Source organism: Thermobia domestica, chromosome 11 (genome assembly GCF_964235325.1).
Source record: "Thermobia domestica chromosome 11, izTheDome1.hap1.1, whole genome shotgun sequence".
Taxonomy (NCBI): domain Eukaryota; kingdom Metazoa; phylum Arthropoda; class Insecta; order Zygentoma; family Lepismatidae; genus Thermobia; species Thermobia domestica.
Genome location: NC_137464.1, coordinates 239,523,998 through 239,668,176, shown reverse-complemented (window position 1 = coordinate 239,668,176; position 144,179 = coordinate 239,523,998). Strand labels below are relative to the sequence as shown.

At 37.3% G+C, this 144,179-nt stretch overlaps 2 protein-coding genes across 4 annotated transcripts; one reads left to right on the top strand and one right to left on the bottom strand.

Moving 5' to 3' along the window:
• Positions 1-5,089: 5,089 nt before the first annotated feature.
• On the bottom strand, positions 5,090-37,955 carry LOC145663788 (uncharacterized). The gene is made up of 6 exons (XM_081729873.1): positions 37,880-37,955; positions 34,496-34,594; positions 21,649-21,769; positions 16,881-16,963; positions 9,628-9,781; positions 5,090-5,344 (listed from the first exon to the last, which is right to left on the bottom strand). Exons 2-6 carry the CDS (start codon positions 34,571-34,573, stop codon positions 5,283-5,285), a joined length of 498 nt encoding a protein of 165 aa, XP_081585999.1. The 5' UTR covers positions 34,574-34,594; positions 37,880-37,955; the 3' UTR covers positions 5,090-5,282.
• Positions 37,956-49,055: 11,100 nt separating this feature from the next.
• On the top strand, positions 49,056-120,904 carry LOC145663789 (uncharacterized). 3 transcript variants are annotated; one of them, XM_081729876.1, is made up of 6 exons: positions 49,056-49,281; positions 58,992-59,087; positions 75,100-75,208; positions 101,748-101,833; positions 103,289-103,439; positions 120,682-120,904. In XM_081729876.1, the coding sequence occupies exons 2-6, from the start codon at positions 59,004-59,006 to the stop codon at positions 120,735-120,737; spliced, it is 486 nt and encodes a 161-aa protein (XP_081586002.1). In that variant the 5' UTR covers positions 49,056-49,281; positions 58,992-59,003; the 3' UTR covers positions 120,738-120,904. The 3 variants fall into 3 exon arrangements, with proteins under 3 accessions (XP_081586002.1, XP_081586001.1, XP_081586000.1); XM_081729875.1 differs by lacking the exon at positions 75,100-75,208 and adding an exon at positions 89,000-89,108 and having other exon boundaries at positions 49,059-49,281; XM_081729874.1 differs by lacking the exon at positions 75,100-75,208 and adding an exon at positions 66,889-66,997 and having other exon boundaries at positions 49,061-49,281.
• The last annotated feature ends 23,275 nt before the right edge of the window (positions 120,905-144,179 follow it).

Genomic DNA, 144,179 nt, shown 5'->3' with positions numbered 1-144,179 from the left:
AATTCCTGTAGTTTTTGGACTTAATGTACAGCAGACGTATAACTGAAAACGCATGTTTTATAATACTTTCTGTATAAGTGTTCCATCTATACGTACTTTCCGTATGAAACAATATTGGCGGTCAGGATCTCACATACAAATGGACGTATATAACATATAGCTGAAGAACATAAGTACATGCATGTGATATATAGGAAGCTGTTGGATGTCAGACATCCTGCAACAACATGATGTAACATCAAGGGCAGTGCCTAGCCGTATGTAGCATAGACCCCTATGGATAACGAACGTATGCTCCATACTGATTTCTGTGTAAGCAAGAGGATTCCGTATATTTGTACAATATGCCGTATATTTGTACAGCGGGGGACACTTCTAAATGGTACAGCCATATGGAGATTTACGGCTAAGGTGTACCATTTAGAAGTGTCCCCCGCTGTACAATATTTGTACAATATATCGCTGTCCGGAGAACAGACTTTTCTCAGTGTACACTTTCCGCATTAATTTTTGATGGATTGCCCGATTTGTATGCCAGAATCCAACGGTACACTAGTTTGTTACCTGGGGGATTATTGCGAAATGGCGGCTTACGCAAGACTCAGGCAGTGGAGCGTAAGCAACAGAAAAGTTGTACATGCATGGCACGAATGTCATCATGCATTATCGACGCAAAATACCGCACATAAATACGTAACTGCATTCGAACGAGACCACACAATTGGACTACAAGAATTTAGAAAATGATACGAGAAAACCTCTTTCGAGAATCGAAACGAGAAGGTAGAAGGTTAATTAACGCATAGTTTGCCGTGGTCTACGAAGTTTCTTTCTAGACTTAGACATTGACAATTCATTGGATTGTCTTTTATTAATTCAGACATGACGTGCCGTGCCCTAACAGGCCACCTTGAAGAGAAACCAGCCCGGTCGTGGCTCGTCAACCACGATCCTTCGGTTTTCTTCGGAGCACACGAAGCGACTCGAGGTTGTTCTCCTTGCAATGCATCTTGGGAAATGGCGTAGAAAGCAGCAGCAGCGGAATGGCACGGCATGGCATGGTAGTATATGTGAATTACTCTAAAGAATTCTTCGAGAATTGAGACAAATTCGTGAAATTTTCGATTAGAATTCTTACACTATCTTGATCATGAACAGCCGCACATGAAAATTTAAGGGAAACTTTGTGTGTGTGTGTGTGTGTAAACTCATCATGTTCACGTACGTAACAACATTCTGAGCGCATGCGGAAAGACATGCTGTCATTCAAATGGATGAATATACAAACAACAAAGAAAAAAGCACATCTTCACAAGATTACCGTGGACTGGCTCGCGAAAGCAAACTACATACAGCAACGCACAATACCACCATTTGCAGAAAACACAAATCCAATTCGTTCAAAATATAATCATGTTTCAACCTTAAGCAGAAGCGTCAATTTAAATAATATTAGCAGTCGCGTGGAGAATATCATATGCTACATGTTTATTTTCTTGTAGGTTAGGAATCACATGCAGACAATCGATTATAAACTATTAATACAGTCATACTGTATAGAGTTGCCGACCGTTTGGTATTTTACCGGACAGTTCGCTTCATGATCTCCTTGTCCGATGTTCGGTACTACCTAAAACCGGACGTAATGTCCGGTAATTTTTTCTCTTACTAGTCCTATTCTTTGTTTTATTTAGATTATTGTGTAATTCCATGGTGTAAAGGGGCAGGGGAGTAGAGAGGTCTCACGCTGGACGGCTGAAAGCCGAAATAATTTACATAAGAAGACATATGCAAAATAAGAGACTGTTTTAAATATTAGGCAAATGAAAATAATTAATTAAACAAATGCGGTAGAGCAAAATGATAAATTAATTATTTGAACAAAATGAATTTACTATAATATTGATGAAGTGAACTGAGACTTTAAGTTTCAGACACTGTGTGGTTTTAACTTCAGGTTTCTTGTAAATGATATCACTCACACACACTACCAACACGTATGTTAGCTGTTATCATGCCGTGATGGCTAACTGCAACTCCAGACAGCTGGAAAGAAAACATGTTACTGAAAATTTCATTACGTACCTTAGAGGACCTAACGGTGAAGAACGTGACACCATATCCATTGGAATAAATAAATTTTAATCCACACACACACGAAAAGTAATGGTACACTTTCTCTTTACAACCGAGATGAAAGAGGGAAAAAAATATTTAAGTTTTTAGATTTTTCTTTCTTTCTTTCTTTCTTTCTTTTTTTTTTTTACCATTTTAGGCCTTTTAACTTGTGTCAATGTTCGTGCACTTTCTTTTCTAAAATCACACTAATGTGATTTCTGGTCCTTAGCCGGTTCCTGAGTGTTTCAGTGGTTATTCCATGTGATTTTGCTCCCAGACTGATCACAGTAATATGTGAGATTTGATTTAAATTTCACCACTTTCACTGTCTTCTCACAAATTTAAGCTTTTGAATGATATATAATATGATGTATAACTTTCTATTTAAAACACTAAAATTTACATAAAACACTACATCTTCAATTTCGGCTACTATAAATATGCCACATTGACTTGATCCCTAGTCTTTCGTTGCAAGCGCTGCTATCGGCTGAAGGAATTCCACTCGCTTTCTCTCGCTTAGCAACAGCTGAATCCTTATTGGCTCAACGCGTGGGTGTGTGAGCTTTAGTTCGCATTTTTGCCACGGCTCAAGACATTTTGGCAGCACAATAACACGTTACTTTCTTTTCCTACCATGTGCTGCCTCCTGGTGTGGGTATACCAAAGATTTCCCACCTTGCATGAGTATCTGTTTTTATTTATTATTTTTGACAGTTTTGCTGTTTAATAATAAACTAAGCATCAGATTACTTATAACACAATATTAAAATTAACTATATAGCTACATATTTACACACCTGATAATGAGCAGAATCGCTGTTATTGTATATTTAAATGGATTTCAATAAAATTTTGATATGTTATGTCTGTTCGTTCCGCTGTTACTTATAACACGCTTACTCCCCACGGAGACTGCTGGAGATACCACCACTATTTGAAATAAGCTGTTTCCATTTGGAATATGAATATACTACAAGATACGGCCTAAACTAAGCTACATATTACGATTACGACTGATTCAAGAAAATTTTTACATATATAAAGAATTACTTGTGGAAGCTTATTTACAAAACAGGGGTGAAGGCATCTGAGAATACGAGTTCCCTCTTTCCTGTTTTCAAACCAAGCATTCGTGTTGTTCAAAATTAGAAGCTCGTTTTTCTTGGCGATTAAAATCGTTGCTAAGGGACGCTATCCCTTTTATACATGTGAAAACTGGTCATTTCCCTCAAAAGTCTCACTTCATTGTTGTCTGTATTTTCGCATGTAGCTCGAACTTTTCAAGTACACTTTCAACAATAGCTATATGCGACACGAAGACTCCTTCTAACATTGTGTACTCCTATCGTGATATTATCGACTATATTCCTTCGTTACCTCTGTACAGCGGATGCAGAAACAAACACCTGTAAGTTGCTCATTACGGATAGCAACGCTGCTCCTTATACTCCACTACAAGAGTACGAAACAAAAACTATGTCTTTGAAACCCTTTCTTTTTTTCATACACAGTTCCTATGCTATGACTTTCTGACCAAATTTGAAGCTTCATATGAATCAATATAATAATTAGTAAGCAAAGTAGCTCTCCATTTTACCATCCATATTGCAGCTAAGATATATGATTAATCCAGCAATAAAATATCTAAATCCTTCTCCAATTTCAATATATATATACAAACAAAATTACACATACATAATACTAACTAAATATAGAATTATGCTTCCACAACTAACTTTTTATTAAATATATATAATATAGTTAAAATATCAATATGTAAATCATAATCATTTCCATATATGCAAATTAGCAAAAAGTTGATATGCAAATTTATATATATATATATATTGTATACATAAATATTGTATGCATCATACAACGGAAAGTAGATTTAATTGAATCTGAATTCTAAAATGAACCACATTTAACAACCGGCTGATCACGACCATAGCGCACTTCTATTCAGCAACGAATTTCTTGTTGAGTGGCAATGATGTTATCATTTGCAAGGTGGCAGTGATTCAACTTTAGCCTATTTTTGGTTAAATGTAGCATATTTAGCCATACAAATATATAAAATGCTTACAGCCTTAAATGTAGCTTATTAGATGAAACTTGCCAGTTTTAGCCTTTTTTTTTTTATCAGCCATTAAATGATTTCTAAAAATACGTTTTTCCAAAAATAAAGTGTAAGCTTAAAAAATAAGCCTATCTTGTCATTATAAACAAATTATATACAATGTACCGACTCAATCAAAACTGGGCTAAGTTTAATAAACACTTCAAAAGAAACTGAACTTAGTAAATTCGAACTCAAATCGCTCAATTTTATATGAAGTAAACACTTTCAGGTTGTACACATTTTTTGACGAACGATGATGTCACAATCTTAAAATTATACGTATTCCAGGAGGGTGTCCGGTATTTCCATTTTCAAAAGTTGGTAACGCTAATAGTGTATCATACATAAACTGTCGTAATTAATATATTAATGGTTGCCAACTGCATAGCATTTTGCTACTTTTATTATATTATGAGGATTTCTTCTGCTACAATAGTATTTTAACATTATTTTAATACATATTAAATTATTATTTAAGTGCTAATTTATGAGGATATTGATGAACCCAGGATTACCAATTACATTGAATTTCGTGTAACTTTTCGAATCAATGACATTTTCGTGTAATGTCATTATGTTCCCAATTCGAACTCACTTGAAATAAACAAAGAATATTTTCCACTCAAACCAGCATGAAACACATTCGACTGCATCAGCTCACTTGTCAAAGAAAGAACAACGGACAAATACATCGAATGCCAGTTTAAAAGTTAAACAAACAGTGTTGCCCCATTGCGAAGACAGACAGTGGGGTATATTATATTCCACCACAAGCGCTCTGTTCTTAAGGGTTAACTAAGTTATATTTTACTGTAAAATTAATTAAATTGCTGAAAAACGCCTTGGTTAATTGTCAAAATTCTTTATTTTCTCATTAAACATATAACAACACACGGTACACTTTCACATTAACTACATGTAGGCAAGATAAAAGACAAAGTTTATACATATATGAAAGAGGCAGGAGGGGGTTTTATCGGGTGTTCAAATTAAAGCTTCACAGCAATGAGAGTTAGATCACTTCTGAAAATTTTTCTGATCACTTTTGGCATAGTGCGAAATAACGATACAAGACCATCAGCCAAAACAATGCATAGTGACCTGGAAATATACAAATATCTGTACTATTTCATATTAGAATTAGGAGATAGTAATAATAATAATAATAATAATAATAATAATAATAATAATAATAATAATAATAATAATAATAATAATAATAATAATAATAATAATAATAATAATAAAGGCCGTAGGCCTATACCTGAAATAATAAAAGCTTTAGAAAGCAGAAGATAATAATAATAACTTACTAGTATTATCTATAGAAGTTTTTGAAGTTGTGCCAAGCTGAACAAGTTATTGCCTAACCCTGTAAAATTACTTTGATGATAATTTTATGAGTCATTCTCATATATGTTTGGCTTGACTTTAAAAAAAGGATTCTTTCGTTTTCCTATTTTCTTCCCTAACGATTATTTTTGTTAAACAATCCTACACACCCGGGTCAAATTTAATTTGATCCCTAGACATGACCATAGGGAAGCACAAGGGTGCCACACATCCTAGAAAAATCTGTCCGTGTAACCTTCCTTTCAGGAGACAAAAATTTCACATTTATCCTATGTGTCCGTGTATCCCTGCGTCCGGGAGACAAAAAAATCTGAACTTAACTCTGTGTGTCCGTTTATACTCCGTCCGGGAGACAAAAATCTCAACTTTATCCTGTGTTTCTGTGTATACCTCCGTACGGGAGACAAAAATCTGAAATTTACCCAGTATGTCCGTGTATACCTCTGTCCGGGAGACAAAAACTTCAAATTTACCGTTTGTCCGTATGTCCCTCCTTCCAGAAGAAAAAAATCTCAAATTTACCCTGTATGTCCTCGTATCCTTCCGTCCAGGAGAGAAAAATCTCAAGTTTATCCTGTGTATCCGTGTATACCTTTGTCCAGAAGACAAAAATCTTAAATTCACCCTGTATGTCCGTGTATACCTCCGTCCGGGAGACAATAATCTCAAATTTACCCTGTGTGTTCATGTATCCTTTCGTCCAGAAGTCAAAAATCTCAAATTTACTCTGTATGTCCGCATATCCCTAAGTTCGGGTGACAAAAATCTCAAATTTATCCTATGTGTCCCTGTATACCACCATCCGGGATACAAAAAATCTCAAATTTACTCTGTGTGTCCGTGTATACCTCAGTCCGGGAGAAAAAATCTGAAATTTACCCTGTATGTCCGTGCATACCTTCGTCCGGGAGACAAAAATCTCAAATTTACCCTGTTTGTCCGTGTATCCCTCCATGCAAACGCCAAAAATCTCAAATTTACGCTGTATATCCGCGTACCTCTCCGTGCGAGTGACAAAAAGTCTCAAATTTATCCTGTGTGCCCGTGTATACCTCCGTCCGGGAAACAAAAATCTCAAATTTACCCTGTTTGTCCGTGTATCTCTCCATGCAAAAGCCAAAAATCTCAAATTTACGCTGTATATCCGCGTACCTCTCCGTGCGAGTGACAAAAAGTCTCAAATTTATCCTGTGTGCCCGTGTATACCTCCGGCCGGGAAACAAAAATCTCAAATTCACTCTTTATGTCCGTGTCTCTCCTTCCGAAATAAAAAATATATCTCAAGAACTGCTTGATGAATCACTTAGAAATATGGTAAGAACGTAGACGCCCCAAAATTGAGTTCGTTAACGCAGGCGATATTCAGGCCGGAAGTGTTAGAAATCAATAATTTCCGATTTTTACGTTGATTATTGTAGAGTAATCGAGAGTAAAATTTGTAATCGATAGCGAGAAACGGTTTTCTACTATCGATGAGGCGTCCCAGGAGTACATGCCATCTCCACCCTTTTAACACTCTACTAAGTCCGGTAGTGACGTAAATCCACTACAACTTCCGGTTTCCATATTTATCTACATTGCTCAAAAACCTAAGAGAACAATATAAGTTTTTTTTTAAAAAAATAACTAACATTTCTCTTAACCCTCTACGCAAACCGAAAGTGGCGGAAATCAACCACCTCTGGAAATGTTTATGGCTATAGATTAAAAACTGTAATAGATAACGAGAAGTAGTTTTCTACAATCAATAAACTGGCTCAAGAATATATTCCACCTCCACTCCAATATCTCCACTAAAACTGGAAATGGTAAAAATCTAATACCATTTCCGGTTTCAATATTAAGAAAATACTGCCGCACAAATGAAACTCCTTCACAGAGTGTACATGCGACACACCTACTTGTTTTATTATATATATGTTTAACAATGAGTGCAAAAGTTACACATTAAATCCCTCTTTTTCAATACATTTTCCAAAATGTCGTAATTGAGTCTTTCTTTCCTCAGCAGATAGTAGGTTTGCCTCACATGTATCACTACTCATAACCAACTGGTTGCTTCACCAAGATAAGGATTCACAAATCCTTAAAGTTTTCCTCAGCATTCTCAGTTCTTTCCCAAAAATGTGTTATATATTTTATATCATACCACTTAAAATTTTATTGCTTAGGAGGTTTCCTCATGGCTATATGGTTAGCGTAAGAACATTGAGCGTGGTGAATCAAAATTTGATTCCCGGTGGAAGTTCATGTGGTTCGGACCCCACTTAAGCTGTAGGTTCACGTCTTGCATAGCTTTGGTGCTGGAAGGTGTGTAACTCTTCACATCAAATAACCATGCAAGTCTATCCATCACGACTTTGGAACTCACTAAAGGAATAATAAACACTTCTGACCAGAGTATACACACTTATTTATTAAAATCTAAATTACAGTGTAACAGTTTCAACAACATAACGTTGTCTTCATCAGACACTAACTAACTGAAAGAGGTATCTTCAGAGCATAGACATTTACATATACTAAAATTCATTGTTTGCATGGGAAGCCACCTGATTCGCACTTCCCCGGGCGTCATCTGTCGGTTACCTGCCCTGATTTAATCACCCTTCCACCTGTGTTTATCTGTAACACACCTGTTTTTTATACTTGACCAATTACCTTAAAACTTTCTTTTAATCTTCCTTTGATGCCTACTAGATATAATTTAAAAGTAACAGACTATACTAAATTCAACAGATTATAAATAATTATTCTAATATTATTAATATAATATTAAATATTAATCTCTCTAGTCTTCTTATTCTTCAATTTGTTCTAATAATTTATTCCATAGCTCATGTACTAACAGTCCACTTGTCCAGTTCAGTAATTTGTCACTTTTCTCTTTCTTTATCCTTTGTGCTTCCTTCCATTCCCTAATTATTGGTCTATTCTCCCTCTCTAGCTCCTGTACACCTTCTCAATCTATATCATGCCCCGTTTCTTTAACATGCTCATATATGGTATTATTTTCTCTCTTAAGTCTTACATCATCTCTATGTTGTTTTATTCTCTCCTTAAGTTTTTTCCCTGTTTCCCCTATGTGTATTATATCATAATCTATACACTTCACCTTATGCACTACACCTTCATCTTTCTCACATATTTTCTTCGCTCTACTTTTCACTTTCTTAATCACTTCCAAAATCCTTCGTCCTCCTTTTCTGTACGTCTTTACACCACCTCTTCTTAGTAAGTTCTTTAGTACTTCTGTCTTCTCCCCCAATGTTCTTTAAACCGTGCCATTTTTCTCCTCTTCTTCCTTTCTTCCCTTCCTCCTTCATTTCCTTCTTTCCTCTTCAATTCTGTTCTTCCTTAACTTCTCTTTCTTGTACCCGTTCTGCTCTGGTAGGTTGTGAAACTTCTGTATGTCTACATCTTTTTCTCTTCTTCAGTATCTATTTCTTCTATTCTCCTCTCCATATTACTTATGAAGTTTCTTTTGGTGCTTTAATCCAAAGCACTCCTCTCGTGACAGTAAACTCCTGCCGCACATTCTTTCTTATACCATTTTGTTGTCAATCGTCCATCTTCTCTCTATAGTCATGTCCAGGAAACTTATATTGTTCTTCTCCAATTCCATTTGCAGTCTTATTCCTTTCTCTTCATCTTCAATCTTCTTTACATATTTTTCCAGGTAGTCCTAATAATAAAAGTTGTAGGGAAGAACAGGCGTAAGTGCCACGTCAAGTAGTTGTTTGAATAGTGTAATCTTTTCTCAATTAATATTGAAACCGGATGTTAAAGTCGGTACCGGAAGTATCTACTACTTTCGGTTTTCGTAGAGAAAGATTAGGATAAAGACAAAACTTATGCTTGGGACGCTTAATTGATTGCAGAAAACCGCTTCTTCCTACCTGTTACCGTTTTCTCTATAGTAATCAACGTTAAAACCGGAAGTTGTTGATTTGTGGGACTTCCGGCTTGAATAGAGGGTTAAAAGAGTGAAGATAATACCTATTCTTAGAGCACTAAATCGATTTACTTACAAAGATCTGTTACACTATAATACATATAATTCCTGACCATTCCTTCGTGTAATCTGTTCCACAGTTTCAGACTTACAAATAAAGTTACTAGTAACATCATTGTCCACAAGAACCCAACCTGCACCAGCCATAGGAAAAGCAGCCATCGATTTCCCTGAAAGAAGGAAAGAACAAATATAGCATTCAAGTATGTTACAGTGACAATATAGTTTAATATGAAATTTCCAGTTTAATGTCTCATTATCTTAACACCACACTTGGTTGGTTTTTGGTTGGGAATTGATAACATTCAACAATGAAGTTGAAAAAGTCGTTTACCTATGTTGGACAACCAACGATTTGCCGTTATTTACCCAACAGTTTCGACCTCGGACTCCCACTCACAAGTTTCCTTCTTTCGTAGCATAGCGGCTACTTTGAGAATTCAGTTGGTTCGCTTATGCTCGGCAAAGCGGCCAATTACATGGTAGGGCCAACGTTGGGAATTGAGTTCGTCGGCAAATGATCGGCAGTGCAGCCAATTACGAAGTAGGGCCAACTTTGGCAATTGAGTTTGTTGGCAAATGTTCGCCAATGCAGCCAATTACAAAGTAGGGCCAACATTGGCAATTGAGTTTGTTGGCAAATGTTCGCCAATGCAGCCAATTACAAAGTAGGACCAACATTGGCAATTGAGTTTGTTGGCAAATGTTCGGCAAAGCAGCCAATTACGACGTAGGAACATCGTTGGAAATTGAGTTTATTGGCTAATGCTTGGCAAAGCAGCCTATACAGAACGTAGAGCCAACTTGGCAGTTGGCTAGCCTATCGTTTCCCTCCTTTGGACCTACTGCCTATGCTGTTAGGGTATTATGTCTCATACACGAAAGAAGAATTTTGATGAATGGAATTGAATGATGATAAGAGAACTATGTAGTATGAGACATATTCTATTTCAGTTTAAAATTATTATTAATTATTATTATTATTATTATTATTATTATTATTATTATTATTATTATTATTATTATTATTATTATTATTATTATTATTATTATTTAGTAAATCATGATTGATTGAGTTTATCGTGGCTCATAGTAGCGTGGCAAAACGACATGTACTCGTTTAACGAAACAAACAAATCCTTTTGTATGGAAGTAGATATTAAAATGTTGTTTAAAAATTGATGTAAAATCACTAGAAATCCAATATACCAGCCACTTTCAAAATAACCATTTCTACACTTCTAATTCTCATATCTCTGCAAATAACTTCACTTGTACAAGTATTTTCTAAAATTTTTGTTTTCCTGTTTGTAAAGAATGAAATAAGCTTTAGAACGATTGCAAACACATGTGCTTGCTTAACCATTATGGCCGCCATTTTCCAATATGGCAGCTCCTTCGAGCTTATCTTTGCAAAGTTTTGTAAATAACCTCTATAAACGTTTGGAGTTTTTTTCTTTCTGTTGACATCGTAGAATAAGAAGTAAGTTTTTCAATAAATATAAACAAATGCATGTTCTCAAAACCAAATGGCCGCAGTTTTCCAATGTCTTTTTTCCGTTGTCCCGCTGTTTTTTTCTTTCAGAAAGTGTTATGAGATTGCAATTTGTAATTACATTACTTTGATTTAGGCTATTATAATTACTTGTACTGGGTCCTCCCCTACCTGAAGCTGAACGTATCCTCCACATCAGCTTACGCTAACTTAGATCACAACCACTGTTTCTTCCAGACCTGTTTTTTTTGGGGGGCACTGCCCCCTGGAGCTCTGAGAGTGCCCCCGGAGGAGATCAAAATAATACTTCCTATAATATAACAATAAATAGAATAGTATCAGCAGTGCCCCCCCCCCCCCCGGAATATTCTTTCTGAAAGAAACACTGATCACAACTTGTCGAGTACAACTTATTTGAACATTCTGAAGAAAGTGACCTCTGATCAGACTGATGGATTTTGTCATATGCGTTTGCTTCACTTAAGTCTGTCCCCAGGATTCCCTAAAAGTTTACTGTAGTTGCATCTGAATACTTAAAAGTCGTATCATCCATTGATACCTGACATACTGTAGGCAGATTTCTCCCCCCTCCCCGAAACCATGAAACAATAGACAGACATATTGTTATTGAGTGTAACTAACTTCACTCTTGCACGTGGGAAAATTAGAAAAATCCTGATCAGCAGGGGTGCCCACAAGGGGGGGGCTATGACGCAAACTGCGTCATTGAAATATTGTGGGGGGGTTAAAAATCCATATAAATATGTTTGATGGGGAGGTAAAATTAATCGAAAAGAAGATTTTTTTCATGGAAGAACACCTACGGATAGACAATTGGGGGGGTGCGTCATGGACATAAGGGGGGGTGGGCACCACTGTGATCAGTGTATCATATTCAGCATGCAGCATTTTCTCATTCTCAGTCAGTAATAGGCATGTTACTTCTCTCCAATGAAGTCTCAAAATTAGTGCCTTATATGAAAGTATGATAAAAATAATCTTTCATAAGAAATCTTATATCTGACATTACCAGATTTAGATTGGTCCATTAGATAACCGCTGTTGTATTGTATCAACCAATGCAAAATAAACATCAGATGGAATTTTGTGATGGAATGACAAATATAGCATTTGGTAAATGACAATTCCAGTAATTTCCTAAAATTTCCTCCATAAGTAGAAGCTTTGCTTTGTATATAATTAAATACAAACAAACTACAGGGGTGGACAAAAAACTTAAAACGTTTGCAAAAGTGTGAAAATCATACCTAGTATGGTGTGAAGCCTCCTTTTGCGTCCAAACAGTTTAGATCTGACGTGGAATAGACGTATACAGCTCCTGAATCATGGTGTGTGGAATTCTGTACCATTGTTCTTCCAAAACGTGCTTCAGTTCTTTAAGGGTTGCTGGTGGAGGGTAATGAGACCGAACACGCCTTTCTAACTCAGACCACAATGGCTCAATGATGTTCAGATCTGGTGATTGTGGGACACAGGGGAGGTGTGATAGCTCCTGGTCATGCTCCTCAAACCATGATTTCCACGTTTTTGCAGCGTGACAGAGTACCAAATTATCTTGGTAGGTGCCATCACCATCAGGGAACAATATTTGGACCATGGGTAGAACCTGGTCCCCCAAAATGGCCTCATATGCCTTAGCATTCATCATTCCATGCAGGGCTATGACGGAACCTGCAGAAAACCACGATATCACTGCCCATACTGTAACAGAACCACCCCCATGCTTTACAGTTGGGAGCAGACAGTCTGTATCATAGGCCTGCGACGGTGTTCTCCATACGTAAACGCGACCGGTTGTTGGAAACAAGGTGAAGATCGATTCATCGGACCACATTACGTGTTTCCACTGGTCATGAGTCCACGCCTTGTGGTCCTTGCACCATTGGATACGCCTCTTCGCATTTACTGGAGTTTGGCGATAGCAGCCCTATCATGAATTTTCATTTTATGAAGTTCCCGTCGCACTCTTTTCGATGAAACCGGATTCTGTAGGCCGGAATTGAGTTCAAACGTAATTTTCATTGCAATGGTCTTCTTTTTAGCTGCTATAATCCGTTTTAATGCTCTCCGGTCCATATCTGACAGGATTGTCTTTCGACCACTGTTGTGCTTTGCAGAAGTCGCTTGCTCATTAATGAGGTATGCCCTCGTGACATTGGACACAGTGCCTTTCGATACCCCCACAATGTTCGCCACTGTTGCCACTGAAGCTCCAACCAGACGGGCACCAACGATCATGCCTCTTTGGAAGTCTGTCAGGTCGCCCATTTTACCACACCACTTTCACACCACGACATTCACAGGTGAACTGGTTACATCTGACGGAAGAGAAAGGTCCACATGACACATGGAAAACAAAAAACGATCGGTAACTGCAACACGTGTTGTACAGTGGAGGGCCAAAGTTGCGTGTCCTGTATGAAGTGTTTTTAGATTTTTTGTCTACCCCTGCATTTGCTAAGGAAAACAATATATTCACATTTAAAAACTACATACGTGTGACGGTTACACCAACTAACACTTTGGTTTCATCAGACTTTGAATGTGTCCGATGAAGCCAAAGTGTTAGTTGGTGAAACTGTCACATATATGTAGTTTATTAACCCTTTGACTACCACGGGACACGTGTATCCCATGAAAATAGTTCAAACATAGTGGGATTTTTTAAAGAAAATTCTAAAATAAATAAATAAATAAATATTGTTCTCCCATCGGTTCAGATGTAACTAGGAGAATGTGTTTAGTTTCCAAAACCGTGTACAGATGTCAGGAATACCCCATATTAAAGGAGTGGTACATGAATATATAAAAGAATATTCACATTTAAAAAATTGGTAGTTAATGTGAATATATTATTTTTCTCAACAAATAATTTGTTTGCGTCTAAAATATCCATATTCAAATATTGGATAACGTATGTTCTTATCTTGATGCAGCTATCTTGGTTATTATTTCTTATAGGATATCAGGCAGGTAAGTTTCAGCTGTGCATATAATCCCTAAAATAACTCATTCCATGGTTTTTCCCTTTGATTGTCACAACTACGGACATTATCTAAGAGATCTCAAAGCTCCAGTCAAAGGTAATGGTGGTGCGTTGGTCTTACTCCAAAATATAGAAGTTATTATTCTTGGATTGATTTTCCATAACGTATTTGATGAAGGCAATATCACGTTGACGAAAATGTTAAATAAGTCTTATTATTACATTTAGTGCTATGAAATCTATCAAAGTGAAAAATTCTTCTCTCGAACTTTTCTTTCTTATTTACTGTCTTTCCTTTCTCTCTACACATCAAGTACAGCAAAAGATTTCGGATAAAATGTCTCCGTATACGTAGTTAGAAACCGCAACTCCTTCACAGATATATGCTTTATGTTATTATGTGGGTGAGTCAAAAATTATCTACACTTTCGCCACAACACTCCCTTAAGATTATCATACTGTCTTTTGAACATAGGATGTTTAGTGTTAGTACAACTGGGGTGATGCATGAGAAATTTGGTCCTGATTGCGTCATTTTCCTTCCAGCGTCTTCTCATCTAGCATTTTGCACCAAGGATGACCAATGGCAGTGAACTGATTTCTCTGGTTGGAGAATATGAAAGAGGAAAACATTTCATTGAGACTTTTATCAGGATACGAAGAAAGTACTTTATCAGGCAAAAGATGTTTTGCTTAGATTGAGAAGTTTACAAGTGGCCGGACATGTGTGACGCACGGAGAGGAACCAGGAACTTCGTCAATCTCCACTACGGACGAGGTTCAGCAACTTCAAGAGATCGTTCTGGCGAATAAGTGATGTATAATTGATGAAATAGCAATATTATTTGGACATCAATCATGGTTCTGCCCCCAGCTATAGACGTGTAGAATGCGGTGGAAAAGTGAATTCGCGACCAACCGAAAACCTTCTTGGAAGGAGATTACCGCATGACCAATTACATTGATAAGGAAGCTGACTATGTAGAAAAATTATATACATGTTAATCTCTTACCCTACTGTAAATAAATTGCGGGACAAAAAGTGTAGATAATTTTTGAGTAGCCTTTGTAATAGCGTGGAGTTGAAGCAGTCACTGTCAGGGGGCAGGCCTTCTTGAGGTTTCTCTTATTTCTAAATTTTCTGTTTGTTTCTACATTAAAACACAATAAACTCCTCCTCACAGTCCACCAGCGCCATAACTTAGATTTTTTTCTGGAGGGGCAAGCATTAATACGCGTATTTGGGTCCCCTACAAAAAGTTGTTTTTCTAATTCTTGGACCCCCTTTCCATCCTTCTCTTACTCTTTATGAGCCTCCGGAGCCTGTGGGCACTCCCGCACGGCAAAGTCTGCGGGGCCGTTAGTTACGCTCCTTGGCCCGTTCCATACATTACAAATTAATTAAGGGGACAACATCGTCAAATCTCAAAGCCATACGAATAAATATTATTCCTAGGGCCCTTAATAGTAGACTTTGTTTACTGAAATGGGCCCACAACTCATTTTTGTTTTATTTAGGTCTACCTTTTGTGTGCCGTTTTGTTTATGTAATGTAGTGAATCTGTTTGATGCTTCATTTATAATTTGATGCCCGTATCGTATATGGAGTAAGAAATTTTTGTATTAAAATGGGACCCTCTAGAACGACGGGGAGCATCCCTGGGGGGGGGGGGACAGTTGCTCCTCACAAGTTACGGCCCTGCAGCCCACTGTTTAGTATGCATGTCTTTGGTACATGTGAGCCCGGGAATTTATGATGTAAGAGCATTTGAATGACTTACAATGATTAGAATCCCAACTTAAACTGTAGGTCTACGCACCATATAGTCTTGATGGGAAAACATGCTAAATCACAGACAGACAATAAATATATAATATTCAGTTAATTTGCAATTATCATTGAAATGTTTAAGACGGGCAGAATACTTGCTTGTAAAGAAAACACAAGTAGAATGAAATTGGGCAAAAGAATTTCTTTTAGATCCAAATACGAGGGTCATTGCAAAAGTCATGGCAACTATTTTCTTTCTCGAAAATGGTAGGCCTAACGAATAAAAAAATCTGAAATGGAAGGTTAATTCATATGTAAACATTACATGTAAGGAAATAGGTGAACATACACACCACCATAAAGATATAGCACGAGTAAAAGACGAAAAAAAATTTGTGGTTTCAAAAGTGTTTTACTGTCAATTGCAACAGTACACAATAGCACAGGGCAGGAACACGTACCTGTGACATCTTAGAGTCCCTGCCATCTTGTGGATTCTTGGGAAGGCTCCTGATGTCATGAAATGCACGTAGTTAGTAATGTACTATTGTATACAGTTGCAATTGACAGAAACACTTTTGGAACGACAAAATTTTTTCGTCTTTTTTTCTCGTCCTATATCTTTATTGTGGTGTGTGTGTTTGTTCATCCATCTCTCTATCTACATATATTGTTTACATATGAACTAACCTTCCATTTGCATATTTCAGATTTTTTTAATTCTTCACCATTTTCGAGAAAAAAATAATTGCCATCACTTTTGCAATGGCCCTCGTAGATGATGAAACGATAAATGAACAGAACTATTAGAGAGTTTATAATACCAGATTGGAGTAGGAAAGGCTAGAATATTTTGTTTCTGCTGCGATTAATGTTCTTGTTCTTTAACCCATGAAATGAGTTGGTTAGAGCTTCAAAGTAGCTTCGAAAATTTAGAAACATTTAAGAGGGTGCTGACTTTAACATATAAATAACAATATAACGTCTTCTGCTTACCAGAACCGATCCAAGTAAAGCAAGAAATCCCATATAGGGGCTTTCAAGCAAATCAGCTACTCCATTGCCTCGCATGTTTCTAACTAAAGAGAAAAATAATCAAAGTTAAAATACGTCAAACTGAACACAACTTTTGTTTTTAATATTTGTATTGTGTCTTATTCCTACGATTGTACTAAAACTAGGTTTGCAACTTTCAAATCAAGAGTAATACAAGGAATCAATAAATGAATTTGTAGACTTTCACTTAGGAAATATCTTCTTATACCCAGGCCCGTATCCAAGGGAGGTTTAGGGGGTCCGGACCCTAATAAATTTTTACTGGCTCTCCTAAAATTTTCACGATAGGCTTGCAAATGAACTATAATTTGGTTGAATCTGGCGCCCCTAACTTCTTCCGGCCTCCCTCTACATTTTTGGACTGGCTACCGGACTGCTTATGCCCTTTTATTTGTATTCCGTAGTTATTCCTATGATTCTAATGAAGGTGCGTTAACCACTGTGAAATCAAAAGTAGTACAAGGTTCAATGAATGAAATCTTAACACAATCAGTTATGAAGCTGCTTCTCACACCTTTTAACTTGTATTAGTCCTACTCGTTATTCCTACGATCCAACTAAAATTGAGTTAACTGCTTTGAAATCAAGGCTAATACAAGAATTCAGTAAGCAAAATCATAGACTTCCACTTAGATACTTGCTTCTTACAAGGGCGGATCCAGGGGGGACGATTGGGGCGATCGCTCCCCCCCCAGAAAAGGAAACTTTCTTATTTTATATATATAAATAAAACCCATCCCAAAGTTTGGAGCCCTTAAAAGTAGCAATATGACAACCGAGCGCCCTGCCCCTCAGAAGTCGGTCCTGGGTCCGCCCCTGGCTTCTTACATCTTTCTGTGAGTATTGCGTCGTTATTCCTATGATACCACTAAAACCGTGAAATTGTAATACAAGGTAATACAAGGATTCAACGAACTCGTATTTTTAAAAGTTAATGTGAAAATTGCTTTTTAATTTTTAAAGGTAACATTTTTTCCGTTTTTACTAGACTCAATGAACCCCGTTGACTACGTCCCAGCTCACATGTATCACGGAGAGCTCTCTCGTGGCTAAAGGATTGTTGTGTGTGTCTTCAACGCGAAAGATGTGCATGCGATTCCCGACAGAAAATCAGGTGATTCGAATTCCATACCAAATGCAGGTCTTTATCTCGTATAGCCACGCTGCTGAAGGGGATGCTAAACCACAACTCGAAATATACGAGGTTTGTCCGGAAAATACGTATAAATGTTGAATAATAACTTTATTTTACAGGGCTCAGTGGTAGAGCGTTCACCTCCGGTGCTTGGGGTCTCTGGTTCGATCCCAGCTCGCGCCGTGTGGACTTTGTGGTGGACAAACACCGTGCTCGTGGGTTTTCTCGGGGTTTTCCCGTTTCCTCCCACTTTCTTCATTCCACCATTTCACTCATCTCTCATCATCACCGTCTCCTTTAGCCTAACCGGCATAACCGTGGGACGTAAAACTTAAAGATTTCATTTCATTTTTTATTTTACAGGTTGCAGTCACCGCCAGGTGGCACTACTGCTGTAGCCAATCCCATCAACGCTCAGTTCGAGTCAGAGCGCTCTGCGTGTCAGCTCTGTGTGGCTGCTTGTTGAAAGTTACCGTGTTTCACCTGCCGTCGGCATGGAGCTTTCTCTGATTGAGGAACAGCGCATCACCATCAAGTTTCTTGCAAAGCTAGGTAAGAATTCTTGCAAAGCTAGGTGAGATTTTTGAGTGTTTGAAACAAGTGTACGGAGACAATTCTCTGAAGGAACCAACCGTGAACAAGTGGTTAAAAAGGTTTCGGGAAGGCCGAGAAGACGTGAAAGGAGACCCTCGCCCAGGACGCCCGTTGACATCGAGTTCTGATGAAAACGTTGAACGAATTCGGACTTGTATTCTTAAAGACGTAGATTGACAGTCAGAATGATTGCTGACGAGCTGTCAATTCCCAAAACAATCGTTCATGAAATTCTGACACAAAAACTTGAAGAAATTGTGTGCGAAAATCGTACCGAAGCTCTTGACTGCAGAACAGAAAGCAAAGAGGGTTGAGTGCTGTGACCATTGGTTGGAAGCAGAGGAAAGAGGGGACTTTCTCAACCGAGTCATCACTGGAGACGAGTCCTGGTTTTACGAATTCGATGTGGAGCTCAAATATCAAAGCAAGGAATGGGAGCTACCAGGAGAACCGAGAACAAAAAGTCGCGAAAAGCAAGATCCAATGTGAAGACAATGTTGATTGTTTTCTTTGATTCTAGGGGCACTGTTCTCAAGGAATTTGTCCCTCCCGGCCAAAGTGTGAACGGACAGTTTTACGTGGAAGTTTTGAGACGTCTCAGAGCATTGTGTGACCCGAGTTCGACCAGATTTGGCACAAGGGGGCAGGTGGATCCTTCATCACGACAATGCGCCTGCTCACACGTCGCTCGTTGTGCGTGAGTTTTTGGCCCGCAGCTCAATCAGCGTGACAGACTACCCGCCTTATTCACCCGATTTAGCCCCTTGTGACTTCTTCCTGTTCCCGAAATGCAAAATGGTGCTTTGGGGGCGGCACTTGGGAGATATGGAAGCCATCAAGGCAGAAACGACACGGCAACTGAACAGCATCCGAACTGAAGACTTTCAGCAATGTTATCAACAGTGGAAACGGCGTTGGCAGAAGAGTATCTTGTCTAAGGGAGAGTACTTTGAAGGAAACCATATTGTAATACCTGAATAATTGTAAAATAAAGTTCTTATTCAACTTTTATACGTATTTTCCCGACAAACCTCGTATATCGCAATTCATAAATTTGGAAAATAATTTCCGAAATTTGTATAAATAACAATATTTTTAATTTGACGCCCCTATCGGAGTACCAGTGTCAGGGGAAGGAGTGCATGACATGCACTTATAACATAATTAAGTACATGTAATTGCCAATAATTGTCAGTCAAATGATAACATGGGCGATACAATAATTTTTATACAGCTAAGAGTTAAAGCATATCATTTAACAGTAATATAAATACTAAGTCCTCTTAGCGTTTACGTACAACTACAAGCTTACGTACGTGTACCTAGGATGATACAAAAGATAGGACCTAAAGATACACCATAAAAATGTGATGCAACTTGTATGTGCGTTATTAGCATCCGCTCCCTCCCTCCCCCAAAAAAAAGAAAAAGAAAAAAAAGGAGCAGATTCTAAATTCAACCGTTTAGGTATGTGTTCTGAGTATGTTCACACGTAACTTCGACAAACGTGCTCCGATTTTTATTTTTTTTTATTTTTATTTATTTATTTATTTATTTATTTATTTTTGATTGTTTGTTTGTTTGACAAGGTATACCTTCCGGAATGTCCCATATACATTTCTTTAGCATCTGATGGTAATCTTTGAATGCTGGATTAATTACGACGCAAATTAGCATACATATAGGCAACCATACACTCTTTAGCGTGATTTTGGTTGCATAACAGCACTTTGGCTGTACTTCAGTATTGGAATACACTCTAGTACAGTATATACAAAAGCTGTGAAGCAATTGAGTTTCCTTGCCAAATACTCGTAGAAATATATATGGAGATTAGATGGATAGTTTCCACTGTCAATGTTATCATGGGTAGAAATACTCAATTGCACGAAAAAAAGTCTTCAAAAGATTTTCGTTTTTACTACGCCATATGTACTCACGGAGTCTGTTCTAATTATGCTCATTCTTCGAGTTCACAATAGTAAAATTTCACATGTTGCTGGAAGTACTACTTGCGTAGAATTTGCGTTACCCCACACCTCTGATTCTAAGTGAGACATTACTGGGCACTGTTTCCAAACTTTTGAATTACTTCAGACAACTTTTTCTATGCGGCTGCTAGAAACTAGCCAAAACATTGGAGGCATAGGACACACTGTTGAAATTAACGATAGTATTTTTGGCAAGCGGAAATATATAGGAGCCGGATAACACAGACCCGATGAGTGGTTGGAGGTATTGAGAGGGACACACGACAAACTTTATGCTGTTAGTTGAAAGAAGGGATGCTGCAACTTTGAAGAATGTAATTGTTGACAATATTTTCCCAAGAAATACCACAGAAACTATTGCTGGAAAGGGTGTGGCAGGTTGGTACGTATATAATACCAGCACGAAACCACATCTTATATTTTGTCAACCCTAATGACAGGGCAATCCACACATGGAAATATAGAAAGATATTGGTCTCGAGTAAATGATGACATGCGACGACGAAATGGCAGAATGACCATAATTGAAACAGGATCTTTCCTCTGTGAGTAAGTATGGCGTAGCAAGGATGGTACAAACGAAGAGTTTTTGAATACTTTCTTCGTGCTATTGAGTATTTCTACACACAATAACATCGATTGTGGTAAAAGGCAGACGGGCTAAATCATGACAGTGGAAACTATCCAACCATATATTTCTATGATTATTTAACAAGGAGACTTAACAGCTCCGCAGCTTTTACATATACTGCACATATATGATCATGTATAGCAAGGAGATTCGAAAGTGCTCCACAGCTTTTAAACAAGCCAATTTAGAGATAATTACTACATTGCCAGTCCTTAACCCGAAAATGTTTTAAGAAAACATTTATTTTATTATATATTTTAGTACAAGAACATTCCATTTTATTCCACTCATCCGTATTACCTTTAACTATCGAGATTCTACTGTATCAAAAGAATGGTTCAATTTACTTTTTTTTACCTAATATGACGTATCTTCTCGTTGTTTTACGTGGAAGACTGTCAAGCAGAGGTTGTAAGTTGTATTTGGCTGCATACCAAGAAGTTCCCTGAGGAAGACTACCTAATGTCGATATAGTTATCTGTAAGAAAGACAACATACTATAAGCGATGTCAGAAGAGAAATGTTTCACTTCTTCTTTTCGACTTCTACAACAACTAGCTAAGATTTGTGTCCTTTTCTCTGTATCACTTAAAGCCATTCTCGTCTAACTGCTAGTCTGAAGATATTCACTTTCAATGTTATAGCTCCCTCCACATCAAGAAGAGACAAATAATTGTATGTGCGAGGAGTAATCGAAAAGTAAGGTTACAAAGCTTGAAGTGAAATATGTATGTATTATTTCATACAACCAATACGGCCAACAGATAGTGCATTCATTAGGTTATTTTTCGACATGGTTTTCATATCGGTTGAGGCACTTGTCGCACCGTGGCATGAGTTTGAAGATTCCCTCCTTGTAAGAATCCTGTCCTTGCGTGTTCAGCCACGTTGTTACGAAGTGTTTCACCTCCTCGTCTGAAGCAAATCGACGGCTTCTTAGGTGCTCCTTCAAACGCGGGAACAGGTGAAAGTCGCTTGGAGTGAAGTCCGGACTGTAGGGAGGGTGGTCGATGAATTCCCAGCGCTTCAACAGCGTTGTCGTCTTCTGGGCAGTATGCGGGCGCGCGTTGTCGTGAAGGAAAATGACGCCCTCGGTGAGAAGTCCTGGCCGTTTCTTCCTGATTGCTTCACTCAATAGCGTCAAAGTCTCACAGTATCGGTCAGTATCAAGCGGTTACATATTTTGCACATAGAAATCGAATAACTGAGCAGACTTCTTCGCGAGACCAGTTTTCCAAACGAATCGCCAAGTAGCGCCATAGCAGGCGGGTGGCTGAAATTCTGCACAGTTGCCAACTCCATGTATTAAAATTACCGCACACTCCTCATTCCTCTACAACAGACAAAACTCTAGAAACATCGGCCTTGTGACCTTAGTTTCTGATCCTCCCTGGTATGTATAACCAGACTGTTGAATTTATAGTAAGGTTACAAACAAGTAAAATCACGTTATTATACAATAACTTTATTATTATTATTTTGTTAAATTAACTGTCACGTACACATAGAGGTAAGAATAAATTGAGAAACGCTTATCTGACGGTAATGAAAATTGAACCAAAGCAATAGAGGATCATTTGATACAAATTGAATAATCCTTTTCAGCACCGAAGCTATAGGAGACAAAGCTACCGCTTAAAGTAGAACGTAATCATTATTAGTATTTTTGTGATGCAGTACCCCATCGAACTGAATTGTAAGGGAGCCGATCCTGCGGGGGCCGCGCCCCCCAAAGCTCATGTGGGGCCCCCTACTGTATCTATGAATATACAATATTTGCACTCACAAAATCTTCAAGTTTTAGCTATGCTTTTACAGGGTGTCTACTAAAATTCTAAAATGAAATTTCGTTATTTTTTCGTGACCTTTTCTTTTCCAAATCGCTGAATTTTCATCCATACAATAGAAGTGTGCTTTGCTTGCGATTTGGTAGCTTCTAAAGCCGACCATAGACATCTTTGTTGGTGAATTTTAACGTTTCATAGAAACAAAAATTTTCCAGTCTGTACTTATATTTGTACAGATAAAAAAAAATCGTGACCCAAAAGCTAAATTTCGTGACTTTTTCTTGACTTTCATGGCCGTTTTCTGATTTCGTAACTTTTTCATGACTTTCGTGACCGATAGGCACCCTGGCATAATTTGAATACAATTTGTCTTAAAATCATATATATATATCTTCTGCATATGAATGGGCCCCAAATTTAGTATGAAATCGGCGCCCTTGCTGGATTATACTGTACTTTTGAGATCACATGTACAGAGAAAGGCACGTACCTTTACTAAGTACCAGTAAGGTAGTAACAGTAGGGCTAGATGCAAATTGAGATGCATATAGCGCGTGTGAGGTGACGTAGCATAGTAACTGTAGTACTTAAATAGAAGTGTGCAAGTTGGGAGCGTGACGATAGGCAGCACTATAGTTGTTGCAAATGAGTCGTGAAGCTTGATCTAGATTTATCAATTTCAGCACCCAATAGAACGTGAGTGTGTGTCTCGGTGGCCAATCCGCATCCATGAAATTTTACCAGTGTTGTCTCTCGTGTTGTACAGAGAAAATCTCGCACGGTACAGTATTGTGTGTGCTTTCCTTTTACTTAATTTTCTTGTTATTATTGTTATCGTTGTTTTATATTTTTGCTATTATTATTGTTACAGTTTGATTTAAATATTTAGTGTTCGTGTTATAGTTCTTTAAGTGACGCTTTTTTGTCACTCATTCGCCATGTCTTCTAAGTTTGGCAACGTTGGTGGTACTCTTATGTTGTATCCAAGGATGTTATAAAATACACGATCTGCCCATGTGTATCTTCATCCTACTAAATCAATGAAGCCAAAAAACAACCGAGCATCAGGACGTCTGATTGGCTACTCTCGTTTCCCCCATCGTCTGATTTGCTACTTTCGTTTCCGCCATGATTGTTAGTTCAAAACATTGCGATATTATTGGGCAGAGTAGGGGTGGCGAAACTGTGACGTATGGCTTCAAGATTTTGTCGTAAGGGCAGATCCTCTATTTTAAAACATCCTTGGTTGTATCACGTTTTCTCAAGTGTATCACGTTTTCTCAAAGGCAGCTCCACAAATCCCACCGAATTCTTCCGATGCATCACACGTGAGACCAAGTAGTTTTATGATTGGTGTAGAGTTGGTTTCACAAGTCGTCGCGATCACTACAGTTGAGTCATCTCACAGCCGCGTGACGTTGTTCTTGAGACACAGTTTCTCATGTCACACGTGTCCACAACAGATCGTCTTGTGATTTCAAGTGCAAGTGTTTCTTCAGCCGTGATCTACTTCAGGCCATTACAATAATTTGAGTTAATAGCTTATAAGATTATCCATGTACTTCCATAGTTTCGGTACATTTGTAAGTAATTCGAAAGTCAATGCGGCTCGTTTCAGACGTAGTTTTAGATTGTCTACATCTTCTCTTTTCCACATAATATACTTATTTGATTATTTTTATTACTTATTCATCAAGGAATGAGGCACAACTTTGTTTTGAACATCAATATTTGATTCTGCTTTTGAACTCAAATTTATTAATAACAAGGTGATCTAGTTGACCTAGCTCTTCTTCTAGCTGTAAACTTGGATTGGGTCATCGAGTTCTTTATATTTTATATTCATGTCGCCTGGTCGGAAGCAAATTTCTCCCGATGCCTCCAGATAAACGATGAGAGCATTTCCTTGGATTCCATGAAAAATTCCCATGATGATATACGAGAAGCAAATAATAATAAACAACAACCCGTCACTGGAATATACTTCTGAAAATTTAAAATATAAGCATCTGACTTTACGTACCTCCAGATTCGCCAGATCGAAAGTCACATTCCACGAAGTGAGAAAACGAGAAAGTTAGTAATTTTGTGAGATCCATAATTTGGAATACTAGAATTTTGATGATACGTAAAACTGCTAAATCATTTCAGTGAAGTGGAATTGAAGATTAAGAAGCATGAGGGCTCTGGACCCGAAACAACTTACAAATTATAGCTGACAGTGTACACGAGAAATTGAAAAACGTACCAACCACAGGATGTTTCTATTAGTGTTCTTTCTAGTCAACTCATTCAGGTTATTGATGAAGAACTGGAAGAACTGTGTGGTTCCTTCACCGAATCAGTTGGAAGGTGCAAGTCTTCTTCTTTCAAACGTCCTGTCGTTTAATTTCATTTCCTGCTTAATTTCTGGTCTGAGTTTTTGCAGTATATTGATCAGATCCAGAAATGTCTGCAATCTAAGAATATGACTTACCCATGACGCTCTTGTTCAGTTAGAGAACATAGTGAGTACAATTGATATGAGCACTCAATCTGCCGGAGGTCTTGTTCAGTTGGGGAGCATAGTGAGTACAATTCATACTTGGAAACTCAACCAGCTGAAGCTCTTTTTAAGTTGGAGAGCACAGTATTGAAATGACCATAAGCCTCCAGGAGGTGAAGAAATAGATGAAAAAGATGTTGCTAAGTAGCTGAGTGAAAAAAACTGTTAAGTTGACCAAAACTTTAACAGAAGAAATAATCAAAAGTATGCAGAAAAGTAAGTTTGAAAGTGATGAAACGGGAAACAGGAGAGGGAGAAAGTTTAAAGATTTCTCACATTACTGGTGCGGAAGCCGCAGATATCTTCCCGGAGTACATTATGCAAGAACGAGATACGTGCAGTATCGATGTCATGCTTGTAAAGTGGCATGGCACCGTCGAGCATCTTCATCACATCAACTGAAAATTTGGGATGTGTTTTATAGTATGTGATACTTTACATACAAACCCAAGAACTAAGTTTTTCTATAATAATGTATGTAACTTTAGATTTAATAAAGTAGAGTACTATACAGTATGTATTAAAGTGAATTTCAAACACTGTCAATAATCCGGCACTTTCGTTAATATGGCAACCCCTCTTTGCAAGGAGGAGCCGCATTAACAGGAGTCTAGTGTATTCACTTAATAGAGAGAAAAAAAAAAACTTTTTTATTTGCCATTTTAGTAGGAATCTTGACCCTTCATGTTTTGAACCACTGTCCCAATGTTTGGTGGTACACTGCAAGTTAGAATATGGAGTATATTTTCAACTTGACCACCAGTTATCCAAGAAAATTCAATTCAGTTTAAAGAGATTACATAAGAAATTCACTTTCAACAAGGGATTAGGTAGCAGGTTTAAAGAGTTTAGTGGTTTGGGACTGAACCGGCTGTTGTACATGACTGCTGAAGAAGATGATGTATACCTCGAGAAGAAGCAAGTGAAGAATCTTTGACTTCAGAAGCTAAAATGAAGTGCTCTTTGAATGAAGTTCTAGATGAAATGAGACCCTTTTTCTTAGATAAGACACCTTAATAATAGATTTGCATTCCTCTGTTCCGCTGCTGATCTCATTCAACAGCAATCAAATTAAAGTGAAGAAAGGTTGAAAACACGTTCTTCTGATTTGACGTTATTGTATACCAATGATCTTGACGTCGCATGGGTATCAATAAAAAGAGAACTGAGCACTATTCGTCTCGGCTGACCTCGGAGCAGTCCTGCCACTTTCTAGTAATCACACCTCTATTCCCGAACCGAATATCTACTCCGCGTTTGATATCAATAAAAATCAGAGACTCCTTGTGATGCAAGTAACTTTTCCAAATTTGTGGAGCAAGCTCAGTAAGTGACTCCGTGTGAAATATGGCAGAGTATATGATTGTTTTGCAGCATAAAAAAAAAAAAACTTATAAGCTTCATAGAAATGTTGCAAATGGTGATGACAAAAACATTATAGGTTCATGAAAGAAAATGTAGAGTGATTAGCACAACACTATTTAGGAAATCAACCGAAAGTCGGGGTGGCGCACTACGTAATGACGAAAGATGCGAGTTTTCTTTCGTTAAGTGAGTGATCCGGGATTCCAGGTCGGAGTGTCAGAAGATTCTGGTGTGGCTCAAACTACTGTGCCTATGACTACTACAAGTGTAATGGATGCTATTATTGAGAAATCTGAAAACTGGATTGTTTCCGGCACGTGTGCTTAATATGCAAACAGCAAAGGCAGAGTGGCAAGAACAATATACATTTCCGTGTGCTATCGGAGCACTTGACTATACACACGTGGCAATGAAGAAACCTAGTATTTTGGAGACGAATACGTTAAAGGGGAAGATCTCCTTCGTGGCTAAACGGTTAGCGTTCGTGCCTTTGGCGTGGGAGACCCGCGTTCGATTCCCGGCGGGAGCTCATGTGGTTCGGATTCCACGTTAATCAGTAGGTCCCGTCTCATATAGCTTCGCTACTGAAAGGGACGTTAAACTCAAAATCAACTCACAGTTGATAGGAAGAGGGTATACATGTGAATGTATTTTGTTTATGCCAAGGCGAAAGGGGACACGTATGGTGTGGAAAATGCAATCAGATCGACGTGCTTTATGATGTGACTGGCTGCACTTTTTTTAAAAAAAGGAAACAAAGGGGCCAAGTGATCTACAAAGACCTTAGTCCTAGATCCACAGTACATGCCTGTAAAAATTTGTGGGTGCACGGAGTTTTATTGTTGCATTGTGTTCTTCGACCTATCGTTGTCTACTTTTTCTTGGGTAGACATTTCAATTATGGTCGCTTATCTCCACAGACGCCATTTTCCAATATGGCCGCCAAATAAGCAACCAGCATGCATAACTAAGGAACTAAGTCACCTAGGAAAGTGATCTTGGTGACGAATCATAGGTTTTCAAGGTCAAGGAATTCAAATATTACCATGAAATTGCTATACATTGAAGAATTTTACATATTACAGACAAAAATACACTATATATACAGGGTGGGTCATTTTAATTCATTTACAGGAATATCTCAAAAACTACAAACCGAAGCAAGAGGAGTTTTCAATTATATCTGTTTACTACAAAGACACATTTTGGTGTAGTCTTTAATACCATCAGATTAGCAGTGTTGCCAATCCAACACAAAGATGTATTTTTTTCAAATGTCACTACGTCAGGTTACTACAAATTTCGAATCTATATTAAAAAGAAAACAAACAATACCACACTTATTGTTCAGTTTTGTAAACTAACGACGCTACAGTATCACAAATATTAGAAACAACCAAATTTTGAAGGTTTCTAAAATAATAATAATAACGACGCAAGTGAAACGAACAGGACAATGTATATCGAATGAACCTTACTGTCAAATACTATCATCATGATCTGACGAATTTCGAATAGATGGGAACAAAATTATAAGAAATTAAAAATTGGACTTTTTGAAAAGGCTTTATTCCGAAAACAAAAGTTGATATACATAATCAAAATAGTTTAAGGTTTACAATAGGGGGTCTATATGTAAAAAGCAGTATATCAAATATTGTGCTATTAGTACCATTATGAATTAATATTTGTTGATGGTCCAAGATATCATTAATATAAACAAATTAAACTATTAGAAAAGGTGCTGATGTGACTAAACAACTGAGTATTCTTACAATATTTCCCATATTCTTACAACATTATACACAACATTTGAGCAACCACAATATCTATAGTCTCTAATGTTATTTTGTCATGTTTAATGTATGCTAATGTTTCTGTCAAAATGTAAAATATCAATACTAATACATAAAACCAAGTGGTTCCATAAAGAGCACTGCTTTGCCGTTTTACAATTTGTTCCCGCAGATATCTTATACCTCACTTTTGAGCAACTTTCTTATTTAAACTTTCCTATTTAAACTTTTTTTTTTTTTTTTTTTTTTGCTAGTACAGGTTAAATGTTACTTAATATGTGTCCAAATTTACAAGTCTAAAACAAAATGCATGTGACTTACAACTGAGAATTTTCACAGCACTTCTGACAAAGACAGTGCACTGTACACAACACTTGAAATTTCTTGCATATACATTGTTTACAATTGTTTGTTTTGCAAGAAGACACTCGCAATGCAGCATCTGGCAAAGGTCGGAAACTCTTTCTGGTCTCAGGAAACCGTTTACTTCCTTCCATTCAAATTCTACAGAGCTTTTAGTAATGTGTTTCTTTTCTAATAACAACAGCGATTCTCTGATGACCAAGTTCGCGCCTCTAATGTGGCCTCGAATAGCAAATGAAGTGGGTGCAGATGTTGGGTTTACGCTCAGTCGATAAAGTTCATAGCGGAAAGCATCAAAAGTTTCTACTTCTGTCGATCTGGCCCTCACTTTCGTTAAATATGTTTCTGCATTCCTTATGTCTTCAGCTGAGAGACTACCGGTACTGGTTTTAACAACATGAAGAAGATAATTTTTTGGTTTTGTATTCAGTGTTGCATTTTTGTACCTCCTTTACTTACAATGTTATTACCAGTGAAAATGTAAGCGTTGAAGACGACGCTACTCATTTTGTCTCCAAGTGTATCATATAAGTGGTGAAAAGGAATGAAACGACGTTTTTCTCCCACCCCAAACATTACCCACAATTGCTTCAGATCTTTACTACTTAAGGTTGCAAAATATATTAGCAACAAAACAACATATCAGTATCATTGGACATCACATCAACTCGCTGCGCGCCGCTTTCAACTGCGCAGTACATGTGAGGCACAATTCGTTGGTCGATTTCTCCAATCTTTCATGTGACCGTTTCAATATTAGTTACTTTTCCTTTTAAGCATACTGTAGCAGGAAGACACTGTCGTTTATTACCATTCCGATTGTAACAAGAATTAAGTCTGTTGAAGGTTTTTCAAGTATCACTTTTTTTTTTTTTTTTTTTTTTTTTGTTAATGCTTGCAGTTTTATTTTGTTTTGAACGGTATTCCTGAAGTTTTCAATTTGGCTTGGTATGTGAGTCTGAGATTGAAGGCAAGCGAGATGAATAGATCTGGTAGTGCATGATCGACGTACTCTTGCACTTTCTTTGAGTAAATTGTCAAAAATAAAGTGTTTTTCGTTGGCTGGGCACACTTTAGTCTTTCGTTCAATAACGGTGTCTATTGCTTCTCCAAAGTTCTTAACTAATGACATCTTCATCATTCTTATTTGCGACATAAAATCAACAACTACAGTAGTCCGTTCCGGAAATTCTGGATGAAATGATGTACTCTTGTCGATTTTTTTCTCCAAATGTAATAGTAGCTCATGCTTTGTTGGTCTCGAAGATGCATTACCTTCAAACAACTGACTTGAATTTATGAGATCATGAGAGAGTATTTCTTCCATTGTGAAGCCTCTTTCTTTTGCAATATCGATTTTCTTCTGAATCTGTGAAAAACTCCTTGCCTTGATGATGGTAGGTGACACAGTTGTGTTGTTTATGGTAAGACTTTTGAAGATGGGGAACACAGGCTTTTTCAATTCTGTTCGTCAGTTTCTTTTCCTTGATAACAAAGCGCTCTTTCCTAAACTTCTCATAGTTACGTCTCCCATCTCTTAATACACCTAATATTTTTGCCGTCACATCCTCAGGAACAATTTATTTTGTCACAATGTTGTGTGTGTTTTGAATGAATTACCTTCTGCTATTACGAACTGAAGCAAACATGTGACATTAGAAGTGAAACGATTGGCTTTGCTTCTCTTTAATTGATGATGAACTGTTTCTGTGTGTATAATTATCTGTGCACTTGTAAGGTTGTTACAAACATTGACAATGGCGAGAACTTCGTGATAGATCAGTTGCCATTCAGTGACGTACTGAGTTTTACGCGTTTGTCCAGTGATTCCTCTCGTACTTTTTGAACTCGTTGATTGTTTGTTCCAGTTTCATATCGGGGACTACTGCGTGGAATGGTGCAGTCTTTTCAGGAACTACAAACTGACCATCCAAGAACTTTTCATACAAGCAACTATTTCAAGGCGCTTCATTAACTCCAAGTACCATGATCCATAACGTAAATAATTCAGGAAATTGAATTGCTGAAATATAGGGATTAATGACTCAACGGTCTCAACATGTAAATTCCAATCTCCTTTGCGATCAGACGTTATAAGGTTTCCTACAATACTGAGGAAATTGTTGAGGTAACTGCAAAGCTCTTATTTCTCGATACATTCGTTCACAAGTCTTAAATAACAGTCTCTTAATTGTTGATTCGAGTATGGAGGAATTTACACTTTTTTCTTTATTTTGCAAGACCAGTCGAAACTGATTTACTTCTTTGAGCAAATTGTTGTATGCTTCCTTTTCGTTACTACCCCAGAAAGCATCCCAAATCATTTTCTCGGGTACTTCAAAGACAATTAACATTCCTTGAAACGCCTGAACATAATATTTTTCATTTAGTACACTTTAACTGAATTCACTCCAAAGATTTCTGTTTCAACCAGAGCATCATCGAAACCGCTACCAAGAAGGCACCTCTTACCACACTGTGGAGCCACTTTATGCAATGAAACATTCCGAGCATTGGCAATATGCCATGAAATTCCTCTGGGTTACTGACAACTATGTCCGCTACTGTATAGAACACTCCTTCGTCGCAGAAAACCGGAAGGTTGGGTTGTCTCAATTGTTGTCTCACAGATTCAAATTTTTAAAGGGCAGTACACACAGTAGCGTAATCAGTAACTAGGGAAGGAATAACTGACAGAAACTCAACTTATTTAATTGATGCAATCTTGGATGTTATTGAAGAGTGTATACTGCTCCACGTTGGTGATACAGGCTGAGTGTCGCCTAAAAACGCACCACATCGAGTAAGAGAAATAACAAACTCAGATTTTAGAGCACATGTGGATGCCTCATCAGATGAATGAATGCCAACATCCTCACCTACTTTAAAGTTGTTCGGAAGAGCAGGTGTGATTGTACTCTTTCTTCGATTTAGTATTTTTTGACACAGTAGATCACACTGAAGTTTACAAGTTCTCTTCATCAGTGCAATTTGTGAAATATTTTTTTTTTCTTTCTGTGGATATCTTCTGATCTCTTATGTTGAAAATGAGCCATGGCAGTATGATGACTTCCAAATCTACCTGAGAGCGATGACTTGTCCTCAAAGTCGAAGTTGTCAAGAGTTTTTATTGTGAAATAACTTGTGAAATAACTTAAGTTGAAATAACTTGTTATCGGTGTGTCAGCATTGGACATCTTCCGAAATAAATTTCTGCGCACGCCCCTGGCTATATTATACACAAGACTTCAATATATCGCAAATGTAAGGTAATATTTGAATTCTCGGACCCGAAAACCTATGATTCGACACCAAGATCACTTTCCTAGGTGACTTAGTTCCTTAGTTATGTATGCTGATTGCTTATTTGGCGGCCATATTGGAAAATGGTGTCTGTGGAGGTAGGCGATTATAATTGAGATGTCTACCCAAGAAAAAATAGAAAGCGATAGGTCAAAGAACACGATGCAATAATAAAACTCCGTGCACCCACAAATTTTTACGGGCGTGTACTGTGGATCCCGGACTACCTTGGACAACACGTGATATGCGCTTATCGTGTTAATCTTGATATTGCTGGATTCGAATCAACATCCATCAGCTCCAATAGGTTCGTTCCCATAGTTTCAGTATTATTTTCTTGTTGTCCTTTTTTTAATTAGTTTTTTTATTCTCGCTCGAATATTAAAAATTCTCTTTTGATTTGTGTCTCAGTCGTAGATGTATTTGATATTTCGTTGCATTTCACTTGCCTTCAAAGCTTCGGCTTTCCCTCGTTTACTTTCTGGTAACTGTGACTTTGAAAGTACCACTGGAAACTCTTTTATAACATCTACAAATGCACTTTGATTGAAACTGTCGTTGCTATTTGCTCCTTCCGTGGCGCTTAGGATACTACGCCATAGGTTAAAAACAACGAGATGACCGCGCGACGGATGGGAGAAATGAGTAATATTGATATGACTCACTGCTACGCGCAGAGGAAACGCGAGTGAACGTTCATAAATCTGGAGCAGTCTAGACCTGAGTAGTGGTTTGTTTTATTGATACGAAATTGAGGGAGGAGATTACTCCAGGTGTAGTTTCTCCGATTCTCGAGCAGGACTTCTCAGGAGTAGTTACTTATTTTTATTGATATCACCAGTGGCGTATTTACGATTTTGTTTCGGGAAGGGCTTTGCTAACTTTCGGGGGGGACCTTGCCTGGAAATGTGAAAATTCTGCAAGATATTTCATTTACTTTACTATACTAAGTAAGATTTCGGGGGGGGGGCTTAAGCCCGGAAGCCACCCCCCTAAATACGCCACTGGATATCACCCATTATACCAAGATCATAGATACTTTACTAAGATCTCCACAGGAAGCTTAAGGCATCCCGACATATATTTTTAGTAAGGTTTGAAGCCTATAAGGGTTTGGAAACTGCATTTTAAATTTTGATTACGTTGTCTATATTTGCCTCATCATGTGAACGGGGGCCACAGGGGCTTAGTGGTAGAGCGTTCACCTCTGATGCATAGGGTCCAGGGTTCAAACCCTGCTCCCGCCAAGTGAACTTTGTGGTGGACAAACACCGTGTGCGTGGGTTTCCTCGGGGTTCTCCCGTTTCCGCCCACTTTCTTCATTAAATCATTTCATTCATTGCTCATTATCACCATCTCCTTTAGCCTAGCCAGCATAACCGTGGGACGTAAAACTAAAAAAATCCTATGAACGGTCCTTCAGTAAAATAAACCTGATAAAATCGCACTTGCGTTCCACTATGAGCCAGGAAAGACTTAAAAATCTGGCCGTGCTTTCCATTGAACATGAAACTGCATCGACTTTGAATTTCGAGGATATAATTGAAACTTTCATCAAAAACAAGCTAGTGAGATACTACAGTAATAAGGTAGTTGGAAATACCATATTATGTAATAATATATACTGAATAGCCATTCATGCAGTTCACCTTGGACGTAAGCTCTACAAAAATTAAAAATATATAAAACAAAGTAGAAAAATAAAAATTAATTCCAATAAAAATTTGACTACCAACCTCCACGCCGTGATGGATAGTAGTGTAAAATAGAAATGCCGGCAAATAGTAACAGTCTGATTTCAAGTTGTTTTCGCAAGCCGCATTTGCCCCAGTTTGGCTTACGCCGCGTCTGATGGGTAGCGTGATTCTCGCACATTATCAATGTTTAGGTTCAGAAACATATTCATTTTGGTCGATTTTCTCAAAAACTACGCATGAGTATTATTTTGTTTAACTCTTCTAGATTTATCGATTGGTTTCTGTATCATCTTTTCTTTGTTTCTTTTGTATTTTTTAAATATTATAGAATTATATTCGTATACTTACAATTTGGTTAATGGAACAATACACGATAGCAAGTGGTAAAAGCATATCCAAAAATTTCTGAACTGGTAAGAGGTACATGTTGAATCAAATTGTGTGTGTCTGAAAATAAATGTTAACAATACACTATTAATGCATCTTCTAGTTTCGCAACTCTATATTTGCAATGTAGATAAATATATATTGAATAATATTTTCGTGTTCTTTATGACTGTGCATCTTTTGTGTACAGGGATCCACAGATTCGATTAGTGGCGGATTTAACCCGGAGCCGGGGAGCTAGCTCCCCTCAGTTTTCGGGTGACAAAAGCAATTTAAGCTATTATTTATATTTTTTTCAAAGTTTATACCTTCATAGTCTAGGTTCTGGCGGCCCCCCAGTTCTTATCTTCTAGATCCGCCACTGGCTTTGATTCCCTATGAGAGCATTTGGACGCATTACAGTGTGATTCGGATTCCACCTTAAACTGTAAGTCGGTGTCTCATGTAACCTCGGTGCTAAAAAGAAAATCTTCAACAAAGTATATATCAAACAAAATGCACACAGATATACGTACTGTACCTTCCATTCTTTGAAACATCGATGTCACCGCAGACAACCCCAATCCGTAACGGCTATTGAAACAGTGGTGTGCAGGTTTCAAGTATTTGCTAGAATTGTCGTGCAGATGACACTTGTTGCAACATTTAAGTATTGAAGGATACATTATTTTTTTTCAGTTCATAGACCCAATTTGTAGCCATTTTTTATTTGCTTTTGTGCACGAGAGATGTGTAAAATATTTGAATCTCGTACTTTCCAAACAATTGTTATTGCTCTGGGTTCTCTGTGGTGTTATTTATAGACCAGTGGCGGTTTCTGAGGGAAGTGACAACGGTAAAAAAAAAAAACTTATATCGCTGAAATCTAAGGTAAGAAACCTTACCTAATGTGTACAAAAAGTGTGACATTAGGTAAGGTTTCTATCCCTATACCTTGTAGCTTTTACTGATGTGATTTATTTCAAAAGAGTCACCATTGATAAGAGCATAAGTAAAATCAACGTACATGCTTTTAAGAATATCACTCATAAGAAGGGCGCCGATTCTGGGAGGCCGCCTTCCAACGTACATGTGGTCCCCCATATATTTTTATGAATGTATTTTTATTGTTATATGTATTTTTATGAATGTCCCCCTAAAGTCACAGAGAAATCGGCGCCCTTGGTCATAAGGCTATTTTAGGTGGAATGCAGATTTACTGTACTTATCCACATATTGGTAAAATTTACGAAACTAGTGTCTAATATTATTTTAATAGACCACTGTGTAAATGACCTAAATATGTCGTGTTTTTACCTGTGCGATGCATATCTACGAAGAAATACATTAAAGTCTATTCTGTTAAGTACGAATTTGTTCATAAGGTAGCCGTTAACAATAGTATACTAAATGAAATGAAGTATCTGAAATCTGTGTGCTATCTCATGACGCGCAACTATACAAGTGTCCGAGAGGTAAGGGATCTACATATTTGTGAAATTTAAGCAAGTAAGATGTTATTACTTTGGAACACAAATGTGCAAGCAATGAAGACATAAGGGGTATTACCTATAACATCTTTAGTAATACTAATTCATAATCCAATACATGATGTGTTTTATGCCATATATACTGTTTTGCTCTAACCTCACTTATGTGTACATCCAACGGACGTACCCCTCACTATCGCTCGGGCTTCCCCTGCTGCGCTCCTGCCCTGACTCGGTTAGACAGCATTCGTGCTTATTAGTCACGTAGCACAAATTGATTAGTGTTCTTTGCACAATAGTTCTTATCGTGTTCGTACACTGGAGTCCTCCTAAAATGAATCTGTACAAAGGATGCAAGTTCACACCCCAAAAACGATTGTTTAAGATACAGAAGGCCTTATGCAGAGTCGTTCTGACGCGTGATTAGTGCCATACTTAAGGGTTCGATTAACATGTTTCCTACAGTAGTCAGGACTTTAGTATGACGCTAATCGTACGTCAAAACTACTATGCGTAAGTCTCAGATAGTCTATTTACAGAAGGAGCAGTATATATGCAATGAATTTATGTATGGACTTGTACAATTAATCTCCACCTAGGAGGGTTCATAATTAGTGACTACACCAGCTTTTTATTTCTTAGGAAGTAAACGGAAAAATATAGGAACTTTTTTGGGAGAAACTATTTTTTGTATTCCGTTATATATTACTTTATCTGCATTAAATATAAGATGTCTGTAGGCAATCGTTCCTATTCCCCCTCTAGCATTGTCACTGTACTCAACTAGTAGGTCACATGCAGTGCCATATCAAAAGAAATCTCAGGTAGATCTAATAACTTAAATGTAACGAGAAAAATCTAATGGTTCGTACTTATTAAAATAAATTTTTAGTACCTGCGAAAGAAGCTTCCTTATAATTTCTCTTCACCGGATATGGGCTAATCGACCTGTTATATCACCCTAATACGTATGGATTTTCAAATAGGCTGTTATACTGAATGGGTGATTCAAGTGTTGATAGATAAAAAGAGATATGTCATAAGATAATACGTAGTATACTTGTTTATCTCTCCCAGTTTTACATAAATATTAAACAGGAGGCATGGCTGCCCGGTGAAATCAGTGATTTCTGGTGCGAGGAATCCCTGATTCGACTCCTGGCGATGCGAGTTTATGGTGAATAACATGGTGCTTATTGGTCTTCCTGTATTGTCTCTTATACCTTAGTTCGTCCTTTCACAACACTATTTTTTTCTCATTCACACATATACAGGGTGTTTCAAAAAGAATGACCTGATTTAGAACTCCATATGTGTTGATTAAAACATACCGTACTGGAAAAATGGTATAAATCGCAAGATACTCACAAAATCTTCAAGTTTTAGCTAATTACAAATGCTCTATGTTGTCCACCAGCAGGATCACGAACAACATTTAGACGACAGCTTGTTTCCACCATCCCATCGGAAGTACGAGGCCGACTTGGCCTTTTAGTTTTGCACAAACATTCCGTCTCTTCAAATTGGCGATACCAACGACGAATGTTTGTGGGTGCAGGAGGATCAATGCCAAAACGCCGACGGAAAGCACGCTGGACCGAAATCACTGTTTTTGCAAACTGCAGCACACAAAACGCCTTCTGTTGAGCGAAAGCCATCTCAGTTCTGACTGACATCTAACGGCGATTTACTGAAACTCTATGCCACGCCCATTCAAACAACATTCATTACCTTGGCGGCAAGTCCCATGTTCCGTAATTATTATCGTGCAAAATCAGGTCATTCTTTCTAAAACGGTGTATTTAGCTAATTTTAGTCGATGTAACTTAACTTACGACTATCTTAAGTTGTATTAAGCATTTAGTACAGTTCATACCTTTATTTCTTTTGGAATTTCGTAGAAGCAGACACCTCGATCATTCAGATCTCTGGACACCATGGATTCCTGTCAGAGTTAATTGCACAACAATGGATTATCACATCAACTTGTTAAAAGGAATATCTCGTATTTGCAGTTATATGAAACATACATCGGTGATGAAAATTGAAGGACAAAAGTAAGTTTTTCATGCTGTGTCACTCTCAAGTGACATGAACTGGTGAAACTTGAACCACGAAGTATTGTTACAGTATATTACAGGAAAGAACGGAAAGAAATGCATGATTAGAAGAATAAAAATTACATTTTTATACACAGACAATAACTTATGCTGAAGGCACTACGACTGACTCCCTGATATTACATGAGGAGTGAAATAGTCCTTAAAAGGGTGTCCGATCACCACAGACCACGGACAGTCTACTACGTGTTCCCATGCTGCTCACAAAGTTGAGTTAATTTTGAGTTTAGCGAGGCTAGCAGTAGCGAGGCTATATAAGATGAATCTACTGATTAACGTGGAATCCGAACCACAGGAGCTTCCGCCGGGAATCGAATCCGAGTCTCCCAAAGTTAGTAATTGTTGTATGCAGTTCAATTTCTCCATCTGCGATATTGATAACTGCTGAATAATTCTTGATGCACCTGGACATCTTCAAAACGTCTATGTTACGGGATATGAAGTAAGGACAAGCTAGGACATCTTTATTTCATGTGGAAATTCAATCAGTCATCAATGGAAGCCAAGCAACCTTCAAGAGTTCACTGCCTGGTATTATTAACACCAATAATCTGTTGTACGTCGCTAGCTGACTTTACATTGAAAGATAAATTAACTATTGCTTTGCTGTTATTGAGGATGTCTTTGTACTTGTAATTTGTAATAAACAGTGGTAGCGACCTTTAGAACCTTCACCCTTTAACAGTCTCACACGCGACACTTTTAATTTGCTTTGTTAGATCATTGCTTCTCTCAATTGGTTCGACCTCATTGGCCCCTCATAGTCAGGCTTCTACAAGACATTGTCCGTTTCGTTCGTTTACCCACGACACGATGTTACAACAAGGAAGTAAGGATTATAGAAGTAAGTACTTTGACTCAGGTGAGTATCCTTTTGGTTCGTTTACCTGACAACGTTAGCAAGCTCAGGAACAAGTTTGAGAACTTTGTGTTGAATCGACGACATGTAGTAACATGGACTTGGTCAATGTCAGTTTTGGGTAATCGACTACGCTCAGGAAATCTTGTGGTGTCATCATCATCTCATTCTGACGTAAGAGGGACAGTCAGGTCAAAAGCAATTGAGAGAGCACGATCTTGGTCTTTGGATCTCAACCACGACGCGAGACACATCGGAGTCTCCCTGCCTTTGGGACCGGCATTCAATGCCATGGTTGTTTGTCGGACAAGTTTTCAGCATGGAGATCATCAAGACATCTCGACCTGAAAGTCACTGCAACTTCGAGGACAGCGCCTAAAGATCACCTACGAGTAAAAAGGAGGAGAATGAAACGACTTCGAATTAGTGTGAGACTGTTCAAAATTAGTTGCTATTCCTTTGCTCTACCATCTATTCCTTAACGCCCTTATTGCTACCAATTCTCAATGAAACTGCATTGGTTATTTTCAAATTATTTTAATACTAAATTCATATTCATTACCTTGTCTAATTTTGCTCTTGGTTCTAGTCGCCTAAGACTAGTGGTGGTTATCATGTGTTTTATTTCATACAAATATGGTATTGTTATCCCGCACCTTTTAGGTGCCTCTCGTTTCTATCCCGACAGTTGAGTTGTGTCGGGACACTTTATAGTATTCCAAACGTGCTCGATTGGATTCAAGACCAGCAAACAGGTAGGCAAGTTCATTCGCCGAATATACTCGCGCCCCAACAGCTCGCCACCTGTGCTGTTCGATGTAGTCAAGCATTTAAGAAGTTGCGGCCAACTGCACCTATGAAAAGAAGCACGTCGAGAAAGAGTACAATGTCACAATAACGTTGATCAATGAATGTACTACGTTCAAAAATTTAAAACTTGGTGTTCCCATATAACGTTATCCTTTCCCACACAAGAACACAGTACGACCAAAATGATTATGTTCGACGATGTTCCTTGGTTCATTGCATGTTCCCACCTCTCACCAGATGAGTATACGTTCAGAATTATTACTCAGACTGAATCTGCTCTCATCGGAGAAGAATACTGCTTCTCTTCGATCCAACCCTAATGTTCTTGACATCACCGCAAACGAAGAATATAACATAATGACAGTCGGACAAAGAAATCACCCTCATGTAGTCACCGTACCATTGTGAACCATGAGATTAGGTGACTTACAGTCTTCTTAAATGTGCTTTCAATTGTATTTACTGTTTGATGTTGGTCCCTTCTTGCCTAGTTCGCAATGTAGCAGTCGTTCTCTACTGTAGTTGACCGTGGTCGACCACCAGCTCTCTCTCTCTCACACACAACATTGAATATGGTTCAATTCTCCTTATGCACATGAAACAATACTGTGGGCAATATCAAACTCCTTAGCCACACTTTTCCAATTTACTTCTTTTTCCAGTTTGCCGATGATTCTTCCTTGTGCAAAGTCATCCAAATGTTATATCTGAGTCATGTTGTGAGTAACACTATAGCAATGCATCTTCAAACCTCCCTGACTGACTCACATTGTCTTGTTCCTTTCATTCTATTGCTTTGTGTTGAAAAATCTGACTCATTCTGCTCTATGGTTACGCTGACACCATGTTATGCACTGTGTTGCTCCCTGTGCACGTGTCGGAGACCTCTATTAACTAGAGATGGCCACAAGGTTTCGGTTCCGCGAGAAACCGGTTCTTAGAGATCCGGTTTTCAGAACCGAATCTTAGTAACCGGTTCCAGACCTGGATCCAAAAAACTGGTTCGGCCATCCCTACTATTAACAAGCCGCTGGCCTTTTATTCATTTTATTCTACTGCGCAACATTTTGTTACTTTGGATATGTTGACCTAAGTTTTGCACACCAGTAAAGCTAGCTGTACACTACGAGATAAATAATAGGAAATATCTTAGGAGTTATCTTCGGAAAAATGTTACGACATATCTCATAGGAAATCCTACCCATTTGTGCCATACACCTGAAGGGTTCTCCTGTCTGACCGAATGACGTTTTTCAATATCATGAAATAGTTCTATTTAATAAAAGTACAAAATTGATGAATTCTTGTGATAACTACACTGCACATCCTACTGATATTAATACTAGGCGCTATATCGTTAATTGGATACTTCTTAAAATAAAAAGAGCTTAAGGGTGCTGGTTTACTTTTTTCGCACCACATATTAGAAGATTTACAGGTAAAATTCAAAACATTGCATGAAAAGGCATATTTATAAAGAACAAATTTCTGCAAGAAATAGAACTAAATACAAAGTAATACACCTGGGTTTTATGTTAACAAGTGTAGGGTTACTAGTGTAAAATCATTACAAGTGTTTTACAACGGATAATATAACTGAGTTCATATGAAAGATGATCGGTGATACTATTTTCCACCACCGGTGTATTCTGCACAGTGGACAGAAGCTGTAGGCTCATTTATGTCTACAAGTGGAGCGCTACCAGCATGATACCATGACAAGTGCTATACAACCTCGTATCATTGTCAAAACCCACTCGTTATCACTATCTTCGCTGACGTGCCTGTTTCCTTCGGACGCACCCCTTTCTAACACTCGGGCCTCCAGCTACTCTCTCTCCTGACTCGGTTAGATAGCATTCGTGCTTTTTAGTGGTCACCTAGCACAGGTTGGTTTCTGTTTTGCACTATAGTTTTTATAATATATATCCGGACGCCGTATTTATTCGTATTTTTTTCAACAATTGCTATTGATGGCCCCCTTGATTTTTATCTATGCCATGTGAGATATTTTCATGTCGCTCAGCGCAAATCATTTAGAAACAATAAAAAAGAAATTAGTGAAAAATTATAATTTCTCAACAATTATTTCGAGTGGTGCACCAAAAGTAATCCTGAAAGATCAAAAGATAAAGTAGCAAAACATATCTCATCAGTTGTTTGTTTTCATTTCTTTTGTTTTCACTTTCTCTCATCTGATGTCGCTTAAATCGAAATCTTACGAATTTTCTTTAAACAAGAGAAAACAAACAAGAGAAATTTCATAGGAAATTTCAGAACACAGGAAATGACATGCGATCTGATGCCATACACCTTGAAATTTTGACTCTAGGACAAATTGTAAGAGATTTCCTAGGATCTACCCTATAGTGTAGAGTTCGCCTAATTTTTGACAGCGATAATACACTTTTGCGAAGTACTTCAACGAGTACGCATAAAATAGTTTTCCTGGGTTTACCCCCCCCCCCCCTTCTGGTTGAAACAAAATATTGTGGAAAACAACATTTATCATGCTGAGACATGTATATTAAATCCTGAAATGTTTCGAACATGTAAACTTGAACCATTTCCTTGATGAAACTTTGCGTACGCTACTGACTTCAACATAATTTTTACAGTTCGCAAAAATTTGCGTCAACGCAATGAGATTCGCCAAAGATCGCCATGGCCATAATAATCGCCATAGCAGTTATTGAAAATTTGCGTTACGTTGCGATCCGCAAATTTGCGAAGACTGTTACGGAATGATACTCCATATCCCTTGCTCTCCTTCCACCCAATAAACAACAATGCAACAGCTCAGAATAGATTATAACCTGCGTTGTTGCGAACGTTCAACTCGAGTGTATGTGTTTAGCCTGTCAGTTCCCAATGACACTATCGTTGTGTGCTTATGCTACTGAGTCTTACCTGGTCTCAGGGGCACAGAGCACACTGAACGTTCTTGTCTAGATGAGGTTTCCGTACCTGCAAACCTAGAACGTATCTGCATTTTTATGTTATTAGGGAGAACATTTTGGGTGAATGAAAGATACACAGATTTCGAGGAGGAAATGTACGAGTATAAAGGAAACATTCATTCACAGCAAAGGCAATGTGTGAGGCTCTGATGCGAGTGTCTTTGTTTTCTAAAACGAATCTAATTTGAAATTTAGTTTCCGATAAAATTTTGGGTTAGTGTTGGATTGGAAACAACACAGACTAAAAGGAAACATTCAGATATGAGAGCAGAACGGTGGGTATATGTAATAGAAACTGCAACTGACTCGAATTTGTCAATAAATGAGTACTACTTACGGATTTAGTTCTATCCATTCCAGTTCGTTGTAGTCGGTATTAACACTCACACTAACATTTCACTAATACACAGTTCTTGGAGGTTGTTCAGTGACACTTGTCTTAGTCCGAAGAAGGCGGTGGGAAGGTCTCTAGTCCATTAAACATCTACATTGCTTGGAGATCAGCTCTGGGTGGCGACCAATTAGGAATCTGGACTCCAGCTTCGTAGACTGCGAGGCAACCATCTCTTCCTACTTTTCTGTGTGGGTGAAGTTTTCGGCAAATTTCCTCTTTTGGGAGGACCACGAGGGTGTCTCCTAAGGTTCTGAAGTACCCTAAAAGTCTATGACAGTCCTTTTCTCATTTTGGGTATTTTCTTCTTCACATTCGTATATGCTTTAGTAACAAAGTAAAACAAATCGGAGTATCTCGCACACAGAGATGTTGCGCGGTTGAATTTTCGAGGTAAAAAGCTTAGTTTTACAAGTTGTTGCTTCTATTTGTAACTTCGCTTGGCGTTGTTCGAAGGATCTGGCGTCTCTATCTCAGCAAATCAATTGCTTGTGATGAGAACGTTCTCTTCAATGTGTTTTCATCTTATGTTTGCAGTTTCATTATATGTTTTTTTTTTCTATCTTCTGCTCTATCTGCATGTTTGCTTTCGGCTAATGTTGAACGATTGAAAGCTAATTGCATGAGACACAAAAAGTAATCGTTCCTATGCAATGGAAAATTACATTTAGAATAATCGCAATTTGATTATTTCCTTTTTACTCCTTCTGATTTATTTTGTTTTCCTTTTAGAAATTACAAATTAGATGAGTTTTATGCTATCGTGGCTACACCAGAATTCCCAACTTCTTAATTCAAATAGCTATCAGTTGCACCACGATGGTGCAAGAACACCCAAAGATTCGGTAATCAGATCAAATACCATCCGCATCAAAAGAATTTGCACCACCAATTCAGCTGTTTACCAATATAAGTAGTTCACGTTTATTATTATAGAATAGTTGTTATTTTCGACTTCCGAGTTTTCTGGAGTCATCTCCTAAAATGATTCCGTATGAGACCAACCCAACCTATGAAAAAAATTAGCTCAGTTGGACAATGTTAAATGGTGCCTCAAATTACATCAAGCTTTGATTGCATTTACAATACACAATATGAGTTGGGTTCCCATAATTTTTTGATCCAAAATATGGAGATAGCCTTAAAATGACAACCCATCAAAGATATGGTTCCCAAACACAGAACAAATATTTTGAAATTTCTTACCTAAAATTCACCCTCTTAGGTTATCACAGAATTGTTTACTGTAATACTTAAAACAGTATTAGAAACTAACATGTTTTATATGTTTTTTTCATTGACACAAATACAATAAATCATGACATTAAATTACGTACATTAAATCTAACGAAAAGAACCCTGGAATGGAAGAATTAGACACTTTTAAACACATAACTCACTTTATTAATAGTAACTAAACTATAAGCTATAGGCCCTATGATGAAAACAATTCTTTTCATCCAAAAATTTTTAGCGATTCTGGACTCAGAAATTTTCGGGCAGCACCAAAAACTGTCAAATACGGACATTTTCCTATTTCATGCTTTGTACGATACGGACATTGACACGGATCCAAAAATACAAACAGTCCGTACAAAATACGGACATATGGCAACCCTAAATATGAGGCAACGATACCTTGTAAGTATGGAAAGACAATTGTAAGTTAATAAACATATTATTGAAGGTTATATTTGTCCAGCACGATGAACGATATGCCAATTTTATGTTCACGTTATGTTGCTAGTTTCTTTACCGTAGTCTTTGAAATATCATATTCATAATTATGGGCTACCCTGTATATATTTCAAGATATAAACCCAGATCTCCCCCAAATGACGCACTTCCATACATCCAGCTGCAGACAAAGAACGACAAATTCTGACTAATAGTCGTTGAGCCAGGAGGTTTCATGGTTTCATCTCTGAGGACTTGGAGTACCATACATTTTTTGATTCAACACAATACCAGAATGACTTTTATCCATGATACTGTCAGTTACAGGGTAGCTATTGGCCACCATATTGGAAAATGGCCGCTAATATTGCAATTTTTGAGACCATTTGTTAACAAGGGAGTTTCATGATTACATCTCTGTGGACTTGGTGTACTATACATTTTTTGATGCTACACAATACCCGAATGGCTTTTATCCATGATACTGTCAGTTACAGGGTAGCTATTGGCCACCATATTGGAAAATGGCCGCTAATATTGCAATTTTTGAGACCATTTGTTGACAAGGGAGTTGCATGATTACATCTCTGTGGACTTGGTGTACTATACATTTTTTGATGCTACACAATACCCGAATGGCTTTTATCCATGATACTGTCAGTTACAGGGTAGCTAATGGCCCCCATATTGGAAAATGGCCGCTAATATTGCAATTTTTGAGACCATTTGTTAACAAAGGAGTTGCATGATTACATCTCTGTGGACTTGGTGTACTATACATTTTTTGATGCTACACAATACCCGAATGGCTTTTATCCATGATACTGTCAGTTACAGAGTAGCTAATGACCGCCATATTGGAAAATGACCGCTAATATTACACTTATTTTATTTTTTCCTTGTTGATAGTTACTCAAATTAACGGAATAAAATTAACAAAAGTTATTGATCTTAAAATGTTCTGAAAATAATATTGAAGAAACTATAAATAAAGACACACAGGGAACAAAAGGTACAACGATGTTCAGCAAAAGACCTGCAGCAGTTGAAAGATACTATTTAAACTCTGATATGAGAGCAGCATTTCTTCACATGGTTCGTGAAAAAACAAGCTGCAATTCTTCTTCAGGACAATCTGTGCTACATCCAGATCTTTCTTTGCCTAGGATCCAAAAAGATGAATGAACGTAATGTTTCAGCGTCACAAAACCTGATGACCAATGAATGGATAAATCCGTTTGAAGAAATAGATATGATCAATTTATCTACTGGAGCTGTGCCAACTCCAGACATTGTCAAAGACATGGTCACAGCACATGAAGTAGGTCAAAAAGCTTATGAAAAATTCAAGAAAGATCATCTGTCTGAAGACTCAAAACCAGAAGAATTTTTCAAGCCTCTCAAGAAGCAGAAGCTGAAGACGTTCTCTGATTTGAAAAAGAAAGAGAGTGTGAAGATGAATAACACAGAGTTCGTTTTCCCCTCTGGGACCTCTTCCATGGTCTTTGGCTACTCGTAATGGTTCGATTCGAAAAACTGCTAAGTCCACACTGATGGAAGTCCTGACCAAAGACTTTGCAACTGATGGGCAAATTCCTAGTGACGCTGTTAACATCTTTGATGGAACGTGTCTTGTTCAAAAGCTGCCACAGGGACTACAAACATTTGGCGAAGTAGCTGACAAGCTCTTTTCGAGAATATTACAAGAATCCGTATCTTCTCAGACAATTCACGTTGTCTTTGATACGTACAGACAAGTGTCTATAAAAAGTAGCGAACAAAAACATCGAACTGTCGGTGATTCTATAAAAGTGAAACATATTACTCCTGCCCATTCAGTCCGAAAATGGAAGCAGTTTTTATCTGATGACGAGAACAAAAAAGAACTTATACGTTTCATTTGTAAAGAGTGGCAGGGCGTGCAATATCTCAATCAGCTGAATACACGAGTTATGTATGTTACTTGTGAAGAAAAGTGCCATAAAATTACAAGCAAACTGGCACAAGAAGCTCCTGAGTTGACATGTTTCCAAGAAGAGGCGGATACCCGACTTCTTCTTCACGTACAACATGCTCTTTTTTCGGGATTTAGAAAGATAATTATTAACTCCGTTGACACAGATGTTGCTGTTATTACACTATTTGCTATAGAAGAACAGTTGAAAAAGTACAAGGGATCAATATTTCTAAAATGTGGATCTAGTGACAGAGTAAAGTACTATAACATGAGAAATGAATGCTTTTCTAGGTCAAGAAGTGTGTAAAGTATTGCTCGGACTTCATTCATTTACTGGGTGCGATGCAGTAAGTGCATTTGCAGGCAAGGAGAAATCTGCAGCCTGCAAGATAATGATTCAAAATTCTAGATTCAGAACCGCTTTAAGTATTCTTGGAACTCAAGCTGAAATACCAGAGGAAACAAAGAAGCAGCTTGAGTTCTTTGTTTGTTACCATCTCTGATATTGCTTTCTATGTTCTGTTCCATCTTCCCGGTACATTTTACTCAATGTTCCCGATCCCAAACAGTGCTGTCATATGAGTCCCGCCTTGGCCGCCATTGTTCCTCATCGATTTCTACCTGTACGGCGGCTTTGTTAAAAGTAATTTTATTTGCCTAGAATAATAATGTAAGTTGGTATAATCTAGGAGGGAATTTACTAAGCAATTTTGTTACTCTAGTAAGTAGGCATTCCTTTGTTTCAGAATATGTTTATAGGAGACAGAAGTTGTCTGAACAAGTTAATGATTATGTAAGGTCTGTTATTGTAGCTATGAATGTATTGGGGTTTGATGGTCCAGAATCGGAATTAGTGGGTATTATTATGTGTGGTAAAAATCCTACTCAAAAGTACAGGATGTTGAATAACTATTTACCTGCATCACGTTTAGTGCCAATACCTGAAAAAACGTATTGATGTTCAGAAACAAGTTTGATGATAATACAGAAATGAGTGCTGCTACGAAAAGAAATAGTGACGAGGTATCATAATAATGCGATGTGTCCGAATGAAATCTCGGTAAATAATTCTTTGCTAGAAAATAAATGTAGATCTACCCTCTACGAAAATAAATTGAGTCGATTGATAGGTGGTTCACGGGATTTTCGAGAGCAAAAGTTCACTGACCAATGAATTGCGTTACAGCATATTTTCTGCTAAAAAGGGGTCGGTTGAACCTCATAGTCTTCCTCCATGTCGGAACACGCTCTATCAACATATAAGAAGAGCAAACTACCAAGCCCTCGTTTGGAAGAAATGTCTACAAGCTGATCCAGAGCTTCCATCCCCAGTGGACCATGGCTGGATTTCTACAACGGACAGTGAAGGAAGATCTTGTCTGGGAGTACAATGGATGGACTCTCCTGCCACTGAAGCTGTTTTGGAACTGATGCCATGTTCTTGCCCAAGAAAATGTGCCATGCCTTCATGTGTGTCCTTTCCAACAGCCTCAGATGTATAGACATGTGCAAAATACAGACCTGTTCCAACTATGAAAAAGTCACTGATTTCGACGCTTGACTGTCATCTGATGATGACAGCAGTGAAGATGAAGACTAACATGAATAATTTTTGAAGGAACTTATTAGTACAAATATTAAATACTTCAGAAATATGTATCTCGGTAAAATATTTCCAGGGAAAATAACAAGTGTTACAATTTAAAACAAGGCCGTTTCTCCTTTAATCGCAAATATCTCCTAATTGATTGGTTCTAATAAAAAATATTACTGAACATAATATGTGCAAAATTTTATCCTCTTCAATTTCATTCCTCTTCATTTTCTCGATAAGAGGAACCGTTTATGAGATAAATGCGCAAAACCTCGTAAATGTAGAGACATGGCAGCCATTTTTCAATATGGCGGCTTTAAGCTACCACAAATTTCAGGGTATCGTCATTTGATGAACACCTTGGACCACTGTGAATACAAAAAGATATATATCATCAAGTCCTTAGAGATGAAACCAAAAACCTATTTTTTGGATTCTGGCTCAACGACTATAAATAGAAAACTTTAAAGATTGCTTTTCAAATTTTCCAAATTAACTAGGTCTAAATTCGTATTTGCGTTCGCAAAGAAATTTCGAATTGTATACAACAGTGGAATAACAATTGAACACCATGCGTTTTTAAAAGTATGTACTTTTTAACTGCTTGTAATTTATTAATAATGTTAAAGTAATTTAAATTTTTTGCAACTTTTTTTTAAAATTATGAAAATACACGTTACAATTCAACAATCAGTCTATTGTTAGGTGAAGACAGCAGTTGTGTAACAACCAATATAAGGTTTAAAGTGAGGCGTACGCCATCTATTTCGCTGACACAGAACATCCACAACTTCAAGATTGAAAGAAAAATGAGTGTTGTTATTCTTCAGTTTTGAACTATTTGGCAAGTATTTAATTGTCAGACCAGTGTTTCCCAAAATTAATCATATACGTGGATTTGAGTTCGGAGGTAAGAGTCTAACAGAAAATTCAACTAAATTATTGAAGTTAGTAACGAAAAATCTTGAAAATAAATTTCCTAGATAATATCTCAAATCTTCTTAAATGTCAATAAGGGAAATTAAAAAAATTCCCAATGGCAGCAGATCTAGCAAGGGGCCGGGAGTTGCCTACCCCCAGTTTTTTGAGTTACAAAAATAATTTAAGTTATTTATTTATATATTTTTGAAAGTCCATAGTAAACTCATGATATATCTATTATGGTCTGGGTTCTAGCCAGTCCGGAAAAACTGTTCCGGGTGGGGGGGCACACGTAGTATTCCGAGGGCACTGCTGGTACTATTTTATTTATTTATTAATTATTATATTATAGACGTATTATTTTGGTCATGTCCAGGGGGCACTCTAAGAGCTCCGGGGGACCAGTGCCCCCACAAAAACATGTCTGGAAGAAAGACTAGTTTTGGCTATCCCCTCCCAGTTCTTACCTTCTAGATCTGTCAGTGAAAATCCCCTAGAATCTGGTTCGACTAAATGTTTCTCTGAAGACGGTTAATCTAAATTTAGAAAGCAAATTGATCAGTTGGCAATGCTGAATAGGACAGAATCTGCATTATAAGACAGCGACATAGATTATTTTCAACTTAGCTACGTGAATGAACCTTCTTTACGTTCAAAGGTGCGTTTTGTTTGCGTACACTTTTAGAATACTTATATTTATTGATTAATTGGAGTTTGTCCCTTTTCAGGCTGTTTGAGATTAGGTCACCTCTGCTGCATGGAGTCCCTGGTTCGATCCCAGCTAGCGCCAAGTGAACTTTGTGGTGGAAAAACACACTTTGCCACTTTCTTCATTCCACCATTTCATTCCTCTCTCATCATCACCGTCTCCTTTAGCCTAGGGGGCGCGGTGGCTCAGTGGTAGAGCGTTCACCTCTGGTGCTTGGGGTCCCGGGTTCGATCCCAGTCCCCGCCAAGTGAACTTTGTGGTGAACAAACAGCGTGTTCGTGGGTTTTCTAGGGGTTCTCCCGTTTCCTCCCACTTTGTTCATTTCACTCATCCCTCATCATCACCGTCTCCTTTAGCCTAACCGGCATAACCGTGGGACGTAAAACTTAAAGATTTCATTTCATTTTTCCTTTAGCCTAGCTGGCATAACCAAGGGACGTAAAACTCATTCATTTCATATTTGAGATTTGGGTCGCCATCTTTCTAAAGCAAAATGTAGAGTCACTTCATACAGCTAATGCAATGAGGAGAATGAGAGGTCTTTTCCCATAATAATGTAATACCAGTCTTTCTAATGAAGAGTGAATGTTTAACTAATTGATAAAAAGAAAGTGCGGCAATTCAAATCATGTAAGTCCTAATATATAATAAAAATACGGCCAAATTGAATAGTATGTAGTTTATATATAATGTAATTTAATGGTAGAGATAGATTTCGTTTCTTTCCATCACCTTATTACAAAAAGTTCTATACAAGTAATATACTACAAATATGTAGTTTCCTGTATACAATGGTCTTTTCTGTAACAAGTCGGACCTCCTGCCCGAAACAGCGCGGAGGTCTTTGAAGTTGATGGTTAGGGAATCTCTTGCAGGAGCAGCGCAGAGGTAAGGTTATGGAGTCTCTCCTGCCCAGAGCAGTGCGAAGAGAAAGGTAGGCGCAGGAATGGCCGTCCTTTCGAGATAAAGCCTGTGGAGGGGTTGTAAAAGTCCTTCGTGGTTCTTCGTGTTCTTCTTCGTACTTCTTCGCAGGTGGTTTCTGTCGACTGCTTGCTGATTCTTGTGGAAAAGCACATGGCTGTTGTTTAAAAATATGAGGGAATATTAAGCCTGCCATATTTTTTTCATAAGACTACGGGACACCTTCGATCTCCCCCCTCCCCCCAAACTTTCCAGCACAATCCTATGAACTGTAGCTCTGGTTATGAACAACAGCATGATAATGTGAAAGTTCCCTCAGCTGCAGCTATTTTTCTCTCTTCATTGCCTGCCATTAATTGTACGGATTGAAGATATTTACAATGCAACTGGAAAATAATCGGCTTAGAAACTCAAGGTGACGCTTTATAAAAATGCTTTACGGGAAAACAATATGCAAACAATCTCGTTTTATTTAAATCAGTGATACAATCTACCTTCTATATTCTTCGTGCATTTATTAATACGAATTTATTTAATTATTTACGTGGCTGTTTTTGCTAAAATTACGTTTGTTAGTTTAATCTGATGAAAACTTACCTGGTTTTTCTCCTTGTATTGTGTTTGATTGTCAAAACCGCATTTACACATTTCTGAGTCCCAAACCAAAGTACAATTCTGCGCCCCCTAGCCTATTATTTATAATTTCTGTTATCTTCCATTGTGTGCAATGGAAAAAGTAGCATGGCAAATTTTCTGTCAACTTGATAGTTCAATTTCGTTGCTTTCAGAAAAAGGTACTTGTCCTTCAAATTGGAAGAAAACGTGCATTTCGGTTTAGACACTCTCATTCATTCAAAATTGGAATACTTCACCTGTAATGTGGTCTTTTATCAACAATAGCTCAGCTGGTGCACTTTATCAAAGATTTCAGATCCGGTTTACTGCTGACGGACAACTGCAACTCTGCGCTGCGAGTTTATTGGCTTGCTCGCTATGAAATCAGAGAGAGTGGTGTGATAATTTGATTCAAGCTGTTATATGTCACAGCTTATTTTTCATTTACTACTAACAGGCTCCCAGCTATTGTCAAAATTTTTAATTTTTCACTTTTTGATACGTTAATATTGAGAGGAGAAACGGGACGGTATTAAAATACGGGACATTTGCCTGTCCCGACTAAATTTACGGGGACGCGGGACACTCGGGTCCAAAATCGGGACTGTCCCGTTTTTTTTTTTTTTTTTTTTTATGGGACGTCTGGCAGGCTTAGGGAATATTGCAATACGCTTATAAGTATATTGCGTATCTAAACACGTACAAAGTAAAAGTAGAAATAGTTAACATATACCAATACTTTAATGCGATTTTTGTTGTAGGCACGTAGCATTTTTCTCAATATGACAAAACTTCGTAACAGAAAAAGCGGAGCGCACGAGTTATCTGTAAATGTTCTATGTTCGGTCGGTCTCGCATTTTGATGCTGGTGCAATTAACGTTGCCCGCAATCTGCTTACCGAGGTAACGGAATAGAAACGAGTTGAATTTATTTCTTTTGTATGTCAATGGCTGAGACTATGCCACCTGGCGCTGTTCTTAGGTTTCCTCTTATTTTGAAGGTTCTGCATAGTAATATGGAAACCAATTCCAATATAATAATGATAGCCACCAACTTATATAGACACCAACTTATATAGACACCAACTTATATAGCCACCAACTTATATAGACACCAACTTATATAGACACCAACTTATATAGCCACCAACTTATATAGACACCAACTTAATCAATAAACATGAAAGTCGGGACATTTTAAAGCCCCGACAGATGCACGTCGGGGTGAAGAATATATTCTCCAAAATATCGTGGTAACCCTATTTAAGGCGAAAGCTACTGCTTAAGTGGACTCTCAATCACTGCTTGTGTTTCTATCGAGGCTTAACACAATAACCGGAGATCGAAGTGGGATCTCGTGTACAGAAGGCACACGCCCGCTTCGACATAAGTGAGTACAAGTAGAGAATCAATAAAAAAAAACTAATTTAGAAAAAAGTCATTTTTAGCGTTGTATTAAGAGCTTGACTAACGCATGATGCTAAGTTTCGCATTTAGAAACTAGGTATGGCCAGAACCGGTTCCTGGTGGAACCTGTTTTCGGCTCTGAACTGATCCGGTTCTAGAAGAACCGATTCCGGAACCAGTCCGGAACATTTTTTTGGATCCAGGTCTAAAACCGGTTTTTCGGTTCCAGGTCTGGAACCGATTCTGAAAACCAGATCTCCAAGAGTCGGTTCCTCGCGGGACTGGTTCCACCGGAACCGGTACTTTGTGGCCATCCCTATTAGAAACACGTTAGTGAAGTTAACAGCGATTTATGTCGGGAAAGGTCAGCCTTGACTTTTCCGCACGGTTGTCCCAACACAGAAAAATCAATATAAGAGAGCATTGGTCTCATTTACCTCGATTTCTCATCCTTTCTTTTAGTGTTGCCACGAGACGAGACATTTCTCGTGTCTCGTCTCGTCTCGTCTCGTAAACGAGACGAGACACGAGACGGGACAGAACCCTCTTATACGAGACACGAGACGAGACAGACTACTTGTCCCGTCTCGAAAACGAGACGAGACACGAGACGAGACGGGACGTCTCGTGAAATGTCTCGTCTCGTCTCGTGTCTCGAAAATGAAAACGCTGGCGGGAATGACCAAGATTGAAATTGCCAGTGGTCATATAGATTGCATAAGGAAAATCCCCTTTGTGAGAAAACATGTTGAAAAGCCTTCATAGAAAAGTGTCCTCTGTCTATTGAATGAAACAATCGTAATACATGAGCTTCCAGGAATATCATCCTTAATGTCTTGTCCCCAATTCCCCTTGCTGTAAACTGAGGAATTCTCATTTTTTTTATTTCTGGGTGGAATGATGACAAACAAAATCAAAGACAGGGAAGATTTTTACAAGGTCAAGAAACCGAACTATCACCACCATCTATTCAATTTGAAAACTGGGTAAGGTCTACACTTGTCTTTATTCTCTGGTGGCGGTATTCTTTTTGCTATATGAACCGAAAACGGCAATTGAAGTATGTCATCTTGCAACTAAAATTTTGTATTCTCTCTCTCTCTCTCTTTCTCTCTCTCTCTCACACACACACATAAAAACACACTTTTACCATTTTAGCAATCGCTCGCTTATTATACAGCAGTCATGTTGTAAAATTCACCTCTTCGTTTGGAAGGCGGGTGGACGACAAAGGAAGCAAAGATATTATCGACGAACCCTTCAAGTTGTTTGCTTTCAGCAAATTTATGATACTAATAATAACATTTTAGGTAAAGAAGTTTTACAGGGGGACCTTCGTTTTGTTACGCGGAAATGTTTGATCTGACCAGAGTGCGAAATTGCCCCCTGCTTCCATGTTGAGAGGAGGGGAATACTTCCCTTTCCTAGTGAATAATATTCATTAGGACCTGAATTATCTTCAGAAATTGTTTCTTACAGGCGCATAAAACCTCTCGAACTTGATAAGTGTAAAGAACATTTGGTATAATATTCATGGAACTCCGTTGAAAGCAGAAAATATCATGAGAATGATCAAAATTCGAACATTGAAGAACATAATTAACAGAAAAGAAATAGGATACCCAAACCATATTTTTAAACCTGCTATAAAATGTATATCTTATATTTTTACTAATTCCTTACTCCCATGAAAGTATCCTAGAGAGGATATTCTCTCCATTTTTTTCAGACTGAAATCCTTTTATCCCGTACGATTTCCCTCCCTGACACAGTACGAAAAAACAAATGTTGTAAAAATCCATACACATGACCCTTCCGGGACTCAACCCGGGGCCTTCAAGCCGATGGTCTATCGCCGCAGACCGCTCGGCTTGATATGAAGATGTACGTTGTATGATTGCGAATAAATCCCGACAATATAAGGAACTTTAATCCAAAATGGCCACCCAAAAATCAACTTTTTTTTTAGCCATTAGCTAATCTGGGTGTACTGTCATGAGTTTGTTACACAAACGGGGCAAGCACTACATAGTAGCACACACCCCGCGGTTATGGCAGTGGTCCCTTATGTCCATGACGCACCTCCCCACAATTGTCTATCCCTAGGTGTTCTTCCATGAAAAAAAATCTTTTCGATTACTTTTTACACCCCCTCAAACATATTTATATAGATTTTTACCCCCCCAAATATTTCAATGACGCAGTTTGCGTCATAGCCCCCCCCCTTGTGGGCACCCCTGGTTATGGGAACAGATTTGAATCATGGAGGTGAAGACTGGCCCCAAGCATTCACTCGTCCGATGTGTCGTTCAGCTCCCATTACTATGGCACTTTAAGTAGGACTTAGTGTGCAGTAACACATAAAATTTCAATCAAATACTTTCCATTACTCAATAAAATTATTTGGTTCCGAGCTTTTTTTTTAAAAAAAAAATGCAACAAATCTCAATATGCTAAAATGGAAAGTAGTTTTTGGATTGTTATGGGTTAACACTGTGAAAGCTAAAGGCTGGAATACACATGAAATTAAAGTGTACACACATATCTATCTCTCTATTTATCTATATATCTTTCCATCTCTCTCTCTCTGTATATATATATATATATATATATATATATATATATATATATATATATATATATATATATATATATATATATATATACAGACACTATAAAGCAAGTGGGCTGATAGTATACGATAGTGTCGGGGATGATAACACCTTTACATCGAACTTTGCTTGTCGTGTAAACATTATTTAACATTAGTGTTTTCATCTTCGACGTATCTATGAGCAATTTACTGTATATTCGTGTATTGAAACTGGTGAAACAAATTTCAATGTTTTAGAATGTTAAAAAAAAAAAAAAAAAAAAAAAGACAGGGTCGAGAAGCCTCAGACAACTAATAGCAGAGATATATTATCTTGTAAACTATTTGTCCTTGCCTTGTGAGCTTATTTGAATTTATTTTTAAGACCTTTAGGCAACTTTGGCCGAATTGATGATGATGGGAAAATTAGTGGAATGAAGAAAGTGGTAGGATACTAGACAACTTCAAGAAAACACACAATTCGAAAAATGAAATGAAATGAAATGAAATCTTTGAGTTTTACGTCCTTCGGTTATGCCGGTTAGGCTAAAGGAGACAGTGATGATGAGTAATGAATGAAATGGTGGAATGAAGAAAATGGGAGGAAACGGGAGAACCCCGAGAAAACCCACGCACACGGTGTTTGTCCACCACAAAGTTCACTTGGCGAGGCTGGGATCGAACTCGAGACCCCAAGCACAAGAGGTGAACGCTCTACCACTGAGTCACCGCGGTCCCCACACACATTCAATGTTTGTCCACCACAAAGCTCACATGGCACTAACCGAGATCGAACCGACTACCACATACACCAGAGGTGAAGGCTTCACGGTGTAGCTACTGTGACATTTCTTGTCTTGTGTGTTCTGGGTAATACTTGTAACTTACAAGGGAAGAGAGGGAGATTATATATCGAAGTGGAAGATGGTTTATATACCAATCGAAAGCACTAATGACGCCTATTACAAAACTGTAATAAAAATTTTCCGAATGCATATACTATGCGAGTTATATGGATATATAGAGTGTCCAGATAATCCGTTACCACCCCTTGAAATCGCAAACGATAAGACAGATGCCAAACCTGGAAAACATGTGTTTGATCATTTTAAAAGTACAACGTATCAAAGCAAAAATTCTTGTCACAAGGCCACCCGCAGTGTACTGGGCGGGGTCCAACTCAAAAATTACAAAAGGTAAGGGGGTCAAGTAGCATATCGTTCGAAACTTTTTGGGAAATGAAAGAAGACGGAACAAGTCTCAATACTCTAAAATTACCTTGTGCAAAATGGCGGCCGGTCAAACTGTCAGCAAAAACGTCATTGTAAAGTCGATGGCCACCCCAAAAAAAAATCCTGAAACGGTGAGGCAGATGTCAAAACACGAAAACATGTGTGTCATCATTTCAAAAGTACAATGATTGGAAGTAAAAATATTTGTCTCAGGGTCCTCCACAATGTCCAAGGCGGGATCATGTTCAAATTGTTCAAATGGCAAGGGAGGTCAAGTAGCACATCGTTTAAAGCTGTTATTAAATGAAAGCAGATAGAACAAGTATGGGCGCTCTACGATAATACTGTGCAAACATCTTGCATTTTAGTTGTTCTTTCTGTAACCGGGTTTTGGTTTATTTTCACTTTAATTCTTGTACTCAACGGAAAGAAAGGAAATGCCCCTACTGTGAGATTCTGCTCTTTGAGCCCAATAATATCTAAATAAAGAAAAAAAAATAATAAAATAAACGCAAATTAGGACATAAAGAAAAGAAACGACAACATTTGACATCTTTGAGTATAGAACTGACTAGTTAACATATAATGTACTTCCACGAACAGGAGCCATCAGAAGTAAAGACTCTTACCTCTACTTATTTATGTTTATGACTGCACAACAGTGGTACTTATGCTCATTATCTGGTTTATCAATTATAAAATGATTCAAACGAAAGAATTCCTTGCACCAGGAAGAGTAAGTACGTACAAATGTCTCAGAATGAAAACAAGCGCCGATTGCAAAATGGAAAGTGAACGTGCTCAGAAAATCGAAATGAAGATGTACATTTTGACCGGCCGCCATTTTACACAGGGTAATTTTAGAGGATCAAGACTTGTTCCGTGTTCTTTTATTTCTCAACAGCTTTATTTGACCATATTTGCCATTTGAAAATTTTGAGTAGGACCCCGTCTGGAACCTTGTGGAGGACCCTGGGACAAACATTTTTACTTTCAATCATTGTACTTTTGAAAAGATGACACACATCTTTTTCTTTTTTGACATCTGTCTTAACGTTTCAGTTTTTTTCTTTCTTTGGAGGGTGGCCATAGACTCTACAATGACGTTTTTGCTGACAGTTTGACCGGCCGCCATTTTGCACAGGGTAATTTTAGAGAGTTGGGACTTGTTCGTCTTCTTTCATTTCCCAAGAAGTTTCGAACGATATACTACTTGACTCCCTTACCTTTTGTAATTTTTGAGTTGGATCCCGCCTGGGACTCTGCGTGTGACCCTGGGACAACAATGTTTGCTTTGATACATTGTACTTTTATAATGATCAAAAACGTGTTTTCCAGTTTTGGCATCTGTCTCATCGTTTGCTATTTCAAGGGGTGGAAATGGATTTTCTGGACACCCTGTATATTCATATAACTCGCACAGTATATGCATTCGGAAATTTTTATTACAGTTTTGTGATAGGCGTCATTAGTGCTTTCGATTGGTATATAAACCATCTTCCACTTCGATATATAATCTCCCTCTCTTCCCTTGTTAGTTGTATCTTGATTAGCATGGTGCAGTCTGCTACATTTTACTTTCGTTACCATGGTATGCTGCTATATTTTTACGAGACAAGGCGAGACAAAACGAGACAAACGAGACGAGACGAGACGAGACGGGACAGAACCTCTCGAGACGAGACGGGACGAGCACATTTTTTCGAGACGAGACACGAGACTAGACATGCTTTGTACGAGACGAGACGAGACAGTCTGAAGTCTCGTCTCGTCTCGTCTCGTGGCAACACTACTTTCTTTGGTGATGATGAGGAGCTGAAAGATGCGATCACAGGCTGGCTGAAGGCACAGGCGGGAGATTTTTATGCTGGTGGAATTTCTAAGCTAGTGCAGAGTGCTTGAGTGTTTATGAAAACTATGTTGAAAAATAGAACAAAGAAGTAGTTTGCAGATGTATATAATAAATTCTTCTTATGGTGTTTCCTTTTTTGCTTCCTGAACGTCCCTCGTATAAACGAACTATGCCTTCGAGGTAGAAAATAGCTTTACTCAGTTGTCGAAGCGGTACAAGAAACAATTATTTGTCTGACCATATCACACATTTTTTCTACTATGTAATATTTAATTTATAGACTAAGTTTGCGTTATTATCAACGCGTATAGATAGTGTATTTATTGTTACTAACTACATACGTATGATACGTAATATTTTTCGTTTGTAGGATTAAAATAGGATGAAGCCCTTGCTAGCTACAGTTTGGTCATATCTTGACGGCAGTTTGGTGCAACTGAACATGTTAATTGGAATAGTGTGGATTGTAAGTGTATTTTTTTTTAACTTTTCATGTAATTGTATATGTTTTTTATTAACAGTGTTTGAGGATTGTTTCCTCATCAATGCAACATGCAATAGCAATATATTTTATAGGCGCAACTAGGGTTGTCAGTTTTTCTCACAGAAAAAAAAAACGATTTTCAGGAGCGAAAGAAAGAATTTACGTATAATATAGACTTTATGATTTCACATAATGTAGAATAGTTTTAGTAAGAAATTGGGTCACTTTATTTAAAAATAATTGCAAACCACACACACACACACACACACACACAAAAAGTATTACAATTTCCGGTGGTTTGGATTCCACAATAAGCTGTAGGTCTCAGTGCTTAAAGGAACGTTTAACTCAAATCTAACCAACCAAGTATTACACAAATTTTTGTTGCCTTTTAATTTTATTTTCATGAGGACTTTCCATCTCTTGAAAGGCTCATTCACACATACGGTGTCGTGCCGCTGCTCCCATCTAAATGATTTCCCTAGATTTATTGTAGAGGAGGAAAACTTCGTGTCGTTTCGTGTGCTTCGAAGAAAGCCGAAAGATCGACGAGACCGCGCTGGTTTCTCTTCAATACAGCCTGTCGGGGACGGCAAGTCATGTGTGAATTTAGAAAAAAAAAAAAAAGAGAACCCAATGAATTTTCAATACGAAAATCTGAAAAGAAAGTTCGTGGACCACGGCATGGAAATAGCACACCATGTGTGAATTAACAGTCCCATATCCTTGCAGGACATATCAAAATTTACAAGCACTTGGACTTCTGGTTTCATTACTTGACAGTAGCTTATCCCCCAAACATTAGTATACCTCGATCAGTGCCGGATCTATAAACCGCGAAACCCCGCGGTGCGGGGGGGCAACCCTAAGGGACCCAAGGGCTTTTAAAGGCCTCTCTTCATCTTGCCTGCAAATACTAATTTTTAAAACATTTGAAAAAGAATATTTTCACAATAGTATAATTACTTGAACCAAATAATGAGCTACCAGGATTGACAATGACGCACGACATGTCTCTTACTTTCGAGGGGTTTAAAAATAAGCTTATCCGCACATTGTGCCTCTTGCAAGAGTTGCAACACTGCTGAAGTGAAAGGGCGCAATTCATTTAGTAGTGCTCTGGTCAGTTAACTCAGTTTGGTGCAAGGCCGTGCCGTGGAAAATCAGTGCCCGGGACGAGAGTATATGACGGCGCCCCCATACATATATTCCAAGTGATTTTTTCTTTCTTTTGTCCATTTTTCTCCCGATTTTCGCCCCCTTACTTCGGCGCCCTGAGCCGTCGACCCGCTTGCACCCCCGCACGGCACGGCCCTGGTTTGGTGCATTGTGTTTTTTATCCATTGTGATTTTTACATGTAAGAAATCCAACTGCATTAGGACTCACATCTCTAGTGTTAAGCCATTTGGAGAAATTGGAGTTGTCTGGAAAACATGCAGAGTGCAGGGATGTGATGACACTGCTGTGATGAGTGGTGCTTACTCAGGTGTTCAGAAGAGACTTCAAGATATTGAGGAACGAGCTATATATATTCACTGCGCGGTACATAACCTAAACCTTGTCATTAATGATGCCGTCAAACGTGTAAAAGAAGTTGCCAGTTACTTCACAACGCTCCAGGATTCGTATATATATTTTTTGGCCAAACTATAAAGGTGGGATATTCTGCCATCATTGACAAGAGAATCAGATGTCACTTTGAAAAAGCTCAACCCACTCATATGGATCTCACGGTATTAGTCCATTGTAGCTATCAGGTTGAGGTATGCTGATGTAATGAAAATTCTCCGAAAATTTTCATTGACAAGTTAAAAGACAAACGAGGTATCCACGATTGGCGAAAATCATGGATTCCTTCGAGTCTGTGTTTGTGACTGTGATGCTGTCAAAACTATTTTCACAACTGAACATCGCAACGCAATTTCTCCAAACTAAACAAATTGACTGTGAGAAAGCTTTACGCACTCTTAAAGAGAGCCGAGAGAAATTGAAGGAAATGAGAGAAGAATACCATCAAATAAAACAAGAGGCCACAGCGGTTGTTGCGAAGTGGAAAGTCAATCCTATGTTCGTAGAAAAAAGGTAACCCAAAGTTAAAAAAAAAAAACACTTCGATGAACTGGTAGAAGAAGATGATCGGTTCTTGGACACAGAGGCTTGCTTCAGGATTAATGTTTAAAATAGACTTCAAGATATCGCGTACAATGCAATAGAGAAGCGTTTTATATCGTTACAGACAATTCTTGATGAATTTCCAATTAAATTCTCGAAACTACTTGTGAACCTTTCAGACGAAGAAATTTTAGTTAATTGTGAAAAACCACAAAAGAAGTACCAGCATGACATTGGCCCGTCGCTACCAATGGAATTAATTTCCCTCCGCACTGGACTTAAAAACCATATTTCAAAGATCAACACTGTTCTTCAATTAGCGGTATTACTATACGTCGAGTTTAATACTATTGCCCCAAGTTATCCTGAAGTTTTGACTTCTCTTGCTTTATTCCTGACTTTATCCGTGGTTCTGGCTTCCGCTGAAAGGTCACTCTCAATGTTTAAGAGCATCAAGCGCTATTTAAGGTTTTAAATGACATAAGAGAGAATGAGCGACTTGGAAATGTTGGGAGTCAACCTGAGAGGGCTTCGACCATTGAAAAGAGATATCTTATACGGGAATTTGCGGAGATGAAGTCGAGGAGGAAGGATTTCTTGTAAAACGTATTTGAATGTCTATTCCATAGCAAATAGAACACTAGGAATATTTCATTAAAATGTACTACTAAAAAATGTTCAATATAGTAGGGGCCCTTTCAAATTTTCTTGCGGGAGAGCGAAATTTCTAGATCTGGTACTGACCTCGATCAATAGAAAATTCCAATACGATCAAGACGATAAAAAGGTTAAGAATCTAAAACGACATTAGGTTGCCAGTTAAATAGAAGATAAAAACGCAATTTGTTTGTGTTTTCTCTCTGAATACCAAGTCTCGTTGTTGACAATGTGTGAGAAACCAATTCCTCCAATTTTACGACTCAGAGAAAAAACGATAGAATAGATTACCAATCAATCAAATAGTTACATCGATTCTTTTCAGATGGCAGTTAAAGTCAATACACTTTGAGTAGCAATTTGTGTGACAGTGTAATTGCTTGATGAATTCGCGGAACAATGATAATGGTTCCAAGTTAATCTGCAACATTACCACATAGTGAAATATTCATTCCTAGTAGCGGATAAAGGAGGTCCCGAAGGGTATACAGTTATGTACCATTTTCGCTTTATTTTGACTTGAAGAATAGCCCTAGAGCTTTGTTGTCCAAGGGCGCCATTTTTAGAACACGCAATATATATATATATATATATATATATATATATATATATATATATATATATATATATATATATATATATATATATATATATATATATATATATATACAGGGTCGCGCCGTGCGGGGCGAAAAATTCGGGAGAAAAAAGAAAAAATTGCTTGGGATATATGTATGGGGGCGCCGTCGTATACTCTCGCCCCGGGCGCTGATTTTCCACGGCACGGCCCTATTTATTTATTTATTTATTTTTCCATGTTCTAAAAATAGTGCCCTTGGACAACAAAACTATTCTTTATTCTTTAGGTTGGGTCAAATAGTCTCCCCAATTTAATTAGTGAAGCATGGAATGGGCCCACCAAACTCTTTCCAGAAGAACTTAAAATAATAAAAAAACCTACTGCTGCTGCCATATTCTGAACAAAATAAATTACCCCTTAACGTGAAATACAAATACAGGGTGGCGCGGATCCGACTCACATTTCAAAGTTGAATATTTGCGCAGGCGCGATATCTCGAGATCAAAGGAAAACGTCTTACTTTACTAGATTATCACTGGTACAACAGGGCTCCAGACAAATGACAAATAAAATATTCAATGCTTTGCCTAATCACATAAGAAGGGAGAAAAATAAATTTAAACAATATTTAAAAACGTATCTAATAGAGATAAAATTATATAGTGTTAAAGAATATCTAGAAATATCTGTGTAACAATGTAAAATATTTTCCCAACACTTAAATCACTTTCTGTAAATAATATTATATTCTTTTTTTCATACGTATACAAATTCCATGTAAACTGTATATGTGAACGGAACTCTCCAAACACCATATACTGGTTAGATGGAGTAAATAAATGAAATGAAATGGAACCATAGGCTGGTTGATATCTAAGTACAAGTTGGCCAGGAAATCTATTGAAAGCATTTCCTTGAAAGCAGTGGAAATGTGTTAATAAGAGATTTATAGTTTTAATTTCTTGTTGGAAGTTAAAGTCGTACGCAGTTAGTTCACGTTAAAGTGTAGATCCAGGTATCGTGTAAGCCACAGCCAAATGCGTTCAGGACAAGGATGTTATAAATAGAGGATCTGCTCATATGTATCTTCATCCTATTAAATCGATGAAGCCAAAAAGCAACCGAGCATCGGCACGTCTGATTGGCTACTCTCGTTTCTGCCATTGTCTGATTGGATACTTTCGTTTCCGCCATGATTGTTGGCTCAAAACATTGCGATCCTATTGGGCGGAGTGGGCAGATTAGGGGTGGGGAAACTGTGACGTATGGCTTCAAGATTTTGTTGTAAGGGCAGATCCTCTATTTTATAAGATCCTTGGTTCAGGACCTGGGGTTGCCAACTTTTGGAAATGGAAATGCCGGACACCCTCCTGGAGTACATATACTCCAAAGATTGTAACATTGTCGCTCGTCAAAAGTGTGAAGAACCTGTAAGTGCTTATTTCACATAAAATTGTGTGATTCCGAGTTCTAATTCAATAACTTTACTTACTTTTGAAGCATTTATTAAACTTGGTTCTTTCAATTTTGGTTGAGTCGGCTCGTAATTTTTGTAGTCTACCATCAATAATACATCGTATTTAAAACAGGAAAGAAAATAAGTTATAATTGGCATTATAATTATTATGGCATGCACAAATTGTACTTGAAAAATAAAGTCTTATTAGCTTCTCTGGAGCTGCTAATGTCTCATAATGCTTATATACTTTAACTGAATCTGGATGCATTATTTAATTGGAAGATGTAGCTGAAGATGAACCAGTGCTAGCTGCGCTCTTGAAAATCTACCTTTGGCAGCTCTTTAACAGTTGACCTTTAGCAGTCTATCTTTCCTTCAACTTCCAATTCCTTCAATTTCCCTGCCTTCAACTCTTCAGTAAATTTCATGCACGACAGGTTGATATCAAAGCAAATTATAAGTTCTGCTTTAACCATGTTCATCGACAAATGATTCCTTTCATCGCTCCAAAATGATTTATATAGAACAGAGAATAGGACTAATAAGAGGAAAAATTACCGGACAATTAACGTCTGGTTTTGAGGTCGTACCGGACACCAGACAAGGAAGTCAAAACCGAACTGTTCGGTAAAATACTGGGCGGTTGGCAAACCTATTAGGACCTCATAACCAACTTGTTCTAAAACAGCTCACGCGACTAAGTAGTAATAATCTTCAAATTACTGCTTCCTTAGTTACACAACATAGCTCCTTAAGTTCAAGAACCAATTCTCCGAAATTAGTTTATTACGCGAATGATTTTTTAAAAACGGAATCATAGTGTAAATCTATGAAAGAAATTTCCTATAAAGTTTGTGTATTTTGAGTTCCATAATGGAATTCATTTTAGTTACAGTGCGACCAAGCGCTGGCTCCCTTTTTCCCGAGGTCGCTAGTATCGCTTGTTTATATGGTTGCAGACGGTGATTTTACAGAGTTGCCAACTGCTTAAAGCATTAGGAAACTAAACGTGCTAGAGACAAAACCAGAAAGTAATCATGAGGGAGATAATATATGTTGTTCGTGCTCCGTATCTTATCTTTCTTAAACGATCGGCATACGAAAAACAGAAATAATTATTATTTCAGAAATAATAAAAACTTATGTTTTCTCTTAATATTAAACAACACGGCATGGCCATTTGAAAATAATACAATAATTGATTATTCTTATTATTATTTAATGGTTATGATGTATTTATTGCGTCAGTGGCGTCGCAAGCGGTGGGTGATGACCCAGGGCCTCACAAAGTTAAAGAACCTAAATACAAATTAACACTGATTTTATAAAGACCCATCGATTCAATGTAAATACAAACAAATATTAATCCGGATTTGTTTACATTAAACATTACATAATGGAGGCTTGAAACGAAATTATCATCTATTCTTGTAATATTACGCCACTAACATAGGCGACAGGCAGTGAGCTTACTTTAGCATTGCAATAATAAAATCAAACAAATCTTTCATTTGTTTAGCACTAATAACATCGTTGCAATTAATTGATTTCGAAAATTTATTATTATTATCATTATTCTATTTGAAAAGATGTAGGCGTTACGAACTTTTCTTGCCTAGGAATCCGTGAACATTTCTCGCCAAGGTCATCGTAAGAATTTACTACGCCCCTAGCTGTATGTTGCCACAATAAATTGGAATTAATTTCTTTATAATAAGCAGCGTTCGAAAAATGCTTCTGTGCAACGCAAGTGTAATGTTATATATCAGTGTATCATTTCTGTAAACCTCACAGATTTTACTATGATTTGACTGCCGACTGATTTTGTTTTCCTTTCTGGTTCTTTACCGGAAACAAAGGAGATATCTGAGATAAATAAGATATGAAGGAGAGGTTCAGAACAATGTTCAGGTGGTGAGGATGCACCCCGCAGATTTCGGTGAACTAGAAACACGTGACAATTTCTTGTCATAACTTTCGTGGAAACATTCGAAATTCCAGTACGATCAATTCGGTTCGCCAAATTGGCATACTAGTCACAGAGTGTAAAACTACACGAGTGATTAAACGGAATGGGTATTGTGATCTTAGTGAACTCTACGTAGATCAAGGATGTTATAAAATAGAGGATCTGCCCATACGTATCTTCATCCTATGAATCCAATGAAGCCAAAAAACAACTAAGCATCGTCCGAGCTGACACGTCTGATTGGCTACTCTCGTTTCCGCCATGATGGTTGGCTCGAAACATTGCGATTTTATTGGCGTGGAGCGGGCAGAGTGGGTGTGGCAAACTGTGACGTATGGCTTCGCGATTTTCTTGTATGGGCAGATCCTCTATTTTATAACATCCTTGGCGTAGATATCTCATTCTTATTAGTCTCCGTAATTGGTATCGAGTTGTTTTGTGTACACGCTATGTGTACTTGGTAGAACAAATAAAAGTGAGCATTCTGGTCTCAAAATCGCTGAAATCTCGGGTTAAAATTCTAGATTCGTCTGTTAGTAGTAAGAACTATTGTTCCCGCGAACTACGGATTATAAATCAATGTTACTGGCGAAAAGTCCAATTGTCCATCAATTATCAGTTATCCGACTAAATTTATTCTAAACGCAGTATTAAATATTATTGCACATTATTAAATTAATAATGTACCGAAAAATATTTCAAAATTCTCGTACATTTTACATGACATTCAACCAAACAAAAATACGTGGATGGTATTTTTCTTGGGACGCAAATTATTTAAATATATTCTGTAGTTGGTAACCCTGTTGGCAAGGAATGTTTTGATGTTAGTTTCACTTGTGGTCACGCCTTTCACCACTTTGTCGACCTATATATTAAATGATTACCTATCATATAAGAATGTTTAGCGAAACCATAATAAGTAATCTAGACAATTAAATGTCATACTTATATTAGTTGTGTCAATTATTATTATTATTATTATTATTATTATTTACTTTTCAGTTCCACGTATTACATGTAATTGCGAGCGTTCAAAATAGGAGGCAACGTCGACAATTCTACCAATTCTTAGATACACTTCCGCTAGCCACCCGCCAACATATTTCAAAAGGTATAATAGTAACTGAATGGCCGAAAAGTCTTGTAACATAGAAACAGGGAAGGGTAAAGAAGTACAGAATATGTCCTACGTGCGCGTTCTTTTGATGAAAACATATTTTCGTAAGGATATTGAACATAATGTTTGGTTCTATTCAGTGGTGTATTTAGGATTTTGTTTCGAGGGGGGCTATGCACAACACGTGAATAAGTACTTATATTTTTCCTTTTGAACAAATTTTAATGAAGTTGTGCATATAACAAATTTATTTCGTGGGGGGCTTGAACCCGATAGCCACCCCATAAATACGCCACTGGTTCTATTGTATTACAATTCTCCTCGATCAAACATATCTGATCAGCCTACTTAAAGCCTTGTCCGTTCGATAGATACGCTATACTAGTTATCTATTGTAAAGCCCATATGTGAGCTAGGAATTTTAGGAGCAAAATGTTGGTGGAAAAAGTGCAAAATTTACAATGGCGGATTTAGCCCGGAGCCGGGGGTCCTAGGCCCCCAGTTTCTTAGTAAAAAATAATTTAAGCTATTATTTACATAATTTTGGAAGATAATAGTAATCTTATGGTACACCTGCCATAGTCTAGATTCTGGCTAGCTCTCCAGTTTTCACCTTCTAGATCCGCCTATGCAGATAAAGATAAAAGTGGTCGATTTTTTTTAAAAAAAGGCAAATTTCTTATATAAATATTCACTTCAGAGATGTTTAACGTCCCACGATTATGCATCGAGGTAAGTGAGAGAATGTTGAGATGAATGATAATGATGGAACGACGAAAGTGGAAGGAAACGCGAGAACCCTTGAGAAAACCCACGAAAACGGTGATTGTCCATCACAAACCCTACTTGGCTTGAGTTGAAGTTCTGCCACCTTTAAAAAGCGGAATTTTCGGAAACGCAAGGGACAGATGTCCACATATTTGTAAATGAGAAGTTTGTATACCGAATTTCATCTTCCTAGTCTGAGGGTTTAATCAGATACCATGCGCCTTATGCAGAGTCGTTTTGGCGTATGTTTTAGCGACGTACGAAAGGCACGACTACTGTAGGAAACATGTTAGTAGAACACTTTAGTATGACACTAATCATTCGTCAAAAAGACTCTGCATAAAGCCTCATGTTTTTCAACAGAAATTTTTAACACCCTTATTCCCATTAAGATACGTATTTTAATGGAAGTGACATAATAAAATCCCAATCCGAGACAAGTACTGACTATTTTCCAAAATTTATTTCAAACGGTTCAGCCATTTTTCCATTATGGGATCACAAAGAAAATCGTTAATATTAAATTCCACAATACAGCCTTAATATAACTAACCACAGATATATATCTGTAATCTTCAATACCTTTTATTTAAGAGTATAAGTCTACTATGATAATGTCCTTAATAAGCAATTATCCACCTTGTTACTAGTAAACAATAATATCATCTCATAATGATTACAGACTTAAGCTATATCGCAACATTTTTCAACTTAATTATCTTGAGATACTGACCAATAGCCATGTTACCCATATTCACTAAACTTACTTTCCAACAAAGATTACATTCATGTTTATTAATACAGGTAGAGCTATAGGTAATTAAAATTGTTGGAAGCGTTTTTGAGAAAATTGACCTTCAGTGAACTACCCTTATATTTGGGAGTAGGCTAGAAAGAAAATTAGAAAACGAAACCTGAAGAATATTAGAAAAACACTTAGGCCTCGCCTCTATTGCCTCCGAATGCGATTGCGAATGCGAATGCGAATTTCCCAGCACGTGTAAATAAATTGGAGTGCCTCTACAAGTTCCGACCTGAGAATTGCGAAAACCGACGAAAAGATGCGAATGCGAACGATCTCAACATGCTGGGATTGTTCGTCCGAATTCGTGCGAATGGAGGGTCATCTGCAGAGAAATTGAGCGCTACGTGAGAGAAGAAAGTTTGTTTTGCGTGAAACCAGACGACGTTGCGAGGTGCGAAGATTCAAACAAAAATAAAAATAAAGTTGGAAATAGATGTTGATGCCTTAATAAATCGTGTTTTTGATAAAGTTCCATTCTGGAACCAAGTTCATCCAGATTACCACAAACGACACGACGTGAACAAATTATGGGTAGATGTAAGCAAGGAACTTGGAGTGAAAGGTATGTATATTTCTCTTTGTTTTGTCTTTAAAATATGAAGATTTAATTAATAGACGAACCGTAACTGTTTATTCAATTTATATTTTCTTCTTGTTCCTCAAATAATGCTTTTACGAATAATAATGATTGATAAAAATGTGTAATTTATCTACATTCGTCTTCTTCGTGCTCTCAAGACTTTGAGGTACGAATTTTCAAGCAAAATATTTCACACTGAAACTTTGAAAGAGACATTGCAACTTAATTCGGATTCGCAAAACTTCGGATCTAGTAGAGGCACATGAATTCGCAGTTCGCATTCGCATTCGCAATCGCATTCGGAAGCAATGAAGGCGCGGCCTTAGTTTAAAATGTGGTACGAATCCGTTAAACCGTGACGCCTCTAGGTGCGTGTTGTGTGCATCTAGACCGACAGGCACATATCCCAACATCACTTTTTCGTCATGTGAAGCTGACAAACACGTCTAGATCCATTGAAATCTCGAATTCGATTTGCTCTCATAACCACCACAAGACTTCATCCTAGTGTTACTCAAAAGCAGTGTTGCCAATCAGATAACTCAATATTCCGCCACATTCATGAACAAAACTTTTACGAGAAAATACGGCGACTTGAAAATATTTCCAGAATCCCGCTATTACATAGTTAAAAACAACAAAATCAAGAAAGTACTCGCTGTTAACCCATTTTTCACCATAATTTTATCCACTTTGGAAAATGGTTGAATTTTACATATGTTGTTGCTATAGACTCATATATTAGAGAAATAAAAACAAAGTCATCAATATACAAGGATGAAGTTGAAGCAACAATACGACATTTTTAAAAGATATTAAAATTGAGTAAAAAAAAAAGACAAACCATATTAAGTGTTGCATATATGCAACGTCTTAATATGTAATCTATGAAGCTGAGGGGCCGCGGTGGCTCAGTGGTAGAGCGTTCATCTTGGTGCTTGGGGTCCCGGGTTCGATCCCAGCCCCCGCCAAGTGAACTTTGTGGTGGACAAACACCGTGTGCGTGGGTTTTCTCGGGGTTCTCCCACTTTCTTCATTCCACCATTTCATTCATTACTCATCATCACCGTCTCCTTTAGCCTCACCGGCATAAGCGTGGGACGTAAAACTCAAAGATTTCATTTTTTATAAAGCTGAGTAAGCTGTTCTTATCGCCAGTCAATATCAATAAATGCCTCTTTTTCTTCTAAGCCTTTTTGCCAGGGTGTCTTCCTGTTCTGCCTAATTCCTGTTGTGCATAATGACCCTCCAGCAATTTGTAACGCACTTTTGATCTAATCTTATCTTTAGGCAGAACAGGAATTCATGTTCTGCCTAATTCCTGTTGTGCCTAATGACCCTCCAGCAATTTGTAACGCATTTTTGATCTAATCTTATCTTTAGGCAGAACAGGAATTCATGTTCTGCCTAATTCCTGTTGTGCCTAATGACCCTCCAGCAATTTGTAACGCATTTTTGATCTAATCTTATCTTTAGGCAGAACAGGAATTCATGTTCTGCCTAATTCCTGTTCTGCCTAATGACCCTCCAGCAATTTGTAACGCATTTTTGATCTAATCTTATCTTTAGGCAGAACAGGAATTCATGTTTTGCCTAATTCCTGTTCTGCCTAATTCACGCTAAAAGGGATATTTATATTTAAGGAAAATTTAATACTATTTTCCCGACAATTCCAGTTGCTTTCAGGACCTCTTGATTTTCTTACATCGTATCAGCTTCTCTGAAATTATATTAGGATTTATAGACCACCATTATTTTACTACGAGTATCTCTACGCGATATCTGCTGGCCGTCTCAGCGAGGAGATCTGGACCTGGTCAGCGAGCGTGCAGCTAACTGAACTGTAACATAGTTAAAGACATATAACTCCCCTGTGAAAATGTGTATTCTTATGACATGGAAAATTCATTAAAATAATAATAGGAATTTTTTAAAATTTTTTAAAAAAAATTGCCTTAAAAAGATAGTTCAGTCAATATTTCCTTGTACAGAAGCTGAAATATTAAGAATAATAGTAACATAAATATGTAAATTGGAACAATAAGACCTAACAGATTAGGTTGCATATTATATAAGCAATTATGACAACTATTCTTGTTTGGGCAGGCTGAGGTCGGGTGATCGTATTGGTAGCACTTCCAGCAAGGCGGAGGCATGGCTTTTGTACGTGATGCTTCTGTTCTGTGGATTTTCTGAAAGAGTAGTGTGTCAGACTGTATGAGCATTTGTATATGTTTAGGATTGCGGGAAAACACCCTGATTAAGGGAATAGGGCCGTCCTTTTCTTGCATTCTGATTGCGTTGGTGAACTCGATGCTTTGTTTCTGCAGTTCGTCTTTTATCTCTTCTATGCTGAATTTCAGGTCTACGCCTTTTATGATGCATGTGAAGGTAGGGGCGTATTTCCGCTGTTTCATGTATGTTGTGTTTCTTGCTGGGAGGATGTTTTCGTCCGAGTTCTTTTTTTTTGAGTGTGGTTTGCTGGTGTTTTGTGAGGGGTGTTTTGTGTGATGGCGTGGTGAGAGTTCTTCTTTGGGTTTCTTGCATTTGTGTTCTTCTCTGGATTGTTTTTCTTGGTGTTCTTCTTTACATTTGGCTTTTCGTGAGTGTTAGATGGTTGGGAGGTGTGAGGGTTCTTCTTTGGCACCGTATCTATGCTGAGGTCTTCCGTATCCCATTGGAAGAACGTGTTTTCGCTGTAGTCTCTAAAACTTTCTGGCTTGAATGTTTGGTGAAAGAGTAACGAGTCTTCATGGTCTTCGAATGAGATATGTATGCATGGCGTGTCGCAGTCCTTTGTTGAGGTTAGTTTGATTGAGAACCCTATGTTTGTTTCGGTTTTCCTCTCAACTGTTTGCTGGATGTCGTCTGCTAGTTGATTAAATTCTTCGTATGTGTAGTTTTCTTTTCCAGAAGTATATATATCGTAAAAGGGCGTTGGTGTGTCCTTCGCCGTCACGTCCACCATTGGGTTTGGGTGTACTTTTGGAGGATTCTTCCTTTAGGCGATGGTCTTCGTGTGCATTTTTTCCTTCAGTTGATGTAGTTGGTTCTGGATTTGATGGGGTTTGGCTTTCGTTTCTTTTTGTCCTACCTCTACCCATGGTTTTGTAAATGCGGGCGGATTTTCAAGTTTCTATTTTTTGCAGGTGATGTGTATGGTCCTAAAAAGGACCAGTCTGTGTGAGTGTTTGCGGGGGGCTGTGTATTCCCGAGGAAGAGGAGAAGAGATCTACACCAGCGGCTGTCGCCAAAGGCTGTACAGCAAGGATACCAGTGCGAATCTTAGTTATCCAAGGGGCCTCCACGGCTCGATCTTTCTCTCTTTTCCACGAGAAGCGCACAGTGGGGGGGATGACAGAGCCTCTATTTTCAGTAGCACTGAGGGTTGAATTGTCGACGACGGCACGAATCGACGAATTTCAACACTGGCACTATCTTCTTTAGTGTGTGCGCAAGGCGCAATCCTCATCTATTTGTATTTCTGTCTAATGTACTTTAAAAAAAATCAAAAACTCTGATTGGAGGAGAGGCACCGCTTCCAGCCAATCACAGACCACCATTTGTTTACTTTTTCGGAAAGTGATCTTACCAATGGAAAAAAGTGGAATTTCTATGACTCATAGTTTAAAATGAAATTGTTTTAAGTGTGAAGTCAGGGTGAAAGTTTAAAACACAATCAACATTTTGAAGGAGTGCTATTTGAATATTAATATGTAGTGAAGTATGATGGAAAAATGTTATGTTATGAAGGGCATTTATACCGTACTAATAGAAGATTTCCTATGTAAACGCTGTAGCTTACTGTTTACGTTTATAACAATGAAGGTTGTGTGTGGGTTTAGTATGTGCTTATAATAAGTATGATTTTTAAAGTTTTGAAGTGACAATATATATATATATATATATATATATATATATATATATATATATATATATATATATATATATATATATATATATATATATATAATGTAACTTTAAGAAGTTAAAACTGTATGTCCTTTCCGATATTTTAATTTGTTATTGTAGAGCAAACTTTGTTCTTCTAAAGTTTCCTTTGTAGATATTTGGAAGTATTTATCTCTAATAAATTGTGTAATCATTTTACTCAACGTAGTTATAGTGGTTTGCTTTTTACATTATACCGGATAGTTTCACAACATTTGTTATACTAAAAATGATTTTTAGGGGTATTTGGTCACATGCAACAATTCGTTCCACTCGCGTGTTCAATCTAACTAACCCTCACTAGTACATTAAAATTTTATTTAAAGAGTTCTGGAATGGTATTTGAAAATCAAGGGGAAATAGGCACTAATAAATTTCCCTCAAATTTAAATATCCCTTTTGAGTGAATTAGGCAGAACAGCAATTAGGGACAACAGGAATTCCTGTTTTGCCTAAAGATAATATTATATCAAAAATGCATTACAAAGTGCTGGAGGGTCATTAGGCACAACAGGAATTAGGCAGAACAGGAAGTAACCGGGGTCGGCCCAGGCCCCCCAATGCTCATGTGAATCCCCGTGTATTTTTATGAATATTTTTATATGTATTTTTATTGTTATATGCATTTTTATGAACATACTAAACTTGGCATAATTTGAATCCAATTTGCCTCAAAATCCTCATATATGCCTTCTTAGACCCTTGTCTGTAACCAAACACAAATCTAAATGCCCCCCCCCCCAAAGTTACAGAGAAATCGGCATCCTTGGAAATCCTTCATGTTTTGCACGAACTTTTTGACGTTGGCAATACTGCTCGAAAGTTATGAAAGTCTACTTATTACCGTCACATACAAGTGTTTATCAAAACCGCAATAACATCTCTAAACAATTCTTATTATAAAAGCAAGACACCACAGTCTGTAAGCTACGCTCCTGTTAGTTTATAGTCAGACTAATAGATGGTGTTAGCTGCGTTGTCTCCTACTTGACGTCAAGAGATGTCTCTCGCGTGCAGGAAATTTCCAGATTAAACTAACAAGGAACCCCTTGAGTGCGAGCTCAAAAGTGCAATCTCTAGTAAGGCTCGTTTGAAACTGTAGTGTGAACAATGATGACAGGAAAAATATTAGATTTTAATGACTCACCACGTGCAGCAGGGGGGTGACAGAAAATACGTATCCGGGAGGTGCAAAGATCAACCTTCTATTGGATATATGTATTACACTTCACAAAATGGACATCGTCGACGTTCACGAAATGTTCAAAACAAACTATTAACTTGCACTATGAACACCGAATGAATATTGACCCGCCACAGTGATCGCAAACGTTCGCACCTTCAAGATGGAAGTCGAACTCCTTGGGAGTTACAAACCGTTCAGGACGTTCAGCTAGGGATCCACTTTTAAAGAATGCATATATAATCATATTGATATAACGGGGAGATGAGAACTGATGGAATGTGATGGCGCCCGTTACACCAATATGATTCTATATGCAATCTTTAAAAGTGGATACCTAACTGAACGTCCTGAACGGTTTGTAACTCCCAAGGAGTTCGACTTCCATCTTGAAGGTGCGAACGTTTGCGACCACTGTGGCGGCTCAATATTCATTCGGTGTTCGTGGTGCAAATTAATGGTTTGTTTTGAACATTTCGTGAACGTCGACGATGTCCATTTTGTGAAGTGTAATACATATATCCAATAGAAGGTTGATCTTTGCAAATCCCGGACACGTATTTTCTGTCACCCTCCTGATGCACATGGTGAATCATTAGCATCTAATATTTTTTTCTGTCATCATTGTTCACACTAAACTTTCAAATGAGCCTTACTAGAGATTGCTTCCGACCTCGCACTCAAGGGGTTCCTCGTAAGTCTTGGGGAGAACACAAAGTTAGATGTTTAAAATATTCAGTTTTGTTTTCTTGACAGTAATGCAATATATTCTGGCTGACTTATTATTATTATTATTATTTACTTTTCAGTTCCATTTGACACATGAAATTATGAGTCTTCGAAATAGGAAAAAACGTCGAAAATTCTACGTATTTATAGATACACTGCCGACAGCCACGCGCCGACATGTTTCAAGAGGTATAATAGTAACTGAATGGCCGAAGAGTTTTGTAACATAGGAGCGGGTTAGGATAGGGTGAAGAATCAGAAAACATGTTCTGTATGCGCTCTTCTTCTAATGAAAATATTTCTTCCTAAGGATATTAGTCATCTGCTAATGTTTGTTATTGTATTGTATAATCCTCTTCGATCAGATTCGACCACTAACCTAATTAAAGCCTACGCGGCAACACCGAATTGATGTTTGACGAGAACCAATGAACTAGGAGCACATTGTTGTCATACTTCAATTGGCAAATGTTGACGAGGTTCTTGACTCACTAAGAATATGTCGGCCGAATCAGCCTCTTACATCAAAATGTTGGCAACGTCGCTATGAGCGGGTTGGCCGACGAGACAGCAGCGATCAAGGTCAAACTTCAATTCGGATCCCACATACTATAGTAATCAAGTTCATGGCTGCGGAAGATTTTAGAAAATCTGTATTATAATAGCTCATGCATTGTATTTTTCTCTAGTTCTTGTTCTTAAAAAAATAGAGAATACTTTTTAACCGATTTCAGAAAAAGAAAGAGACTCTCAACCGTTAACCCATTAACATTTACATTGTGGATATTTGAATGTGTAACTTCGACATAGGTGCATCGAGATTCTGACGATTCTTTTTTGTTTGAAAGAGTGTACCTTTTCAATGGTCCCGTATAAATTTCTTCAGTATCTGATGGTAATCTTTGAAACTATAGACTAGCGTTTCTCAACCGGTGTGCCGTAAATGGGCCGCTGGTGTGTCGCGAGGAATCGAAACAAAATTATTAATTTTATAGCAATCAAATTGCAAAACGTGGGGGAAAACATATATTTGTATTTCACATTACTAATAAACTCTACTATGAACCTACAATTTTACGTTTCATACCGGGTTACTGTTCTTTACATTTCTAATGTTCAAAAAAATATTTGTTATCATTGTTATGACCATTATTGCTTCTTTATTGTTGCAGACTATTTCGTAACTTTAAAATTTAAAATATCATTCAATCCTTTCAATGGTATTTAGTGATCATTCGTTATTTAGTGATCTTCCTTCTTACAAGTAAACCTTACGTTTGGGTGAATCGAGTTGCTGACTGAGACCCATATGAGAAAGTAGTACTAAATGTGGTTAGTATTTCAGTGAAGTTGTAGGTGCGAAGCTCCAGGGGTTTAGGAGATACAGCTACCAGAACATCACATGGAAGTACAGAATAGTCTTCATACAGTTGGAGGTAAAAGCTCTGTACGACCTCTTGTAACGACAAAAGGTGAATAACAAATATATGGGTATATATAAGGACTAGGGGGAAGTCATATAGTAAGGGTATACCTGACGGCGGCCATCTTGAAATCCGCCATTTTGAATTAAAGTTAAGTTTTTAAAATAGGAATAGGGTCATGTGATACATGATTCAAGGCGCAAATTTAATCAGAAGAACAATGGTCACGTTAATTTTGAGTTACGCAGAATTGGTAAAAAGTTACAGGGAAATTAAATATTGTTGCAGCATATGTATTAGTCCTTTACCCCACCTTGTAAATTTTGTTTTAATGATAATAATTAAATAAAAAGCAGGTAGATAAATATTAGGTCTATGGTAAGAATTGCCTTGATGGTGGCCATGTTCAAATCCGACATTTTGAAGCAGACAAAATTTTTAAACAAAACGCATAACAGTGATACCTTATTAATAGCAAATTTTATTATAACTCCAACAGTATAACCATTTTTGCTTTATCATTAACCAGCACAAAATTAAATGGATCGCTCTTTACGACTACTGCTTTGACGGAATTGTTAACGACAGATGTGTCAAGTGTAACTCGATTGCCTTTGTCAGGTGTGCTCACTATGAGCAGAGCATTTGTGCAAGTGATGCACTCTTTTCTGAACTATATATTGATTGTACTAATTGAGGACTTTTCTGGAAGAAAGACCCAAGTTCAATTATGAATCAATTCCTCTTTGGTCATTTTTCCTTAAATTAGCAACTTGTGAATGCGATAACAAATGCGGTTCATGATAAAGCAAAAATGGTTATATCGTTGGATTTATGGTAAAATTTGCTATTAATAAGGTGTCAATGTTATGCGTTTTGTTTAAAACTTTTGTCTGCTTCAAAATGGCGGATTTGAACATGGCCGCCATCAAGGCAACTCTTACCATAGACCTAATATTTATCCACCTGCTTTTTATTTAATTATTATCATTAAAACAAAATTTACAAGGTGGGGTAAAGGACTAATACATATGCTGCAATAATATTTAATTTCCCTGTAACTTTTTACCAATTCTGCGTAACTCAAAATTAACGTGACCATTGTTCTTCTGATTAAATTTGCGCCTTAAATCATGTATCACCCTATTCCTATTTTAAAAACTTAACCTTAATTCAAAATGGCGGATTTCAAGATGGCCGCCGTCAGGTATACCCTTACTATATGACTTCCCCCTAGTCCTTATATATACCCATATATTTGTTATTCACCTTTTGTCGTTACAAGAGGTCTTACAGAGCTTTTACCTCCAACTGTATGAAGACTATTCTGTACTTCCATGTGATGTTCTGGTAGCTGTATCTCCTAAACCCCTGGAGCTTCGCACCTACAACTTCACTGAAATACTGACCACATTTAGTACTACTTTCTCATATGTGTCTCAGTCAGCGACTCGATTCACCCAAACGTAAGGTTTACTTGTTAGTAAAAGGGTGGATACAGTTTTTAAAAAGAAAGCGTATTTTTAAAAACCTGAGTCCAATATTTCATTGCAATTGTTTTCTATTTTTAAATTAGAATGAAAAATAAGCATAATAATTTACCATGTGGAAAACCCAGTAATAGAGCTTTCTTCTCTGTGAGAAAGAGATCAATAATCACAGAAAAAATACCACTGTGTTTTATACTTCTGTATTTACAAATAATACACCCTGTTTCGAAAAGAATATACGTATTTCGAATGTACATATTTATTAAACTTTAAGACATACGAAAATGAAATTTTACACACATATTTACCAACCTCTCAAGTTCAAATTATAGTTCAATGTTCATATTACAGATGTTCAATATGTATGTCCGCCATCACCGACACGAACAATATCACATCGATACTCAAATTCCTCCCATACTCGGGCAAGCATGTCCTGCGTCACTGATGTTATGGCAGTAAGGATCCGGTTCTTCAACTCTTCCAGGTTCTGTGGGAGTGGTGGTACATAAACGTTGTCTTTAACGAAACCCCACAGGAAGAAGTCACAGGGTGACAAATCCGATGACCGTGGAGGCCAGCTGAGACATGCTAAGTCGCCAGCTCCTTGACGACCAATCCAATGGTTCGGTAGAGTATCATTCAGATATTCACGCACTTGGCGACTCCAGTGAGGGGGTGCCCCATCTTGTTGAAAAATGAAGTTGTCGATGTGCAGCCTCGGAAACAATCAGTTTTGTAACATAGCGAGATACTGTTGACTGTTAACCGTGTTTCCATTAAAGAAGAATGGGCCGTAAACAGATGATCGGGATATCGTACAAAACACATTGACTTTAAGCGAATTTCGTAAATGTCCAGTGACTGCATATGGGTTCTGTAAGCCCCAAATTCGAACATTTTGTTTGTTTACCTGACCACTAACACGGAAAGTCGCTTCATCACTGAACACGATGCGTTGTGCAAAAGTGTTATCATTGTCAATAGCATTCAGAATCTCGTTACAAAATGCCACACGTTTGCGTTTGTCATCAGGACGCAGAGCTTGTAACAGCTGTAACTTGTACGGCTTCATAACCAACCGACGTCTCAAAACACGCCAAATTGTTGTTGACGGCACTTGTAATTCCAGACTGGCACGACGAGTTGATTTTGAAGGACTAGGTTGGAAAGCAGTTTGAATTCGTGCAACATTTTCTTCAGGAACACGAGAGTGGCCAGGAGTCTTTCCTTTACATACACATCCTGTATCTACAAACTGTCGAATACCATCTGCGAATGTTCCACCCATTCGGAGGATCAATTTGATACCTCAACCTGAAACGTCTTTGCACTGTAATCACGGAATTGCACTTCGCAAACTCGAGAACACACAATGATTTCTGCTGCGGAGTAGCCATTTTAAACATATGACGGTTACCAAGCAAAACAGAAGACAACTGACATCTAGCGGCTATTAATATAAACTAGACTATGTATTCGTTTCTCCAATCGATAGTTTGGACAAAATAATTCTTCGTGATGCGTATATTCTTTTTGAAGCAAGGTGTAATATCTATAAGAGTGCCGCGAGAATCCAAGTAGTGTGCCGCAAGTTGAAAAGGTTGGGAAATGCTGCTATAGACTATAAAACACTTCAATGGCCTAGACTATGCTGAGTTAACTACGGGAAAGTAACATGCTTATAGGCAACCGCACACTTTTAACGTGATTGTGGTTGCATAACACAACAGGGGTTGCATTGCAAAGTTTCGGAACACTTCATTTACTCAACATTTAAGTTCAAATTTATATTTAATAGACTTGTTCCTTGTATTTCTCTTTACTTCTCGTTATTAACACAATTAATGGTTTTTTTATTGCAAATTTGACTAAGTCAAAACTCCAACTTCGATGGCTTATCGCTCAGGATCCAAAGCTCTACACAGGGAAATAGCTGACATCCTTATTAGACAAGCCCAGATCTATTCGCATGCTACATTTAGTCAAGATCGGAGTTTTGTAGATCACGTACAATATATACTGTCATTGTGACTGACCTATTTTGTTCAGAGTAAAGAAAAGGTGAAAACAAGTTTGCCAGGAATTTCGGATATTTCTTGTGATCCAACATAGTGATCAGGTTGTATCCACAATCTCCTAATCATATAATACAAAATATATTTGATTACTGCTTACTTGGGCAAAAAAAAAAAAAAAAAGTCATAGCAATACAATCTCAGCAGTAGAAACACTGAACACTGTTTTCACAAATCATAGTTGAAATTAAAAAAAGAAAAGGAAAGAAAGATCACAGACTGAACCTATTACGACTTCAAAATAAAATTGTCATAACGCAAAATAGGTTTTAAATTGTTATTAATATTTTTAGTGTGTAATAATCGTAATTTGACTGAATTTAAGAAAACTTTTCTCTACAATTATTAATACTATACATATTGAAATAGCTTTAAAATTCCCGAAAACAGAAAAGATAATCAAGTTTCCTAAGGGTATGCATATATTTTTGAAAGAGCTTACTTGAATCGTTGATTTGAGAAACGTTATAAGTCACCCATTGGTCGAAAATCAATTTACATGCAGCTTTGATTCGTGAAGGATAGCTACACCGTTGAGTTGTGAAGTAACAGAAGTCGCGCTAGTAGTCCGTGAAGTATCGACCTGCAACAATAATTGTATGTTGAGAAATGTCACAAGTCATTGACTTTTGACACTTCTCAACTCAACGGCTGGCCCAGACCAATCCATTAGGAACAAAATTAATACGGCTGAAATCAAGGACAAATGTCGGAATCATGGGAATGTATTGGGCATAGCGTTTTTATGCAGGTGATCAACCTACCAAAAATTCCTGTATAGGACGTTTCATTGGCGGCAGTTAGATGTGAATATTTTCTGTATTCATAATTTACGAGATAATTCCTCTAAGATTTATCTCTATCACGAAGGCATAGGCAAGAAATTATCAAACGAAGCATGCACTTTTTTTTCCACCGAGCACGTTCAGAACGAGATACCACAGACAGTCACAGAGTTCCACTTGTTTAGTGACGCATGTGGTGGACCAAACAGCAACTATACTCTCATTAGAATGTGTTTATCTCTAATTTCGAATAAACGTTTTCACGAAATTGATAATTATTTTCCCATTCGAGGCCATTCCTGTATATCTTGCGATAGGGATTTCGGCATAATTCAACAGACCCTACAACTTAACGATAGGCTTTACGTACCACTTGAGATTGTTCGTTTGATCTGTGAGCTAGGAAAGAAATTTACTGTGCAGATGGTTGAAATGGCCAGTATTCTCAACTTCAATTCATGGTGGTCACAATACTATAAGCGATCATATCTTGGTGATCTTGTTCTTGTTGAAGACGGCTGAACGCGTATGTTTTCGAGATAATAACTAGCCTGAAACATTGCACGCATACCATAGAGATACATCAATGTAATATTTTGTATTTGTACCTGTGGTTTTCTGCACGATACTCGTGAAATATACCATAGTTTTCCCTTTCGTAGAAATAATGTGTCGAAACTTTGAACCTAACTTAACCTATTCCACCCTAACCTAACCTAATGTATGCTAATATTTTGCTGATCCTCGTGTTGGGTTGAGAAATGTCATAAGTCAAATATATTAAATATTTTTTGTACATTTATTTCTCGATGTAACAGCTGTTTAAACAGCACCGATAGTCGCCCTACATGGCCGTTATGTGCGGACGTGAACGCAGTCACTTTATTACTCTGTGTGCAACGTTTATCACGTCTCTTGTAAAATATAGTTTGCATGACTTACGACGTTTCTCAAATCAGTGATTCGCTTGTAAAATTGACATTTTAGAATTACAACAGTTTTATTCTGGAATGTGCTATGAAAATGATTTAATGTAAAGCCTTTTCTGTGTTGCAAATTTAATAAAAGTCGCCCGAATTTTATTGGAAAAATTCCCATCAAGAGTCAAAGCACGCCTTCAGAATTTTTCCCCCGAAGATGAGTTATGCCATACTACGGGAATATTAATTCCATTGTGAAATAGCTAAAATGTTCATTTTTGGCAATGAAAATAATAGGTTTATGAAACATATTTGAGTGGCATATTTAAACCCTCTTTAGGGCACGCATTACAATCAAAGCTTAACTATAAAAACCTAGGTTAATGTAATCATAACCACTCCTACTGTTTCTTCACTTTTGCCATTGTGTGAAAACAATGTGAGAAATTAAAATATTACAGAAATCCCCCCTCCCCCTTCTTTAAAAGTGTAATTTTTGAAGATGCTGGAACAAGTTTGACAAGAAGTTTATCTAACAAGTGTCAACATCTTAATTTGATGAGATTATGAAATATCCTATTTTTGGCACTAATTTTGAGCCCTCTCTTCCCCTTTGAGATACAAATTTTAATTTAAGCGACATGATAAAATCCTCGTTTGTTGTAGATAATGTTCCAAGATTCATTGCGAACGGTTCAGCCTTTGTCCCATGAGCCAGACACAATCGTTTGAGCGTCTTTGAGATCATTTTTTTTATTTTCGACCTTCAATAAACTGTCCTTACTTTTGGTAGTACGAAGAAAATATTTTTCTTTAAAAAAAAAAATCACTTTTCGACTCGTAAAAACTAATGAAAGATATACCTGTAGATAGATCCGTCGAAATCTCAAATTCCATTTGCTTAAACAATCACTAATAGTATTGCTAACGTGTGCCTTAAGAAAGTAGGTTAACGACGTACAGAATGTAGCTAAAAATAGATAAACTTTTCTAAAATTTGGACTAAATCTAGGTTAATGACAAATAAATAGTAGCTAAAAATAGATATTTTTTATCAAAGTTCGATTAAATCTAGGTTAATGACGCACAGAAAACAGCTAAAAATAGATAAACTTTTCTTAAAATTCGGCTAAATCTATAGGTAACCTAATCTAACAATACAGTAAGGGAAACATTTCCTACCTCCAGTGTACTAACTTAAGACATAGCTACTTTAATGTTCTTCCATAGGTTCTGAAAACAAATCTTTAACATTTCATTTTTTAAAATATTTAAATACGTTTTGGTCCGTCAATAATAAAAAAATACTAATTAATTAAATCTGTGGCCTATAGAACCCGGAGGTTCAATGTCACGCTCACAAAAGTTCTCCACTGATTTCTATTTTTAGCCAACTGAATCCAGTTTCTACTTTGTATTTCTATTTCTGCGAGATCCATCTTAATATTGTCCTCCGATCTGCGTCTAGGTCTTCCTAATGGTCGTTTTTCGATTGGATTGCCAGTCAAAACTTTGAAAGTGTTCCTACTTTTTCTCATTCTTGCTACATGACCTGCCCACCTGAGCCTCGTAGACTTGATAACGTTAACAATGTTTAGTAAACGGTATAAATTAATTATGTAGTCCCTCGTTATGAAGTTTCCGACACTCCCTATTCCCGTTTCTCTTGGTTCCGAATATTCGTCTTAGGATTTTATTCTCAAATACTTTCAGTCTGCGTTCTTCCCTTAAAAGTACTAACAACACTTATTTTTGTCCTTATTTACAATTCTTTCGGTAATATTTTGGTGTCATTATTGATCTAACACAAGATTAAAAATTCAGAGCTCAGGGTGAAAGAAATGGATACAAACCATACTATGGTTAATTTACAAAGCGTTGAATTTAATAATTATAAGACAAGTTTTTGGATTTGCTGTGAGACAGTGATGTGTGTTTGAAAATGACAGGAAGCTAACCAAGAAAGTTCTACGCTTTTTGTGGAGGTCTGTGTTCCATTGGCCCTCACATCGTGAGCTTAATGCGAACGGAGATAAGGCGAAGGTCAGTTGTTGGTGTGGGTGTATCCAACATACTCCCTGGTTGTGGCAGTTCAGTTATACCGTGAACTTGCTTAAGGACAGAGTGAACATAGGACCTCCACATAGCGTCATAAGGGCGTGTATGCTGTACGAGTTGAAACGGCTCAAACGCCGCTGCAGCGGAGCTTTAAGATATGCCAGGTCTTTGGAGAGAGTGTCTTGACTACGCGGACACTGTAGCGATGGTTTAACAAGTTAAATGACAGTGAGGAAACACTCGAAGATGCACCACGTGCCGGAAGACCAACACATGTACAAAATGAATATTTTCAGGCAGCAATTGAGGCGAACAGTGGCCAGACATGTGAGGAACTGGGATTACAATTCAGTGTGAGTGAAGAAACCATTCGGCAGCACCGACATCAACTTGGGAAGCACTACAGGTTGGGTCGATGGGTCTCACATGATTTGACTCCGGGCCAGAAGGGAATGCGAGCAGACAGACACTTGTGTTTCTTTGCTGTCTCGTCTGAGGAAGGTGCCATTTCTGGACAGGGTGTTGACATGTAATGAGAAGTGGGTCCTGTACGTAGCTCCGCGGACCGTAATCATCATTAGCATCCCATGAACCGGTTCCAAAACAGCTAAAACCAGCACTACACCAGAAGAGGATCCTGCTGTGTGTTTAGTGGACTGCTCGCGGCATCGTGCACCAGAAACTGTTATTAGCTGGTCAGAGCATCAATGCAACTGTCTCTGTCGGCAGTTGAGCCATGTTCTAAAAAAACTCAAAACTTTGGATCCAGCACTTTTGAATCGCAAAGGGGTCCTTCTGTTACAGAACAACGCTAAGCCTCACGTTGCTAGGATGACCTGGAACTCCATTCTACGCGTTGGATGGGAAACACTATTGTATCCACCATACTCCTCGGACATTGCACCCTCCGATTATCACCTGTTCAATTCCCTGGACAATCACCTTAGAGGACGCCAGTTCAAATCCCTAGTAGAGGTGAAAAATGCACTTGATACCTCCTTCGCTTCACGGCTCACCAAGCTCTACCGCGATGGAATCCATGGCCTTCCAGAACCTTGGCAGAAGGTCGTCGATGCTGATGAGGACTATTTTTGATCTTTCATATACGTCTTAAGTGACATATCGACGTTCGAAGGTGGTGACTGAAAAAGCGACAGAACTTTCTTGGTTACCTTATACAAGACGTGATGTGGCAACTAATGCTGCTGTAAGCAGAAGGATGACCGAGAAACAGTAAACCATACTTCATTTCAATTCATACATTTTTGAAAGAAATTTTCATTGAAAAAGAGATTCAGCTGATGCTAAGAACAAAAGCCTAGAAATCGGCCATTACTGATGAGGAATTGGCCCAAAATTGCTAAGAAGTAACCGACAGTTTAATTAAGTAATGAGCGTGAGAAAATTACTAGATTTATCTATAAAGTGACTAAATTGTCAGTGTTGTCAACTAGCTTACTCAAAATTCGTGAAAAAAAAATATAAAAATTCCACGACAAAATCCACTTGAAAATATCCCTAGAATCTTCCTAAGAAATGTAGATAGAATTTTGATCTGTGAAGTCATAAAACCATAAAAATTAAAACCAGAACTCATTGCTAATGTATAATTTATGAAGGTTGAGTAATCTGTTCTTGTCATTTCATCCACGGCCGTATTTAACACATTTCCCATCCCAGACAGTTAAAAGTTAATAAAATTACGGTTCATTTGATTCCTTGCCAATATATTATTCAAGTCCTTATGCCTAATTATGCAACTTGCGAACCTGATAAACTTAAGAGTAGAAAACTTAGTATGCGTGGGCAAGGGCGCCCATGTTGTGGTTTCCAAGGGGGGGCAAGTATAAGCGACGTTTCAAAAATAGTTTCAAATTTTGCTGTAACTAATGTAAAAATTCTATTGGATTTTAGATATTCTGAAGTACAATTTCCTCTAGGGGGGGGGCAAGCACCCCACCTTGCCCCCCTGATGGGAGCCCTTGTGCGTGGGTTTTCCCCTAAGTTCTTCCGATTTCGCTCACTTTCTTTATTCTACTATTACCAAACAATGCATTATCACCGTCTCTATTAGCTTAGATGGATAAACTGGTGCATAGTACGCCAGTGCTATTTCACATTTTGCAGGGCGGGATGCAAGATGCTTGGACATTACTGCTGTTTCACGTTTTTCATTAGTATATTAGTATAGAACTGATTAGTAAATACGTATTTCTAAAACTCAGGGAAGAACCTTTCGTGGCTCCATATGGATTAGGAAGTAAGATTAGGAATTTGATTTCTGGATTTTCGGCATCTATGGCCATGTTAGACCTTTGTGTATGAGGGAAGACGCCCCTCGGCGATCACACTATCTAAAGAAAGGGAAGGAAGGGAGCTGTCTGAGACTTGTATGTTAGGTACCATCTCAGTAATTGCCTGGTGTAACTGACGAAAACCCAGGAAAACGTCATTCAAAATGATTGGCTTGAAAAAGCTTTTACACTTTTTTGACCGAGTGTTGCCACTGGGAAATCGAAACCGGGACCGGTTTCCGGCATATGGTTTGGATTCCACTTCTTGATGTAAATTCACGTCTCATCTTGTCTCGGTGCTTGAAGGTGAGGCTAAACTCTCATCCAACCAACCAATCAAAATCAGGAGGTAATTGCTCCATGCCCTTCCGAAATGACTGACGCCCCTGCTATTGTAAAAAACTCCGGATTTAGAGGAAAGCTTTAACATTGGAAACACTGCTCGAAAGTGATACCACTTATCGCCCCCAGAAAGCAGAAAGGTGCTAAGCGCCCATTTTCCTTGATTTCCAACTAACAGTAAGTGGATATTCTGACTACCCATTTCATGTTTAATGTTGTGCAGAAAGGAGACAAGTGGCAGGAGACAATATGAAAGGTATGCAGTGAAAACTGAATTCTAGAAGAAAGAAAGAATCGAAATTAATTCGTGTTTCATTCGTTTAAATTCATCATCTGAGAAATTTGCATTTTGGCGCGTAGCAACTTTCTTCTTTCTGGGGACGTTATCATCACATAATAATGTTTAGCAAAACCGCAATAACTTCACTAGACAAACCTTATTATAAAAAGCAAGACGCCTCAGTCTATTAGTCACGATCCGAATAGTTCACAAATAGGCTAATGATTGTCGCTAGTTATGTTCTCTCCTACCTGACACCAAGATCAGTTAACATGCAAACAATTTCCAAACCGGCCGAAGGCTTGGGAGAACAACAAGTTAAGTTTTCATAATATTCATTTTCAGTGGCGTATTTAAGGGGGGACTTCCGGGCTTAGGCCCCTTTCCGAAATTCTATTTACTATATTAAAATAAATGAAATCTCTTGCAGAATTTTCACATTTCTAGGAATAAATTTAGCAAAAACCCCCTTTAACAAAATTCTAAATACGCCACTGAATCATTTTATTTTCTTGTCTGTCGACCGGTATAAAAGCAAAAACGGTTATTAAAAATATCGAAAAGTTGTTTATTTGCACTCGATTCAGCATCCCGAGAACAGGTTCTATCTCTTTATTCAAAGCGGAAATGGTATAAATCAACCATTTCCACTTTTAACATTTATCTCCAAAAACATAAACGGTAATAGAACGTGAAAAGAAATATTTTTAAAGTCCATTCAGCATCTCAGGAGAACATATCAACACCGTCCGCAATACTCTACCGAAACCGGAAGTGGTTGGAATTTACTACTACTTCCGGTTTCAATATTGATTTCCATAGAGCAAAAACGAGAAGTTTTTTTTTTTCAATCCATTCAGCGTCTCAAGAGTATGTTACATCTCCTCCGCTAATCTTCTATTTAAATAGAAATTATACATTTCTGGTTTCAACCGTTGATCCCCAAGATTTAAAAAAAAAAACAGCAAACAAATATCGAGAAGCTGTTTTTTCTGCAATAGATTCAGCGTCCCAGAAATAAGTTCCACTTTCTCCATTAATCCTCTATTCAAACCGGAAATTGTAGAAATAAACCATTTCCGGTGTTAACGTTGATCCAGATCAAACAGAAACGGTAATAGGTAGCGACAAGTTTTTTTTTTTTAAATCGATTCAACTTTTCAAGAGAATCTTCCATCACCATCCACAAAATTCTACCAAAACGGGAAATGGTTGAAATTTACTACTTCCGGTTTCAGTACTGATTTCCATAGAGCAAAAACACTAGGATATGTAAAGCTGTTTTTTTTGCAATCGATTCAGTAACCACAAAACACGTCTATCTCGTTCATTAACCCTCTATTCAAACCGGAAGTGGCAGAAATCAACCATTTCCGGTTTCAATGTTTAGCATCATGGAACAAGAGCAGTAATAGATAGCGACAAGTGATTTTTAACAATCGATTCAGTGTCTCAAAACAACATATCGTCACTACCCGCAACACTCTGCTTAAGCCGGAAATGGCTCGAATTTACTTCTGGTTTCAGTTCAAATTTACAAATACTTCCGGTTTCAATACTTATATTCGTAAAGCGAAGACGCAAAGAAATTTCAAAAAGACGCTTTTTAACAACAATCCACGTCCCAAGAATGAATTTTGTCTTGATTTTTTCCTATCTGTTGAAACCGGAAATGATGAAAATCTATGATTTTTCGGTTACAACAGTAATAGCATAATGGACGAAACGGAAATAGATAAAGATAAGCATTTTTTTTACATGGATTCAGTACCGCAAGAATATGTTTCCTCTGATTTTATTGCCTTACTAGCTGAAATACCCATTCTTCGCATGGGTCAGATAAAATAGCTATGTAAACAAACTGAACATACGAAAGAAAAAAATATTGGCCATTTTGGATTATTTTTACATGACTTGGTACCCCCCCCCTAGATGACCCCAATGTAAACAGGCAAAACAGAAAGAGATAGTGGATAATGGCTTTTTGGTTTGGATTCAGCACCGCAAGAATATGTTTCACCTCTGATATTATTCCTTTGTTAGAACAGGATGTGATAAGACATCAATTAGCACTTTCAATTTCAATAGCAATAACCAAAAAAAGGAAAATATAGCGAGTAATGAGTTTTTGGTTTGGATTCAGCGTCCGAGGAACAGATTCTATCTTTGATCTTATTAATCTATTGCAACCAATAGCTATAGATATATTACTTGAAGTTTGAGTAGGCTTATTAAATTCGCATGGTTTGGAAGTCTACTGTAGTTTCGCACTGTAAAACGAAATTCATTTCTTATTATTTACTTTTCAGTTGCGAGAAAGGATTGAAATTTTGCAACTTAGAAATATGAAGATGCGTCGGCACTACTTCAAATTTCTCAATGCTCTTCCAGCCGCTACACGGACACACATAACAAGAAGTATAATTCTCGTACAATGTTGCTGAAAAGTCTCGGAACGTACGAGGTATAACAGTATTAGGTATTTTTTTTTCCGCTTAACACACTTCCATGCACAAGAATGAGTGTTTCCAAAGATATTTGGCAAATAAAGTCGATTCAAGTCGGGTGAATTCGCAGCCCATTTCACAGCACCTCTGCAATCAAACCAAGTATCTAAAGAAATGGCCCTCAAACTATCGCTCATCTCGAGAGTCAGATTCAAAATGACTTTTTAAATCGCGAGATTTTGTTGCTATATTCTCCAATTAGGAATAGGTTTGTGACGTAACATGGCATTTTGGAATCTTAAGAGACAGTTTTATGACTGAGGTCTTTGTGAACATGTGGATCGATTTTTAGAAAACATTCTACACGAATATTTCTTTTTTAAGGGTACGTGTTGGTTCTAGTTTCTCAGAGATGCTCCTGCAAGGCAGTATTCTTAGTTTTACACTTTACTATCGTCATTAAACAAGAATTCTATCGCAGATGCAGCCTGCCTGCGGTCTACTCTACATTAACGGTCTTACTTTCTGTTGCTCCCGTTCCTTTAAGGCATCAGCTAGGATTACCTCGCCTTGTTCACTGGTCGAACGATACAGGTTTTATTTTCCCACTGCAGTGTGTGTACTTAGTCGATAGAGCATTTAGTTTGTCGATCTGCATCTGTCTCTCGGTAGCAATATCAGATACAGTGTGATGTGATTTCTGTTTCTGATATTTGTCCGCCGCTTAACTGGGGCATCACATGTCCATAATCTAAAATATCTTGACTCGGGGATTGAGGTAGAGGAGGGCGGGACTAGCTGTGTCAATTTTTTACTTATAACATTCTAACTTCTTAACAAAATTTATTTCTAAAATAGTTACACTTGCTTACTAAAGCTTAGACCTTCCGGCATCCGCCAAACATAAAAACTCTCGGGATTAACATAATCGTTTTACAGTAAATTATTTTCATACACAACCATATCATTTGACACAATGTGTCACCTCTATGGGGCAAGTAGTGACACACATGGGGCAGATAGTGACAACATTTATAAAACATTGATATTAGTACATACCAGGGGCGGATCCAGGGGGGGGGCGATCGGGGCGATTGCCCCCCCCCAGAAGAGGATAAGTTTCTTATTTTATATATATAAATAAAACATATTCCAAAGTTTTGTGCCCTGAAAAGTAGCAGTATGACAACCCACCGCCCCCCCCCCAGAAGTCGGTCCTGGATCCGCCCCTGGTACATACCACTGTAATATACTATTTATTGAAAGAAAATCTGTTTGTTCCAAATAACAATGTAAACCTGATGAATACTTTCCAAAGAACACCTCAAAAAAGTGGATGTAACAGTGTAAACTGACTATTCTTCAAAAGTTGAATATTGACTTTTAAAAGAAAAACTAAATCCAACTACAATTTAGTATACAAGTTAAAATGCAGAATTTATAATGATTGTGTGAATAACATAAGCTTTAAAAAAAATAATACCTTAAGGACATATTATTATGAAACCTTGTCTTTCAAAAACTACTAATGTACAGGCTGATTTTAGGCAAACTGAGCCAGGCCAATGAAAACTTAATCTTAATTTAAGCATCAGACTGGCAATTAAGGCAAACATAATAGAGATCGTTATTTGTGCAGTTCACATGAGCCCACTTTTTACAATCCAAGCATTGAACCCATTCATCTCCATGTACTGATTTGCTGAAAGGTTAAAATATCGTGAACTCGTGAACTAAGCAAAAACAGTCATCATCTTCAGAAGACTCGGAGTTATCTAATACAAGGTTTCTTCTGCCTTGTTCTTCTCCACTGCCCGTAGTTTCAAACAGTCTTTTAAACCCTTACTTTAATTCTGTTTTCTTTATTTAATTGTTCTTGTCTAAACTTCTTAGTTCACGAGGACCAATCTGTAAATATCTTGGAGGCTGACAGTGCATAATCATTCAACCCTTTTCCTTCAGGTTCTGAGAAAAATATATGTATTCCATAGCGACAGCATCATTTCGGTGTTCTTCTTCTTCATATATCTAAGCAGGGACATTCTATTTACACGGATGATTTCTTGTGCTTTACGTAATCTGCATGCACCTGATACCACTTCCTTCGCAGTTTTTTCATAGTTCTCTACAGTTGATTTAGCTCTCTTTATTTTCTGTTTATAATTACGAACCACCTCTGAAAATGAAACAAAAATCGAACATAAGTTCACAGTTGGGGTAAGTTGTGACAATGTCACAACATATCCCATGTCACGTGTCACAACTAGCCCCACTCCTCCCTTTCTTTGTTTCACAATGTGATGAACTAAAACAACAACGTGTTGCTTCCAACACATCATATGAACTAATGCAAGAAACACTATTGCCTAAAGATATAATAACTATTTTAACTTACCTCGCCATAAGCTTCAACTGACACTGTTTCAAAGCATTCCCTAAATTTTACTTTTGTGCACTAAAAACACTAAATTTACTGTAATATCAACGTGCTACGATGTGTTGCCTCCAACTTCACCTCGATTACTGCGCACCAAACTCTGAAACTTGCAGTGGCGTCACTCATCGTTGCCACCTCACAGAAGAGAATATATCTGCTTTGTCACTACTTGCCCCTGTCACTACTAGCCTCGCACTCTCCTACTGATTGTATTTTTTGCATACATTTATAGCGTAGTTTAATCCGGTTGAAGATGGACCATGATTGTGTTGTTTATTCGTCTTCCCAGGTCTCTGTTGGAGCAATTAGGTATTGTTTATTGTCTGGGTATACAGGCAGCTACTGGTACTTGTCGCACTAATCCTATAGCTAGTATCTGTGTAGATTCCAACGAACCACCGCACCGTTGCGCTGGCTCATCAAAGGCTATTCCATGTTGACCATACTATCACTTTTATTCGTGCCATCATATCGTCGCATGAAAACCAGAGGAACGTAACTCCAAAAATGAGGTGTTGAAAGCTCTACTTGCACTGTAAAAAATGAGGTGTTGAAACAACACAAAATGACCACCACTTTAGCATGTTACTTGTGTGTTAATTCAGCACCAAGCGCATCGCCTTCTGAGCATATCAAAAATAACTCGTTACTACCTGAGAGAATTTGCATTGGTATTTATCGTTTAATATGAGGAAAGCTTTGCGAAATATATTTGGCACTTGTGCCAAGTAACCAATAATGTTCTATGTTTCCTGCTATTGATCACAATAATATTGTTGTAAACCTGTGAATCGTTTGGCAACAGTTACATGAGCAACAGTTCTGCCATGTTCTCTTCATACGTGCTGAGACACAAGAATAACAGATAAACAAAACAGATGGAAGTACTGCTATCTGTGTAACTGTTGTCAGTTGATTCACAGGTTTACAACAATATTATTATGACCGATTACAGAAAACGTACAATGTTATAAGCCATAAATGCGAAATATATTTCGCAAAGCTTTACTCATACCAAACAGTAAAAAACGATGCGAATACTCACAGTCAGTACCGAGGTACTTTTGATATGCTCTGAAGGCGATATCTTGGTGTTGAATTGACACACAAGTGACACGCTAAAGTGGTAGTCATTTTGTGTTGTTTCAATGCCTCAGTTTTTGTTGTGGGGTGTAAATGGAACGGAACGCTATCTGTTCTCCTTGTCGATCGAAACACAAAGAAACCTCCTAAACCTAAGAAAATGGAGTTGAGTTCCTCTGGTTCTGATTCGACGATATTAAAGCTCTTTGAAGCTTTCAATCTTTAGATCAAAAGTGCCTATAGATTTTGCGCCCATTAGATTTTGAGAGAGGGAACATTTTTTGATAGACAATCTCAGAATCGAACTTAACTTATACTATAGGGGATCTAATGATGTTTTTAAGATCGCTAAATTGAATTAAATTTAACCTACAACGCAAGATCAGGTTTTGTCACACCAACCTCAAGCATTCCCTACGATAGTTCCTTTTTGGAAAGCGGCTGCGGTGGCTCAGTGGTAAAGCATTCACCTTTGGTGCATGGCGTCCCGGGTTCGATCCCAGCTCGTGCCAAGTGAACTTTGTGGTGGACAAACACCGTGTGCGTGGGTTTCGTCGGGGTTGTCCCGTTTCCTCCCACTTTCTTCATTCCACCATTTCATTCATTATTCATCATCACCGTCTCCTTTAGCCTAGCCGGCATAACTGTGGGACGTAAAACTCACAGATTTCATTTTCTTTCTGAAGGGAAAATGGTAAGAAACCCCGTACTTTTCTTACGAAAATAACGGCTTCGGTCACTTCCTTTAACTATGTGATATTTGAATCATCCCATCTGACTGAACGAAAGTCAAATTGAGCATAAAAACCAGAAAGGCCTCCTAAGTCCTCTAATCGAGCCCTCAATTATTAGGGCCACGCAAGTGAGAATGGACACAAGAACTGGAAAAGTCTCGTAAGCCCTCTAAAGGAGCCCTCAATTTAGAACTAAAGTAAGAATGTTCACAACCACTGGAAAGGCCTCCTAAACCCTCTAATTGAGTTCTCAATTATTAGGATCACGCAAGTGAGAATAGGCACAACAACGAGAAAAGCCTCCTAAACCTTTTGATAGAGCCCTTAAGGGTCTTCACTACAGCAAAATTAAACTACCGCTAATTTTAGAGTTTTTCTATAGTATCTTCAAAAGAAATAAAAATATTCCAAAAGCAGAAATGTAGTGAACTAGACAATACGATTTTGCATGTAATACCGTTATCACAACTCATCTATCTGCTTTCGATTTGCAACTGTAGATAGATTTAGTATTTTTTTCGGGTTCTATAAATAGCGGCATACGAAAAGCAGATAGGTGAATTGTGGTAAAGGTATCACATGCAAAATCGTATTGTCTAGTTCACTACGTTTCTGCTTTTCGAATATTTTTATTTGTTTTGAAGATATTACAGAAAAACTAAAATTCGCTCTAGTTTAATTTCGCTGTAGCGAAGACCCTTAACCCTACAATGCATATTGTATCATATTTGATACACAATAAATTATGGCTAGTATTAATGTTCAGGTGTGCTGTGTCACAAATACATATTGTATCATATCTGAATTTCTCCTGAGCACATAATTCACCATATATCCGGTAGATGTCAGGAAAATGTTGCTTCAGTACAGAGAGAAAGAAGTCGTGCGCGTGCTTAGCCAAGGTGAGAATGAGAATGGAAGAGTTTATGGGTCGTCTACTCTGAAGGACAAAGAATAGTTTCGAAGTTGCAAAAATTCCAAGTTCATGAAGTAAGTTTCCTAATTGTTTTTACGTAAGCTATAATTTGATTTTGTACGAGAGAGGAACATGAACTGTTGATGAATAATGTATTATAAGTGATACAAAGTATTTTTATATTTTAGCACGAAAAATTACTTTAGGACATTTTTCTATTAGAAGTGTTTTATCAGATGCCTGTATATTATTTCACTTAAATACAAAAATCATGCACTGTAGGGTTAATTATTACGCTCAGGCAAGGGAAACCACATATGTATCATTTTGAAATGAAATGAAATTTTTGAGTTTAAGTCCCACGGTTATGCCGGTTAGGCTAAAGGAGACGGTGATGATGAGTAATGAATGAAATGGTGGAATGAAGAAAGTGGGAGGAAACGGGAGAACCCCGAGAAAACCCACGCACACGGTGTTTGTCCACCACAAGGTTCACTTGGCGGGGGCTGGGATCGAACCCGGGACCCCAAGCACCAGAGGTGAACGCTCTACCACTGAGCCACCGCGGCCCCATGTATCATTTTGTTTGAAAGTTAAAACTAAACATTTATTAGGATTTGTAAATAACATTACGAAAGCACATGCATAATTTTATTTCGTAATTAAAACTGAGAAGACAGGTATTGGAATTATAGAAATATATTTCAGGCAAGAGGTGTTTTTTTTATGAGTCAGTCGAGGGATGAAGGCATAAAGAACCTAGCAACATAATTAATCAGCCGACTATGTGAAAGACAGCGAATGTATCTGCTCTGTGTTTGCTCTTTATGTGAAAGTTATCGCTTAAACATGAGCGAAATATGTAATTCGGACAACTTTTCAATATCCATTGCTGACTCTAAAAGCACTGCTAGTAGGAAACGACCAAAAAGTGAGAATATGTGGGTAGTAGTTCTTTCCAAAAGGTGTTAAGTCAACTGACTTAGGCACTAGTGGCGCGAACCCATGCCTAAAAACACTTAGAAAACTCTTGGTATAGATGATAATTTTACCTTTGTGTTACGAAAAGTAGGCAATTACCATTTTCTTTCATGTAGATTGCTTTTCTTTCACACACACACACACAAAAAAAAAAAAAAAACATGGACACACACACACACAAATCGTCTTCTGAAAAACTTACTTGTTTGACAGGCTCTTTTGGAATTGAGCTCTTCAATTGTTAATGTCCGCGTTCTAATTCTTTAAGTGTTTTTTTTGGGGGGGGATTGGGGAGTCGCTTTCCCGCATGTCTTTTAAGCTTGTGAACATAGTTGGTGCACTTCTCCTGTTTGACGTTATTTATTATTTTCAAATGTGCTTTCAGGAGGCAGCACCCCGAGTTCTTCCGATGCATCACAGGTGAGGCAAAGCAGTTCTACGATTTGTGTAGAGCCCAGGCTTCACCACTCGTCGCGGTCACTGTAATATAATTTTATAGTACAGAAGTTTGTGATTTTTTCCATCCCTCATATGTTGCGAGACTTTTCGGCCATTATTCAATCATATGACTAAGAATATAAAATAAGAACTATAAATACATACTAACATTTTTTTCCTTTAAAGAATGTAAGGTTATAGCTATCTATATGAAGCAACATACTGTATGACAGTGATCGCCAAACATACGAAGCTTCCGTGCTACCGCACTGTTTTCAAATCCTACTGTGAGTTACCAACCAAAAGAATTAGCAACCTTTTTTTAAAAAAAAAAATATCTTACATTTGTTTATTGACTATAAACTTACATTTCTTGTAAATACGAATCAAACTATCCAAATTAGCAAATGTCTAATATACACACGAAAACGTAATGTGCACAACTTCACGTGTATACAATCAACTGTGAGATAAGGCTGACAGTTGCGCAGGAGAAACAAACAATTTTGTCGTCAGGAATCAAGGTTAGCCAACCGGAGCGTTAAGGGGAGGACAGACTACTAAATATTCTTCAAAAGCTAATAATTTTTCTTTTGACAGTTTTTCGTACATGAAAAAGAGATAATGAAATGTAACTTGCCTCAGTAATAGATAATATTATTCTACATCCGAAAATACGAATCGCAAGCATTTTTATTGTTGTCATCCATAGAAATTACAGTGTGACCAGAATTTGAGTTACCCAAAAAATCTAGGTTATCGCAGCGACTAGAAAAATGAACTCAACTGCAATTGATGATTTATTATACTGTCTGTGTTAACTACTTTTTAAGTAATATTTGTATTTATTATGTAATAAAGAGTACAAAATAAATATTTTTAATAAACAGTAGAATTAAAATACAAATATTACTTAAAAAGTAATTAATAAGGAACACAGATAGCATGCATGATAAGTCATCAATTGCCGTTGAGTTCATTTTTTTAGCCGCTGCCATAACCTAGATTTTTTGGGTAACTCAAATTCTGGTCACACTGTAATTTCTATGGATGACAACAATAAAAATGTTTGCGATTCGTATTTTCGGATGTAGAATAATATTATCTATTACTGAGGCAAGTTACATTTAATTATCTCTTTTCACGTACGAAAAACTGGCAAAAGAAAAATTGTTAGCTTTTGAAAAATATTTAGTAGTTTGCCCCTTAATGTACCCGCAAGCTACCATAGATATACCGCATTGACTTGGCACCTAGTCTTCCGTTCCAAGCGTTGCTATCGACTGAAGGAATTCCACTCGCTTTCGTCATCCGCTCTCTCGCTTAGCAACAGCTGAACTTTCATTAGCTAAACGCGTAGGCGTGTGAGGGTGTGAGTTTTAGTTAGCATTTTTGCCACAGCTCAAGACATTTTGGCAGCATTTTAGTAGCTCGCGATCGACAGTTTGGCGACCACTGCTCTACAAGAACAAGTATTTAGTATATAAAGTGAAATAAATTATAATTTTAACAGATTTCATATTTTGCATTATAAAATTATCTTTCTACATTCAGGACTATATTCAAAGTAATGTCCCACACTCGATACCCAAATCTTTATTTGTCACGAATACATTCAACCTTCGTGCACATGTGTACACAATACTTCATGTACACCTAAAATAACTATTATTTATGGACATGGCATAATTTTATTAACTACAGTAAATATACTATAGTACTAAGCATAAATACATTAAAACTATATTGCTTGAGTGAATACCAGTAAATTTGTTTCAATTTGTACTTCGAAAAACTGAACCCCGTTTCGAAATTCCAGGACCATATCTTGTAGGCAGCCATATCCCTGACCGTTTTGCTTTGTACAGGCACGTAGCCAAGGAGGGTTCGGACCCCTTCGATTCCAGAAATGAAAAACAAAATAAAGAAGGATAAAACAAAAAAGAAATGAGAAAAAGAAGAATCAATGTTAAAAATAAAAAGCTAAAAATAAAAATAATTTTTCGCTATCTCTTCTCTGCAGTATCAAACATGTTATTTCAGAAACAGTTTTCTACTGCTCCTTTGTCATTTGGAATAAACAGTAGTTGACGGAATACACTAGACTTTCGCTAATCCGGCCCTCAGTAGTCCGATCTCTCAGTAATGCGGCCTTAAGTAGTCCGGCCTCTCAGTAATCCGGCCCTAAGTAGCCCGGCCTCTCAGTAATCCGGCCTTAAGTAGCCCGGCCTCTCAGTAATCCGGCCTTAAGTAGCCCGGCCTCTCAGTAATCCGGCCTTAAGTAGCCCAGCCTCTCAGTAATCCGGCAATAAGTAGCCCGGCCTCTCAGTAATTCGGCGCACATTCAACCAAAAGCACGTGCACAATGAATTATCGTGCACATACGCAACAATGCTTAGTTAAACAATGCTTTATATACTGTACGTATTCGAAATTGTAGCATTCTTTACAGTTCGGTTGCGTGATAAAACATGCCACCGTCGCGTGTCATCATTGCGACAGTTAAAAATTAGGGACCTGTTTCATACTGAGTGATACTACTCCAGAACTAAGTTTTCTTTGAAAATTAATGTATATTTGGATTTAATAAAGTATATCCTTTATGTTTTAAAATTATATCCTTCGATTTAATAAAGTACAGTACACCACATCCCCTGTTTTCAAAATAAATAAAAAAACAAGATAAATAAATAAATCAAATAAATGTCAGACACTCAATAATCCGATACTTCCGCTAATTCGGCACCCATATGTGCCAAGAATGGCCGGATTAGCGAGATTCTAGTGTAATAAAAACAGAAAGTTATGTGGAAAGAAAGTTGTGTTAACATTTGATTCAACAGAGAAAGGAGCGCAGATATTGTATTTTATAAAATATTTTACAAGACATTATTGGATATAACTTTTTATAATTGGATACGTGTACTTTTTATAATAGTTGAGGTCATAATGAAAGGAAAATTGTTATATTTGAATGAACAGAGGAAAGAACGTAGATATAAAAAAAAAAAATTGAATACCGTAAGACGTTCCAGTGCACAAAATATGAAAAGATTTGCCCAGTACTCTGTCGATAAAACCGTGAACTGTAAAGAGAAAGTTTCAACTGCCACCATAAGATAGAACATCCAACTGTATTTTGGGTATAATATTGGCGGTTAACTTCAGTTCTAATTACCGGAAGGGTTTGTTGTTGTAGAGGCATGGAAAGCAGTCACTGGTAAAGGACGACAAATTTTGAAAGTATATCACCTACAAGAATTTCCGTCAAAGTTAAGTCAGTTTCGTAAAATACTACTGTGTATAATGGGACTTTGAAACAATAGTTGAAATTGTAGTGTGAAACGTTTTAAAGTCATTTAAAAAAAAGATAAAACTGGGAGAAGGCGGTTTCAAACTCTAATCGGGGTTATTTTGCACCCAGTGGCATAGCAATAGGGTAGGCAGGGTAGGCATTGCCTACGGGCGCAGGACGTTTCGACATAGGGGGCGCCCCAGGTTTTTAACACTTTCGATCCTGAGCTCGAGTCAGACTCGGGTTGTCTGTTTATTCCAAAACGCCGGAGCCCGAGTCCAAATCGTTCTTTTTTTTAAAAAAACATAATAGCTCCTATGTAACTTATTATGGGTTGCGCTCGGTTGTAGATCGTGTTAAATGCTTACAGAGACCAGTGGCGGATTTAGGCCGGGGGCCTAACCCCCCAGTTTTTGAGTGGCAATAATAATTTAAGCTGTTATTTAGATATTTTTGAAAGTTTATAGTAAACTCATGATATACCTATCGTAGTCTGAGTTCTGGCTGCGCCCCCCTCCCCCCTGTTTTTACCTTTTAGATCCACCTCTGACTAAGACTCAGTCTTTGAAGAAATACTATTCACCTGACATCCAGCGAAGAGTAAACGAACTTTTGCAGGTTGATTGTTGTGATCAACTTTCTGCGTTTGACTGTTGCACGTTCGATAAAATAGTGGAATATTTTGTTTCGACAACTATTTCATTTTACAGAAGTTGTATTCCCGCAGATTTTCCGCTTCTTATTGCACACCATTGTCATTGCTCGCACTTCACAAGTGGCGGGAGTATTATTTTTCTATTATAAGAATTTTTGTTGATTGTTCAAAAAGCACATATTTCAAACAGCAGTGTAGCGAACTACCCCTTCCTACATCACCAAATTACACATTCGTAACAAAATCTAAAATCCAAAAATTTGTTTGCAATATTTTAGTGCGTCTATTATTATTTAGCAATGAACAATATATATATATATATATATATATATATATATATATATATATATATATATATATATATATATATATATATATATATATATATATTTTTAAAGGCCTAGAAACCCCCAGGATACTGGAATGAACAAGGTCAGATTAGTCCAGGATCGAAAGTGTTCATGATAAGAGAAGCAAATTATAGAAATGGAGCCCCTTTCGCGATCTTCATTTCCGAATACGGCAAGAATAAAAATTCCTGCTCACTTCGCTCGCAGTTTACTACATTGGCGTATCAAATTATTGACATTACTGTAGACTCGTCGACGTTATAGCGCTCTATGATTAAAAAAATAATCCTCCTGTATTAATACAATATCAGTCCTATATTACATGTACTGAGCTTACTAAATTTAAATAAGATTCCCCGCGCAAGAGACTTTCAACAATAATGATAAATTCTATAAGATCTATAAATACTATAAATTCTATAACATTTTTAAAACAGTTAAAAAATGTTACCATGATTATGAGGCATAGCACAATTGCCACGTACTGCGGCTACACAGAACCAAGCACAAGCACCAAGGATGGGGCAAACTGGGAAACTATAGTGCTGCTAAAATGTCTTGAACCGTGGCAAAAATGTGAACTCAATACGACCTTATCCATATGACCTTAAACTAATGTGACCTAAACATAGTTTATAATGTAGTATTCAAATAGAAGGCCAACAAGAAATATTTATTTTATAATTATGATAAATTTTGCCGCCCCTCGAAACATGACGCCCCATACAAATGCACGTGTTGCATATATGATAGAGCCCACACGGATTCAGTATAGCTCGCTCCCCCCAGTGATTTTTAATGAATCATAGTGATTCTAACGATTCATATTAGTTCATAATGAATCGGAATCGCATGTTATAAAGATTGAAGATGTAAATCTTTTAGTAAGGAAGCTTTAAATAGAAGTTATAAATAGTAGTAGTAGTAGTAGTAGTAGTAGTAGTAGTAGTAGTAGCGGTAATAGTAGTAGTAGTAGTAGTAGTGGTACTTAGTAGCAATAGTAGTAGTAGTAGTAGTAGTACTAATAGTAGTAGTAGCAGGAACGGGTTAGAAGCCCCGCAGGGGTTGGTTGGGTTCTGTTCTCGATATAAGTAGTAGTAGTAGTAGCAGCAATAGTAGTAGCAACAGCAGCAGCAGCAGTAGTAGTAGTAGTAGTAGTAGTAGTAGTGGTAGTTAGTAGCAATAGTAGTAGTAGTAGTAGTACTAATAGTAGTAGTAGCAGGAACGGGTTAGAAGCCCCGCAGGAGTTGGTTGGGTATTGTTCTCAATATAAGGAGTAGTAGCAGCAGTAGCAGTAGCAGTAGCAGTAGTAGTAGTAGTAGTAGTAGTAGTAGTAGCAGTAGCAGTAGTAGTAGCAGTAGTAGTAGTAGTAGCAGTAGTAGTAGTAGTAGTAGTGACTCTTCCAGTTCCGGTGACAAAGAACTGGGGGGAGCGGGCTATACACAAGTCAAGCACACACTTGCCCTATATGCAACATACTTAAATATACTCTACAGAACTTCGTTTTTGCAAACAATCAATTCCTGACGTGACATAATTTTTTGACATTCATGTATGATATTATAATAATTATTTGTATTATTTATTAAAGTTTAGTTTAGTGTTGTTTATATATTATACGCACCGTGTCTACGTTAGCGTGGCTTTATTGCATGAACTTCTGAAGTGAAAATTAGGTTTTTATTTCTTTCTTTAATTCTTAATTTCTTTTCTTTTATTAGAGTTGTATCCTACAGACATTGAACCATTGAGATCATTTCTTTTAAAAATGGTACCTGCTCTCTTCCTGCTCAGCACTTACTTCATTGTACGTATTTACTTTCACAGTTGACAATTTATTAAGATAGTGTTTTATATAGTAAGTTTTTTTCAAACATGTGTAATCCTGTAAGAAAATAAATAAATAAATAAATAAGCAATAATATATCATTTTTGAAGTAAGTGAACGAGTATATTTGTAGGTATGTACCCGTGGTCCGGGTACTCTGAATCTGTGCCTCCAATATCCATTTACAATAATCCGTAATTGAGTCACTCCACATCTCCAGGAGAACGTATTAGGGTTGGCCAGAACCGGTTCCTGGTAGAACCGGTTTTCGGGTCTGTACGGATCCGGTTCTAGAAGATCCGGTTCTAGGTACGGTCCCCTGCCCCCTAAAAGACGCCTCTGGCCCCACCATCTGTTATACTAGAATTTATCCTTTCCCCGTTTAAATACTTTTCTTTTTTTCTTTTTCTTTTTTTCTTTTTCTTTTTCTTTTTTTCGAAACATTTCTTACTTCTTCGTTTTTCCAACTTCTAAATATTCAACATCTTGTTGCCTATTTTTCTACTACTGGTCACATTTTTCAGTTGAATATCCACTTCACCCAGCACAAGATTGCGAGCAGTGAAAATGTCGACTCAGGGAAGAGTCTTCGCGTTCTTCAAGCTATTCCGGTGCCTAACCTAAATCATAACATAGTCTATTTGATTGATATCTTCGGCCGTTTATTCAGGATTTCCGTGTACATTTTCTTCTCTCGTGCTGATTGAACCAAATGTTCCCAATTGCTAATGAATTCGGTCTACAGAAATTGACCATCTTTCTTCCCTTTCATTTCTTTTGCCTAAACCATATTTGCTTATGACACTACCTTCCTGTCCTTCTCCCAACACAATTATGCATGCACCTGTCTTCTATCTGTCTATAATTTCTTCTATTTTCTCTATTTCTTCAGTTTTATGTGAAGTGGACGACTCATCATGAGATTCTTATTTTTTTTTTTCAATTAAGTCCGTATCATCATTACTCTAAATTCTATTTTCACTATCTTCTCTTTTAAGCGCTTACCAAGAATTATTCCCACAGCATTATGACAGCCCTTTTCACTACCTGAGTGAAACATTCTACGAGCGCTTCTCAATTTCCCATTACCTTGCCATCTAATTTCACAAAATTTTACTAAGTCTAATTTTTTTTCACTTCTTCTTTGAATATTGATAAATAATTATTCAATAATTATGCATCTTTCCTGAAAACAAACTTGGGGACACGTGCAGCACTTTTTTCACGGCATGGAAGTGTAATTTCAAAATTAATTCCAACGCAAAAATTCAATTGCGTACTGAACAATCTTGAAAAATTTCCTGAGCCTTGAAGCACCCATATAGCCAGTACTCGATACCCTTGCCCACACTTTCTTCATTAGAAGTTATTTTGATTATGTAGCCACTGGAGATGGACTGATACGTATAACTAATGAATGTTTAAACTTTTCAGCATCTGCGTTGGTTATTGATTCCAATGATGGTTAGAATACTTTATGAGATGTTTATGCAAATCCTTGTTACATTGGAGCTCTTCTACGTTATTGCAAATGCTAGAGAATGGGCAGCTATTGATTTGGTCTTTTTATGCATCACTCTTCTAGGTAAGACTTTCTTTTACAGTATTGTTACGTGTTAGTAGTAAGGGCCCTAATTAATCTGACTCGTCGCTTAGTGTTCGAAGTGGGAAAAAAAAGGAGAGGCGGTATGTTTTATTTCGATTTTGACTTGACATACCGGCTATCTAAATGTTATAATAGAGTGAGGGTATGTTGCCCAAAACATTGTATTTCTATTTACATAATGACTAAAACCACTGGAGAGTTTCTCTATACTTACAGAGGAAGGGACATGAAAAGACTTTGATCCCCCGCCAACAACTCTATTTAAAAAAAAAAAAAATCTCCTTATCTTGTATTGGAGAGAATTAAACACGAAAATGCTCAAAAACCGAATTCTTACATTAAAAATTTCCTGCAGGGAAACTGTCGGACTCCACTCGACTGAGAGGTATTCTAAACCCCTTGGAAAATCGGCCCCTACAGCGGACAACCCCTAACTCCACCCATGATCAAAACACAACATGTATGTGCATTAAGGCAAGAAGACACACACGTACATAAGAAACAATTCAACATGGCACATCAAAATATGAACTGGACGAACTGTTTTGAAGACGCTTCATTTTAGAAACAAAAGATTGTCAACTTATAAATTATTTCTACATAAAAACTACAATCTTTTTGCGTGCAAAGCTATTCGTCAAATACTGTGTATAAAAATGGATTTATTAAAAGTATTTAGCATCTATTCTCCAGAGACGGTATTTTTTGACCACTGAAAAACCAGAGGCGGTATTGCATACCATCGCATACCGTCTCACTTCAAACACTGTCGTCGCCGATTGGTTCTTTATAGTGACGTGACGTTTCTGATTGGTTGTGGAGGTCACGTAGTATGAGCGCGGGAAATCTGAATTAGCCTCGTTCCTCTGTCACGTGATATGACATCATGTGATGTACGATGCTATGTTATGTGGTATAACATCATCCAGAGGCACAAAGATCCATTTTTCTTGCAAAGTATTCAGAATCACACACCTCTTATTTTCATCAGAGGTCCTTGGTAATGTCCTAGTCTCACGGCTCTGTTTTCCCGGCCAGAAGGCAGAGAAAAATGAGATACTACAGGTTAAATTGTGTCTAGGGATATAGGGATCAAGATACACCCATCTAGTTGTACCCTTCACTGCTATCCTAGAAAGGATGGGTTTAGATCTAGTATAAAGGAAGAACTCTCCTTCTTCATTTAACAAAATACAATTTATTACAATAAAATAAAGATAACAAGAAAAGAGAAAGAAGAAAACATAGTTTGCAAAACTCAGAATATATCAAAGGAGTACTGAGACAATACTGTGAAATCCTTGACAAATTATGACATCTTGTCTGTCTTCAGGTTTAAGTTATAACAGAATAAAATAAAAGTCAAAATTACCAATTACAATGACAGATATTAATTGCAATCATTTCCAATCAATTAAAGAATTAAGTTATTCTAACATTTGAAAGATAATGAATTTAGTTGAGAGTTCTCCACTAAAACTTTGCCATATTGAATTTGTTCCGAGGCTGCCTGCCGAAAAAAAAATTACTTAAAACAGAAACATATTTACCTGAAAAACTGATGGTAGGCTTCGTACAAGGTGTTGACACTTGACGAACACTATACTTTCAATCGCACTCAACTCACACTATGTTTCACGGGTTCGGTCATTTTATTATGCCCGACTCCGTCATTGGTGACGCATGTGGTGGTGTGATATTCTGGATTTTTCGAGAACAAGGATGAGTCTCCTCTTCACGTGTCAATGTGAGGAGGGAAGAAAGATAGGACAAGAGACATACGCAATTGCTTATCCGGAATATGTTTACTGCAACAATCAAAATAAGTGATTGACTAAGGAGGGAGAGGGAGAAGTCGGATATTAGGGAGATGGTATCTCACTTGATCGGAAGCATCACATCACTCCTAACCCAAACTTTATGACATTATCATACAGATATTTCCTGAATTGTGGGATTATTTGATTCATATCGAGCCAATGTCCTGTTTCTTGCAAACTAGGTCACGTATGCACTGGTCGTGCAACATAACCTTGAGTGGTTTGTTGTTTGCGTTTTCTTGACTAATCATCCGATGTTTTGCGTCAAAAAGAAAACGAAGTGTTTACATAATTTCCAGGTTTGGATGAAACTAGAATGCATTAGTCAACCAATCGTTATCTCTCTATTTCCTCTCTCCTTGAATCACTCACTCCTTGGAGGTAAATTGGACAATTTAAAGGAAATAGCAATCAAACATTAAGATTGTTGTTCCTATAAGCAATGCATATGTAGAACAAAGAAAGAAATTTTAAAATTTTGTTTCCAATAAAGTTAAGGAGAATCGAACTAAGGACCTAGGAGTATATAGAATGGTCACGAAATATAGCCCGTGACACTAGAACCATGAGGATCATATTGTGTTCTTTCTTATACTGAAGTCCTGCGAAAGCGTACTTTATAATTATAATATAAACTGTTTAATTTTGTTTTTATAAGGACTCTGCATGATTACCTTTTCTTAAAATTTTGGAAGGGTCCTTAAATGGAAGATACCAAGATAAGACATTATAGATCCATGAATTGGTCCTCTGGAGGGATATGATATGTGCTATTTTTTGGTGTAAAAGGTCAGAGTTATATCTGGGTAGAGGTTTTTTCTTTAAATAATTTCGCACCGTATAGGGCCCACTCATATATTGGTGTTAAATAATAATGTTTTGAATTGAAAGGGGATACCTTAGTTTGTATCGTACTTCTGATTTAATATTTGAAAGGTCCACTCATCCGAATTGTATGGGCATCATGACGTCAAAATATTTTCCTGGATTCCGATTGCTGCATATCCAGGTACTTTGTTTGGTTACCGTATGCAGTACCTATGCGGGAGACCACGGGTTGGGTTCCCAGTTGTAGCTCATGTGATTAGTATTCCATGTAAAGCTTTAGGTTTGTTTCTTATATACGTAAAACTAAAAGATTTCATTTCATTTTTTGTTTCTTATATAGTCTAGGTATTGACATAAAATTTTGAATTCCTTCCCAGTTATATGATTAGTGTATGTACACTCATGTCCAAAATTATTATCGCATGTCTATAAATATGTTGTTATAGGAACATAATTGAATAACGAATTCGCCCGGTATTTTTTATAATGTTAGTATGTGTATAATCGGCAAAGACATGTATGTGGCAAATTTTACGTCAAAAAAGCGGTAAATAAGAACAATGAAACGAAAATAAAACTTTCTTGTCCATTTAGCTACATTTTGTTTTACTCATTCTAATTTTCTTATTTATAATTCCTTTCCTATGAAATTTACTACAAATATACATTTCCCGATTATACATAGGGGAAGTCAGTTTAATATGAGCAGCACGAAGCTTAAACTCACACAGCGCACACATATCTTGCGCAAGAGTAAAACAACGAAGTTGGTAGCATTGTTTGGGGTTTAATGAATTTGCAGAGAGGAGCCCAAGTTCGTTTGCTGTAGTTATTGTGAAATGAAAGATGATTTTACAGGTACCTAGAATAAAAACATATTGCTTTTTGGAGCTATAGTTAAATCAGGGTCATGGATAATAAGCTAAAACTTGGTATCTATGCGTTGTATATAATTTGTCACTGCATTTATAGTCAGTTCTGTCTAGGAACGCAACGCCAGTCTTCTGTTCACTTATTTCCTATAAACAGAGTTGCCAACTACAACATGTTAAAATATCATTAGGAGTCGGTGAAATATGAGCTTTTGAATTCAGTTTAATATGAGCACGCATATATATATATATATATATATATATATATATATATATATATATATATATATATATATATATATATATATATATATATATATATATATATATATATATATATTAAGTAATGAGAAAAATGAACTTGATGAACTTTTGCAGATGTTAACTGAAGTAGGTGTTTCTTAAAATGGATGATACGAATTCTAAAATCTTCAAGTTCATAATAGCAATGTATTTACAAATTAGAATTTGCTGAATTAATCACGAAAGCATGGAATACTAATGCTACCGTTGGAATTGCTTCAAGTACGTTTAAAGCAACTGGACTGTGGCCAGTAGGTGTATATGCTATTCCTGGTTACGCTTATGTTTCAGAGAATTATTCTCTCGATGTTTCTCAAGAAACTTTAAGGTCATCTGCTGGTAATAATGACCCAACAAACTCTTCTACACTACCTAATATTGCTATAGTGCACACATCACCAACCAATACATCTACAGCTCAAGAACTTGTCTGTTTCTCAAACACTGGACTTCAACCTGGACCATCAAGCGCCTCAGGAAACACTATCAACCAAGTTTCTCAAACGCCGCGGAAAATTGTCAATCACTTTTTCCTCTCCCTACTAGTCAGAGATAAAGCAACAGAAAAGGAAGACATAGAGGAAAAGCACGAGAACTTACATCAAGGCAATTGATAATACAGTTTAAGTCCAAAGGCATTTCAAAAGGAAGGCTTCCTGTATGGATGTCTCCTTCCTGAAAAGGAAGGTGAAGAAGCAGACATCCATAAAAGCACAAGTGGATACTAATAGTTTTATTGAAGAAAATGCCAGAAACGCTACGTTAGGAAAGAGGACAGGCTCATTCATACAGTGTGAGGAGAATGATAGTATTTGCCATATTTGTGAAGGAAAGTTTAGTGAAAACTCCAAAAGGGAAGAATGGATCAAGTGTGATATGTGCCAAAACTGGTATCATGTCTTTTGTGTGAACGTTCAGTGCCCTGAGTTCTTTCTTTGTAATTATTGTACAAGATTTAGTGCCTAGTTATTTACGTCAAACCAATAGATAGGACTCTTGAAATGAACTGTGTTTTACGTGCATGTGCAACTATCTTTTCCTCGTTATCGTAATCAGTTACGTTTTATTTCTTCTTTTGACATTTTTTGTATCTGCTTTATATTTTATGTGAAAATATTAAAAAAGAAACGCTGATCATATTACCCTTGTACTACGGAAAATATGAGTACTGCGCACCTACCTTACTAACCTGTTTATAACTCACGAACGAAAGCATGTATAACCTTGTACTTTTTAGCATTTGTAGACGAAAGTTCAGGCTTTCTTTTAGTGATACTTTTCACTTTCTGTAATACATCATTTTTGAGATATGTTAGTACTTTCATTAACTATGCTCATATTCCACTGACTTCCCCTATAGTATCAGTATTAAAAGTACCCTGCAAAATCATTATCAAATTATATTCTTACAAGAAGACAGTTATAGACATGCGACAATCATTTTGGATATGAGTGTACCTCTGGCACTTGGAGACAGAGGGTTCGATTCCTCGTGGTAGCTTTTTTTTAGTTTTATTCATTATTAAATTATAGGTACATGTCAAAGTCCTTATTCGACTTCCAGTAGCCGCATATAGTCTCGATATTTTAAAAAAAACATAAAAGTATGATATTTTTTAATATACGATGAAAGCATCATTGAGGTTTTAGATGAATTGATTTCGATCCTTCATGCAACGCAATAAGTATACATCTTAAGCTGCTAACTGGCATTTCGTGACATAACACTTTCTGTTAGTAGTAATGGCCTGACCTGAGGACACTTTGGACTTTGACCCCGACCTTTATGACGTCATAGGTCAAAGGTCGATGACCTTGGCCCAGGGTCAATGACCTAGGGGTACCTAGGACCACTCCCTCTAAATTTTGGCAGGGGTACCATGGCCCACCCCCTAAATTTTGGCAGGGGTACCTAGGACCACCCCCCTTAAATTTTGGAAATTGCCAAATCTAAAAATTTGGTATGGTAGCCTAGGACCACAGTATGTACCTCTATTAGTATTGGGTGTCTATGTCGTTCTCTTTTATGAGTAAAAAATTGCCAAAAATTCAAATTTCGGGGGTTTTTGACCTAATTTATCCCCTTTGATGAGGTGTTATTACCTTATATGGTTATATGGGCGTATACAGGGGTCCATTACCTTTCATAAGCATGGGTATATTAATGCACTCCTTGAAAAATTTGGGAGGGGTACCTTGGCCCACCCCTTAAATTTTGGAAATTGACCAATTTAAACATTGGGTATTCTAGTATAGGACCCTAATATGTATTATGATAAATTTGGGTGGTCCACCTCATTTCCTTCTAGGGGTACAAAATTGCCAAAAATATAAACGTAAGCAATACGTTATACCACGTGTTTGGTTTTTGGTCGATTTTATCCCCTTTGATGAGGTGTTATTATCCTATATAGTCATATGGTCATCTATAGGGGTCCATTCCCTTTCATAAGATATGGGTATATTTGTGCACCCCGGGAGGGGTACCTTGGTCCACCCCTTAAATTTTGGAAATTGCCCAATTTCAACATTTGGTATTATAGTACTGGACCCTAACATGTATTATGATAAATTTGGGTGGTCCATCTTGTTCCCTTTTAGGGGTACAAAATTGCCAAAATTTTAGTACAACCACGTGTTTGGTATTTGGTACATTTTATCCCCCTTTGATGAGGTCCTATTACCTTATATGGTTATATGGTCATGTATAGGGGTTCATTATCTATCATAAGACATGGGTACATTGGTGCACCCCGGGAGGGGTACCTTGGCCCATCCCTTCATTTTTGGAAAATGCCCAATTTAAACATTTGGTATTATAGTACAGGACCTCAATATGTATCATGATAAATTTGGATGGTCCACATCGTTCCCTTTTAGGGGGTACAAAATTGCCAAAATTGTACCACGTGTTTGGTTTTTGGTCCATTTTATCCCCTTTGATGAGATTCTATGATTACAGGAGTCCATTTCCTATCATATTGTTGCACCCTTCTTAAATTTTGGCAATGGGGGTCCACTGAAATTGTCCAATTTAAGCATAGTACAGGACCTCAATATGTTTCGGTGGTCCTATTGTCAAAATTTTAAGTACAACCACGTGTTCGGTTACTGACTCAATTTATCCTATTTGATAAGGTATGGACGGGTATCCCCTTTCAATTTGGTAGGACCCTTCGGGTGTAGTACAGTCACGTGATCGATGATTTGGTTTTGATGCGCGACGAGGTCCCTGGTCAAAGTTCTCTAGGAATTAGGTGGAAACATTGTCCAGGGTTCTCGTCTTATATCGCACAGTTCTTTAGGAGAATCTGATAACGTTGTATGTGGAATGGACAATAAAAACACATAAATAAGCATAAATTGCATTTTATTCATTTTTCTGGTTTCTTCTTTTTCTTTCTTATTGACAATGTTTGTATATTGAGCTGGGTTTCTTCATTAGACCGCCTCCTCTTCTTGATTGCGATGATTTGTTTCCATGTTTTGCAGCATAGCACGCGTTTGCAAAGCTTCGTATTGTGAATTCTGTAAAAAAAGAACGAGGAAAAAGATGATTAGTATAGAAATAGATAATGATAAAAACAAATACACTTGCAATGATAAATATGATAAAATTACCTGGAAGGTATATTGCAGCAGTCTACGATCATTAATCGTGGGTACTGTTGTGAACAAGTATTGAATTTCACGCAGAGATTTTCCTTGGGCTTTACAGCACAAATAAAAATAAGCATAATAGCCACATACGGATGAACCAAGACTTTGCATTTGGCTATTATTATATTTGTAGTACATACAATGGAGTTTTAAGAATGCAACATGGTGTGGTACATAAGGAGGAAGGCCATAGCTGTCAAAATATTCTCCAACACCGCGATTATCAATATAAATTGCAATCCAATGGCTTCCTAATTTTGTGGATGGATCTGTATTTACAATGATTGCCAGAGGTAGAGAAATCCGTGAGGGCAACTCATCGCTTGCAAATACCCCGGTAAAATAATTTCTGAACAATGGACTACCGTTTAAAGCACTAGCTAATTGTAATGTATTCAACATCGTGAATAGAAATGATACATAACGTATACGTACCTTGTAATTTAAAAGTCCAAGATAATGTTGCGCTGGTGGTCGATCTCTAGGAGTGAGGAAAACTCTCCATACACAATACAGTTTGCAGGTGCTGCTAATTTCTCTTGGAAATGAACTTCCAATCGGATGGCTCCATGTCGTTGTAAATTCCAATAGTGACAATCTCCAGCAGAAGAATCGGGAGTTAGGTCAAATACAAACAGTGTATATCCATTCTTGTAGTCGGCTCTTGAAATTGTATTTCTAGTATTGGTAAAATGTATGCCAGAGCCTGAGAACAATGTGTGGTACGATGAAATGTAGAGATTTTCTTCAAAGTTGGGTTGCAATGGTTTTGAAGGTACAGCTTTTCCATCCACGTACAATGTAAAGAAATTAATTTTTAGATGTTGAAATTCAAATGGATTGGTGGTAATAGTTCCACTGGATGCTTCATTTGATGTAAATCCTACAATAATACGATTTGGCAATGTTCCCATAAACAGGTTATCAATAGTTTTGGATTGTATATCCTTCGGGATGGTAAATGATTTCATTTGAACCCTTGTCAGAGGATACTTTGCCGGTGTAGATTGTAAAATTTTATTGTGTGCCAATTTGACACTAGGGCTGATGCTGACTTTTTTCACCTGCAACGATGCATCTATAATATTGATTTTTGCATTGACACCACTTTCACCGGCCATGAGACAAAAGTTTGGTTTTGCAGGAATAAGTTTCACACGTAATTCCACTCCATGAATTAAAAATTTATCTTGATTAAAAATGTCACAATGAAGATGTCCAATCATATCGAATTTCATACTTTGTTTTGTCAGTTCATAGCGTTGTTGAAATCCTTTGTTCTCACTTGTGGTTGCGTTCATATGACCAGCCGTATCTTGAAACCACATTGCTGTTTGTAAATGTGTATTTTTGGCTCCATCACTATAATTGAGCAGTTTTTCCAGGTACGAACGATATGGATGATTATGTGACGGAAATGAAATCAGTTTATTGTTCAAGTAGATTTGTACTTCACTAAACATAGCATTTAGAAAATCATTGACAGGTGCAATTGCTTTATCCGTATTGATGAAGGAGGAACCATCTGGTTTTACAACTTGTGCTTGGATGTATATTAAGGTTTGTGGCAAATCAATATATTCATCACTGCTACCACTCACTACAAATTCTATTGGTGAATTTTCAGCTATTGAACTAATTGGTTTGTAGCCAATAATACGATTGTCCAGAACACTGGTTTGCGTGGGTAATGTTGAAAAAATGTCCAATTCACTTTTTACACATTCACAGGATTGATGATGTAAGAAAGCCATCGTTGAATTAATCAAAAATATCTGGTGACGATGCCAATGATCTCTTCTTCTTCTTATGTGATAATTTACGTCTCTTTGTAGGATTGATGATGTTGTTGATCGTTGGAAGGTCAACCTCAAACTGAGAGCAGTCATCCCATTTTCGTTTATGATATCCACTTCCCAGCATAGTTTTCAACTTATTTTTAGCTTTTTCTTGTAAATTTGTTTTTGCCTCTTGCATACGTTGATGAAGCGATTCTTCCAGCGGTTGATTCGAGATCACAACATCATTAATCATATTGGCACCTGATTTTAATAATTCTTTTCCCACAGTTTTAGCTCCTTGCTTCACAAGTGGTAACACTGAACGAAATAAGCCACCAAGGAAACTTCCAATGCCATGTCCTGCTTGATAGGGACTTCCCACATAGACGTTGCCGATACCCGATAACGCTTGTTTTTGGTAGGATTGCAAACACGGATCACTCATGACGACGACGACGGAAATGTAGTTTTGTACACACCGTTCCAAAGGTAAATGGCATACGATGACCTGTGCTATCCCTTATATCGATTTGTATTTGCTCAAAATTCATTTTTTCCACCGGAACATAATGTGCAGGATTAAAGATTTGTACTGCATGACTTCCAAAAGTATGATTCACAGGATCCATGTTGACAATTCGTAGCAAGGGTACCATTGTATCTCCAACAATGACAGATTCAATAATGTCACAATAGACGTACATTTGTGATGGTAAACCTAATCGTACATCCGGCGTATATTGTCCCTTTTCTATATCTTTTAAATCACTTTTCGGTTCAAATCCAAGCATTAAACAAACACTTGGTGAGAATTGTACAGAAGTATGGATTTCCTTTTTGGGATGTCTTATGAGGCATATATTATTAGTTGCGTCATGAGATATAAATAAATTGGTTTCTTTATGATGTATATTAATTGCATGAATAAGATCCCGTATATTGTTATAATAGCGTACAGGGATCGTTACAACCTTCCACGGTTCTTGATCATTACTACTTGATGATTTGTAATATATTTTATTGTTTTCACTGTTAATGTTCAGCAAAGAATGTGGATAATGAATCTCTACAATTGCCACATCCCATTTCTGGCGAAACTCTACACGTCGTTGTAATTTCGTAATATATGAAGTCAATGTATTTTCTGGAAAATAATCCATGGAACTATTACTGGGAAGTGTAACGTAAAAATCTTGATCAGGTTCCATTCTTCTTCTTCTTCAATGAAGTTGCAGGGATCCACGAATTGAATGAGGAAGGATATTCTTTCCACTGGACGAGATACTCCTTTCTGCGACCTTTTGTTCTTGTACGTAATATTTTATCGATGAGGAACGTCGAAGGGAGCGGTACTGGTTGTAATTCTTCTCTGTAGAAAACACCATCGATGAGTTAATGATTTAAATCCTCTAGTCGATACACTGGTGGGTTTCTTGGTACAATGGCTTTTACTCTGAATATTTCCCAAGTCCAGTCCTCGAGGTAACCCTTGTCAAAGATACGTTTTGTTTTACTTATACGAACAGTATCACCAACAGATAAATCCGTATCTTGTTTTGAACGTTGTAGCTTTTTGTCGTATAAGTTATGCCACACCTCCAGTAAATTGTCCTGAGAAACGTTTGCAGGTGCCATTTTAATACTGGAATGCCGACTTTCATTGTATGCTTTTACAAGTAAAGGCAATACTTTGATGTAATTGTATGTTTGATATTTGGTAAAGTATTTCCACATACGATGTTTCAATGTATGATTAAATCTTTCTGCGATGCTGGCTTTAATATCTGGATCCTTTGTTGTAACATGTTGCACGTTGTGTTTCCTGAGAAACTTTTGTACTGTCTTGTTGGTAAATTCAGTTCCTTGATCACTACGTAGCACAATTGGTTTCCTCTCCTGGAAAATCATTTCAAATGCATTCACTATATCCTCGGCACTTTTTGATTTTAGTGGTACAGCCCACCCGTAGCGACTAAACACATCAATCACTTTAAGAATATAGCGGTAATTGTCATTATAGTTTTGAAGTGATTGTAAATCATTTAAATCACATTCCCATTGATCATCAATATTGTTGACAAGATAAAAATCTCTTCGGAAACGACGACGTACAGGACGATGTAACGTGTAGGTAGGTTGTTTGTTTAACCAAAGTTTTATTTTGGCTAGAGGTATAGATTTTCCTGTTTCTTGCCATAATTTCTTTGCAGTAGAAAACGATGCAGGATGTGCTGGATTGTAATAAATGGATTTCAACTTTTTGTTCATGGTTTGTACGTTGACCATTGTGGAATGATACGTTTTCTTTTTGGTCGGACTTCTAAAACATCATCATCATCTTCTTCTTCTTCTTCTTCTTCTCCGGAAGAAAATAATTCAGGTGCCGGTTTTGGTGGTGCAGATCCTTCAGATGCTGTTGTACTATTATGCTTGACAATATAGTTTAATCTCCGTGGATTACCAATCAATTCTTGAGGTGTGTTTGACGATACAAGGTAGTTGCAAAACAATTCCCAGCCTTGAGGATTAGAATGTTTCCTCGGTCGAGTCACATCACACATTAAATCTACAATATTGGATCCATGTAGTTTATTATCGTTGATGTACACTGTTCCTTTATGATCCCACGTAATTGCGTCATCTTGTTTTAAACGACGGAATAGTAGTTCGGCTTTCTTACGATACATTTGTGGTATTGCGGCTAAAATTTCTTGTTTCGTGCTATCGTCAACATTCGGGACGTCACCATCAGGTTTCATTGATGTAATTGTAAGTGGTATTGGTTCTTCTTGTTTACGTATCACATAAAGATATTTCTGTAATATTCTATTGTACTGATTTCATTTTTCTTCATCACTTGGATACGATGTATTCAATATAGATTGCATTTCACGATCGAGATTAGATTCTCGATTTTCACTCACACGGGATGATGATGCATGCATTCGTTGAAGCATTTCTGGTGGCACTAAAACCATCTTCTTGCTATGTTCCATGATGTTTATTGTTTAAACAAAATACTGGATAACACACTTCCTACAATAGGTGCAAGTAATGCAGGTAAGAATCCTCCTTGTTGTACGGCTAAATGTTTCTTCTTTTTATCCAATGATTTTGTATTGTCTACGAGATAGCGGAGCGTGTTCTTGTAACGCTTTAATCTTGACTTCTGCGCACTTGTCAGTGGAACATTGCCTTTTAAGACATTATAACAACATTCACAAATACTATGAATTAATGAAGCGTCTGCATTGGCAGTAATAGCTTTACGCAATCTTGGTTTAGCTTTGTGCAGAGCACGTAGCAGATCAGCGTGTTTCACTGTAGGAGACATCGTGACAGACTAAGTCATTCTTTTCACATGCACAATAATTTAAACATGTTCTGTTGGTACGTAAACATAATGATGCAAATCGTCGGGAAAATATTTGTACGAAATCGCATTTCATCGGGTGTATCTTGTTTAAGGTCCATCAGTAAATAACCATGTGGATTTCTTGTTGCGTCTGCATAACTTTCTTGTAGAAACAGTGGATGTTCAGGCATGATTTGATAACTCATATGCTTGATTTGTGACTTGTCACGTGGATTTTTAAACAACTCCAAATACGAACAATTTAAACTCATATTTCTATTTGCTTTACTTTGATGAAATACATTTTGTGTTATAAAAATAACACTAATATTTCGATGATGTGATCCTTTTGTGAACATATCAACAATATCACTATTCACTTCTCGCATATGGTCATCAATAATAATCAAATGTGGTCCATCTTGAGGCTGAAAATCTTTCATTCGTGGAAGTCCTTCGTGAAATTCTACTGGAACCGGCATTGTTGCATACACGTCTTGCCATTCTGCATAATACCAGTATATCTTACGAAATTTTGCATTGATCATGGTTGGGAGATGTGACAGTAATCGCTTCACAAAATACGTTTTTCCACACCCACTAGGCCCTGCGAGAATACAGGTAAATGGATGTTTCCACTGTGTATCCATGATGAACACTAACACCTTGTTTCAAAAATGATGCGTATTTAAAGCGAGTACATTTTTTTTGTTTTAGTTTGTAAATTCTTGCACTCACTGGTGTGAAAAGGAAAAACCGTTCATCTGTTTATCGAGTAGTTGAAAACCGTTTATTTGTTAATCGAATAGTTGAAAACCGTTTATTTGTTAATCGAATAGTTACAAACCGGATAAAGTTTAACGGTTAACCGTGAAAGCTGATCACTGTTTGATTTAAATTCTATTTGAAAAATTTTTCGTTTCAAATATGTTTTGAAATTTTTGTTTCAAAAATTTTGTTTGAAAATTTTTTGTTTCAAATTTTTTTCAAATTTTTGTTTGTAAATTTATTGTTTCAAAATTTTTTGTTTGAAAATTTTTCGTTTCAAATTTTTTTTGTTGAAAATTTTTCGTTTCAAAATTTTTGTTTCAAATTTTTTCGTTTCAAATTTTTGTTTTGAAAAATTTTTAGTTTCAAGATTTTTGTTTAAAAGTTTTCGTTTCAATTTTTGTTTTGATTTTTTTTTTAGTTTAAAAAGTTGAAAAAAAGTTTTAAATGCCAAGAATCTTGTTCAAAGTTTCCACCTAATTCCTAGAGAACTTTGACCAGGGACCTCGTCGCGCATCAAAACCAAATCATCGATCACGTGACTGTACTACACCCGAAGGGTCCTACCAAATTGAAAGGGGATACCCGTCCATACCTTATCAAATAGGATAAATTGAGTCAGTAACCGAACACGTGGTTGTTCTTAAAATTTTGACAATAGGACCACCGAAACATATTGAGGTCCTGTACTATGCTTAAATTGGACAATTTCAGTGGACCCCCATTGCCAAAATTTAAGAAGGGTGCAACAATATGATAGGAAATGGACTCCTGTAATCATAGAATCTCATCAAAGGGGATAAAATGGACCAAAAACCAAACACGTGGTACAATTTTGGCAATTTTGTACCCCCTAAAAGGGAACGATGTGGACCATCCAAATTTATCATGATACATATTGAGGTCCTGTACTATAATACCAAATGTTTAAATTGGGCATTTTCCAAAAATGAAGGGATGGGCCAAGGTACCCCTCCCGGGGTGCACCAATGTACCCATGTCTTATGATAGATAATGAACCCCTATACATGACCATATAACCATATAAGGTAATAGGACCTCATCAAAGGGGGATAAAATGTACCAAATACCAAACACGTGGTTGTACTAAAATTTTGGCAATTTTGTACCCCTAAAAGGGAACAAGATGGACCACCCAAATTTATCATAATACATGTTAGGGTCCAGTACTATAATACCAAATGTTGAAATTGGGCAATTTCCAAAATTTAAGGGGTGGACCAAGGTACCCCTCCCGGGGTGCACAAATATACCCATATCTTATGAAAGGGAATGGACCCCTATAGATGACCATATGACTATATAGGATAATAACACCTCATCAAAGGGGATAAAATCGACCAAAAACCAAACACGTGGTATAACGTATTGCTTACGTTTATATTTTTGGCAATTTTGTACCCCTAGAAGGAAATGAGGTGGACCACCCAAATTTATCATAATACATATTAGGGTCCTATACTAGAATACCCAATGTTTAAATTGGTCAATTTCCAAAATTTAAGGGGTGGGCCAAGGTACCCCTCCCAAATTTTTCAAGGAGTGCATTAATATACCCATGCTTATGAAAGGTAATGGACCCCTGTATACGCCCATATAACCATATAAGGTAATAACACCTCATCAAAGGGGATAAATTAGGTCAAAAACCCCCGAAATTTGAATTTTTGGCAATTTTTTACTCATAAAAGGGAACGACATAGACACCCAATACTAATAGAGGTACATACTATGGTCCTAGGCTACCATACCAAATTTTTAGATTTGGCAATTTCCAAAATTTAAGGGGGGTGGTCCTAGGTACCCCTACCAAAATTTAGGGGGTGGGCCATGGTACCCCTGCCAAAATTTAGAGGGGGTGGTCCTAGGTACCCCTAGGTCATTGACCCCGGGCCAAGGTCATCGACCTTTGACCTATGACGTCATAAAGGTCGGGGTCAAAGTCCAAAGTGTCCTCAGGCCAGGCCATTACTACTCTGTTGTTAGCACAAGGTTCGAGATACGTCAATCCAGTCACTGATTACATACTAAATCAGCGCATTTTTCTCTCAGCTGATATCAGAATCAATTAAAGTGCAATATATATTTTAAAAAATAAGTAACATTCAGTGTATATTTTAAAAGGATAATTTTGATTGAAATGGACTTATGCCATCGGTAAGAAATGCCTGTGAAAAGTATTTTACAATTCTTACAGATGAGTTGTACACTTCTGGTCATGAAAAGATAATAAACTGCCTTCCAGAGACTGTTCGAAAATATGACCATATATCCTTACTAATTCCCTTTAAGTCTGGTACTTTTCTCCCTCATTTTGTCCCAGTCAAGGATAGAAATTGAACGATAATATTGCAGTATACACAGTGGCATATTAACGATTTTGTTTCGGGAGGGGCTTAGCTAACTTTAGGGGGGGCTTTGCCTGGAAATGTGAAAATTCTGCAAAATATTTCATTTACTTTACTATACTAAGTCAGATTTTGGGGGGCTTAAGCCCGGAAGCCACCCCCTAAATACGCCACTGAGTATACATATCATAATTTCGTAGTAGACAAACAAATAGTTGCAATACAGAATATTATGGTAATTTTAAGTCGTAATTGTGATGTATTATTTATATTTTTTATTTGTAAATTATTCATTGCAGCTTTGAATCCAAAAAATTCGAGATTGCAATAAAACTCCAACTGACCAAAGCAGTATATATATTTTAAGATTATATATGTGTGTCACAGTTTCGACTATGTAACATAGCCTTCCTCACACACATTATGAGAGAAATATTCAATTTTGACAGCTTATATTTAGATATTTTTCTCATAATGTGTGTGAGGAAGGCTATGTTACATAGTCGAAACTGTAACATATATATATTCATTTACTGACAAATATATATATATATATATATATATATATATATATATATATATATATATATATATATATATATATATATATATGTGTGTGTGTGTGTGTGTGTGTGTTTGTGTGTGTGTGTGTATACTGTTCTGATCAGTTGGAGTTTTCTTAGCTATATTTTTAATGTACCTGTAGAATAATTAATCATTACATGCGTTTTCTGTTGACAGATTCACTTATTTAAATCTGATTACTCTGCCTGTTTTCCTTCTTTAACTCTTTAATGGGCAATGTTGCTCTGAAGCAACATCGCATTCTATTGTGTTATCCGCACGAATTATAACCTCAGTGATCATTTAATTGGCATTATTGCTTTCATACAATATTCATATACATGATATGCGGGTCGCTTCTTTAGATAGTTCTAACCTTCGTCAACAGGGGACAGTCAAATTTAGTATTGTAGAAGCTTTATCTCCTACGTTCCGCGAAAGTTCTTCTTCTTTTTTTTTTTTTTTTTTGGTAGTTTCTTGCTCTGTAGGAAAATATTTCAACGAAACTGTTGGTAATTACTGAGAGTATTCTTATGATATTTTACCATAATAGGATAATGCTGCTCAGTAGCTACACATAAGACCTGTTTTATGGTAATGTTGCTTTTAAATAAACACCCTGTATTTTGTAATCAAAGTACAAAAATACTTTAAAAATTAAACGAAATTATGAACAGGAAGACATGGTTCAACCATAAAAGCAAACTAAATATTTTAATGGTAATGCTATCAATGTTTGCCCATTAATGGGTTAAAAAGTGACTGACATCAGAAATAGCTTTAACTCGTTTATTCACCAAAAGTACTTTGGCAGCTTTCGATCATATTTATGTAGGCCTGTATAACATATATTACTGGATTAAATTGAAATTTATATAATAATTTTACTTTATGTTTTCAGGTGCTTTTGCTATCTGCTTATGTCTTATTGGTGCCTATTTTTTGAAGCTGTCTTAAAACAAGATCTTCTTCAAGCCTGCACACTTAATTGTTCACATATCCTCTATCAATCTGTTTACAAAGCCTGTATTAATGTATAGTTTGTCCTTCTTTATCTTTTGTATTAATTAAGCACATAAAAATTACCGGTAAATAAATTCAAAGCGACTTATCATGTTCATTGAAATAAATGTAAAATTTATTTCTTAGATTTAATTGCTTCTCTGTAAAATTATTTATTGCAACAATTAGTGCTCTCAAACGGGTCGCGTCGGGCGGGTCAACTCGGGTCGGATCGGGTCAGCTCGGGTCGAATTGTCGGGTCAGGCTACTCGGGTCGGGTTGTCAGGTCGGATTATTCGGGTCGGGTTGTCGGGTCGGGTCAATCGGGTCAGCTTGGGTCGGGTCAATTGGATCAGCTCGGGTCGGGTCAATCGGATCAGATCGGGTCGGGTTGGGTCAATCGGGTCGGATCGGGTCATCGGGTCGGGTCAGTCAATTCGTGTCACGGGGCGGGGCGGGGCGGTCTTCAATCCGACCCGACCCGACCCGTTGAGAGCACTACCAACAATTATGTACTCCGGAGGGGGTGGTTTCCAACTTCAGGACCAAAGAGTCCCACAGGAGTTTTACCTTAAAGAACGACTGATAAAGAGAAAGGATGTTGAATATGACTCAGCACTGACTTAATTTTAAAAAAAGAAAAAAGGACCTATAATCTCAGACGTCTAGTTAAATTTTATACTTATCAATAGTTTCAAGGTTGTGTTTCTGGAGAATATTTTGAATTTGATATGACGAGTGTTTTTATCATTAGCTTACAGACGAGGAAGGATCAGAAACTAAGGTTACAAAGCTAATATTTCTGGGGTTTCCTCTTTATAGAGAAATGAGGAATGTGCGATAATTTTACGATCTGCAGTTGGTAACTATGCGGAGTTTCAGCCATCCGCCACCTACGGCGCTAGTAGTAGGTAAACACGAATGGCGACTCGTTTGGAAAACTGATCTTGCGAAGAAGTCCACTCAGTTATTCCGTTTCTGTAGACGAAAAATGTAACCGCGGCTGAAATTCACCGGCAGCTGGTAGAGGTTAACGAAGATACTGTAATATCTCGTCAGCATGTCGCAGAATGGTGTCGAAAGTTCGTGGGGAAACATCACCTTAGAGATGAGTACAGTGGCCGACCCAACACGGCATCAACAGATTTGAACACAGCTTAAGAGTTTTCATCCCGGCGAAATTAAAATACCGCTAATTTTACAGTATTTATGTGATATCTTCAAATAGATAAAAGATAATTGAAATGTGAAACAAGAGCGCCCTAGACAATATTATTTTGCGTGAGGTACCGTTATCACAAGTCACCTAGTGGCTTTATGTTTTCTGCTGTTTAGAAACGCGAAAATAAATGCCGATTTTCAAAATGGCTCGAAATCGAAAGCAGATAAGTGAGTCGTGATAACGGTTTCTCATGTTAAATGATATTGTCTAGGGCGCTTTTGTTCCACATTTCAATTATCTTTTATCTATTTGAAGATATCACATAATTAATGTAAAATTAGCGGTATTTTAATTTCGTCGGGATGAAGACTCTTAAAATGGAGGAGCTGATTCAGGGCAACAGAAAGATCAAGTTACAGCATCTGATGACAGAATTGGATATGTCCTTCGGAAGCGTTCATCACATTGTGAACGACGAGGAGGTGAAACACTTCGTGACAAAGTGGCTGAACACACAAGGACAGGAATTTATCTTCAAACTCATCCCACGATGCGATAAGTGTTTCAACTGATATGGAGACTATGTCGAAAAATAACCTAATGTATGTACTGTCTGTTGGCTGTATTGGTTGTATGAAATCACATATACACGTTTCACTATAGGCTTTGAAACCTTACTTTCTGATCATCCCTCATATCTCAGACTTTAACTGCAGTGTTCAAAACAGGACGACATGAAACAGAAAATAAGAATAATAGCAAATTGGATTTATTTAAAGGTAAAAACGAGTATTTCCTCAAAAGGTGGAAAAAATGATTTTCATGAGAAAACTGTAAAGAAATTAAATAAGATATAACAAATGGAAATATACTAAAATAAAACTCAAAACTAAAAACTAACAAGGAAAGTACTAAAAGTGGTACACAGGGATCTACATGTTTTAATATCGTTTGAAAGGTGACACTGAATAGACTAAATATGTGAAATATCTCGCTTGAATGGGACCGGTAGGGGGCGTGGCGACCATTTAAAGATCAGAACAAGGCACGCTACGGAACACTAGAAAACGTGGACAAAATAGGAAACTATTATGTAATTGTTTTGAGACGTGGTATATATAGGTTTAAAAAGTAGCTGAATACGAATTTGACATCAAATGTTTACAAATCAAAATGGTGGATAGAAATTACCAAAAAAAAAAAGCTAGGGTCTGAAATTGGCTAATTATAGATATTCGACGTCGCTATATATGAATAGCATACCAAAAGTGTAAAATTCATATTGATGGATCGAAGATGGCGGACAAAATGCAAAACACTGCTATGGAACTGAAACATTGCAATGGCAGTGAAAAGGTGCGCATTTTGGAGTGCCAATGTGCATTATACTTCAGCAACTGTCTTTCTGGTATTACATGATGCCGTTTACACTTGTAGCCCCTAGGTCAGGGGCAAAAGTGAGGGACAACGAGGAGAACGTCATCCTCCACTTCTTAAAAATATCTATGGCGTCTCTCACTTCTTAAAAAAATACAACGGGCAAAGATAGTCACGGAGGATGTCGTGATGGCATACGTTCCCCTACCTTTTCACATCCATTCTACCCCTGCCCTACGTATGCATTGCTGTGAGTAACATACGTGTAAGAGGATAAGGTAAAGAGTGTACAATGACTAATGATAATAGTAGAGAGCAAAGAAACTGGTGTAACACTGGATTTTACGACAAAGTACATAAGAACATGCAATACAAGATTCTTTCTGCTTGCAGTTATGGTAAAATGGGCTTGTCGAAAGAAAAAGCAATGTTCTTGACACCTTGAAGTGCAACATATGGTACATCAAAACCCGATTTTTATCAAGCGTACCTAAACAAGGGGCAATAAAGTGTCGACTGAGATTGATTCAAAACGAGGCTATGAATTTTCAAGACATTTTCACGCCTGTGCAGCAGTGCTTCATTTCCTCTAAAGAAGGCATGTTCAGTGAACCGTTTCAGGAAATCTTTCCACTGATGGAAGCAAGACATAACCAGTGGTTGCATGAAAGCAGTGAAACTTGGTGGAAGGATTTTTAATGTAACCGCAACGCTTCATCTTGGTAACGTTTGAGCACTCCAAGCATCGACAACAAGAACAGCCCTCTTTACTGGAAAGCTCTCTACGTTAGGTTTGAGGACATTACGGAAGAAATCGCCAACCAATTCCTTGTTTAACTGCCCGGGTTGCGAGCATCGAATGATAACATTCTGGTAATCGGGAAGTATTATGGTGGGAGGAAACTGACCCCCACTGTCTTGCAAGCAAACAAACATTCGTGATAACAACTGCCCCTCCATTGACAGAGTAGTAGTCCCCCCCGTTGGCGCGAATGACTCATCCTCACTCTCTTTTATGACCGGGGTGAAAGGTCAATGACCTGGCCCGGGGTCAATGACCTAGGGGTACCTAGGACCCCCCCTCTAAATTTTGGCAGGGGTACCTTGGCCCACCCCTTAAATTTTGGCAGTGGTACATAGGACCACCCCCCTTAAATTTTGGAAATTGCCAAATCTAAAAATTTGGTATGGTAGCCTAGGACCATAGTATGTACCTCTATCAGTATTCGGGGTCTATGTCGTTCCCTTTCATGGGTAAAAAATTGCCAAAAATAGAAATTTCGGCCTAATTTTTTGACCTAATTTATCCCCTTTGATGAGGTGTTATTACCTTATATAGTTATATGGGCGTATACAGGGTTTCATTACCTTTCATAAGACATGGGTATATTTGTGCACCCCTTGAGAAATTTGGGAGGGGTACCTTGGCCCACCCCTTCAATTTTGGAAATTGCCCAATTTCAACATTTGGTATTATAGTACAGGACCCTAATATGTATTATGATAAATTTGGATGGTCCACCTCGTTTCCTTTTAGGGGTACCAAATTGCCAAAATATAAACGTAAGCAATACGTTGTACCACGTGTTTGGTTTTTGGCTCAATTTATCCCCTTTGATGAGATGTTATTACCTTATATGGTTATATGGTCATGTATAGGGGTCCATTACCTTTCATAAGACATGGGTATATTAATGCACCCCGGGAAGGGTACCATGGCCCACCCCTTAAATTTTGGAAATTGCCCAATTTCAACATTGGGTATTATAGTATTGGACCCTAACATGTATTATGATAAATTTGGGTGGTCCACCTCGTTCCCTTTTAGGGGTACAAAATTGCCAAATTTTAGTACAACCACATGTTTGGTTTTTTGGCTCATTTTATTCCCTTGGATGAGGTCCTATTACCTTATATGATTATATGGTCATGTATAGGGGTCCATTATCTATTATAAGACATGGGTACATTGGTGCACCCCGGGAGGGGTACCTTGGTCCACCCCTTAAATTTTGGAAATTGCCCAATTTCAACATTTGGTATTATAGTACAGGACCTCAATATGTATCATGATAAATTTGGATGGTCCACATCGTTCCCTTTTAGGGGTACAAAAATTGCCAAAATATAAACGTTGTACCACGTGTTTGTTTTTTTGGTCCATTTTATCCCCTTTGATGAGATTCTATGATTACAGGGGTTCATTTCTTATCATAAGACATGGGCACCCTTCTTAAATTTTGGCAATGGGGGTCCACTGAAATTGTCCAATTGAAGCATAGTACAGGACCTCAATATGTTTCGGTGGTCCTATTACCAAATTTGTTTAGTACAACCACGTGTTCGGTTACTGACTCAATTAAGGTTATAAGGTATGGATGGGTATCCCCTTTCAATTTGGTAGGACCCTTCGGGTGTAGTACAGTCACGTGATCGATGATTTGGTTTTAATGCGCGACGAGGTCCCTGGTCAATGTTCTCTAGGAATTAGGTGGAAACTTTGAACAAGATTCTTGGCACTTAAAACTTTTTTTTCAACTTTTCAAACTAAAAAAAAATCAAAACAAAAATTGAAACGAAAACTTTTAAACAAAAATCTTGAAACTAAAAATTTTTCAAAACAAAAATTTGAAACGAAAAATTTAAAACAAAAATTTCGAAACAAAAATTTTCAACAAAAAATTTGAAACGAAAAATTTTCAAACAAAAAATTTTGAAACAATAAATTTACAAACAAAAAAAAATTTTGAAACGAAAAAATTTTTAAACAAAATTTGAAACAAAAATTTTGAAACAAAAAAAAATTTTAAACAAAATTTTTGAAACAAAAATTTCAAAACAAATTTGAAACGAAAAATTTTCAAATAGAATTTAAATCAAACAGTGATCATCTTTCACGGTTAACCGTTAAACTTTATCCGGTTTTTAACTATTCGATTAACAAATAAACGGTTTTCAACTATTCGATTAACAAATAAACGGTTTTCAATTATTCGATAAAGAGATGAACGGTTTTTTCCTTTTCACACCAGTGAGTGCAAGAATTGTTGTACTCGCTTTAAATACGCATCATTTTTGAAACAAGGTGTTAGTGTTCATCATGGATACACAGTGGAAACATCCATTTACCTGTATTCTCGCAGGGCCTAGTGGGTGTGGAAAAACGTATTTTGTGAAGCGATTACTGTCACATCTCCCAACCATGATCAATGCAAAATTTCGTAAGATATATTGGTATTATGCAGAATGGCAAGACGTGTATGCAACAATGCCAGTTCCAGTAGAATTTCACGAAGGACTTCCACGAATGAAAGATTTTCAGCCTCAAGATGGACCACATTTGATTATTATTGATGACCATATGCGAGAAGTGAATAGTGATATTGTTGATATGTTCACAAAAGGATCACATCATCGAAATATTAGTGTGATTTTTATAACACAAAATGTATTTCATCAAAGTAAAGCAAATAGAAATATGAGTTTAAATTGTTCGTATTTGGTGTTGTTTAAAAATCCACGTGACAAGTCACAAATCAAGCATATGAGTTATCAAATCATGCCTGAGCATCCACTGTTTCTACAAGAAAGTTATGCAGACGCAACAAGAAATCCACATGGTTATTTACTGATGGATCTTAAACAAGATACACCCGATGAAATGCGATTTCGTACAAATATTTTTCCCGACGATTTGCATCATTATGTTTACGTACCAACAAAACATGTTTAAATTATTGTGCATGTGAAAAGAATGACTTAGTCTGTCACGATGTCTCCTACAGTGAAACACGCTGATCTGCTACGTGCTCTGCACAAAGCTAAACCAAGATTGCGTAAAGCTATTATTGCCAATGCAGACGCTTCATTAATTCATAGTATTTGTGAATGTTGTTATAATGTCTTAAAAGGCAATGTTCCACTGACAAGTGCACAGAAGTCAAGATTAAAGCGTTACAAGAACACGCTCCGCTATCTCGTAGACAATACAAAATCATTGGATAAAAAGAAGAAACATTTAGCCGTACAACAAGGAGGATTCTTACCTGCATTACTTGCACCTATTGTAGGAAGTGTGTTATCCAGTATTTTGTTTAAACAATAAACATCATGGAACATAGCAAGAAGATGGTTTTAGTGCCACCAGAAATGCTTCAACGAATGCATGCATCATCATCCCGTGCGAGTGAAAATCGAGAATCTAATCTCGATCGTGAAATGCAATCCATATTGAATACATCGTATCCAAGTGATGAAGAAAAATGGAATCAGTACAATAGAATATTACAGAAATATCTTTATGTGATACGTAAACAAGAAGAACCAATACCACTTACAATTACATCAATGAAACCTGATGGTGACGTCCCGAATGTTGACGATAGCACGAAACAAGAAATTTTAGCCGCAATACCACAAATGTATCGTAAGAAAGCCGAACTACTATTCCGTCGTTTAAAACAAGATGACGCAATTACGTGGGATCATAAAGGAACAGTGTACATCAACGATAATAAACTACATGGATCCAATATTGTAGATTTAATGTGTGATGTGACTCGACCGAGGAAACATTCTAATCCTCAAGGCTGGGAATTGTTTTGCAACTACCTTGCATCGTCAAACACACCTCAAGAATTGATTGGTAATCCACGGAGATTAAACTATATTGTCAAGCATAATAGTACAACAGCATCTGAAGGATCTGCACCACCAAAACCGGCACCTGAATTATTTTCTTCCGGAGAAGAAGAAGAAGAAGAAGAAGATGATGATGTTTTAGAAGTCCGACCAAAAAGAAAACGTATCATTCCACAATGGTCAACGTACAAACCATGAACAAAAAGTTGAAATCCATTTATTACAATCCAGCACATCCTGCATCGTTTTCTACTGCAAAGAAATTATGGCAAGCCACAGGAAAATCTATACCTCTAACCAAAATAAAACTTTGGTTAAACAAACAACCTACCTACACGTTACATCGTCCTGTACGTCGTCGTTTCCGTAGAGATTTTTATCTTGTCAACAATATTGATGATCAATGGGAATGTGATTTAAATGATTTACAATCACTTCAAAACTATAATGACAATTACCGCTATATTCTTACAGTGATTGATGTGTTTAGTCGCTACGGGTGGGCTGTACCACTAAAATCAAAAAGTGCCGAGGATATAGTGAATGCATTTGAAATGATTTTCCAGGAGAGGAAACCAATTGTACTACGTAGTGATCAAGGAACTGAATTTACCAACAAGACAGTACAAAAGTTTCTCAGAAAACACAACGTGCAACATGTCACAACAAAGGATCCAGATATTAAAGCCAGCATCGCAGAAAGATTTAATCAGACATTGAAACATCGTATGTGGAAATACTTTACCAAATATCAAACATACAATTACATCAAAGTATTGCCTTTACTTGTAAAAGCATACAATGAAAGTCGGCATTCCAGTATTAAAATGGCACCTGCAAACGTTTCTCAGGACAATTTACTGGAGGTGTGGCATAACTTATACGACAAAAAGCTACAACGTTCAAAACAAGATACGGATTTATCTGTTGGTGATACTGTTCGTATAAGTAAAACAAAACGTATCTTTGACAAGGGTTACCTCGAGAACTGGACTTGGGAAATATTCAGAGTAAAAGCCATTGTACCAAGAAACCCACCAGTGTATCGACTAGAGGATTTAAATCATCAACTTATCGATGGTGTTTTCTACAGAGAAGAATTACAACCAGTACCGCTCCCTTCGACGTTCCTCATCGATAAAATATTACGTACAAGAACAAAAGGTCGCAGAAAGGAGTATCTCGTCCAGAGGAAAGGATATCCTTCCTCATTCAATTCGTGGATCCCTGCAACTTCATTGAAGAAGAAGAAGAATGGAACCTGATCAAGATTTTTACGTTACACTTCCCAGTAATAGTTCCATGGATTATTTTCCAGAAAATACATTGACTTCATATATTACGAAATTACAACGACGTGTAGAGTTTCGCCAGAAATGGGATGTGGCAATTGTAGAGATTCATTATCCACATTCCTTGCTGAACATTAACAGTGAAAACAATAAAATATATTACAAATCATCAAGTAGTAATGATCAGGAACCGTGGAAGGTTGTAACGATCCCTGTACGCTATTATAACAATATACGGGATCTTATTCATGCAATTAATATACATCATAAAGAAACCAATTTATTTATATCTCATGACGCAACTAATAATATATGCCTCATAAGACATCCCAAAAAGGAAATCCATACTTCTGTACAATTGTCACCAAGTGTTAGTTTAATGCTTGGATTTGAACCGAAAAGTGATTTAAAAGATATGGAAAAGGGACAATATACACCGGATGTACGATTAGGCTTACCATCACAAATGTACGTCTATTGTGACATTATTGAATCTGTCATTGTTGGAGATACAATGGTACCCTTGCTACGAATTGTCAACATGGATCCTGTGAATCATACTTTTGGAAGTCATGCAGTACAAATCTTTAATCCTGCACATTATGTTCCGGTGGAAAAAATGAATTTTGAGCAAATACAAATCGATATAAGGGATAGCACAGGTCATCGGATGCCATTCACCTTTGGTACGGTGTGTACAAAACTACATTTCCGTCGTCGTCGTCATGACTGATCCGTATTTGCAATACTACCAAAAACAAGCGTTTTCCGGTATCGGCAACGTCTATGTGGGAAGTCCCTATCAAGCAGGACATGGCATTGGAAGTTTCCTTGGTGGCTTATTTCGTTCAGTGTTACCACTTGTGAAGCAAGGCGCTAAAACTGTGGGAAAAGAATTATTAAAATCAGGTGCCAATATGATTAATGATGTTGTGATCTCGAATCAACCGCTGGAAGAATCGTTTCATCAACGTATGCAAGAGGCAAAAACAAATTTACAAGAAAAAGCTAAAAACAAGTTGAAAACTATGCTGGGAAGTGGATATCATAAACGAAAATGGGATGACTGCTCTCAGTTTGAGGTTGACCTTCCAACGATCAACAACACCATCAATCCTACAAAGAGACGTAAATTATCACATAAGAAGAAGAAGAGATCATTGGCATCGTCACCAGATATTTTTGATTAATTCAACGATGGCTTTCTTACATCATCAATCCTGTGAATGTGTAAAAAGTGAATTGGACATTTTTTCAACGTTGCCCACGCAAACCAGTGTTCTGGACAATCGTATTATAGGCTACAAACCAATTAGTTCAATAGCTGAAAATTCACCAATAGAATTTGTAGTGAGTGGTAGCAGTGATGAATATATTGATTTACCACAAACCTTATTATACATGCAAGCACAAATTGTGAAACCAGATGGTTCCTCCTTCATCAATACGGATAAAGCAATTGCACCTGTCAATGATTTTCTAAATGCTATGTTTAGTGAAGTACAAATCTACTTGAACAATAAACTGATTTCATTTCCGTCACATAATCATCCATATCGTTCGTACATGGAAAAACTACTCAATTATAGTGATGGAGCTAAAAATACACATTTACAAACAGCAATGTGGTTTCAAGATACGGCTGGTCATATGAACGCAACCACAAGTGAGAACAAAGGATTTCAACAACGCTATGAACTGACAAAACAAAGTATGAAATTCGATATGATTGGACATCTTCATTGTGACATTTTTAATCAAGATAAATTTTTAATTCATGGAGTGGAATTACGTGTGAAACTTATTCCTGCAAAGCCAAACTTTTGTCTCATGGCCGGTGAAAGTGGTGTCAATGCAAAAATCAATATTCTAGATGCATCGTTGCAGGTGAAAAAAGTCAGCATCAGCCCTAGTGTCAAATTGGCACACAATAAAATTTTACAATCTACACCGGCAAAGTATCCTCTGACAAGGGTTCAAATGAAATCATTTACCATCCCGAAGGATATACAATCCAAAACTATTGATAACCTGTTTATGGGAACATTGCCAAATCGTATTATTGTAGGATTTACATCAAATGAAGCATCCAGTGGAACTATTACCACCAATCCATTTGAATTTCAACATCTAAAAATTAATTTCTTTACATTGTACGTGGATGGAAAAGCTGTACCTTCAAAACCATTGCAACCCAACTTTGAAGAAAATCTCTACATTTCATCGTACCACACATTGTTCTCAGGCTCTGGCATACATTTTACCAATACTGGAAATACAATTTCAAGAGCCGACTACAAGAATGGATATACACTGTTTGTATTTGACCTAACTCCCGATTCTTCTGCTGGAGATTGTCACTATTGGAATTTACAACGACATGGAGCCATCCGATTGGAAGTTCATTTCCAAGAGAAATTAGCAGCACCTGCAAACTGTATTGTGTATGGAGAGTTTTCCTCACTCCTAGAGATAGACCACCAGCGCAACATTATCCTGGACTTTTAAATTACAAGGTACGTATACGTTATGTATCATTTCCATTCACGATGTTGAATACATTACAATTAGCTAGTGCTTTAAACGGTAGTCCATTATTCAGAAATCATTTTACCGGGGTATTTGCAAGCGATGAGTTGCCCTCACGGATTTCTCTACCTCTGGCAATCATTGTAAATACAGATCCATCCACAAAACTAGGAAGTCATTGGATTGCAATTTATATTGATCATCGCGGTGTTGGAGAATATTTTGACAGCTATGGCCTTCCTCCTTATGTACCACAACATGTTGCATTCTTAAAACTTCATTGTATATACTATAAATATAATAATAGCCAAATGCAAAGTCTTGGTTCATCCGTATGTGGCTATTATGCTTATTTTTATTTGTGCTGTAAAGCCCAAGGAAAATCTCTGCGTGATATTCAATATTTGTTCACAACAGTACCCACGGTTAATGATCGTAGACTGTTGCAATATACCTTCCAGGTAATTTTATCATATTTATCATTGTAAGTGTATTTGTTTTATCATCATCTATTTCTATACTAATCATCTTTTTCCTCGTTCTTTTTTACAGAATTCACAATACGAAGCTTTGCAAACGGGTGCTATGCTGCAAAACATGGAAACAAATCATCGCAATCAAGAAGAGGAGGCGGTCTAATGAAGAAACCCAGCTCAATATACAAACATTGTCAATAAGAAAGAAAAAGAAGAAACCAGAAAAATGAATAAAATACAATTTATGCTTATTTATGTGTTTTTATTGTCCATTCCATATACAACGTTATCAGATTCTCCTAAAGAACTGTGCGATATAAGACGAGAACCCTGTGCAAAGTTTCCACCTAATTCCTAGAGAACATTGACCAGGGACCTCGTCGCGCATTAAAACCAAATCATCGATCACGTGACTGTACTACACCCGAAGGGTCCTACCAAATTGAAAGGGGATACCCATTCATACCTTATAACCTTAATTGAGTCAGTAACCGAACACGTGGTTGTACTAAACAAATTTGGTAATAGGACCACCGAAACATATTGAGGTCCTGTACTATGCTTCAATTGGACAATTTCAGTGGACCCCCATTGCCAAAATTTAAGAAGGGTGCCCATGTCTTATGATAAGAAATGAACCCCTGTAATCATAGAATCTCATCAAAGGGGATAAAATGGACCAAAAAAACAAACACGTGGTACAACGTTTATATTTTGGCAATTTTTGTACCCCTAAAAGGGAACGATGTGGACCATCCAAATTTATCATGATACATATTGAGGTCCTGTACTATAATACCAAATGTTGAAATTGGGCAATTTCCAAAATTTAAGGGGTGGACCAAGGTACCCCTCCCGGGGTGCACCAATGTACCCATGTCTTATAATAGATAATGGACCCCTATACATGACCATATAATCATATAAGGTAATAGGACCTCATCCAAGGGAATAAAATGAGCCAAAAAACCAAACATGTGGTTGTACTAAAATTTGGCAATTTTGTACCCCTAAAAGGGAACGAGGTGGACCACCCAAATTTATCATAATACATGTTAGGGTCCAATACTATAATACCCAATGTTGAAATTGGGCAATTTCCAAAATTTAAGGGGTGGGCCATGGTACCCTTCCCGGGGTGCATTAATATACCCATGTCTTATGAAAGGTAATGGACCCCTATACATGACCATATAACCATATAAGGTAATAACATCTCATCAAAGGGGATAAATTGAGCCAAAAACCAAACACGTGGTACAACGTATTGCTTACGTTTATATTTTGGCAATTTGGTACCCCTAAAAGGAAACGAGGTGGACCATCCAAATTTATCATAATACATATTAGGGTCCTGTACTATAATACCAAATGTTGAAATTGGGCAATTTCCAAAATTGAAGGGGTGGGCCAAGGTACCCCTCCCAAATTTCTCAAGGGGTGCACAAATATACCCATGTCTTATGAAAGGTAATGAAACCCTGTATACGCCCATATAACTATATAAGGTAATAACACCTCATCAAAGGGGATAAATTAGGTCAAAAAATTAGGCCGAAATTTCTATTTTTGGCAATTTTTTACCCATGAAAGGGAACGACATAGACCCCGAATACTGATAGAGGTACATACTATGGTCCTAGGCTACCATACCAAATTTTTAGATTTGGCAATTTCCAAAATTTAAGGGGGGTGGTCCTATGTACCCCTGCCAAAATTTAAGGGGTGGGCCAAGGTACCCCTGCCAAAATTTAGAGGGGGTGGTCCTAGGTACCCCTAGGTCATTGACCCCGGGCCAGGTCATTGACCTTTCACCCCGGTCATAAAAGAGAGTGAGGATGAGTCATTCGCGCCAACGGGGGGGACTACTACTGACAGAACAGGTTGTATAGGTATAAATGCCTGCGAGTATTTAACTGCGGGTCAGGTGTTGTATTTTTTTTTCCTGTGTGCGATAATGTGCTGTTCGATAGCAATGGTCGGTATTCAAAATTTGATTTCGACCAAAGTTTGGGTAAATGGTATCCACAAAATCGAGATGAAATTCAATGCTCTGATCGACTTCGATTCGAGAGACTTCTTTGTAGATGTGAAAATACAAATTCTTTTGGATGACAGACGAAAACGTTTCTTAAATATTTGAATCCAAATATGTGAAGCTTTAAAACCCGTAAGACCAATAAGCTTGGCCTGATAAAGGACTCACCGTCGAATCGTTTGCTCGTGACCTGATACCCCTCACTCTCGTGTTAGAATGAACTGTTACAAACAATATTTAATCACCAACGAATACTTTTCATGCTGTATTCTCTGTTGGTCAACATAGTTTTGACACCTACATAAATACGTGCGATGGTAGAAGACGACCACTGTTGATAGTCTTTCTGCGCCTGTACGACACGCTGTGCATAGTCCAAACGTATAAAAGCATTTGCAGAAACCTGCGATTGTCCTGAAGCATCCATATTCTCATAAATTACACCAATATCGTCAGTAGCGAAAGCACATCACAGTGTATTTCATCAATCGTTTCGTAATCGAATTGATCTTTGTTGTCCATCGAATTGACCATAGAGACTATTCTCTCTACTAGTTGTATCTCTTTCCGAGATGGATTTCCATCCACGGAATTTATTTGACCATCACTCATCTTCACACTAATATGGGTGGGGTGAATTAGTTTCCGGAAAGCCCACAGAAATAGAGATGGTATCGAGACCTGGGTTCGTTTCGACTTCGTGTCGATTTGGAAAAGCACATCTTGATCTCGAATTCGATGCGAGATCGAGACTAGTTTCGGTGTCGGTGCCATCCCTACTCATGACAGTGAACATTTGTCATACATATGGCTCACAAGTGTACACGGCATAATGTAAAAATGAAATGAAATCTTTGAGTTTTACGTCCCACGGTTACGGCATAATTTGATACCAGAAACACAGAAGTGGAATCATAAATATGTTCTAAACTCTAACGCATACTTCTCAGTGTCATTATTCGGATATTTAGATGGTATCTGTAAATAATCGCAACGTACCCTACAAGTGCCATTGAAGCGAGATGTTACAGATGTAAAGTGTACTTGGTGCGAGCTTTCCAATTATATATAACACATGCCGATCCCTGTGTATCTCTTCGGGGACTGGGAGGGAGTTGAGAGTAAAATAATTATTGTCTATGATTGCAATCTGTTCGTATTACAGAACTTCCATGTGCGCTAGAAACACTTCCCTGCATTCCGTGTCTCAATTTTGAGATGACTATAGAAAACACGCTTCCTGTTTCTTGTAAAGCATCACCTGCCAATACTTGCCCCGTTATGTACTAAACATATTTTGCTACACATGTTCAATAATCTCATATGTCCGTCCTGTACATATTTGTTTGCACTTTTGTCCGCCATATTGGATCCGTCATATTGTATTTTTCACTTTTCCGCCATATTGGACCCGTCATATTGTATTTTCCACTTCTAACATTGAATTCGTACTCCGCGACCAAGAAAATCTTTATCTATCCATTATCAGTTTCATAGCAGTGTTTTGAATTTTGTCCGACATCTTGGATCCACCATTTTGAATTTTACACTTTTGGTATCCGATTCATACATAGCGACGTCGAATATCTCTATATACCCAATTTCAGATGCATAGCTTGTTCTTTTTGTAATTTGTGTCCGTCATGTTGGAGTCGCCATTTTGATTTGTAAACATTTGATGTCAGATTCGTATTCAGCTACCTTTTAAACTTTTATATTCTACGTCTCAAAACAATTTTATCATAGCTTCCTATTTTGTCCACGTTTTCTTTTGTTTTGGAGCGTGCCTTGTTCTAATATTCAAATGGTTGCCACGCACTATATACATAGGGCCTCATTCAAGCGAGATATTTCACATGTGTGGTGTACTTAGCTTCCCAACGATATACAACACATGCAGATCGCCGCGTACCACTTCTAGTACTTCCCTTGTAAGTCGTTAAAACCTGTAAATGTTATCAAAAATAGAAACAGTATAAAGCTATATAAAAATAGTTATTAATTAGTTATCTAATAAGTCTCTGCATTATTGTGGTAGAAGACTGGCGTTAATTTGGAATTTTCAGGTAATACCAATTATAAAACTATTGATACTGAAAGATTAGGGTGCACCATTTATAATGTCCAACCATGATAACGGAGAAACCAAGATAGGGAGAAAAACGAAACTTTGCACGAAGCAATTATAAACAGGGGGACATCTTCGCATGTATTAGACAGAAATACCCAACAAGCAGTGTTGCCAACCCAATATAAAGTTGTATTTTTTCAAATGGCACTATGTCTGATTATTACATGTTTCAAATCAGCAGGTCAAACGAAAACTTAAAGTACCACATTTGTTATTCAGTGTTGCAACTAAGGATGTTATAGTATCGCAAACATCCAAAGTTTGGAAGCCTCTATCACATATGCTGCACAGCAGAGATGGACAAAATGGCGGCGGTAATTTTGTCACCGGAAATTTCGTCACCGGTAATTTTTGTCACCAAAATATTAGCATGAAGGTAATTTCGTCATGGAAATTTTTACACAGTAATTTCGTCACCAAAATATTAGCATATAGGAAATTTTGTCGGTTTTTTTTAAAGCCTTTGTAAAGGCAAATTAAATGACCGAAACAGCTTACCTTATCTTAATCAAACTTGGAAAACAATTGAGTTCATGTTGGACTCTGCAAAATAAAGTTTCGAATATCCGACGTAAGAACAAACACCAGTAGAAGAACATAACGTCAGCTTCAGCAAATGTTAAAAGCACATGCAAAATGGGCCTATAATGGGTTTGTATATCATTATTTACAAATAATAGGTTTTGCCAATATCAGAATTTCACGAAAATTTTCATCGTTCTTGTATTGTTCTGTGAGTCCAACAAGAACATGGGCCTTCCTCAATGTTGACTACGTCAGGTGAAAAGAGGCAACTTTTTTAGGAGCCATTGAAAGAAAATTATATTTCAACTCTGAGTAAACATTGGTAAATAGTTATTGGAAATCTGTTCAGAAAACAAATTTATATAAAGGGAAAAAAAAAACAAATATTTCTGGAAGTTTCCTTTAAGTAACGTGGACAGGTGTTCGACCAATCAGAGACAAAGATTTGTTTACATTTCCCAGTTTTAGCCAATTATAAACAAGCAGTTGTTTACATCTTTTAGGTATGTCGTGTGTTTGCTCTGGTTGTTATTTAAGAACAGAAATAGAGTGAAGTTCTTCTATACAGAGTGTATTTCATTGTGATAATTTTATTAGATTGAAGTTATTGTGAGGCATGGAGGTTATATCTACTACGCGAGAAGGAAAAAAATTGTGCTTTGAAGGCCATATGTAGACGAAACATAAAATTGTGAAGCATTATATTCGGTGGAGATGTTGTAAAGTAGGTAGCTCACAGTGCCCTGGTAATTTAAACACTACTTTAAGCAATGGTGATGGAGTGTTGATTCGCATGGGCGCCCGAAGGTGGGGGCAGGGTGGGGCCCGGGGCCCCCTCTGGCTGACGGAAAGGTATACGTAGTATAGCAAACCACGTATATTAAATACCAGACGTAATATAGAAACCATGGAGATGCCCCCCCCTCTAGAAAATCATCTTCGGGCGCCCCTGTTGATTCATGAGCATAATCACAGTGGTAGCGAAGATTTAGTGAAGGTTGCGATTAGCCGACAAGAAATGAAGGAAAGGTGCCTTGCAAGTAGTTCTAAGCCTGGACAAATTTTTGCTGCAGTTGTTTCAGAGTTAACCGTTTCTGCAAGAGCGATGTTACCAAAGGAGAATGTATGTAAGACAACTATCAGAAGCCACAGGAGCAAGATTTTCCCAGCAGAACCTTCAGATCTTTCTAATTTGGTTATCGAAGGTTAGTTCAGGATCAGTATTTTTCTTCGCTTGTCTAAGTTTTGAAATTTTAAATTTAAAGAATTGTTTTATTTTGTTTGAAATGCATACATTTGTTAATAACAGTTCAGTGCACTTAATTTATATGTTTGACACGTAACATGATGCCTAATCAGAGAATACTATATTGATAGAAATAATGAGAATCAATGGCGTTACTAAGCCTTATTTGGGGGGCTCGAGCCCGTCCAAATTTCTTCAAAGCCTCTCAAATTCACACCGAATTTTTTTTCTAATTAGCATGTTTCTATCTTAGTGAGTCTGTGAAATATTAGAATGTGCATTTACGTAACAATAAATATGACTATGATGTCAACAGGGGCGTCATTTAGGGGCAGGAGGGGGCAATTGCCCCCCCCCCCAAGAGTTTGAGGAATGCATATACTTTAATAGATTACCTACTAATATACTAGTACAAAACGTGAAAGTCTTATGTCGGTGGTGCTCTTGCCCCCCCCCCAGCGAAGTCTGAAATGACGCCCCTGGATGTCAAGGATGTACACTCGTGTCCAAAATGATTGTCGCATATCTAAAATGTCTTCTTGTAAGAATATAATATGATAACGATTTTGCAGGATACTTTTAATAATAATACGATGTGTATAATCGGGAAATGTGTATTTGTGGTAAATTTCATAGGAAAAAATTATAAATACGAAAATTAGAATGGGTAGAACAAAGTGCCAAATGGACAACAAAGTGTTATTTTCGTTTTATTGTTCTTATTTACTGCTCTTTTGACATGAAATTTGCCACATACATGTCTTTCCCGATTATACATATACTAACACTATAAGAAATACCGGGCGAATTCGTTATCAAATTATATTCCAATAAAAACATATTTATAGACATGTGACAATAATTTTGGACATGAGTGTACATGCAAATAGCAACTATATTCTTTGTCCTCAAAAGCAAACAAATTTTACTACGTTATTGATTAGAGATAGATCTAAAACACTAAATTCAAACTTAGAGTTGTTAGCCTGCTGTCTGTCCCCTAAAACGGTCATCAGCCACTCGAAACAAAATACCCTCGTAATGCCATTGATGGAAATGGGGGCTTTTAGATTCTATTATAATATCTTGTTATGGTTTTGGAGTTACATGGGCGGTTATGAAATGTTGGAATTGTTTTACAAATTCAAGCATGATTATACATACGCTTATATTGACTTTATTGTTTGCAGGAAAATGGGCGTTGACTACAGGAAGAGATCCAAAGTTCTTTCTGTTTTATGACAACGGTCCAGAAACAGATTAATTATATTTGGAACAAGAGACTGGGTGAAGTGTTCTCGGACCGGAGAAAAGACTCCAGGATGAGAAACACTGGGAAACTGTGTATTCCACCGAGAACAGGAATGTGTGACCAGCACCTCCAACCTAGGGACTGGATAGGAACTCCGGTGCAACGTGAAGTGTGAGACGTGGGTGAGTGAATGTTCTTGTGGTGGCGGGTTCTTGGAAGGGAAGTGGGAATAGTTGAATACCGCTTCGGCGTTGAGTAAAATTCGTGAAGATGGTTTTGGGATACAACGGACTAGGATTCACACTAAGTGCTCCGAGTGGACCCCGGACCCACACCATTAGGAACCGATGAGAACATTCAATACCACCTTGCAAGCGGCAGAAAAATTTATGATAAGGCAAGTAATAAGCAAAGAAAATAATAATTTAGTAAATAAAACAGGTGATAAACCAGTAAGCACAACACTAAAATACAGGAGAGAGAACCTGAGTGAAATTAAGTACAATATACAGCGAAAACCAAGAAATACAAGTGGAACGAATTAGTGAATTTAGTGTTGAAAGCATTAGTGAAAGTAATAGTATTAGTAGAAAGTATTATTTCCAAAGTATTAGTGATAGTGAAAAGTATAAGTGAATATATTAGTGGAAATAGTGTATTTGTGAAATTATAGTGTCAGTGTTAGTGAAAAACTTTTTCAGGTGAAAAACCAAGGAGCGCATGGAATATCACACAGAAGAGAAACTAAAAAAACAGGGGAAAGCCAAACCATACAGGAAAAACAAAAACACAAGAAGAAAGAAGAAAAGAAGATGCCGAAGAGACAATCACACACTGACATAGAAACAAAACAAACAAAACACACACAGAAATATACACCAGCCAACCACAAGATATAATTTCGAGTTAAGCTTTTGTTGATTTTTATTTTATTTCTTTATTTTTCTGTTCAGTTTTGTTGTTAATTTCCTTTGTTGTGGTTTCAGCACCTTTTCTTCCAATTCCTTTTCCTTTTCCCTGAAACTTGGATGATGGACGGCAGCTTTTCAATGGCTCCTAAATTATTCCTTCAAGTTTACGTTATTCGAATTCCGATAGGTGAGACTTCCATTATATGGTGTACGCCCTAACGCAGAGCAAGACACAAAGTTCATATGAAGAACTGTTTCGTACGGTGGTACAACAGTGCAGTGAATATGGTGAACCCTGCAACCCGGACCCTGCAAGTGTGGTTATGGATTTCGAGATAGCGGCAATACAGGCTGAAAAAGCCACTTTTGGAAATTCAACTCGTACAGTTTTTTTTTTACCTCACTCGGTCAGTGTGTAGGAAGGTCCAAGAATTTGGACTCACAGAACGATACAAGAACGATGAAAATTTCCGTCTGTTTTGCGGAAAAATGAACGGATTGGCATTTCTTTCTATAACAGATGTGCATCGAGGAATACAAATACTTAGGAAGGAGGCTTCGGAGGAAGAGTTGGAACTTCCAGACTATTTTGATACTACTTACTTGTCCGGCACATATCGCCGTGTTAAAGCTCGATCTGGAAATATTCGTTTACGCAGTGTGCCCCCTCTATATCCTCCAAACACCTGGAATGTTCACCAAGCCACCCTGAACAACAATCCTAGGACAAATAATATTTGTGAATCGTGGAACTAGCAGATCTACTAAAAGCATATGCTCTTTTACTCCCGTCCTTTTCAAGAATGTATTTCGGATTACTACGTGACTCTCTAATAAAGGCGAGAGAACATGTGGATCAAACAATTGTTCATTTAAAAAAAAGGAACAGTTTATTTATTGAATAGATTAAATTCTAACATTTTTAGTATCCCTTGAAGATTTTTTTTTCAGATATTTTGATAATCCAGAGCCCGGACAACCATTCTTGTGACTCTTAAATGTTCATTTAAACCTGAACCTTTCTTTTAATTGATGTGCAAACTATAACATACAGAATTAACATCAGACGTTACGCTACTTCGAATCAGTGAAATAGCTGTCATCTCTTTTTTCTTTTCTTTAATATCCAATGAAAAACTCTCCAATTATCTGAAGTATAATGCATTTAATATATTAAATATAAATGTAGTACAAGTGCTCAGTTTTTCTTTTGATTACATAATGAACATCGCAGCCCAGTACTCTGAAATTGACTAAATAGCAGTGTTGCCACAGTCCTGGCTCTGGAGTGGGCTGAAAAATAGTACCAAATTGAAACAAAAAGGGCTGAATTCATTATTTTATACCAGTGTAATGCATGGCTCTATAACTAAAAGAGGTAAAGTTCTAGAACACTGCTGCCGCTTCCTCTTCCAAGAGTCGAAACGAAAAAAGTCCTATTTTTAAGAACATACAAATACGACCCCAAACAATCGTGAAAGTAGATGAAACTTTTTTCGCACGTAGGAAATGAAATCTAAGTTTTACATCCCACGGTTATGCCGGTTAGGCTAAAGGAAACGGTGAAGATGAGAAATGAATGAAATGGTGGAATGAAGAAAGTGGGAGGAAACGAGAGAACCCAGAGAAAACCCAAGAGCACGGTGTTTGTCCACACGGCGCGAACTGGTATCAAACCAGGGACCCGAAGCACCAGAGGTGAACGCTCTACCACTGAGCCACCGCGTCCCCCATTCTCGCACGTAGGAAGTATAACAAAGGCCGCAAATCAAAAGGGAAAACAGTTATCATTTTCGGTATGTATTGTAAGAAACCCAAACGCGCCTCCATTTCAAAGTGACCAATAAACCGAAACGTTATTATGGCCATATAAGTTATATGAAAAAATATATAGAACGAAAAACAAATCAATCATCGAGGAGTTCGTGTCTAAACAAAAATCTTTGAGTTTTATGTCCCAGGATTATGCCAATACGTTATAATAAAATAATATATATTATTCCACCTTATTCTCGCTTATTTCACGACCCAAGAAGGATAATAGACTGTAAGAAGAATATGAGGTAAGTAAACTGACATTCGTAAAAACTGTAAAACCGGTCCAGTGTCCAAGAACCTTCCCTGAAAAACATGACAACATATTATTAATAATTTGGCAAGTAATTTGGTGCTGAATTGGGTAGAATTATACCAACTTTTTAACAAAAGGGGCTCAAAATGCCAGCGTGGTACCAAATTTCTCAAAAGTAAATCCCCACGTTGAGCGGGTTTGCATATCCAGGCTCCTAACTATGAAAACATTTACGATCACTCCAACCCCAATCATTTCACAGATTCAACCTGTTGTATATAAGTTATTAGGACGTAAAATTGAACATAATTTATACGAAAAAGACTTTTATGCATTGCAAGACCTGTAACTGCCAAATATTCACCACAAACTTATAGTCGCATCGACATAAACAAAAAGAAGTGTGGAGCAGGAAACTACTTTACCCAAAAGTCAAAAGAGACGCACTGAAGATATACGAACTGGTCGAGCGGTTTGGGTCACTAGTCTATCAATTAGGAGTTTGTGTGTTCAAACCCTAAAGGGAGTATTCGTTTTTTTTTAAGTGTGTTCCTATTTTCATCAGAGGACTAAGAACTTTGGCAACTACTTTTCTCTCAAATTCCATTAGAAGGGAACATTATATGAATTGCAAATCTAAAATCCACAGCTGAGAACAAAATATTATGTTCAATATTTCATTATTATCGTTTGATTTGTAATGAAAAACTAATTATAAGCATTGACGATTTCAGATTCTTCCCCGGTAATGGTCAATATATGAATGAGAGAAAACTGATAAAACATTATTAGTCCACTTTGAGCATGATCGAAGATAACTTATGGCCAAGAAGGGGGAAATTTATGTCGACAGAGTCTCAAATTCTCCCACAGGTCATGCCCTGAAATCATCACTGTTTGAAAGGTTTCCTTAACAAACAGAACATTACATTTATTTCTCGTTCTACGTTTTGAAATGGGAAAATCATAATTTTAAAGTGAATTATAATACGATAAGCATAAAGATTTATAGAACTAATGAAGTAAATATTCTTGTGTAAGTTATCGATTTCTAATCGGATTAAAACTAGAATATTCGTTTGCATCGCACTTAGAAGTAAATCCTCTCTATATATATAGTTCTTACTAGAAAGTATGTTTAACTCCAATTACTTGATCAATATTTTTAATAATATATTTTTTATTGTAATACTTTTACTATTCAATGTTGTATACACTACATTTCCCAAAGTAAAACCTCGCAAATGTATAGTGGACTAGTGAATATTATCAAATAAATTATCATTTTGTTTACGTAAATACTGCATCGCCTCATTTGAAACTTCGTACTTTAATAATAATAATAATAATAATAATAATAATAATAATAATAATAATAATAATAATAATAATAATAATAATAATAATAATAATAATAATATAGCCATACCTTTATCAGAATTTCAGGCTTAGTCAATAAATGAATTCAACGTGGTCTCTATTCGAAGTTCTATTTAATCGAATCCGATAGAAATACAAAGAGAAACTTCGAGAACAAGTAAAAGAAAAATGTTACCTTGGTGGGACTGGAAGTAACCTTTAAGAGTTCCTTTCAATTTACAGACAAATGCCTTAGGCACTTTGTTTCTTTTCTTTAAGTTAACTGATTCACCGAACGTATCTGAGTAACTTGTCACAGACTTTTATCACCCTCTGACATTGGTACATTCCTGCACAACTGGATCCGTCACATTTTTGTTCGTTTCG

Bases quoted from the DNA above. Each gene is read 5' to 3' on its own strand.
- LOC145663789 (XM_081729876.1), top strand. From the start codon at position 59,004: ATGAAGCCCTTGCTAGCTACAGTTTGGTCATATCTTGACGGCAGTTTG. The intron at 59,088-75,099 runs GTAAGTGTATTT...TTTACTTTTCAG, and splicing joins TAATTGGAATAGTGTGGATT to TTCCATTTGACACATGAAAT. The intron at 101,834-103,288 runs GTACGTATTTAC...TAAACTTTTCAG, and splicing joins TGCTCAGCACTTACTTCATT to CATCTGCGTTGGTTATTGAT.
- LOC145663788 (XM_081729873.1), bottom strand. From the start codon at position 34,573: ATGTACCTCTTACCAGTTCAGAAATTTTTGGATATGCTTTTACCACTT. The intron at 9,782-16,880 runs GTAAGCAGAAGA...TCCTTCTTTCAG, and splicing joins CTTTACTTGGATCGGTTCTG to GGAAATCGATGGCTGCTTTT. The intron at 5,345-9,627 runs GTAAGTAAATCG...GTATATTTCCAG, and splicing joins TTATAGTGTAACAGATCTTT to GTCACTATGCATTGTTTTGG.